Source organism: Juglans regia, chromosome 8 (assembly GCF_001411555.2).
Source record: "Juglans regia cultivar Chandler chromosome 8, Walnut 2.0, whole genome shotgun sequence".
Taxonomy (NCBI): Eukaryota; Viridiplantae; Streptophyta; class Magnoliopsida; order Fagales; family Juglandaceae; genus Juglans; species Juglans regia.
Window position 1 is genome coordinate 12,658,724 of NC_049908.1, and position 144,179 is coordinate 12,802,902.

The 144,179-nt window shown below is 38.2% G+C and overlaps 6 protein-coding genes and 1 non-coding gene across 7 annotated transcripts; 4 read left to right on the forward strand and 3 right to left on the reverse strand.

Annotated features, from left to right (window-relative positions):
• Positions 1-4,204: 4,204 nt before the first annotated feature.
• Positions 4,205-11,792, forward strand: LOC109004791 (sm-like protein LSM2). The gene is made up of 3 exons (XM_018983472.2): positions 4,205-4,314; positions 4,538-4,696; positions 11,465-11,792. The coding sequence occupies exons 1-3, from the start codon at positions 4,312-4,314 to the stop codon at positions 11,582-11,584; spliced, it is 282 nt and encodes a 93-aa protein (XP_018839017.1). The 5' UTR covers positions 4,205-4,311; the 3' UTR covers positions 11,585-11,792.
• A 12,679-nt stretch (positions 11,793-24,471) lies between these two features.
• Positions 24,472-67,248, forward strand: LOC109011046 (mediator of RNA polymerase II transcription subunit 33B-like). Its single transcript, XM_018992064.2, has 12 exons — positions 24,472-24,933; positions 35,016-35,126; positions 52,161-52,508; positions 59,484-59,800; positions 59,908-59,999; positions 61,567-61,927; positions 62,189-62,399; positions 63,064-63,178; positions 63,338-63,499; positions 64,305-64,962; positions 65,381-65,587; positions 65,983-67,248. Exons 1-12 carry the CDS (start codon positions 24,638-24,640, stop codon positions 67,101-67,103), a joined length of 3,999 nt encoding a protein of 1,332 aa, XP_018847609.2. The 5' UTR covers positions 24,472-24,637; the 3' UTR covers positions 67,104-67,248.
• Positions 67,249-74,195: 6,947 nt separating this feature from the next.
• LOC109020429 (isoamylase 2, chloroplastic) lies at positions 74,196-79,760 on the forward strand. The gene is made up of 2 exons (XM_035693184.1): positions 74,196-74,538; positions 76,753-79,760. Exon 2 carries the CDS (start codon positions 76,849-76,851, stop codon positions 79,516-79,518), a length of 2,670 nt encoding a protein of 889 aa, XP_035549077.1. The 5' UTR covers positions 74,196-74,538; positions 76,753-76,848; the 3' UTR covers positions 79,519-79,760.
• Positions 79,761-80,861: 1,101 nt separating this feature from the next.
• Positions 80,862-83,720, reverse strand: LOC109018086 (sugar transporter ERD6-like 7). The gene is made up of 10 exons (XM_035692768.1): positions 83,691-83,720; positions 83,229-83,304; positions 83,011-83,075; positions 82,734-82,826; positions 82,566-82,646; positions 82,358-82,442; positions 82,069-82,139; positions 81,775-81,834; positions 81,574-81,688; positions 80,862-81,066 (listed from the first exon to the last, which is right to left on the reverse strand). Exons 1-10 carry the CDS (start codon positions 83,718-83,720, stop codon positions 80,948-80,950), a joined length of 795 nt encoding a protein of 264 aa, XP_035548661.1. The 3' UTR covers positions 80,862-80,947.
• Positions 83,721-83,906: 186 nt separating this feature from the next.
• LOC109018085 (transcription termination factor MTERF4, chloroplastic-like) lies at positions 83,907-85,495 on the forward strand. The gene is given in 3 exon segments (XM_035693031.1): positions 83,907-84,293; positions 84,296-84,492; positions 84,495-85,495. Coding segments are annotated over 3 exon segments (1,362 nt in total). The 5' UTR covers positions 83,907-83,911; the 3' UTR covers positions 85,278-85,495.
• A 33,048-nt stretch (positions 85,496-118,543) lies between these two features.
• On the reverse strand, positions 118,544-119,717 carry LOC108980199 (EID1-like F-box protein 3). Its single transcript, XM_018951060.2, has one exon. It carries the CDS (start codon positions 119,520-119,522, stop codon positions 118,692-118,694), a length of 831 nt encoding a protein of 276 aa, XP_018806605.1. The 5' UTR covers positions 119,523-119,717; the 3' UTR covers positions 118,544-118,691.
• Positions 119,718-135,791: 16,074 nt separating this feature from the next.
• Positions 135,792-135,899, reverse strand: LOC118349362. Its single transcript, XR_004802332.1, has one exon. It is a non-coding gene; the product is annotated as a small nucleolar RNA R71 (small nucleolar RNA).
• Between the last annotated feature and the right edge of the window lie 8,280 nt (positions 135,900-144,179).

Here is a 144,179-nt window from a genome sequence, read left to right on the forward strand (position 1 = left end):
CCGGGCTTGGCTCTCATCAGTGGGTGCCTTCGTCGGAATGCCAAGGGCAGGATTGGCCCTCGGGCCATTCAACCCTATTGGCCTCAATGGGCACATCAGCCCAAAACCCTGTTATTGGGCCATTTTGGGGCCCAAAATCCATTTTTGAGCCCGTTTTGGCCTAAAACATTATTTGACTTCAATTTTGGCCCAAAATTTATTTTAACTTTTCATTTCAATTGAAATTAAATGCATAAAATATAAAATTAAATGTTATCTCTAATAAAGTTGTTAAGTTCTAACTAATAATTCTCACTCATACAATTAGTATAAAATATTACCCATTAATTTGAAACTATTATAAATTAATCTAAAAATATTACAAATTATCAAATAGTTTAAATGAATAACAATGTTACAAGAATTAAAATACATTATTAGAAAATAAAATAAAATAAAGGTAACAATATGAACTTGAGCAAACATTTGCCAACTCCAAGTGACATCATAAACCTGAAGGAAAAAAAATGAGAATATGAATTAATAACATTATTCACATGAATAATAATTTATACAAGTTCCAATTGTACAAGCCTCGGACAGACATTTTATAAGAAAGTGGACTCCTTGGTGGGGTCCATTTTTCTTACAAAAGGCTTATGCAAAACTTGTGCATTTGAGGCTTATCCCTAACATTATTCTATTAACATATGTACAAACTACAAATAATTAAATAACAAAATTAACAAACCAATGATGGTGTATCAAAGTCAAATTGCAACCGATGTAGATTGAGATGGAGCCTCTTTTCTCAAAGTTGTCCATACAACAATTGAATTTGAAATTAAGTTTGTTAAATAAATTAAACACAATCTATTATAAGCAAAAGCAAAGTAATGAATTAAAAGTGATTATCACCTTCAAGGTGATCAACATCCTTCTCCTCGTAGCTCTTTGCAAAGTCTATCACCTCCCGAACCTGGATTGACTTCTCTTTAATTTAATTCTGAGTGCAGATCAAAGCATCCACAGTGTTAGGAAACAATGAATTCTGAAATGGATCCAATATGTACCCTCCCATGCTAAATGTGGACTCTAAATCTACGGTAGAAATGGAGATTGCCAAAATATTGTGGGTTATCTCTCCAAAGATGGGATACTTGACGAAATTTATCTTCAACCAAACTAAGATATGAAACTCCTCTGCATGTGGGTGTAATTCTATCGATAAAGTATATTTCCAAGTTCGATTGGCTTTCTAAATTCGTTTGAACCTCGTGGGTATCGCCAAACCTCATACCCCACTTGTGCTTTTTCGGCCTATGAGCTTCAGGAAGAGGCGATGCGGTGGACCCATCATACAACCTATTGAGGATGTCCTTAACCCTTAGCACAAGCTTGTCCACCCATCTCTTCCCGACTGCTTTCTAAGCTATACACCATTCTATCAATTTTGTACTATGAGTTAAGAATAATAACCATATATAGCAAAACGTTGATCCTACTCAAATCATCCCAATATTTCTCCTACTTGAGCCTTATGCTCAATGCCATTTTTCGTAAAGTAGAATCAACATTTTCGCACATTTCATCTAATTGTTCTTTCACCTGACAAACTTGTTGACAGTATTCAGTAGATGTTACATATAAAGACCCAAAAATGGTGTATGTCACCTCATAAAAAAGTCTAAGAAATTCTATGAAAACCCAAATATTTTTCCAATCATAATTGATGGGTTGTCCTGATCTCCCTTTGTCCTCATCAAAGTGGCGGGCATATTGTATACCCTCATCACTCATGGCATCAAAGGCCTTTCTATAATGCTCGACCGTTTCCAGCATTAAGAAAGTTAAGTTCCATCTTGTATGAACATCAAGACATACACATCTTCTTACATTAAATGCTCACAGCACTAACAAAGATCTTGAACTTCTCAAGCCTAGACGATAAAGATCTCACAAATCTCACCACACTTCCTACTCTTGCAACTGACTCATGAATATATTTCAAACCGTCGGTCACAATAAGACTCAGGATAGGTGCAAAACACCGAACATGTAAAGTCTCACCACCCAATATAGATATATGTTCCTCTCAAACCTTATTCTTTAAATACTCAAATGCGATATCGTTAGACAAGACATTATTAACCGTTATTATCATCATCAGCTCCAAACATCACTCATTTATTCCAGACTTCATCGTCTTTCCAATGGTTTCACCTTTGTGATTGGCAATTAAACAATACCTAAGAATCTTTTTCAGTAAGTGCCAATCACTATCTATAAAATGAGCAGTAAAATACATGAAATTCAAGTTTTTGACCGATGTCCATGTATCAGTGGTGAGGCAAATTCTTTGACCCTTCAATAAAATTTTTAACAAACCTTTCTCTAGGCCATATAATTTAAGAACATCAATCACCACTGTGTAACAAGAATGAATGTTAAACCTAGGTTTTAAGTGCTTAGCAGGCTTGGAACCCTTCACCCTCCACAAACCAAAAGGGTAGCTTGTCTATCATGATTATACCAGCTAAATGAGTCTTACATCTCTCCGAGTCAAACTTCACAAACCCCTTCTACATACTACCCCCACTACTCCCATCCGTTATCTTCTTCAGTCCAATTTCCTTCTAGACTGATTCTTTTCAAGTACTGAATGTCTTATCAGACTCTTATTGCACTGTTCTTCTAAATGATTTTCAACTGGATATATCATATTGTTTATAGTGACATCCATAAAAAACACCACAATGATTACACTTTGCTTGTAGGTCATTCGGTTCACCACCCTTTAATTTGATAAAATATTTCCACATGATGGAAATATGTTTTTTCTTTGGTGGAGCCATGGGTGTAGGGGTAAGGGTAGGTGTAGGGGAGGTGGCACTAGTGCTAGTATTTGGACTTGATGCAAAATCACCACTATCCATGGATTCACAAACAATCAAATACTTGACATAATGCAAAAAGCACACAAAAAATAAAATAGACAAAAATTACACAAACTGTTATGGGTTTCAATTTCACATAAATTAGGGTTTTTGATTGAAACTCTAAAATTTTTCCAAAATCAGATGTTCAAAACTACAAACACTGAACTTCAAACATCAATCAAACGCCACAGCATTCAAAACACAATATCATACTTCATTGTTCTCATCCTCTATTGCAAAAAAATAAAACAAACGGATTTCGATTTCGAGATATTTACAACTATAAGGTGGGATGGAGAGCAAAGGGTTTCGACAGCAGTGATGGTGTGAGTTGCGGTGACGGAGATGACAAGTAAGAGTTGAGAGGGAGGGTATGAGAATAGAGAATAGAGAGAGAGTCAAGACAAGGAGGGAAATGGTTTCATTAACCCTTGAAATGAAACGACGCCTTTTTGGGATACCTAGCCATATGGGTGAAAACTCAGGTTGGCTTGGGCCCAGCTCAGGCCCATCCCTTGGCACTTTTAATAAGCAGGCAGATGTCGTTGCCTGCCCCAAGTAGGGGCTGGACAGGTGGGTTGGGCGGGCCATATGCAGAGGCCCTTTCATCAGCCCTAATGTACTCTAGATATCTGCTTGAGAATAAAATAATTTCTTATTAAAAGATTAAGGGAAGGTTTGGATAGTGAATTGAGGTGAAAGTTGAAAGTTAAATAAAATATTATTAGAATATTATTTTTTACTATTATTTTTTTTTAATTTGAAAAAATTAAATTTTTTATTTGATTTTACTTGAAAATTTAAAAAAATTGTAATGATTAAATAAAATGAAGTGAGTTGAGATGATTTTGATATCTAATCATCTCCTAAGAATGAAAATTTAAGATTTATTTTCTTTAAAATTTGAGAAAGTGGTGAGATAATAGAAATATGTTCGAAATATAATGCTTTAGGGCTAGTTTAGATAGTATTAATCATTATTTTATTATTATGTTTTACAAACTTTTTTATTACTATTTAATATTCTATTATTAATTTTTGAGTTGTGCTATAATGAAGTCTTATATTCTACACATCACTTAAAAAATATGTGATTCTATTTTTTTATCTTCATATTTTATATTTTATATTTTAGGAAACATGAAGGTAAAAAAATAAATTTATATATTTTTAAATGGTATACAAGAATTTGAGATTTTATGTATTGAATTTTTCTTAATTTTTTACTATTATTATCTAATATCATCTTACCTGACCAAGCTAAAACTTAAAAATTGAGGAGAGATTTTCTTTACTTCGTTCTTTCTCAGCTTTTCTCACTCCAACCACGACTGCGGACTGCGGGACTGCTCGAGCGCACACACGAAATCTCTGTCTCTCTGTGCGAAGAAAAATGGTAAACATTATGTATATTCGTTTGTCTCTCTGTTTTTCTTACTTTTGTTCCTACTTCTTTTTTCAAGTATACAATTTATGATGTTCCTCCCTCTAACTCTGCGTTGCTCTCGTATTCTTGGTTTCTTTTCTCCGATTCGACCTTTATTTTGAAAAACTTTTGTTTCCTTTTGGTTTCTGACATTTGGGTCCTTTTTCTTTTGGTTCTATTTTGATGGCTGCAGCTGTTCTTCTCTTACTTCAAGGACTTGGTGGGGCGAGAGGTGACGGTGGAGTTGAAGAATGACCTTGCGATCAGAGGGACTCTGCACTCCGTTGATCAGTACCTCAACATCAAGCTTGAGAATACTAGGGTCGTCGACCAGGACAAGTATCCCCACATGGTATCACTCTTTCTTTTTCAATTTTCTATGCTATAATAGTTTTATGTTCTAGGGTTTGTTACTCTTTTATGCTTCTGGGGATGTATATGTGTTTGTCTTCTAATTGACTTGCTTTTGGTCTTGGTTTCTTTAACGGAATGATAGGGGTATTTGTGTGTGGGATTTGAAATTGAGTTTAGGTTTTGTATCGATTCTGATTTGTATATAGTTAATTATGAATTATATTTAGCCAGTAATGAGACTATTGGTGGGAGGTGTTAGCCTTGACACTGTTACCTTCAGATGGTACGGAATCATTGAACTGGGTGTCTATCTGTTTGCTTTCTAATGAAAAGGATATTTGGTCAGATTTCTTGTCATCGTTTATCTTTTCACATTCTGGCACTGCTATCTTCCCATCAAAACAACAATCAAGGTCCAAGTGTCTTGGAGTAAAAAGTTGAATTCTTCTTACCTCTTCTTTCACCTTGCGGTTACTTATATCCTAAAAGAATAAGTTTTAATAACCAGGCAACTGTTTATCCCTCGGAATAAAGTTTTAATCGTTCTCCTTTGATGACTGTTCACAGTCAAAAGAAAGGTTTTCTTGAGAGTTAATGTTTTGCTGCATTTGAATTGATTTGAACTTCTTAACTTGGGGAACAATCTGGAGAAAGATTTGAATTGACTTTTGTAGTTATAATTATGTACACATAATTTATTTGAGTAGGATTACTTATAAAAAATATATATATATTTTAGTAGGATTTATTGGAAGACAAGGGAGAAAGATATGTAAATTGGGTATCTCTTTTGTCTGATGATATGGTCGGGAGATATCGATGCACCGTGTTTCTTTTATTAATAAGCATAATGTGTAAGAGGGTGGATTTCAGCTCACAATTCTCTGATTTGCATCCTATTATCATCATGTAAGTTTTAAGTTTATGATGGGGCAGTATGATGAAGTGGTGATTGAGTCCAAATGTTTCATCGTGTTAAAACTTAGAGAGGGTGCTGTGCGAGTAACAGAAAGAAGTTGGAAAACAGAGTACACGGTGGAGTTGGGGTACTCTTCAAATCAGTGGCTTGTGAAGGTACTGGAGGAGTGCTTAAGCAAGGGGAAGAAGGAGGTTTACTCGGCAACTCGGAATGGTTTCTCTAGTCTTATAGCACAACGTTGTGTTAACAGGCGAGGGAGATTTCTTGAATTATCCGAGTACAATCAGGGAGGGAGGAGAAATGTCATTTGCATTCCTGAGGGTGATAACGGAGGGGGATGGAGGAAGATGAGGGAGAAGCTGAAAGAGAAAGGTGCGGATGGCTCGATAAGGGTTGGCGTGCATGGAGGAGGGGGTCGGAACCTCGGTAGTGGGGCTTTGAGACATAAAGATTGGTCATATAAGGAGGCGTTGTCCGTGAATATCAACCAGCGGCAGGGTGGTGGGAACGTGCGTGAGCGGCAGGGTGGTGCGAACTGGCGCGATGGCGGTGGGAACCTGCGTGAAGAAGGTGCGAGAGCTACGGGTAGAGGACAAAGGCCATGGCAGAGGGAAGGAACGCTGCATCCAAAGTGTATGTCGTGCCATACGTTGTGTCAGGAGACGTGGGAAGTCAGAAAGGACTTGGCGGATTTGCGGGGACTGATGCATTCACTGCAGAGAGATATGGCTACAATAGTGAATTTTGCCGGGTCTATTAACGCAATGGAGGAGACGGTGGTTTTAAAAGGGAAGGAGAAGGTTCATGGGCCGGGCTATCCTATGAACAAGGCCCAGTTGAAAACAAAAAAAGGTAAGGGCTGGGCTGTGTGGAGAAAAAAGAGTGGGCCGACGCGGCCCAAATCCAATCTTAGCAGCCCGCCCGTAATCACTCGGGCTGATGGGGCAGGGCCTTCTAGGCTTTCTGGTCAGCAGGTACTTGGGCCTGGGCCGGCCCAGCCCAGGAATGCAGGACTCGGGTCAGAGCCGCCCTCGAGCCCTAGCAGATTCGGGTCTGAGAAACCCGTTTCGTCCACGAGCCCTAGCAGGCTCTCACCCGAGCTGAGCAGCCTCGGGTTTGTGCCGGATAGTCAACCGACGGCGCTGGGTCAGCCGACGGTTACACAGACAGTGCCGACGGTGGCAGTTGTCGCCGATGAAGCGACGCCGGTGCTCTTCGCGCAACAGGCGATGGTGGGTTTCGAGAATCGACTTTCTCCACCTCATGTGGGACAGATACCGCCGACGAAGGGAGGCGGGGGTTTCTCGACTCAGGTGGACCTCTCAGTGAGACATTTGGAGGAGCTTGAGGTGGATGAGGAGGAGAATGATTCGGATGATTTTATGCACTCCGTGGAGGATGAACTATTCATCCCTGAGGCTTGCGGTTCTGAGGAGCTTTCGGTAGGGGGTAGCTTTCAGGATAACAGAGTGGGGAATCCAATCCCACTGAACTATTATTTTCCAGACCAAGTTTCAGATTGGGTGATACACAAAGCAAAGGAAATTCGAAATGTGGTAGGGATAGATTGTGATGGGTTTGAGGAGCAGTTCATAGCTTTGTTAACTGCTATGGAAGCTGGTCACCGCCAAAATAAGAAGGGGGAATCGAAGAAAAGCCGAGAATTGAAAAGATTGATGTGGTCGATGAATTCGGAAGGTGGTTCGAGTAGGAATAGGGCAAAAGGGAAGGGGCTGAATATTTCTCAATGAAGCCTAAGATTGTTTCTTGGAATGTTCGGGGCCTCAATGTGGTAGAGAAACGTCTTCGGATTAGACATTTAATTCGTGAGTGGAAAGCGGATATTGTGTGCTTACAGGAGACAAAACTGAAAATGATCAACAGGAAGATTGTGAGGAGTTTATGGAGCAACATATATGTAGATTGGGTTTATTTGGCCTCTTCAGGGGCATCGGGAGGAATGGTGGTGATGTGGGACAAGAGAGTGGTGGAGAAAGTGGAGGAATATATAGGGAGTTTTTTGATAGCGTGTGCATTCAAATGTGTTTCAGATGGTTTTTCGTGGGCATTTGCGGGGGTATATGGGCCTAATCTAGATTCAGACAGAAGCATGTTGTGGGATGAGCTTGTAGGGGTGTATAGTTGGTGGGAGCTCCCTTGGTGCATTGGAGGGGATTTCAATGTGGTTCGTTTTCAAAGTGAATGTTCTGGAAGTAGAAGATTGAGACCAGCAAGTTTGGAGTTCTCGGAGTGTATTTTTGACTTGAATTTGATTGACCTTCCACTTGTTGGGGGTGGAGCAACTTGGTCAAATAATCAGTCTTGGTCCCGATTGGACCGTTTCTTAATTTCACCTGAGTTTGAAAGTCATTTTCCTGATATCTGGCAAACTCGTTTGGCACGCCTAGCATCAGATCATTGGCCAATTTTGCTTGATTGTGGAGGCATTCGTAGCGGTAAAAGGTATTTTAAGTTTGAGAATATGTGGTTGAAGTCTGAAGGTTTCGTGGATAGGGTCAAACAATGGTGGAGTTCGTATCATCTTGAAGGTACACCTAGCTACATTTTTGCAGGCAAATTGAAAGAGTTAAAAAGAGACCTAAAGGTGTGGAACCAACATACTTTTGGCAATGTAGAAGACAATAAAAATACAAAGTGGGAGGAAATACAGGAGTTAGAAAGACTTCAAGAAGGGAGACCACTTACTGAGGAGGAACAAATTCATAAATCTAGTTTGGCTGTAGATCTTGAGAGGATAATTCTACAAGAAGAGATGTCGCGGCGCCAGAAATCGAGAGCCCTTTGGTTAAAGGAAGGGGATCGGAACACAAAGTTCTTCCATAAAATTGCAAATTCTCATAGAAGAAATAATAACATTGAGATGCTGAAAATTGAAGGGGTCGAGTGTAGAGAAGAAGAAGCAATAAAAGACCATGTGGTAAATTTCTTTGAGGTGCTTCTAACTGAACAGGTGGGGTGGAGGCCGACTTTGAATGGATTGGTTTTTGGTAATATAGAATTGGAGGAAGTTGAAAGGATGGAAAGGGCATTCGAAGAGGTAGAGGTCTATGATGTAATAAAGAAAATGGCTAAAGATAAGGCACCCGGTCCTGATGGTTTCTCCATGGGTTTTTACCAAGAATGTTGGGAGGTGATAAAGGGAGATCTTATGAAGGTGTTTCAGGAGCTTTTCTCGATTGGCAAATTTGAGAAAAGCCTCAACACCACTTTCCTTGCTTTAATCCCTAAAAAGGTAGGGGCTTCTGAGATCTCTGATTTTCGGCCTATCAGTCTAGTGAATGGTACGTACAAGATCATTGCTAAAGTACTTGCTAATCATCTGAGTGGGGTCTTGGGACAGATTGTCACTAAGCCCCAAAATGCCTTTGTAAAGGGTAGACAAATACTTGATGCGGCTCTAATTGCTAATGAATGTCTGGACAGTCGTGTGAAGACTGGTAGCCCAGGGCTTATGTGCAAGTTAGATATGGAGAAGGCATATGATCATGTGAATTGGGATTTCCTTCTATATCTACTGGGTAGGTGCGGATTTGGAGACAAATGGAGGTCATGGATCAGGTGGTGTATCTCTACGGCAAGATTCTCAGTGTTAATCAACGGCAGTCCAGAGGGTTTCTTCCCGAGTTCGCGTGGCTTGAGACAAGGGGATCCATTATCTCCATTACTCTTTGTTATTGTTATGGAGGTACTAAGCAGGATGATCTCAGCCTTAGTGACTAATGGTAATATGAGTGGTTTTCAGATTGGATCGCCGAGTAGGGGTACCACCACCATCTCACATTTACTGTTTGCAGATGATACGCTTATTATGTGTGATGCCGAGACAGAACAGTTGAGGGATGTGAGGGCATTGTTGCTTTGTTTTGAAGCAGTGTCTGGTTTAAAAGTGAATTATGATAAATCTGAGTTGGTGCCTATTGGAGAAGTTCAAAATTTAAGGGTAATGGCTGGTATAATGGGTTGTAAGATAGGGTCTCTCCCTATGAACTATTTGGAATTACCTCTGGGTATAGCCTCGAGGGCGCTTTCTATTTGGGATACTGTGATTGAAAAAGTAGAGAGAAGATTAGCAGGTTGGAAGAGAATGTATTTGTCAAAAGGGGGCAGGATCACGCTTATTAAAAGTATGCTTTCCAATCTACCCACTTATTTCTTATCCTTATTCCCTATACCGGCCAGCATAGCGGGACGTCTTGAGAAGATACAAAGAGATTTTTTGTGGGGGGGCCTAGGTGAAGAGTTCAAATTCCATTTAGTCAAGTGGGAAATTGTATGTCGTCCAATCTCCAATGGAGGATTGGGTATTAGAAATCTGAGGATGTTTAATCGGGCACTACTTGGCAAATGGTTGTGGCGGTATAACAAGGAACCGGATGCCTTATGGAAGATTGTGATTGAGAACAAATACGGTGGTCTCGAGGGGGGTTGGTGTACTAGAGAGGTGCGAGGGGCCGCTGGAATGGGATTATGGAAACACATTAGAAGAGGATGGGTGGTTTTTCATCAACATACAAGATTGCAATTGGGTACAGGTTCAAAGATCAGATTTTGGAAGGATGTTTGGTGTACCAATTGTACTCTACAAGACAGTTTTCCTACACTTTTTGAGATTGCAAATGCTAAAGATGCCATGGTGGCGGAGGTAATGGAAGTTGTAGGTAGAAACATCTTTTGGAATATCAATTTCTTCAGGGCAGCACAGGATTGGGAGATGGGGAGTTTTATAGACTTTTATAGCCTTTTATACTCTTGTCGCCCAAATACCCAACATACAGATGATTTGTGGTGGTGTCCAACAAGGAAAGGAGTCTTCACTGTTAGCTCCTTTTACAAGGTACTCACACAAGTGCCTGACAGTCAATTTCTTTGGAGAAAGCTCTGGTGCAATAAGGCTCCTCTCAAAGCTTCTTTCTTTGTGTGGACAGCGGCTTTGGGGAAGATTCTTACTACGGATAATCTGAGAAGACGAAACATAATCATAGCAGACTGGTGTTGTATGTGTAAAAGAGGGGGTGAATCGGTGGATCATTTACTTTTACATTGCGAGGTAGCCAGGACTATTTGGGATGCGGTGTTTAACAGAATAGATCTAGCATGGGTGATGCCAGAAACTGTGATGGATGCTTTGGCCTGTTGGACTTCAATTCGAGGAATGAGACAGATTAAAGCGGTTTGAAAGATGATCCCAAACTGTATTTTGTGGTGCTTATGGCAGGAGCGCAATGAGAGGATTTTTGAAGACAAAGAGAGATCAATAGCAGAGCTAAAAATGTTATTTTTTAGGACCCTTTGTACTTGGGCTCATGCTGTGGACTTTAATGGCATGGAGTTTCATGAGCTTCTAGTTTATAATGTTCCCACCTAGTTAGGATGGGAGCAGCAGAACTTTTCTTTGTAATTGACACTTTTTGGATGAATATATACTTATTTTACTTATAAAAAAAAAAGATATCGATGCACCTGCTATTAAGTTTGCTCTGGTGAATAGAATGTTGCATATAAAAAAGAAAGGAAAAGAAATTGTGACAACAAGATGTTCGTGCACCACCAATTTGAATTAGGTTGCAACTTTGCAAAAGGTTATTGTGTGTGTGTGTGTGTGTGTGTGTGTGTGTGTGTGTAAGTCGATTAATATTCAAGCCTACATATTGAAGACGAAGTTCTTTTCTTCCTCCATGAGACCCAATTCTATTTATATTTCTTTGGTGGGGTGGCAGGGGGAGGAATGATCATGGGGATGGAGGCAGGTTTTCTGTAAATATGTTACTTCTTCTTAATCAGTGTAAATCTTCTTGGGGATTGAATATTGTTTCTGCTGAGTGGCAGCTTTCAGTGAGGAACTGTTTCATAAGGGGGTCTGTGGTGAGATATGTTCAACTACCTCCGGAGGGAGTCGACGTTGAGCTGCTTCATGATGCCACAAGAAGAGAAGCTCGGGGTGGCTGAATAATGATTTGCTGTATCCTATAAACGCTTGATTCAGGTTACTCATGGCTGAAACTATTGGTTGTAGCAAATTATGCGTTGTGATGTGATTTATGATTAAACAAGCCTAGGATTATTCTGCTCTTAAGCTGGTTGCTATGTAACTTGTATCATATGGCTCGAAATCTTTGTTACAAAATCCCAATACTTTTTGATTTTAAGATTGCAAAATGCTGAGACGATGAGTCCAACTAAAATCTTAGGTTTTTAGGATCGTAAATCATTTAGAGTGGAGATACTTGTCGGGAAAGAAAAATTTGGGTGATCTAGTGGAGTTCCAATGTTTTAATGATTTTATCCAACCCAGAATTACTGAATTTGGATTTTAAACTTGAGTCCATATACGAGGATTTGACAATACACTGGATTCTATTAATATACCAAGTCAAAAATTAGTGGGGTTAAAATTACTCTCTGGTAGGAGGAATAGGATTGCTGACCTCTAAACTACGTCTCCATAATTTCTTATTAGGATATTTTATTTTGATTGGTAATTTCTTATTAAGATATTGTTCATGTGGAGAACTTAGGTCTCATTTAGATGTTAAAATGAGATGAGAATGTGAATAGTAATGAAATAGTTTGAGTTAAAATGTTTTACGAGATTTTGAGAAATGAGAAAAAAATTGAATAAAAATATTATAGTTAAAATATTGTTAGAATATAATTTTTTAATATTATTTTTGTTTTGGGATTTGAAAATTTTGAATTTTTTTTGTGTTTTGTTTGGAAGTTTTGAAAAGTTGTAATAATTAGGTAATGATTAGATGAAAAAGTTGAAAATTTAAAATTGAAGTATTTGCGTTTGTAGTGTTCGGATGTTGAGATGGGATGAGATGGGATAATTTTGCAATCCAAACGGGGCCTTAATGCTATTAAGCATTTTATATACTTTTTAACCTTGTATCTATAAAATCACAGTGATCTTTTACTGCATGTCTATATTATGGGGTTGTAAGTTTAATAGATTATAAAATTTTACTATATATGGTTTAGGAAAAACAAATCACACCCTCATCCCACTATGATGAGGTGGCATTACCCATTAACTTTTAAGTTTCTTCTTTACAAAAATAAAATATAATCCAAGGATGATAAAAGTGTCAATATTTTACATAGTAGGATAAGAGTGTGGCATGTAGCGTTACTCATAAGTTTATTAGATATGGTTGATGATGATCACAAAACATATTATATATATAGTAATTCTAGATATAGTCATGAGTTGTGTAAGTACTGTGCACTCTTTTTGAAAAAAAATGGAGTCCACCATTAAAAAATTAATTTTTTTATATGGATCCTATATTTATTTATTTTTTTCAAAAGGAGCGTACGGCGCTTGACACTATATGATTACAAATATCATTTCATATATATATATATATATATTTGTGTGTGCAGATATGCAGCATGCTACTGAGATATATGTTTGAGTTGTGTTAAACGGGGATAATATTCATGATTTCTTGTCTCTAATTCATCGCTCTTATAATGTATTCAAGTGTTCTTTTGTACGCTTCTTGTGTACAGGGTACATGTCTATTTCATTCATATCAATAAAATTTATCTCTTACTTATAAATATATATATATGTTTGAGTTGTGATTTGTCTATAGGGTATGCTTGGGGAATAAGATGAGATGAGAAATATGTGAATAGTAGTGAAATAGTTTGTGAATAATAATAAAATGGTTTGAGTTATAATGTTTTATTGGGTTTTGAAAAATGTGAGAGAAAAAGTTGAATAAAAATATTATTAAGTTAAAATATTTTATAATTTTTAAAGATTATATTTGTTTTGATATTTGAAAAAGTTAAATTGTTTTTTGTATTTTGTTTGGAAGTTTGGAAAAGTTGTAATGATTAGTTTGAAAATGTTTGTATTCGAGTAATGTTTGGAAATGAGATGTGATGAGATGAGATGAAAAATATTATCAAGCATCTCCTAAGAACCCGTTCTTGCCTATTCCATGTGATGGGAAATATTTATGTTCTCTATGATGCTTCGTTCCCTCGGCAATGAAGCATCTTACTGCACTGTACTTGCATTAAATTGGGGTACTGGTTCTATACAAGTTAATGTAGAGCATGCAGGCTAGCAAGAACTTCATATCCTATTTATTATGGGGGTGATTGAACCTTATCTCTGGAATGCAGAATAGATCCCTTTGTTTTTTTTTTTTTTTTTGGTATGCAGAATGGATCCTATTTTGGAATAGCTATTTCATAGCTTCAATAATCCTGTTGTTTTGTTGCTTTGATGAGCCCCTCTCTCTCTCTCTCTCTCTCTCTCTCATGTCCCAAGCCCAATGGTTCCACCGATAGTCACGTGGGACCTTCCCCGCACTATGCTCCAATCACCATGTCCATCATATCCCAACTCGCTCTTAGTATCAACCCTTGATTTTCTCATTCAGCTTCTTTGATTACCCTTGGGTCATGGGTGGCCTATTTTTGTCCCCTCCTTCCTTGTCATTTCTCAGTTGTCCTTTTTCTTTCCCTTCTCAATTTTCATTCTTTCTTAATGTTTTGGACTTGGATTTTCTGCTACGAAGAATTTCGTGGTTTTTTTGGAGTTAGATTTGGCAAGCTTCTAGTGTTTTTTTGTTTCCTTGGTTTACATCCAGCAAGCCTTCGGTTCTTCCAAGAGGACCAATCACTTGTGAATGGATAATGCATTCACTATTAAATTATGATTCTATCCCATTTTCACAACCAAGCAAATAAACAGTAACTAATAAATTATGATTCTAGCCCATTTTCACAATCAAGCAAATAAATAGTAACAAGTAACCTGAGTGTTGCCACCAACAAAAGAGGGGGCGACTTGAGTTGTTTTAAAAAATTAACTATTATAAATTAAATAAACAATATAAATTGTAAATAAAATGCTAAGCAGCAGTATATATAAAGAGTAAAGAAAAGAGAGATGCAAATTCAGTATTTCAACGAGATTTACCTTCATTACCTACGTACTCGCCTCAAACAACCTTTTGAAGATTCTCAAATTTACTATTCAACCTTCTTAAGGTAGAGTAGAAATTTATTACATTTTTTAGCAATACCACTTCAAAGAATTTGTATAGAGCACCTTTTACACTTACAATCATCTTACGAATGGTGATTCAGCTATTTCTTGTGCAGAATTCTTACTACACTCACAAGGTTTACACATATCCTTATATTGTTTATATAAGAGTTGATAATAAGTAGGTTATCAGTACACTCCTCAATGAGTGTAATGAAAACAATATAACACAAACTATATATTTCTCGAAATGAACAAATGTTTAGGCTCAAATCTTAGAAAAGAGATTGAAAACTTTCGATGAATGAATGTTATAAAGTTTGTAGTTGATGTGTGTTTTGAGGATCTCAAATAAGCTATTTAACACATGAGACTTTATTTTCAAATTTAAAAATATTCAAACATAAAAAATGAGCATCATTAATTTTTCAGAAATTTTAAACAAAAGTTTCCCCTTTTGCAATTGTCAAAGACAATATCATTCATTTTTAAAAATTTTCAAACAAAAGCATATACCTTTTTTAATATGTCAAAAGGAGAATCATTCACTTTCAAAATTTTCAAACAAAAAGTTTTAATTTTTAAACGTTCAACAAATCATGTACATGTGAAAGATGACAATCAATCAAGTTTCAAATTTTTAAAATTCAAATTTTCAATGATATCATATACATGTGAAAAATGCAAAGAGATGTACAAAATTACTGGAAGAGTTTTATTTGTAAGCGTATTCCCCTTTCTTGCTCATGCTTAATTTGTTGATTTCTTTATGTTTGAACTTGTTTGTTGTTATCAAAACTCAATCTTTAATGACTCAATCTTAGGGGTGGGCTCCGACTCTGACCTCCTCAGAGGTAATCGTGTACTTCAGCTTCGACTCTGATCAGAGATCGGAGCTCCGATCCAGACTCCAATTGGAGTGTGCTTGGGCCAAGGCTCAATTCCGAATCTTTGGGCCAGCTTTCGAACCTTAAAGCCCAATTCTGAATCTCTGGGCCACTTCTGAAGGCCCAAGACCCATTATAATATTTGGGTTTCTGAAATACTGTAAAAAAAAATATCTACACACCCTTGTGGGTTTCCAAAAAATGCTGTAAAAATCAATTAAAAAATTTAAATATAATGATTAAATTACATACATCACAAAACCAAAGAGAAGTCAATGCACAATAACAAACACAATATAAATAAAAATTGCAAAGAAGCCCCAAACAACCAGCACAATCACAACCAAACATTAACTAAACAACCAAAGTTTTCAACCAATTTATATTGTACAATGTAATAATGTATTAGAATAAAACAAAAACTACAAGTTAGTAATTATAATGTGACAATAATTTTCAATCTTTCATGATTCATCACTAGCAGTCATTCAGCCTCCAAGAGTCCAATCCCATTCAACCATTCAGTCTGAAAACCACCATTGTTGTGGTTATGGGCCCGCCAATAACTATACAATTTTCATCCTATGTTCATAGAGTGGAGAAAAGCAAGTAATTTTGCACTGTAATAAACCACAAAAATGTTACCTAATTCAAATGTAAAACAAGGCTATAAGTAGTAGAATTCTTTTCTCACCAATAAATGGGGTTCTCCATCCCACGGGCACGGTGTGTCCGTCTCAATCATCCGCAATTATGCTAAGGTTTACATTTAGGTCTATAAAATCATAAAAATTAAAAGTTAAATATTAAAAAATTGAAAATATTTAAATAATCATTTAAAAGCATATAAAGTTACCCGATTTAAGCCTATAACTCTCAGCATCAACGGTATATAGTCCAATGGGCGTTTCACTTAGCTAGTTCTGTGTTCAAACGGGGGCCTCCACGATTGACGGTGCCAATGAACTCCGATAAGCATCCAACACGCGACCTCCGGTGCTAAACGGTGACTCAGAGGCAACCGTAGTAACATGAATGGCTCGCACATCTCGTGCTATTCGGGAAAGACTGGAAACTAGGTGGAATTAACCTTCCACCAAGTTAATAAATGAAATACATCAATAGGTGCCGAGACATCTTTCATAAAATATGGTTCAATCTCATACCTACACTGCATAATATTCCTTGATGCACAGATTTGATAATACTATTGCACAAAAATAGATGAACTTTGTGCATGTGTGTCATTTAATGAAGATGTCGAGCTGGTTGGGTGTGAGGAGCTACCACTTGCGGTAGAAGACTGAACACTGTTGTTGTAATAGTTATATAAGTCATCAATATTACTTTTCAGTTGTCTAATAAACTCTCCAGCCTTCTCTTCTCCGAGGACGTCTCTAATCCAAAATTCTATAATGACCAACTTATATCAGGGTTAAGGATCGCAGTCACAAATAGTAATATATTTATATTCTCAATATTCCCTCAATATTTATCATATTTGGATTTTGTCCTCTTAGCCATACCAAATAATAATCACACATTGACAGCACATCTCTGTTGCAAGTGGTCATGAAGCCTCGAGAGCTCGCGAAGTACAAGTTTACAGTCGTATATTTGGATCCAGATATCCACAGAGTTATATCTAGGGGTGATTAACGGTTCGGTCCGGACCGGACCGGACCGAGACTTAGACCGGTCCGGTCCGGTCCATATTTTAGAGGACCGAAATCATTCGGTCCGGTCCACGGTCCATGGTTTTTTCGGACCGGACCGGACCGAATGAAAAATTAAAAAAAAAAAAAAATTTATATATATTTTATATATATAATAATTGTACAATTAAAAATATAAATTTTTAAATATATTATTAATACTTGTTAATATTCTATAAATTAACAATATTTTATATATATCTTCATTTAACCTATCACTATTAACAATATAAAATTTTAAATATACTATTAACACTTGTTAATATTCTAAATTAGTTAATTATATAGTAATTATATAAATTAATAATATAATTTTCATCTAATTTATTATCATTGACCATATAAAATATTTTTTTATTGAGTTTGTTACATAATCCACATTAATAAGTCACTTAATTTAATTTAGTATTTTAAATAAATTTTTTTATTAATTATTTTAAAAAAAAAAGGCAGACCGACTGGACCGCTATCGGTCCGGTCCGGTCCCTTTGGGTGTTCGGTCCGGTCCGGTCCGGAAAAATAATGGACCGAAAATTTTCGGTCCATCGCAGGACCGGACCGGACCGGACCGTTTGCAGCCCTAGTTATATCATAAAATAATTTCAAAAATTTAACAAAATACTTCACATTAGCCCAATTAACTATGTCTGGAGCATCGAGCCCCTTTCTCCTCCCTATCGACTTCAGCAAAGCATACCTCAGGCCCCCATCATAGACCTCCATCCGCTCGAACGCTTTTTGGTACTTTTACACCATATCCAACATCATGTATGTAGAGTTCTATAGAGTCGAAATGTCCAAGCACAACATTGGAATCTCAAATTATTCGGCTATTGCCTTAAATTTGCCAAGCCTATGGGGGAAGCCCTCACATATTTCACAAGGTTGCGGACTTTGATAATGAAATCATCAACTTATTTTAACTCATCAACAACTATGAGGTTGATGATATGAGTACAATATCGAACATAGATAAACTCATGCTCACAAATGATATAATCTTTTAACGTAGTATTCCGCCTCAATCAATCAATTGCAGTGTCATTGACACTGGCATTGTCAACTGTGATGCATATCACTTTTTTAATTCCTCAATCATTTATACAATCATCCATCTCCGCTCCAATGGATGAATCATTGAGATCAACAATTTGTTTGAAGCCAATAACCCGCTTCTGCAACGTCCACTCACTATCAATAAAGTGTGTTGTGATACACATGTAGCTGACATTCTGTGTAGACGTCTATGTATCATTCGTAAATGACATTCTCTAGCCAATGGTAAGAAACATCTCCTTCATCTCTGCCTTCTCCTTTGCATGCTTTTTCCAACAATCTCATATCACCGTATACCGTGATGGCATGAGAAATCGTGACTCAAGATGTGTGGACAAATTTACGGAAGCATTTTTTGTCAAATGTGATAAAAGACATATCATCACAAATGATCATCTTTGCAAATAATTCCCTCAACATCTTCTCCTTGTATTGAGGGATTAATAGTTTCTTAATTTGCGTACCATCAGTAGCCGTAGAAGTTTCATAACTGAGCTTGGTCTGATCATTGGCCACCAATCTCTTGTGTATCTTATACCGTTGCTAACCATTAAGATGTGCTATTAATACAGAGGTTCCTTGCTTCTTCGAATGACATCTACAAAGTTGCCCACAGTGATGGCATCTCGCCTGTGGGTTCGCACTATCACCAGGAATTTTGATGAAATGTTCCCATGTCCACGACCTTTTTTAGTAAGTCGTGGTGGTCGATCGTGCTCAATATGCATCTCCTCCTCCTCATTAAACATATCATCATCTTCTACATCTATTGGGACTCGACTACTTGCACAAGAAGAAACTACTCTAAATGTGGGTCTATGGGTGGAAGTATCTGCTGGTGTAAGAACTGTGGCATCTCCTTGTGGACAAGCGTCCCCACTAGGCGTAGCATCCATATCTATCTCAATTGTGCTGGAAAAATAAATTAGAAGCAAACAAATTAGAAAAAAAAAAATTACAGCATGTTATGTATATGTATATAATGCATTGCATGTATCACGATATACTTAAATTTTTATGCGAACTCGAGGGTTTCAAGTTCTTGCTTAAACCTGAAGGCTGCATGTCAAAAATAGACACATTAAATAAGTCCTAAACATATATTATAATCCATAAATAAGTACTATAAATCTTTCTAGTAGTATTTGTTAATGTAAAAACGAGTGTGTTGACATATTCTTATAAAAACATTTGTTAAATTGTGTCGTAACAAGTGTTGAAGTGGGTTTAAGTGAAAAGGAGGTCAAAGTGAGCTCAACATGGCTCGAGCAGAACTCATACAGAGAGTTCGCTCGACAGGCACTCGACATAGCGCTCAAGCAAAACTCATACAAAGAGTTCGTTCAACCCCCGCTCAACATAGAGCTTGAGCGTAACCTAGACAGAGAGTGCGCTCAACACTTGCTCGACATGGAGTTCGAGCGACTTTTGAAGTATCTTGTGCACTCGACATGTAGCTCAAGCGAATGTTCAAAAATCCTCGAGCAAATGTTTAAAAATTCTCAGTGACATTTCCACAAACACCTTTAGTTCATTGTCTTATTTATGCTTCCTTGAGCAAAATTTTATTACAACCATTTCCTCAATACACATATTTCTACACACTCTAAAATCAAGAACCATAAGAGTATATATGTTTGTTGAATATTTCATTGTAACAAAATTCCCAAAATTGAAAACTCTAAAACTCAAAAATTATAAAAAAATAAACACTAATTGTGAATCAAATGAGGAGCAGAGGAGGTGGTAATATACTAATTGATGCTGATGAGAAGTATTCTATGGTGGCCTGGGCTCGTGACGACGACAAGAATGGCGTTGCGTAAAGAAAATGTGATTCAAATAGAGAGAACAGAGAGATAACAACGGAAGAGTGAGGTGGAAGAAGAAAATGAAGGATGTGAAGAAAATGTGTGAAGAAAACGAAGTTGTTCCACTTGAAATGGAACAGCGTCGTTTAGTTAGATTTAAAAAAAAAAATTAGAACTTCGACTCGGACTCCGACTGCATTCTCAGAGGAATTTTGACTTCGACTTTGACTTTGAATTCCGAATACTCCAACTCCATTATAGAGTCGGAGCTGGCGGAGTATTTGCATAGCCATACTCAATCTTTATAATCTCTTGCTTGAGTTTTGATCTTTTGTCAAATAGGTTATTCTGTATGTAATTCAACATTTTTTACTAGTTAAATCTCTGAGAAGGTTTAATAAAGAAGAAAATGTCACCCATCCACAGGGATGAGGGGGTGGAGACTGTGCTCCCCTTAGACCAGGGAAGAGACTATCTCTTTCTCAGACCTGAGGCCGAAGGGGTGTAGGTAGTGGTGGCCATCACCCCTAAATCGCCTAACACATGTTCAATTGCATTTTATGGCCACCGATTAGAAGCGCTTTTTTTTTTTGTAAGGTTCTCTGGAAATATATTGAAGGGGCTTAATTAGATGCTTAAATAGTTAAATTTTAGCCAATGGCTTAAGCGTAAGAAATTCACATTTGGGCACAGTTGTGCGAATGAACCGTTAACTATTAGGAGGATTCCGCAAGGGAAAAGGGCAAGTTGTAGATGAGATGAGATAGTTGAGATCTGCAAAGTCTACGTTTGGATGTTGAGATAAGTTGAATTGTGAATTAAAATTTTTTGTGGATTCCATTGGGATGAGTAGGGCTAAGCACCAACACTTTCGGAGTCGGAGGGCCCAACCTCCGACTCCGACTCCGAACGTACAAAATCCGACTCCGACTCCGCTCCGACAAGTCGGAGCGGAGTCGGATTTTTTCATTTCAAAATTCCTTACTTGGTAAAATTATTGAGATCATTTTGTTATGTATTAAACTATAATGCCAAATCTGGAAATAAACATAGAAAAAATCAACATTACCAAAAACAGAGACATGGGTTTGGACTTTGGGTAACCTACCGAATCTTCAATGGGCAGTGATTGATCTATGATCGAATTCGAGGGACGGTGTTCTGTGTTTGCATAGCTGCAATACACCTCAAGAGGCCATCGACGGCAATGACGGGTCACGGACTCGCGGGACCTAGGGTTTCAAGGGAAACTGCGAGAGAGGCTACGCGAGAGAGGGGTTGCGCGAGGGAGGGGCTGCGAGCCTGCGAGAGGGAGGGGACTCAGGGGAGGGCTGCGGGCCTGTGGCGCTGTGCGAGACAGAGAGAGGGGAGTGCTAGATTGAAGATGGAGACAGAAGAAATAAGAATTGAAGATGAAAGAGGGGGAAATGCCGAAATGGAACTCCAAACTCGGGAACTCTCACTAAACAATTAATTAACAAGTAGAAACGGCGCCGTATTGTACTATACAATACTAATCTATTATATATATATATATAAATGAAGATTCATAAAAAAATATATGATATATATATTATTATATATGAATATTAAATAAATGCACCATATATGAAATATTAGTAATACACTAATATACTTGCTATATATATATATATATTAAATCTCTAATCTCTTATACTTTATATATATATTAATATATATAAATATTAGTTATACACTAATAGTATTAGTATATTAGTATTAGTATTAATATTAGTTATACTAGTAGTTATATTAGTATTAGTTATTATTAATAATATATTATACTAACAATGATATTAATACTATATATAGTTATAGTGATTAGTATAACTATATTAGTATTAGTTATAGTGATTTAGTATAACTATATAATATATTAGTATAAGTTATAGTGATTTAATATAGTTATAATACTATAAGTTATAACTATAGTCTATATTAGTATTACTATTAGTTATAATGATTAGCATAATTATATATTAGTATTTGCTATAGTGATTTTAATTTAGTATAACTATATAATAGTATTAGTATAAATATTATACTAACTATATCACTAATAGTATTAGTACACTAATGTCTAATGACTAATACTAGTATATCACTATAGTTAATAACTTAATAGTACCCTATAGTAATATAACTATATTAGTATAAGTTATAGTGATTTAATGTAGTTATAATACTATAAGTTATAACTATAGTCTATATTAGTATTACTATTAGTTATAGTGATTAACATAATTATATATCAGTATTTGCTATAGTGATTTTAATTTAGTATAACTATATAATAGTATAGGTATAAATATTATACTAACTATATCACTGATTGTATTAGTACACTAATGTCTAATACTAGTATATCACTATACTAAATATATAGTAATATAGTATTAGTAATTAATACTATAGTGATTTGTATAGTAATTTATATATAGGCTTAAAGTGGTTTACTAATTTATATATAGTAATTAATACTATTAGTAATTTATATGAATAATACTTTAGTTATTATACATTAGTATTATATGTTATTATAACTTTATAGATTAGTGTTTATTCATTAGTATTACAATATTATATGTTGATGTTATTATGCATCTTAGTGTTTATAGTATATTATAGTCATATACTAAACTATTATTAGTCAATTTAGTCTATATATTATAGTATAAATATATTATTTAACTAGTATATTATTAAGTTTAACTAACTAGATAAGATATAGTTGTATAAAATTTAAATAATTAATATATAGAAAAACACATCTTTTTATAAAATAAGTATAAAATCGGAGGCAGAGGCGAAGTCGGAGGGCCACTTTGGAGGCAGAGGCGGAGTCGGAGGCGGAGGATTGGAGTCGGATTGGAGCGGAGTCGGAGTCGGATCATTAGTGAATCCAAATCCGACTCCGACTCCGACCTCCAAGAGGAAAAAACCTCCGACTCCGAATCCGACAAGTCGGAGCCGGAGCGAAGTCGGAGCGGAGCCAAAGCGGAGTCGGATTCAGAGTCGGATTGTCAGATTTTTGCTCAGCCCTAGGGATGAGTTTAATTTTTTAAAGTTGAAATGAGTTTAACTTTTTAAATTAAAATGTTAAGTTGAGATGAATTTAATTTTTTAAGTTAAAATACATGAAATAAGTGGAGATGAGTTTAACTTATTTATAAAAAATTGAAAAAGTAATAGATCCTATCAATAATTACTTTGAGATAAATTGACTTTGATCCAAAATATTGGAGTTCACATGGGTTGGGAAAGCAAAAGCAACAAATGCTTAAAAGATTATAAATATAATTTTACTTATTTTCAAAATATGCACGCACGAAGGATTTTTATGAATTTTTTAAATTAGAAATACTTTAATTATAAAGTGACTTTACAAAAATAAATTTATAAATTATATGATTTACGTAATACGTAAGATTGTAAAGTTATTTTTATTATAAAATAGATCTAATATATTACATGAAAAAACTCCGTTTAAAAATTTACTATAAAAAAACCTTTTTGTGGATGTAGCATTTATTTTTTTCTTTTAAATTTATTATTTGCAAATCTAGTTTGCCAATATATCAATTATTGTGAAATTAAAACATTATTTTTCATAGCTATAAAATCCATGATAGTAATGTTTTGTGTATATTAAAAACAATACAATTTTTTATTTTTATTTTCTATAATTACTCATAATGGTATCAATTTATTTAATGAGAAATAATATTTACAGTCTTAAAATATGTAAGTCTCATATATATTTTTTTGAAAAAAATGAATAAATCTTTTTTTAAAGTGCATAAAACTTATACGCCATAAGACTATATAACATTACTGTTATTTGATTGTATCACAATTCACACTCGATTCACGCATTGTGACATCGGACGATTCATATTAACAAGAAGAGCAGGGTTTAGTTTGATTTCACAAGTCTTTCAAATTATCTTTTCTCATTTCATCTCATCTCAACATTTAAATACCATTCAAATATAAATATTTTTTACTTTCAAATTTTTTATCTAATTATTATCTAACATTACAATTTTCTCTAACTTGCAAATAAAATATAAAAAATAATTCAATTTTTTCAAATTTAAAAAAAAAATAATATTAAAAAAATAATATTTTAATATTTGATTTTATAATTTTTTATTTAATCTTTTCTCTATTTCTTCAAAATTCTATAAAAATTTTAAGTTAAAATTATTTTATTATTATTCATAAATTATTTTAAATTTTTCATTTGATCGCATAAATAAAGAGGCTAAGCATCAGCATTTCAAAGCAACGGAATTTTATCTATTTATAAAGAGGAATACTCCCTACGCGCCTCAAGGCCGACTTTTTTCTTTCTCCGTTTCTTTCTTTCTTTCTCTGTTTCCTTCAGTCAAAGCACAAACAGTTGCATAGAGAACAATTCCGCAGAGGACTTTTTAATTTGTTTAATCAGAAGAAGCTGCAGCAGACGAAGAAGACGAAGAAAGAAGAATCGGATGCCGATGGAGGTGTCCGTACATGCAGTTGAGGAGGCGCTTAGCCTTTGGGATGGCGTGCTGGAGTTGACCAAGTCGGCGCAGGACCAGAACAGTGACGCCGTGCTCTGGGCGATGCGGCTCAGCGCCAGCCTTAGCTCGGCAGGCGTGACCTTGCCCTCCGTCGAGCTTGCCCACATCCTCGTCTCCCATATCTGCTTTGCCAATCACGTGCCCATCACGTGGAAGTTCCTCGAGAGGGCCTTGACCGTCAAGATCGCTCCCCCTATGCTTGTTCTCTCTCTCCTCTCCACCAGGTTCCCTTACTGTCACCCCTTAAATTTTTTTCTTACTTTTTCTGTATTTTTTTTTCTAGTTTTCTTGTTCTTATACTTAAGGTATTGGGCTAGATAAATACGCCCATGTATGTATGCATGTATGCAAGTATGGTGTTTATATTTCCAGTAAATATTACGTGTATGTCTTTTGATTTTTTTTTAGATGTTATATACTCGAACTGTGTGCGTATGTGAAGCCACTTGGGATATTTGGTAGAGTAATTCGAGTTTCTGGGGCTATTTAAGGATGATTTATTCTTCAGTTAGTTTTTCTTTGCTTTAAGGAATTTCCGTTATAATTTTGTGTAGTTTATAAATCATCGGTATGGTTCATGAGCCAAACCCCAACGGCTATGGCACTAATATTCCCAAAAGCTGCAGATTATAATATATAGTAACCAGAACATCATCCTAACGCAAAATAAAACCATTTGTACCAACTTCCAGTTTCATAAAATTAAAATAAATTATCTTTATACATATCAGCTCAGATAAGCCACATTATGAAGAAAAACACATAAAGAACAAATATTCGAACTAATTTTAATGCCTCAAACATTTACTAAGTTATAGCTCATCAATTGTATACAATAAGTAGAGTTGCTGTCTCGGACACCCGGTGCCAATAAAAAGATATAATAAGTAGAGTAACTAAAAACACCACAAGCCCTTGTTCCACAAAAAAACTTAGAACCTTCTGAAAATTCAAGCTAGAATAGTCTCCATGCATCTGGAACTTATGATAAGGCTTAATGAGTCATCACAGTAAATAAAAGAAATTAATATAAGTGTGAAGTTGAGCTTAGAGAACTTATTTATTTCCTTTATCCAACAAAAAATTGGCTAGCTTATCAAATGTGAAATTTTATAATGTGCAAATATATCACAATGCAAATAGATAATATTTTACTGTGAGTAACACAATTATTCAGTCATTCTCTAATAATATCAAACCATATCCCCTAGGCCACAACACTGTCTGTTATATATTTTGCCCCCCATGATTGGGTTTTATGATCTTCTCTTGGGGCCTATTTCCCCCCATGTGGGGACTGTTGCTTCCTCTTGAGGTCAAGATCAACATGGTTGCACCATGTCAATCTAGAGACCTGTCCCATATGGGGACTTCTTTCTAAAACTAAAGAACTGCACTTCTACAATAAATTTCACATAATTAAAGATGCTCATAGATATTCACAATATTTACAAATAAACATAATCGACAATGCATAATAACTGAACAAATAAGTGCAATCTTTATTTGTTGTTATTACTTGAGTTGACTTAGTGTGCAAACCTTTCCACAATATTCATTTTTAATTATAACACTTGTAAAATCAACTTATGAGTTCAAGATGGCGTAAACATCTCATAATACATTAGTATGCATTACTTAAATTGTATATTTTAAACATTGGTGTTCATTGTTTGTAAAAAGCTAGCTTGACTGAGATAGTTTAGGTGCGATGTTTTGTATGCTATCCTTCAAAATAAAGCATATTGAAAAATATCTATGCCATAATACTCATTCATTTTTAAAATTAATTATACTATCCAAAATTTGTATTTAAGATCTATATTAACTAAGGGCATGTTTGGACTCTCCAGAGGGCATGTTTAGACACTTATAAAAAATGTTTGGACACTTGGAGATCTATATTAACTAAGGGCATGTTTAGACACTTATAAAAAAAAATGTTTGGACACTTGGAGTATTCAGAATTTTGTGAATAATAGTGAAATGACTTGAGTGTAGATGTTTTATTAGGTTTTGGGAAAGGAGAGAGAAAAATTTGAATAAAATTAAAAAATTGTTTGAATATAATTTTTTAATATAATTTTTGTTTTAAAGTTTGTAAAAGTTGTATTTATTTTTGTGTTTGAATAATGATTAGGTAATGATTGGATGTAAAATTTGAAAATTTGAAATTGAAAAGCGTTTTGTGTTTGAGTGATATTTGGGAATGAAATTATGAGAAGTTTTGAGAATTATGAGAACTCTTATAGTGTCCGAACATGCCCTAAATCCACTTGCCTTGGTGTGCACAATTTCAAAGAATTTATGAATCGAATCAACTCACCGCTACTATTATTGCTAATCATTTGAGAGCTTCCCATACATATGAACTTAACAAACTCCTTTTTGCCTAAATCAGTAGGCATAACCAAGTACACTAGATATATATAAGAGATAACACCTAGCTAGGAAGAAATAGATAGAAGGAAATCATGAACATTGGAGTAATTATAGGCAAAGCGTTTTCCGGGCAATAGCTTTAAAGATAAAGATTTTATTAATGATGAAAGTGGGTGTGACCTCAGTATTGCTCTATCTAATGTGATCACCACATAGTAGTATTTAGACTCAGATGTCAAAACAAAAAATGCCAAGAGTGGGCCGCCCCATGTCATAGCTCGTTGAAATAGAGGATAATAGTTGTGATGAAACTGGCCTCATCTCAGCATTCCCAAAATTTGCGTACTTAAAATACAAAATGAAATCCCAATTTCCTTTTCTATATGCTTGGGAGATGTGGTTTTGGGGAGAGGTGGTGCACGTGGATTAGACATTATATCTCTACTGCTCGATTTTCAATGTTGGTTAATGGTAATCCATGTGGTTTCTTCCATAGGTCTCATGGTTTGAGACAAGGGGACCTTTTATCCCCTTTCTTCTTTGTTATTATTATGGAGGCACTGAGTCGAATGGTGGAGGCTGCTGTAGGGGAGGGGGGGGTTTTCTTTCCAATTTTTCGGTGGGAAATGCCAATATGGGTCTATATAAGTCTCCTAAATGGAGTCTATAAAATCATCGCTAAAGTCCTTTTGGATAGGTTGAAGTTGATGTTGGAAGAGATTATCTCTCAGTCATAGAATGCCATTAGAGGAAGGCAAATGTATACTCAATTGTTACCGCTAACAAATGCTTAGATAGCATGATAAGATTGAGGAGTTGATCCTTAGCGAGGCAAACCTAATTGTTATGGGCTTGGAAATTGATTCATAAGTGTTGGGATTGTTGGATAGTAATTTCATAAAATCCTTGACACACCTGTTTGGGAACACAACTGTTTTTAGATATTTTCAGACTATTTTACTACTATTTACAAACTATTCACTACTATCCATAAATTATTTTACTACTATTCGCAGATCATCTGAGATACTCTTAAGTCCATAATACTGATAGCCCACTCTATCAACATTGATCCAATGGTAGCCTTTTCTCTTTTGGCGGCTCCACTCATATATCAATATTCAAGACTTACTCATATATAATAAGAATTTAAAATCTTCACTCCCAAGTTTTCTCTCCGAACCAATTCCGATGATGTTTGATGGGTTTTAATGGCAAGATTATGTTTGAGTGTTGAGTTTTAGGTGAGATTAGTGTGTTTATAGGGTTCCCCAAACACTTAGTGATAGAATCAAAAGTTTTTGCATTGTCGAACGATTGAAGCTCCATGCTGGTAACTGAGAGGAGTTGGAAGGTAGTGAAAGAGATGAGATTGGGGATGTCCATGGTGCAATGGTTTGCCAAAACACTGGAGGATTGTCTGAAGGGCGAAAAAAGAATTTTTACACCACGTCAAGGGAGGGAAACATAAGCTTTATTGTGCAGATGTGTTCAAATGCCCGTGGTTGCTATATGGCTTTAGTGGAGTATGGTGGTGGTGGCAGACGTAGCTTTATTTATTTTTATATCAGAAGAGTTGGAGGGTAAGGGATGGAGGAGGATGGCGGAGGTGCTGTGGGAGTTCGCAAAAAAGGGAGGAAACATGAGTTGTAACAGAGGAGGGGTATTTCTGAGGCCGTTGGTGGCCGTGAATCAACTGCAAAATAAATTGTACAAGGAGGCCCTGGTGCAGATAACGATGCCGGTGCAATCCCATGAGCGGGGGGTGGAGAAGTCGGTGTTATGGTAGCTCAGAAAGGAGACACTGGAAGACACAATAACGACCATGGGACAGAAATGGCTTCTCAAACTGCTGGTACGACAAGGACTCAGTGGAAAGGTGGCGGTGGCAGTGGTCGGCTCGCTGTTGGTTTGGCATAGGATGGTGTGCACAATACACTTTTGGATGTGAAATTACAATTGATGGCACTGCAGGAGAAATTAGACTCCGTGATACGATGCGTTGAGGAAAAATATGACATGGGCCTAGGCTTGGAGGCGAGTTGACCTAGCAAACTTCCTAATCAGTAAGGTGTAACGGGCTTCAATCCAGTAGATGGGCAGCTGAAAGTAGGGCAAAATGCAAATAGAATGGGCCACTCCTTTGGGCCTCAACTCGTGGGGCAAAGCAGAGGTAAGACAAAGATCAGGACCCTGCCCGTGTGGAGAATTAGATAGGGTGGTGATGTAGGGCTTCTACCGGTGGGAGTCAGTCAACCTCGTTGGAGAAGGCTACGATAGACTCGTGACTAGTCGAGGAACCCTCGACGGAGGCTCAGATAGTGAAGTCAACAGCAGTAGAACCATAAATGGTTTTAGACGTTTCCTCACCGCTGGGGGTCGGATCTTCGGCATAGCACAGACAAACAATACCAATGAGTAGCAGGGATGTGGTTTCTCTCGATTCTCAGGTGGTATCCTCTCCGATGAAGGTTTTTCAACAGGAGGATGTGGCCTGACTGATGTGTACAGAGGCTGGGAGTGATGAGGCTATCGATTATTAAACCCAGAAAAATAATCTTGAATGGAGAGATCGCCCTGAGTGTAACTGGCGATCTCGTACTCCAACTGAAAACGTAGGGTAGAATTGTCCTGATTATACACTTTCCTTAAGTATTCCCACATAGTTTTAGCAGTCTTACATGGGCTTAGATTTAGAACAATAAGAGGATCAACAGAGCCTAAAATCCATGTCATCACCCTAGCATCTTTGATCTTCCACTGAGCCAACTTAGAAAGCTCAATAGGAGCGGGATCACTACAATCTATATGACCCCATAATTCTTTCCCCAAAAAAAAAAAAAGCGAAATTGAAATTCCCAGGCAGAATAATTCTTACTTGTGAATTTCACAGCAAAGGATTCTGAAGACATGATGCTTGTAAAAGGAAAAAAAAAAAAACAGCCAAGAAGAATACCTGCCCACGTACCTACTGAGCACCAAGATTCTGATGGGCTTGCACATAATATCAGATATTGGAAGGCTGAGAACCAAAAAAGGACAGAACTACCGTGAACCAACAAACAACACAGAAACTGCCGAGAACCCAAAGGCTTCCACAGAAACTGCCGAGAACTCCAAAGCTTGCATGGGAACTGCTGAGAACTCCAAACTTGCACAGAAACTAGCATGATCACTAAGAGCCCAAACCTTGCTGATAGTGCCGAGGACCAAAGAAACTCCAAGGTGTCGCAGCCCAACAACGATGAAGAGACAAAAAATCCTCATAGACAATGCCGACAGTGGTAACACTATCGTCCCCCAACGAAAAAAAACTCCCACGAAAAAGAACCAGAAATATTTGTAAGTTATGGCTTCTGAAACCATGTCAAATTGGATTCCGTGACCTCTTTGTGAGGGTTCTTCTCATTATATAGAACAATATCACTAATCACAAGGCTGGAAATCAGCCATTACAGCAATCAAATCTAACTAAATAAGAAAGCTATAAAAGTCTTACTAATTTACAGAATCAAGGCTATGATCAAGCTATTTACAGCTACAAAATATTGTCTAAATAATGAATACAAAATATTGTCTAAATAAGGAAGATATGACTAAAATCTGTATAGTGATAACTACATTCCCACTGATAGAGCATACACGTGGTCTAACAACCAAACGTGGTCTAGATTGGACATATTCTTAGTTTCCTCGGAGTGGGAAACGCATTATCTAGAGCTATGTCAAAAGAGGCTTCCTTGCTTCTGTTATGATAATTTTCCTATCTTGCTGGATTGTGGTAGTATTCAAGGAGGGAGTAGGTATTTTAAATTTGAAAATATGTGGCTAAAAATAGAAGGTTTTGTGGATAGGATCAGGCAATGGTGATCCTCATACCAGATTCACGACACCCCTAGCTTCATTTTTGCGGGTAAGTTGAAAGCTTTAAAAATGATTTAAAGTTTTGGAATGCTCAATCCTTTAGTGATATAGATGACCGCAAGAAGTCCATGTTGGAGGAGCTATAGTAGGTAGAGAGGGTATAGGAGGGTCGGGCTCTTTCTTTGGAAGAATTCTCTTGGATGACGGTTAATTTCAAAATTAGAGAGGGTTACCGGGTTACCTTATTGGAGGAGATCTCTTGGCGGCAAAAACCACGAGCATTGTGGTTGAAAGAAGGAGATCGAAGCATAAAGTTTTTCTCTAGAGTTGTCAATTCCCATAGGAAAACTAATACCATTGAGATGCTGAACGTAGATTGTGCTGTTTGTACGAAGGCTCCTATGATTAAAGAGCATATTGCTGGTTTTTTTGAACATTTGCTTACCTAACAGGTGTCAAATTGGTCTGAATGCCCTTTCCATAGGGTTTCCTTTCATTATATAGAAGAGGTTTACATAAATAATGCCAGATTTCCAGCGCCTAAATGCTATACAAGGTAAGTATTTCCAACTTATTTACAACCTAATTATTTGCTATATACAATCTAGATATCAAGGAAAATATTCCTAAAATATGACAAATCAAATCCCTAAATTATCTCCATAACATCACCCCTCAAATTGATGTCGGTGCTGAGAAAGAGCTTTAGGGAATATGTCTGCAGTTTGATGTTCGGTTGAAATGTGAGGAAGAGTAATCACATGTCTGTCAAAGGATTCGCATATGGAATGACAATCGACTTTGATATGTTTCGTAGGCTCATGGAAGACAAGATTAGCGGCGCTCTGAATAGCACTGGTATTATCAGCATGAAGAGGAGTGGAATGAAGCTGAGGAAAACCAAGTTCACCCAATAACCCACGAAGCCATGTGATCTCAGAGCAGACGGAAGACATAGCTCTAAACTCAGACTTAGTGGAAGACTTGGAAACTTTGTCTTGCTTCTTACTCTTCCAAGAAATGAGTGCATTGCCTAAAAACATGCACCAACCAGTAACAGAGTGACGAGTATCAGCACATTCGGCTCAATCAGCGTCACTATACTCCACCAACCGTAAGGAAGATTCCTTAGGAAAGAACAACCCACATGTAGAGTTGCCTTTCAGATATCTGATAATGCGGCGGACAACGGCTAAGTGAAGGTGTCAGGGGGCTTGCATAAATTGACTGACCTGCTCCATAACAAAAGAAATGTCAGGACGAGTAATCGTCAAGTAGTTCAAACTCCCAACGAGTTGCCGATACAAGGATGGATCTGATAGAAGCTCGCCTTCCTCCTGACGAATCTTAAGATTTACCTCCAAGGGAGTAAGAACATAATTACCCGATTGGAGACCAGCCAATGAAATCACTTCCTGCATGTATTTGTGCTGGTGTAACAATGTACCAGTCGAAGTAATCTGCACCTCAAGGCCAAGAAAGTACTACAGGGGACCGAGATCTTTCATGTGAAAAGAGGCCTTGAGATGCTGTTGTAATTACTTAATTAACTCAATATTAGAGCCAGTAATCACAATGTCGTCAACATATACTAGAAGCAATACAATTTCTGCAGAAGTCTTGCGAAGAAACATAGAGGAATCAAACTGACTCTAAGTAAAGTGAAAATCAAGCAGAGTAGAGCGAAATTTAACAAACCATGCACGTGGAGCCTATTTCAGTCCATACAAAGATCAGCGTAGCCGACAAACCTCTGAAGAAGGTGTAGCAAACATGTCGGGATCTGGAGACATATAGATTTCTTCCTTCAAATCCCCATGTAGAAAAACATTCTTTACGTCCATCTGTCGGAAAGACCATCCTTGCGACGCAACAAGTGCCAAGATAGTCCGTACAATAGTAATTTTCGCAACAAGTGCAAAATTCTCTTCATAATCAATACCATACTCCTGTTGGTTCCCAAGAGCCACGAGACGGGCCTTATATCTGTCCACTGAGCCATCAGACTGAAACTTGACTGAGTACACCCATTTACAACCAATAGGTTTGACACCAGAGGGACAAATCACAAGATCCCAAGTGTGATTGTCTTGAAAAGCTTGGATTTCTTCTTGCATGGCCTGCTGCCAACATGCTTGGGTGGCTGCCTGAATATAAAAGTGAGGAACAGAACATTATCAAGAGTGGCAGTAAGTGAGGTATGAGAAAAACCATACCTATCTGGTGGATGTATAACCCGGGTGGAGCGCCGAGGTATAGGAACCGCAGAATCATATGACGGATCAACGTCTGGAAGAGGCGTTGAAGGAGGACGTCTATGATACACTACACCTGGTTTAAATCGCTCAATAGAAGAAGGCACATCATGAAAAGCGGGTAGAAGAGTAATAGGAGGATCAAAAATAACCTGAGACTGAAAGAAATATTGATTTTCAAAGAAAATCACATTTCGGGAGATCCGGAATTTGTTTGCATGAGCATCATAATAAACAAATCCTTTATGAGTAGGACTATATCCCATAAAAGCACACGTGACAGACTGGGGAGCAAGCTTGTGACGATCAACTAGTGGCAGATGAACAAAACAAACACACCCAAAAGTATGAAATGATTGATACTCAGGAGATCTGCCAAATAATCGAAAATAGGGAGAATCATAATTTAGAGTGGCAGTAGGCAGACGATTGATCAAATAAACAACAGTAGATAAAGCTTCTACGCAGTATGATTATAGTGGATTGGTGTTGTATGTGCAAAAAAAGTGGTGAGGCTATGAATCATCTTATATTGCATTGTGAGGTTGGTAGAGCATTATGGGAAGATGTATTCAGACGGTTAGAGCTATCCTGGGTTATAATTGCCACAGTGGTTGAGCTTTTGGCCAGTTGGACAAATCTAGGCGGTATTCCACAAATCATAGCTGTGTGGAAGACGGTTCCTGTTTGTATTCTGTGGTGCTTATGGCAGGAGTGTAATGACCGAATGTTTGAAGATAAGGAGTGCTGATTAGACGAGCTTAGATTACTTTTTGTTAGAACTTTGTTTTTATGGGCCAAAGCTGTTGATTTCAAAGGCCTTGATTTTCATGATTTTCTTGTTTCCATTTCTTCTTCCTAGATAAGTGTTACCTTTTGTATACCATCTTGTGTACTTGGGCTAAGCCTATTCTTATTAATACAATAAGAAAACAATAAGAAAAGTCCTAAGAGTGTTGAATACTAATTTGACCAAACCCTTAGCACTTTGGAATTGGGATTGTAACATTCCCAAGACATGCATTGTTTGGCTGCATGATCCTCTTTTTTTGTGGCAGTATTAGGATTGAAAAATAATTTGGCTAGGTCAGAAAACTAATTTGGTTGAGTCTAAGATATTAGTTTGCAGGGGTGGCAGCTATCACCTAGAGAGAGAGAAGTGTGAAAAGGAGAATAAAAAGAAGGTGAATGGCTGCTATTATGAGCGAGAGAATTGTATGGATATCTAGTAGCTAGGGCTCCTGAGAATATTCAGAAATTGCTTTGTATTGGGGTTAATCAGTTAATTGTCACTGATTTACATCTGTTATCAGCAGCCCACCTATTCCAATTCCAAGGAATTTCCAATAGGCTTCCGATAATTTTACACAATGTAACTATTTTCTCCTCCCGCCCCACAAAACAAAAAATATTCCCTCCAACTAAGTATAATACTAATAATAATTACTAACTAGTATTAAAGCCAAAACAAGTATCAGGGTATATCATAATCATTGTTAAAGCTTGCACTTTTTTTTGTTCCTTCATGGATTAATCTTTAGGATATGATAATCTGGATTGAACATCATATATGAATTACTGGGAGTTTGCTTAAGTAAAACTGTTTTGAGTCATTACTTTTTTTTCTTTGAATGTTTCTTTGGGTTGTATTGTAGCATGTAAAAGACTTTTCTTTTATTTTTCCATCTAAAAACATCACCGATCCCTTGCATTTTTCCCTCTAAAAGCATCACCGATCCTTCTTTTGGCGACACACATTCTTCAATTGATTGAATAGACATCCTGCCTTTTGTGGTCTATTACAGGGTCATTCCAAATCGGCAGCACCAGCCTGGGGCGTATAGGCTATATATGGAACTCCTCAAGCGACATGCATTCTCATTTACATCTCATATCCACGGTCCCAGTTATCAAAAGTAAGGTTCATTTTTTTTTCCTAATTTGTCTTACAAAGATGAGTTGATGGTCTCTTTGTTAGTGTGACAAATCAAGATGTTCTTTCACCAGACCTTTTATGTGTCAACGTCCAATGAGAGTTCAGCTGGCTTAAAAGCTAAATGTAGGAAATTTCTTACAATAACATTGTTGGTTTTGCTAAAGTGGCAGTGGCAGCTTTCAAATGCTAATTAACGTTTAATAATACGCGTTTGATGTAAAAACCCTTCCAAACCTAATTCAATTCCAATAACCTATTAACTTGAATATATAAAATATTGCTACAAATCATGATGCATCATGACTATCCGAGCATTTTTACAGTATGATTGCCAGTACTTGGTTAGATATTTGTTTATGCTAACTTAGCTCGTAAATAAAATAGAAAGACAATGGTAATTGGGTGTATCCTTTTTGTTTACTTGCTGTGTACTAGGGTTGCACTCCTCTACACAATTAATAAAATTGCATTTTTTTTTAAAAGGAGAAAATTTCTACCCTGTGCATTCAGTGCTACCGTCCTGACAATCCTAAAGGTATCTCTGATTGATGATGAACAATCATGTCCGTGCTCTAGATTTTGTTCTTGATAATATTATGAAAAAGATATTTTAATTTAGAGACTTTCATCCCTCAGATTCAGCCTCCTGCCCCCCACAAGAAAGGTAAAAATAAAAAGAAATGCCAAAGCCAAAGCCAAACAAAAGAAAGGCCCTTTGTTTTCCTCTTAACCTTTCTCTGTTTGAAAAATTGTTTAATGTTAGAGAAGTTCGTTTTAACATAAACCTTGATCTTATTTCTGGCACTTCTCGCTGGAAGTAATCTTCCTCTTGAGCTTTTTTCAAAAGTTTTTTTTTCCCTTTTCTCTCATCTGTTAATCTTTCTCTATCTATTTCATCTTTGCTTTATCCATGTGGTGTGGGGGCATGATGTGGAGTTTACGGGTGGATGCCAAGCTGTTTGTTTTCTCTATTGAGGACTAGGGGCTTTCAAAATCAATGAGAAGGGTAAACTAGTGACGAAGTCCTTTTTTTTCAGAAATGTGGTGGCGGTTTGGCTGGTCAAACAGTGGATGCATGCGTTTCGATGGGAGGCCAAAGGGAATTTCTCAAAACCACTTGGGAAGGTGACCGAATCTTCTTAGTTTAGTGTCGTGCAAACTCTTTCAATTGCTTCTTGTCGTTTGAGGTTTATGGAGGTGATGTTAGACGTAGTTTTATGGTTCTACTTGAGGGAACTCAAGGTAGAGAGTGGGTCTGTTTTGCAAGAACGCATAGGGATTTTTTTCGCCTACCTCCCCCTGCTATGGTGAATGGTAATAGAGGAGTCAAATCATCCTTTGGAGGGCTTGCCGAAGGGAGGGGAGCAATCCCAATTCAAGAGGTTGTTGTCTAGCTCTTCCTTGGGTCCAGTGGTGTCGTATAAGGCTGCGCTGGTTAAGCCAGTGCCTTCTCAATGTGATTGTCGTCGCTATGGCGGTTTAGGGAGGAGTGGCGAGTCTTTTGGTACCGGGTCTGGTTTACCAGTCACAAGGCCACACGCTCTTGTTCTGGTTCACACGCAACGATTGGCGGTCCTCTCCTACCTGAGGGAGTTGTGTCAGAAAATCCTAAGAAGAATGTTCTGCTAGCAATGAAAACTGAGTTGCTTGATGTGAAGGAAAAGATCAACCATCTCCTTTTCATAGTGGATTCAGGTCTGGGATTGCCTATGGGCTTGTCCCTTTCTAATCCGAGCCATATGGTTTTATCTAGGTCTAATTCATTGGGCCTCTCTTCTGGGCCTTCTGTAAAGGGACCTATTGGTGGTAGGAAAGAGAAGGATTTGATAGGGAGCTTAAGAATAACACCCAGCCTCTGTGGCAGGTTAAAACTCCTCTCGGGTTCCCTCTGTTCGATAGAGGTGCATCCTTATCTGCAAGGCCCAAGTCGTTGGCGGGTGGTCCACCTTCACTAGGACCGATCCAGAATCGACCAACGAGTGCTTACGATCATTTTCCCATCGTCGTCCCGCCGATGAACTAGATTTTAGAGATGGTGTTGCGGGAATCTTCTCCCTCGTTTGGTAACGACCCTGCTGCCCTTTATGTAGTGTCGCCGCCGTTCAAGGCAGGCAATAATATGTAGTAACGGGATTTTTTTTTCAAGTTTTGGGCCTTAGACCATATTGCGGCAAGAGGAGACTGCAATTGTGCTTCAAGGTTCTATTGGCTCTAGGAGCGTTGATGTTGACTCACCCCTGTAGGTTCTGCTCATTCTTAGTGATAATTCTATTATCACTGCTAGGCCCTTGTTTGTGGCTGCCCCTTTGGAGGACACCTTGGTGTTGGGTTGTAGGGACTATTTATGCTCTCTTTTTTCGAAAGCTATGGTGGGCAACAGTGCTAACCTAGTGGACATTTAGCTTGTCTAAGGTGTAGAAGGTGTAGAAGGTGTTGAGATTGGGTTGGGGGATTATGGGGAGGAGTCAGTGCCTTTGTGCACTTCCCCTGCGATAGAGGAGGATGGTTGCAATTTATAGTTGGTGTCTAGTGAGGATGTCGTGGATCCAATGCCGTTATGCAATTTGCCATCTTTGCCTTCAATAGGTGGCTTACCCTCGGATTGGGTGATTCAGAAAGTGAAGGAAATTCATAAATGTGTGGGGATCTCATGCGAGAAGGGGTTTGAGGAGCAATTGAGGGCATTACTCATTGTTATTGAGGCAGATACTATAGTAGTTTAGTACACAGAAATTTAAGGAATACATAAAAATATTTATTTATATCAATCTCACAAATGAACTCACAAACGAAATTCAAGAATAAGATTAGTTGATGGAATGAGAGGAATATGTTTGGGGATCAATTGGTAGTGAGAAAAGGAATCACTTTTTTTGAAAGAACTATTCAAAAAATTAATCTATTTGATTAATGAGTCATAAGACAAGACAATTCAAGGTACAAGCGGTTATTAAGACTAGGAAATAATAACTAAATTGAGTTCATGGATTTACCTCGATTAGGTAATGTACCAATAAATGATTTTTATATTCGAAACCCATTAGAAAGAAGGGAAGGGGCAGTATACGAGAAAAAAAAAATCATATATAAATATAAATGATATAAGCCTCGAACGCCTGGAAAATTCTATGAGGTGTTCGAAAATAGTTGAAGTAGTTGAATAGGAGGATCACTATGACTATAGCCCTTGGTCAATTTACCAAAGACAAAAATGATATATTTGATATTATGGATGACTGGTTACGGAGGGACCATTTCGTTTTTGTAGGTTGGTCCGGTCTATTACTCTTTCCTTGTGCCTATTTTGCCTTAGGGGGTTGGTTTACAGGTACAACCTTTGTAACTTCATAGTATACACACGGATTGGCGAGTTCCTATTTGGAAGGCTGCAACTTCTTAACCGCTGCAGTTTCTACTCTCGCTAATAGTTTAGCACACTCTTTGTTGTTACTATGAGGTCCAGAAGCACAAGGAGATTTTACTTGTTGGTGTCAATTAGGTAGTCTGTGGACTTTTGTTGCTCTCTGGACTAATAGGTCTCACGTTACGTTAGTTTGAACTTGCTCGATCTGTTCAATTGCGACCTTATAATGCAATCGCATTCTCTGCTCCAATTGCTTTTTTTTTTTTGGTATTGCTGATTTATCTACTAGGTCAATCGGGTTGGTTCTTTGTGCCTAGCTTTGGTGTAGCAGCTATATTTCATTCTTTCTCTTTTTCTAAGGGTTTCATAATTGGACATTGAACCCATTTCATATGATGGGGGTTGCTGGTGTAATTGGCGCTGCTCTGCTATGCGTTATTCATGGTGCTACCTTAGAAAGTACTTTATTTGAAGATGGTGATGGTGCAAATACATTTTGTGCTTTTAACCCAACTCAAGCTGAAGAAACTTATTCAATGGTCACCGCTAACCACTTTTGGTCCCAAATCTTTGGGGTTACTTTTTCCAATAAACGTTGGTTACATTTCCTTATGCTATTTGTACTAGTAACCAGTTTATGGATGAGTGCTCTTGGAGTAGTCGGTCTGGCTCTGAACCTACGTGCCTATGACTTTGTTTCTCAGGAAATCCGTGCAGTAGAAGATCCTGAATTTGAGACTTTCTACACAAAAAATATTCTTTTAAATGAAGGTATTCATGCTTGGATGGAGGCTCAAGATCAGCCTCATGAAAACTTTAATGGAATTTTAGCCTTAGCCGGTCATGATCAAGAAACCACCGGTTTCGCTTGGTGGGTTGGGAATGCCCGGCTTATCAATTTATCCTGTAAATTACTAGGAGCTCTTGTAGCCCATGCCGGATTAATAGCTCCCCAAAATCTGCTTCAAGAAAAGATAGAGAGCTTAAGCATCTTACTTGTTCTATTAACTATGATACGCAGGAAGGGAGTGCCAGTCGAGGAAGATCTAAGGGAAGGGTGGCATCTCTCCACGAAGCCTAAAATCCTTTATAGGAATGTTCAGGGTCTTAATGATCCCAATAGGCAACTTCGGGTTAAGAATCTTCTCAATCATTGGAAAGTTGGCATTGTTTGTTTATAGTAAACTGTTGGGAATAACTGTATATCTAAGACTAACTCGAAGTATAGTAGCGGAAATAAACAAAAGAAATTGATGACAATCACACAGAAAGAACACCAAGATTTAAGTGGTTCGACTCAATCTGAGCCTACGTCCACTAGTGGGGTCGGTATCGGAGATTTCACTATCAATAAAGATGGAGTACAGATGAATACAACAAAACTTCACAAGGAAGTTATCTCTCAAACTCACTCTAGACTTCTCTCTCAAGAAAACACTAAAAACAAGACAAAAAATGATTTCTGAAGTCTTTTGAAGAAGTGGGTGCCGTTTGGTATTTATAGGAATAGTAAAATTCACTTCTGTGAACATTGGCTCGAGCGAACACTCGAGCGAGTGTCGAGCGAACGTAGGTTTTCTGCACTTCGCTCAAGCCAACAGTTGAGCGATGTCGAGCGAAGCTCTCTGACTTGGATATCGCTCGAGCTGCATGTCGAGCGAGGGTCGAGCGAAGCTCTCTGCCTGAACTCGCTCGAGCTGGGTGTCGAGCGGATATTGAGCGAAGCTCTCTGTCTTCATATCGCTCGAGCTGAATCTCGAGCGATACTTGAGTGAGGCTCTTTGTCTTATTTCGCTCGAGCCAAGTGAACCTCCGCTCGAGTGAACCTACGACACATGCACTGTTCTATCTGAATTCAAGCCACCTCTTAACAAATCTCCACCTTGGCTTGAACTCTGCCAATTTCAACACAAAAAATCTCTGACCACAAAACTAAACCCCACCACCAAATCCCTTACGGGAATAACAAAATGCGAACATCAATCAAGTCCAAACAAAGTTTGAACTTGTATACTGCAACTGGCTTAGTCATCATATCTGCTGGATTCTCTGTAGTAGCAATCTTGAGAATCTGTATAACACCCTCTGTAACAATCTCTCTGAGAAAATGATACCTAACATCAATGTGCTTCGTTCTCTCATGATACATTTGATTTTTGGTCAAATGTATTGTACTCTGACTGTCACAAAATACTGAGATCCCATCTTGCTGTAAACCTAAATCATTGATCAAGCCTTTCAACCAAATGACCTCCTTAATGTACTCTGCCTCTGTAGTTGATAAAGCAATAGTGGATTGTAGTGTTGCTTTCCAACTAATAGCAGACCCACACAAAGTGAAAACATAACCTGTCAATGATCTTCTCTTATCTAACTCTCCAGCATAATCAGAATTAACAAAACCAGTAACTTTGGAACTGAGATCGACATCTCTATCAAATATTAAGCCAAAGTTCAGGGTTCCCCTCAAATACCTGAGTATCCATTTCACAGCCTGCCAATGAGTCTTACCCGGATTAGCCATATACCTGCTAAGTACGCTCACTGCCTGTGAAATGTTTGGACGAGTGCAAACCATTGCATACATGATGCTGCCAACTGCACTGGAATAAGGAACACTAGCCATGAACTGTTCCTCTTCATCTGTCTGAGGAGATAGGGAAGCAGAAAGCTTAAAGTGCGTAGCAAGTGGTGTACTTACTGGTTTGGAATCAAACATTCCAAATCTCTGAAGCACTTTCTCAATGTACTTTCCCTGGGACAAGTACAACTTTCCAGCTTTCCTATCTCTGAAGATTTCCATTCTCAAAATTTTCTTCGCAGCACCTAAGTCTTTCATTTCAAACTCATTTCTGAGTTGGGTCTTTAACAAACCAATGTCAGATATGCTTTTAGCAGCAATAAGCATATCATCAACATATAATAGCAAATAAATGAAAGACTTATCAGATAATTCCTTATGATAAACACAACTATCATAGTTACTTCTCAAATAACCATGATCAATCATAAATGAATCAAACCGCTTATACCATTGCCTTAGCGACTGCTTCAAACCATATAATGATTTCTTCAATCTGCACACATGGTCTTCTTTACTTTCTACAATGAATCCCTCTGGCTAATGCATGTAAATGGTCTCTTCAAGCTCACCATGTAGGAACGCTGTTTTAACATCAAGTTGTTGTAGCTCTAAGTCATACAATGCTACTATAGCAAGTAGCAATCTGATTGAACTGTGTTTCACCATTGGAGAGAAGACTTCATTGAAGTCGATGCCTTCTCTTTGACTGAAGCCCTTAGCAACTAAGCGTGCCTTGTATCTTGCATCTGTATCACCCTGGATTCCCTCTTTTCTTTTGAAGACCCATTTGCAGCCAACAGTCTTCACCTTCTTTGGTAATAGAACTAAATCCCATGTTTGGTTTTTGTGAAGAGACTCAATTTCTTCAGTCATAGCTACGCACCACTGTGCAGATTCTGCGCTCTTGACAGCTTCTGAATAACTGGAAGGCTCCTGACCAACAATATTCTCTGCCGTGGTAAGAGCATACATCACCATATCTGCATGAGCATATCTCTGAGGTGGTCTAATCTGCCTCCTCTGTCTACCAGTCGCTATATTGTAGTCTTGCTCACCTTGTGCGCTGCTACTTGAATCAGAATCATGCTCATCTGCAATAGCATGATCTTGGGCGCCACTGGGCAGCCCTCGTGGTGCTTCCACCTGAAACTCCACCTGCTTTCTAACATCCTGTTCTTGTCATGTAGACACAGTAATATCCTTTCTCGGACTAAGCATGGATTTTTCATCAAAAGTGACATCCCTACTGATCACAAACTTGGGTGATTCAGGATCAGTACACCACAACCTGAATCCCTTCACCCCACTGGCATACCCAATGAATATGCCCTTCTTTGCCCTTGGCTCAAGTTTTCCATCATTAACATGGAAATATGCAGGACAATAAAAAATTTTCAAATTTGAATAATCAGCAAGAGTATCAGACCATACCTTATTCGGAGTCTTCAAACCAATCGCTGTGGCTGGAGAACGATTAACCAAGAAGCAGGCTGTGTTGATTGCTTCAGCCCATAAATCCTTAGCCAAGCCTGCATTAGAAAGCATACTGTGGGCTCTCTCCAAGAGAGTCCTGTTCAACCGTTCAGCTACCCCATTTTGCCGTGGAGTATGTCTAACTGTACGATGTCTGGCAATACCCTCATTTCTGCAGAATTCATCAAACTCACCTCCGCAAAACTCCATACCATTGTCAGTGCGAAGTCGTCTGATTTTCTTGCTCGTCTAATTTTCAATCAAAGCTTTCCACTGTTTGAAGTTAACAAATACATCGTTTTTCTGCTTCAGAAAGTAAATCCAAACCTTCATTGAGAAATCATCAATGAATGTAAACAAATACTGAGCTTCACCTTTTGACGGGACGGAAGATGGGCCCCAAAGATCAGAATGAATATTGTCCACAGAATTTTTGGTTCTGTGAACCCCTGTAGAGAACTGAACCCTTCACTGTTTTCCAAACACACAGTGTTCACAGAAATCCAGTTTCCCTATCTTCTGGTCACACAGCAAACCTTGCTTACTCAAAATTGACATCCCCTTCTCACTCATATGACCCAAACGCATATCTGAAACAGACACTGCAGCTACACCTGTCATTGTAGAGCCCTGAAGGAAATAAAGACCATTTGTCTTATCTCCTTTCATCACAACCATAGAGCCCTTACTGACTCTGATAGCTCCACCTTCACCAGTGTACTTGTAATCCAGAGAATCAAGAGTACCCAAAGAAATAAGATTCTTTTTCAACTCTGGAATGTGTCGAACATTAGACAATGTCCGGACAATTCCATCAAACATCTTAATTCTGACTGAACCAATTCCAGTAATTTTACAAGCCATATCATTCTCTAACAGAACGGAGCCTCCGTTGACTGATTCATAGTTAGTGAACCAGTCCCTCTTGGGACACATATGGAAAGTGCAAGCTGAGTCCATGACCCACTTGTCACTAAAGCGACTATTGGAGTCGCTAATTGCTAGAACAAGATCTGAGTCGTCAGACCTATCATCAGCAACACTAACGGCATTAGAGGAACTAGTGCCGTCCTCTTTGTTTTTCAATTTTGGACACTCATTCTTGTAGTGACCAAACTTATGGCAGTAATGACATTTGACGTTTTTCTTACTAAACGTTGTTTGTGAACTGCCCCTGGATTTCCCCTTATTCTTTACTGAACTCCTGTCATTCGATCTACCCCTGCTTGAGGACCCCTTAACAAACAAGCCACTAGCTTGTTCATTAGTGTTCTTCACACTCAATTTATTCCTCAACTCCTTAGAATTCAAAGCAGACTTTACATCTACCAAGGAAATTGTATTTCTACTATACAACATAGAATTCACAAAGTTCTCAAAAGATGTGGGTAATGAACATAAGATAATTAACGCTTGATCTTCTTCTTCAAGCTTAATATCTATATTCCTCAGATCCATAATGATTTTGTTAAATTCATCTAGGTGTTCAGAAATAAGAGTACCTTCCTTCATTTTGAGAGTGTATAACCGTTGTTTCAAATACAAACGGTTGGTGAGAGATCTCTTCATGTACAGATTCTCAAGTGCCGACTAGAAACCAGTTGCAGTCTCCTCGTCAGCAACCTCTCTTAAAACTCCATTAGATAGTGACAAAAGAATAGTACTGTGTACCTTTTCTTCTTCTTCTTTCGAAGGAGTCGGAGAATCGTCAGATACCGACACTTCTAATACTTTTGACAAGCTCTGTTGTCGCAGTAAAGCCTTCATCTTGATGCGCCATAAACTGAAACTGTTCTGACCGTCAAATTTCTCCACTTCGAACTTAGCCATAGCCATCCCTCCAGATCACCCTGAGCCAAGCTCTGATACCAGTTTGTTGGGAATAACTGTATATCTAAGACTAACTCGAAGTATAGTAGCGGAAATAAACAAAAGAAATTGATGACAATCACACAGAAAGAACACCAAGATTTAAGTGGTTCGACTCAATCTGAGCGTACGTCCACTGGTGGGGTCGGTATCGGAGATTTCACTATCAACAAAGATGGAGTACAGATGAATACAACAAAACTTCACAAGGAAGTTATCTCTCAAACTCACTCTAGACTTCTCTCTCAAGAAAACACTAAAAACAAGACAAAAAATGATTTCTGAAGTCTTTTGAAGAAGTGGGCGCCGTTTGGTATTTATAGGAACAGTAAAATTCACTTCTGTGAACATTGGCTCGAGCGAACACTCGAGCGAGTGTCGAGCGAACGTAGGTTTTCTGCACTTCGCTCAAGCCAACAGTTGAGCGATGTCGAGCGAAGCTCTCTGACTTGGATATCGCTCGAGCTGCATGTCGAGCGAGGGTCGAGCGAAGCTCTCTGCCTGAACTCGCTCGAGCTGGGTGTCGAGCGGATATCGAGCGAAGCTCTCTGTCTTCATATCGCTCGAGCTGAATCTCGAGCGATGCTTGAGCGAGGCTCTCTGTCTGATTTCGCTCGAGCTGAATCTCGAGCGATGCTTGAGCGAGGCTCTCTGTCTGATTTCGCTTGAGCCGAGTGAACCTTCGCTTGAGCGAACCTACGACACATGTACTGTTCTATCTGAATTCAAGCACCTCTTAACAGAAACTAAGGTTGAGTTTATTGATCGAAGTGTCGTTGGTAGCTCATGGGGTTGTCTGTATGTTGGTTGGGTGTCACTTGCTTCCAATGGAGCGTCTGTGGGTATTCATATTATGTGGGATATGAGGGTGGTTGAGTCTATTGAGGAGTGTATTGGTAATCATACGGTGGCTTGTTCTTTTAAGAATGTGGAGGATGTGAGTATATGGACCAAATGTGGACAATAATAGGAAGGACTCAATTTAATTTTTTTTAATTGGATCAATACTTCCAATTTCTTGAGTATGAGTAAAGGATCCATGGATAAACAAAGAATGCCACAAAGATATCCAACTCTATTATCGAGCATCTATGAGAAGCAGAAAAACCATAAAAAAAATGACGATTGTTTGTAAAGAGGGCTGGACGAGTGGGATGAGGGAAAGTGGCTCAATCAAGCAAAAAAGAAGAGTAGCCCCCTTAGAACTATGGGATGAGTTAGTTGGTTAGTGTAGTTGGTGGAACTTACTGGCTCTTCTTTTAAATTGCCTCCCAAGTGCAGAAGGTTTCTAACTTTTGTATAATGAGAGTCCCAAGGTCGATTTCATAGGGATTAAGATAGATTCAGTGCTATGCAATTGTTTATTGGAATAAACAGGAATTAAGCAGTGAAATATTAGCTGTGCAAATATCTTATGATCACTGGGCAGGTTTGTAAACCAAATTGTTCATACCAGAAAACTCAAGGGTTTGAAAATAATTTTTGCTTCTTTTCTGAGAATCCTAGATGAGAATGAGATGGATTTGGATGCACACTTAGATTTATAAAAACAGCTAAAGAAACTGAACTCTCTGCTTTGATAAAGAAGAACAAATTCAAAATTCAAGGCCAATGTTCTGAAAAGCTTTTAGAAAAACGCCTAGGCTTCGGGTCTCCTTTGCACAGAGGGATTTCAGGAGAGTTTTGCATTCCACAATTACTGTCATATGCAATTTCAGTCAAGATAAAAGCATTTGGATGATGTATATGACTAAAACACTAACAAAACATTTTCTGAATAATTTCAACAAATTTCACATCAAAGTGACAATCAACATGCAACTCAGGATTAGGGTCTGCATCCCTTAAGCATTCACCGTGCCTTCAATCAACGATGGATCAAAGAGGACACAGAGAAACCCTAATCTCAATGTCTATAAGAATGATAGAGGTTTATGGAGAATACAAATTAAAACCGAGAAGAAATCAAAACCCCCAATTAAAACCCTACTGCCCAAAGGTTTCCCTTGACCTAGGTTACGAAATTTCTCTCCCATCAAGTATGAAAACAAGCTATTAACCAAATAAAGACTGGTCCATAATCCAGAGAAAGGAAAAACAAAATCCCTAGAATTGGAAGCTGAAATTTCAAAGTGATTTTCGGACACTGCCAAAAATCCCAATGTCCCCTTCTTGCACGCCCCTTGGTCCCTTTTAAGCTCTCCTTCCTCATCCTCTCCAGTGCTCATGCTGATTTCTCTCTCCAGGTTGCTGCTCTCTCCAATTCCATGCGGGTCTAAGGTGTGAAACCTAAGATGCAAAGCTGCAAGGGTTACGGGGCTTGAGAGGATTCCTCGACAAAGTCTTGCAATAAAAGAATTTTCTGAATTCAATTTTGATATGGACTTGGTGAATTTGCCTCTAGTCGGCGGTATGCACACATGGTCCAATGATCGGGCGTGGTCCCGTTTGGACAGATTTTGCCATCTCCCTCCTGGGAGGCTGGGAGGCTCATTACCCTACATTGCTCCAGAAAAGATTACTTAGGGTCTGTTTGGACCATTTTCTATTGTGTTGGATTGTGGGGCATTCATGAGGGTAATAGATACTTCAAGTTTGAAAACATGTATTTGAAAGTCGAGGGCTTTGTGGAGAAGGTGAGCTTATGGCGGTCCTCGTATATCTTGGAGGGCTCACCAAGTTTTATTTTGGCTGGTAAACTCAAAGCCTTGGAGAAGGATTTGAAGATGTGGAATGTAGATGTCTTCGGACGTATTGATAGTCAAAAGCGGTCACTCTTTGAGGATTTGCAGGTTTTGGGGAGACGGGAGGTGATCGTTCCTCTTTTTGTGGAGGAGTCTCGTAGGAAAATATATATCACCACGGTGCTTGATAAGGTACTTTTAATGGAAATCTTGTGGAGACAGAAATTGGGAGCCCTTTGGTTGAAAGAAGAGGATAGATGTACTAAATTCTTCCATCAGGTGGCTAATTCTCATCGTAGGAATAATGCTATTGAGATGCTTTAGGTTGATGGCCAGGTTTGTTTGGATCATGATGTTATTAAGAGCAATATTGTCAATTATTATGTTGGTCTCCTTATGGAACAATTCCCTTGGAGGCCTAATCTTGATGACTTGGCTTTCAAGGCCATCGATCAGTTGAGTTCTATTTGGTTGGAGAGGCCTTTTTGAGGCGGATGAGGTTTATCAGGTGATTGGTGGGATGGCTAAGGATAAAGCTCTTTGTCCGGATGGGTTTTCTATTGCTTTCTTCCATGATTGTTGGGGGGTTGTTGGGGAGGATATCATGAAGGTTTTTCATGAACTTCACTTTTTCGGGAAGTTTGAAAAAAGCCTTAATGTGACTTTTATTGCTCTTGTCCCTAAGTGGGTTGGGGCTGTGGAGGTGAACAATTTTCGCTCCATTAGTCTCGTTATTGGGGCGTATAAGATAATCTCTAAGACAAGGGGACCCTCTCTCTCCTTTCATTTTCATCATTGTTATGGATGCTCTTAGTCGCATGTTGGGTGTAGCTGGTAATGGAGGTTTCCTTTACGGTTTTTTGTAGGAAGTGTTACTATTTCCCACCTTCTCTTTGCAAATGATGCCTTACTTTTTCGCGAGCTGGATTGTGGTCATATTCAATATTTGAGGGCTCTATTGCTTTGTTTTGAAGCTGTCTCGAGATTGAAGGTGAATCTATCGAAGTCTAAAATGGTTCCTGTGGGTTCAATGAATCATGTTCAGTACTTGGCTAACATTATGGGCTGTAAGGTTTCTTCGCTTCCCTTGAAATATCTTGGTCTTCCATTGGGGATTTCTTTCAAGGCAAAAATTATTTGGGAGGGTGCGTTAGAAAAAAATGAAAGAAGGTTGGCTGGGAAGGGGAGTCTTTATGGAGAGTAGTTAGAGATTCAAAATATGGGAGTAATAGGGGGCCTCATGTTCTAATGAAGTTAGGGGGGCATATGGTGTGGGGTTGTGGAAATATATTCATTTAGGATGGGAGAGGTTTACCAACTTTTTCAGATTTGAGGTTGGGAGGGGATGGTGTTTATTTTTGGCATGATGTTTGGTGTGGTGCAAGGACTCTTAAGTATGTTTTTTCCACTTTTTACCAGATTTCAAGTGACAAAGAGGCTGTGGTGGCTGACTTGTTGGTTTGTTCCAATGTCTCTATCCATGGGAATGTCAATTTTTTTAGTGGCTCAAGTGAACTTGGAACATTTGCTGATTTCTTTGGTTCATTGTATGCTATGACTTTGGTAATGTGGTAGAGGACATGATGATTTGGACTTCTGGTGGGAGTAAAAGATTTTCGGTGCGTTCCTATTATAAGGCCCTTTTTGGATTTTCTAATGATCATTGCATTCCTTGGAAAAGTATTTGGAAATGTAAGGTTCCTCCCAAGATTGCTTTCTTTGTTTGGACTGCGTCCCTTGGGAGAATCCTCGCCACTAACAATTTGAGGAAATGGGGTCTCATCATTATGGATTGGTGCTTCTAGTGTAAAAAAACCAGAGAATCCATGGATCATTTATTGTTACATTGTGAGGAGGCTAGGTTTTTAGGATGAGATCCTAACTGGACTGGTGTGGCATGGGTTATGCTTGGAAGAGTTATGGATATTTTTAAATGTTGGACAAGTATTAGGGGTAATGCTTACATTGCCGCTGTGTGGAAAATGATCCCTCATTGTACTATGTGGTGTTTGTGGATGGAGAGAAATAATAGGTGTTTTGAAGACTGGGAGCGCTCCTTGGATGAGCTGAAGAGATTCTTTTTTAACACACTATTTTCCTGAGCTTCAGTCATTATTTGTAATGGAGACAACTTTCATAATTTGCTTGTATCCATCATTAGTGCTTAGTGGTAATTATGTGTATTTTGTGTATACTTCATGTGGACTTGAGCTATAACTTTTTCTATTAATTAAGTTCTACTTTTACTTTTTTTAAAAAAAAAAAACGTAAACCTTGAGACAACTATCGAAAGGCATATGTTGACCTTGGGTTTTTTTTTTAGAACAAAACATTGTCATTCATAATAATAGAATCAATAACAAAGTTAATACCATACAATTAGAAATTAGCATCTAGCAAGACTCTAGACTGAATAAAATCTGGACATTGATGCCACCATTGAATAGTGTCATCCACAAAACGAGCGTGCCTTGCAAGTAAGGCCTCGTTTGTTTTCGGAGATGAGATGAGATGAGATGAAAGTTAAAAAGTTGAATAAAATATTGTTAGAGTATATTTTTTAATATTATTTTTGTTTTGGGATTTGAAAAAGTTGAATTGTTTATTTTATTTTGTATTAGAAGTTGGGAAAGTTGTAATGATTAGATTAGATGAGATGAGATGAGATCTTTTCCCAAAACAAACGAGGCCTAAGTGAGCTGCTTCATTTTTTTGCCTTCCAACGTGAATTACATCATACTCTGCAAAATAGGAAATAAGACTTTGAATTTCAGAGATCATATTTCCTTGCCTTGAATAATTAGGTTCCTTAGAAACAATAGCTTCAATAACAGACAATGAATCCCCTTCCAATAGCAAATTGGAAAAACCTAAATTCAAGATCATCTGAAGACCCCTCAAAGCAACCAAAGCCTCAATGTCATCTACTTAAAATAGCCCAACCCCAAGGGGTTGGCCCAAGTGGTGAAGGTTTTGATCTTGGAGTATTACTCCCTTCAAGGTTCAAAGAACATTTCATAGGTGCAAACAATCTTTTGGGGCCACACCTCCTGGTGAAAAGTCAGCAATTTAACTAGTTTTGTGTAGGAAAACTTCCGAAGGTGCGGTGCACAAGAACAGGGTTTACTCTGCAAGGGTGGGTCCAAAGGGCCCTTGCCTTGGAGTGGTTCCCTAACATAAGAAAAAAAAAAAAAAAAAAAAAATTCAAATTCCTTCCCACTCAGTAAATAAAACATCACCATTATCATCCCTTAAAATAACTCCAATGCCCGCAAAGTTAGAAGATCAAAACAAAGCACAATCAAAATTAAGCTTAACCATACCTTGGTTAGGAGGTTTCCAAGAGAGCAAAATCTCCTTACGTACAACCAGCTAGTGCATTTTAATGGTATTGTACCCCTCAACATATGCTAAGCTATTATCAACAACATCTTAAGGCACACAATTAGAATTCTTAAATAACTTCATATTCCTAAACTTCCATACACCCCATGAACTAGTAGTGAAAATAGGAACTAAAGTTAAATCAAATCGCATCAACAAAATGACCAGCAGCCTCCAGCAAAGGTGAAACTGGAGGACAACGTACAGCCAACACCTTTTTCACATCTGGACAGCCCCAAAAAACATGACAGCAATCCTCCACAGCCAACTGACAAAGAGGACAACCCGCATTAGAAAGAATACCCCGCTTCAGCAAATTCAGTTTTGTAGGGAGGCTATCCTTACAAGCACGCCACACCCAAAATTCTTAACTTTATTCAGAAGATTCAAATTCCAGAATTGATGCCAAAAGATTGAAGGACCATGGGAATGAGAACTTTCAGCTCCAACTTTAGAGTCAAACAACGTCAATGATAAATGATACCCAGACTTGACTGATCAATACAAACCATTCTTAGTGCCACTCCACACAAGTTTATCTTCACGCTCTCTTGAAAGTAAAGGAAGTTGTAGGACTGCATTAGCAACAAAAGTAAGAAAAACAGATTGTACTAAATCCACATCCCAAGTGCCATTATCCAGATTCATAAGCAAGTTAACCGTAGAATCAGCTTGAATAACATAATTAGGAGGGAGTGTCTGAGGTAACCAAAAGATTGGAACACATTTATCTTGAACTATCCGGACTTTCTCGCCCTTCTCTATCCTCCAAATACACCCATTCTACAAAAGAGGTTTAGCAGCACAAATACCTTCCACACATAAGAAGGCTTCCTACCCAAATTTGATTGTAAAAAATTTGTAGCAGGAAAATACTTTGCTTTAAAAACCCGATAAAGCAATGAATGAGGATTTTGAATCAATCACCAACCTTGTTTAGCAAGCATAGCCAAATTAAAAGGCTCAAGATTCTTAAAACCCATACACCCTCACATCTTTGAAGAACACAATTTTGGCCAACTAATCCAATGCATCTTCCGTTCAGTCTGGCGTTGTCCCCACCAGAATTTTGCAAATAATCCTTCTAACTCCCTACAAAAGGATTTGGGTAACAAAAAACAGCTAATAGTGTAGGTTGGCAATGCTTGCACAACCGCATTGATCAAATACTTCTCTGCTGGCTTGTGAAAGCAATTGTTCCTTTCAACCTTTAACTTTTGTCAAACCCTATCTTTTAACTCCTTAAAAATATTACATTTAGAATGTCCACCCAAAGAAGGAAGACCCAAATACCGATCGTGATGTTGGAGAGAATGCACGTCCCAAATGGCCCTAATTGCATCAATTTCCTCTGCTCTAGTCTTTGGACTAATCAGAAGTTCAGATTTATTCATGTTAATCTGCTGTCCCGAAGCCAACCCATAAACATGTAACAACTGCTTCAAGTTTTCATTTTACAAAATAATAGGCTGTGGTCTGCAAAAAACAAATGAGTAACAGCAGGAGCTCTAGGACAAACTTTCACACCCTCTATCAAATTTCTTTTTGCATGTTTTTATGGTAGCTTTTGCTGTTAAGTGGTCTTTTTGCATGTTTTTTATGGTAGTTTTTTCCCATAGATTAAATTACTAAATCACATTTTGGATGAAATTACAGGATCATGAAATCCATTGATGACGTTCTTCATCTATCCCAGATCTATGGCCTTCAAGTGGGTGAACCTGGGGTGATTCTTGTTGAATTTGTGTTTTCAATTGTATGGCAGTTACTTGATGCATCTTTGGATGACGAAGGATTGCTGGAACTTACCCCGGAAAAGAAGTCTAGATGGCCTACCAGACCTCAAGATATGGAAATAGACGGTCATAATAGCTTTAGTGAGATGGTAATAGAGCACAATGAAGGGCTGCAGAAAGTAAATACTGCAATGGCTATTGAGATAATTGCAGAGTTTTTGCAGAATAAAGTGACTTCACGGATTCTTTTCTTGGCACGTCGAAACATGTAAGATATTATATTCATTATTGAATTCCTTTTTCAATTCTGTATGTTAATGGTTATGTGTTGTGTTTGTGGGAGAGAAGTAAAAGGCAAGCAGTTTATTGAGTGAATTGTCATTTCAATCTAAGTCAATATCTCACATTGGTGCAGTAATGTGAATAAATTAAGCAAAAAGTATCCAGTTAAAATTCAGAAGTCCATTGAACAGAAGGTACTTGAGAGAAATCACTTTCAAACTTGAATGTCACATTGCTCTCTCTCTAGTCTTCGATGGGCTAGTACAATTTTTTACAGTAATTTTGTTCTGCTTTTTTGATGGGAAAATCTGGTAATCTGAGAATGGGTATTTTTAGCTGTCTGAGCACTGGAGCCAAGTTATTTGGAGTTTTAGGCTGAGGAAGGAGTATCTATATTGCACATAGTGGAAAAAATTAGAGTTAAGGTCTGTGCTGTCTCACTTGGAAAAATCACTGTGGAGAGTTTCTTGGAGATGGTGGTAACTCTGGTCCAGCCATGAGAATTCAAGGGGTCTATAAAATCTTCTAGGGTTGGCAATGCAATCTTTATCGCTAGATGTTGTTACAACCGCTATGGTAGGTTCTTGGTGTTGATGGAGTAGGGAGTGGTGGATGAAGAGGCTTCATTAACATTCCGATGAGAAATATCAGTGACTTGAATGAGAAGGTGACGATATGTATGATGGTGGGTAAACCATTGCATGCAGCAGTGTTAGTGGTGCTGGGGAAGGAAGTGGTTGTTAATCCTTGTAATGGACTGGTTGGATGGGCTTAGATGAGGCCAAAAATCCAGCTGGCGCAGCACCACTCTGCAAGAAGCCAAATGGTAGTGGAGTTTCTATGACAGAGTTGGTATGGAGGGGGAATGTCATTGGTGTAGAGTGGGGGTATATCGAGCTATTTTGAACTTTAGCCAACAGAGGATGAAGTTGCAAATTTTAAAACAAGAAGCGGATCGGTGCATTGGGTAGATGGATTCAGGTATGGGCCAACCTAACTTTCATGTATCCTAGCTCCATATCAAAGAGAAGGCGTCGGACTTGGAAAGCGTGGATTTTGGAGCTGGGATACATGAAGATTATGGAGCTGGGACATGCGTATCAATACTTTGAAGGTTATGTTATTCCTTTCCCTCCAAATGCACCACCATAAGCATATTGGGACCATCTTCCATATTGCTGCAATATGAGAGTTATCCTGAGGGCTTTTCCAAGAAGCTAAGAAATCGATCACCCTTCTAAGCATCACCCAAGTTAGTCCCACTCAAGTGAAGAAGTTGTTCCATAATGTCGTGGCAATCTCACAATGAAGTAATAAATGATCAACTGACTCCCCACTCTTTTTGCACATACAACACCACTCCATGACAATGAATCGACATTTCCTTAGGTTGTCGAGTGTGAGTATCTTTCCCAATCAAGTTGTCCATACAAAGAAGAGTGCCTTTAAGGGTGCCCTTGTCTTCCAAATGCTTTTCCATGGGAATGGGTTGGTTGTATGTGTGTGCATGGCTTGATAGAAAGAGCGGATAGTGAACTTCCCTTTCTTGGAGTGACGCTGGAAAATCTTGTCATCAACTTTCCTCCTCATGCGAGTGGAATATATGAGATCATAAAACTCCAAAATTGTATCGACTTCCCAATCATGTGCATTTCTAAAAAAAGTGATATTCCATTGAGGAGCACCATTTGATGTAACCACCAGATCCACAATCGAGGCTTCTTTCATTCTTGCTATGCCATAGGCTTTTGGATAAGTTTCCTTGAGTGGCCTGTCGCTACACCATATGTCATGCCAAAATTTGATTGAGTCCATCACCTACATCAAACCGGGTATTTCTAAAGTAGGCGTCCCATCCTCTTCTTATGTACTTCCAAAGCCCCACCCCATATGGCCCACTTACCTCATTTGAGTACCAACCTCCCCATGCTTCACCATACTTTGAGTCTATGATATTTCTCCACAAGGTTCCCCGTTCTTGGTGGTATCTCCACAAACATTTGCCCAACATAATCTTATTAAAAACCTGTAAATTCCTGATACCTAGACCTCCTTTTGATATGAGGAAGCATACTATGGCCCATTAGATTCAATCTTGTTGGGGGGAGCATATTGTGGCTCATTTTACCAAGTGAAACTTAAAAATCATCACTTAAAAATCATCATTAACTGCCCCCCCCCCCTTGAAGTCTCGCTGAAGTTTCTCCATGCGTTGGGCCGTCGTGTTAGGAAGAGGTATTAATGACAAGAAATAAGTCAGCAAGTTCGATAGAGTACTTTTAATTAAAGTAACCCTACCACCTTTGGATAGGTACATTCTCTTCCAGTTAGCCAATTTCCACTCCGTTTTCTCCAATATATCATCTAGGGCTATAAAAAAAAGATCGGTAAACCGGTGAACTGGTCCGATACCTGTTCCTACTTAGCAAAACCGTTGGAAAACCAGTCCTGTGCTGGTTTTGGATTTTAGAACACGGTTCGAATCGAACCAGACCAATGCATATGAATATATTATATTTAATTTTTATTTTATATATAAAATATTTTATATTATATATAATGTTTTATATTATATTATATATATTATATGCTAAATTGCTAATTAATATAACATGAAATTTTAAAATCTTATTATTCATATTTATTAATCTTATAACATAAAATTAATCTTATAAATCTTAATATAACATTTGATTATAATATTACATAAATTAATCTTATAATTTTTAATATAACATTTGAATATTGATATAACATATAAATTTTAATTTTATAACATAAAATGAGGGATATGGGTCAATCACTTGCTAAAGTTTTGTTGAAGTATGATTTTGTTTATCTGTAAAACCGGAAAAACTGGACCGGACCGAAACCGGAAAAATCGAAAATTCTAGTTTCGGTGGTGAATTGGTCTGATATGGGTTCTTAAATTTGCAAAACTAGTGTATATCGGTTCTGTTCTAAAAAATGTCCAAAACCGGATTGAACCGGACCAGTTACATCACTAACATCATCCCAAATTGATTTCGTTTGAATGGTGCACCCAAGGGGAGGCCAAGATATTTCATCAGCAAATGAGATATCTTACATCCCAAGATAGAGGCCAAGCTGTCCATGTTAATTACATCTCCCACTGGAACTACTTCTGATTTGGTCAAGTTCACCTTCAATCATGAAGTAGCTTCAAAGCAAAGAAGAAAAGCCATCAAAACTTGAATATGATCATTCCTAGCTCCACAAAATATTAGAGTGTCGTCGTCAAATAATAGGTGAGATATAATTCCCTCCCCCACTGAAAATCCACTAAGGAAACCACCCTCCACAACTCCTAAGGTCATCTTGGTAAAGGCTTCCATTACAAAAACAAATTGTAATGGAGAAAGAGGATCACCTTGTCTTAAGCTCCGTGAGCTTTTAAGGAATCTCATGGGGGTGCCATTCATCAAGATAGAGAAAAGGGCTGTTGAGATGCACTGAGTAATCCATGAAAACCATTTCGAACAAAAGCCACAATGCCCGAGCATGTAGAGCTAAAAGCTCCAATTGACCCGGTCATAAGCCTTTTTCATATCTAGTTAGTATAAAATTCCAGGCTTTCTTGACTAAAGTCTACTATCCAAACATTTGTTCACAACAAGTACCGAGTCAAGAATTTGCCTTCCTCTAACGAAGACATGTTGGGGCTTGGATATTAGCTTATCCATCGCCAATCTCAATCTATTCGCCAACACCTTCGACATGATCTTGTCCATCCCACTCACCAAGCTAATAGGTCGAGGTCTTCATATCACACACAGAAGTTAGGGACCATGTCTTGCAGTTTTAAACTCTATGTATTCTAAACAATTTCTTTGGAGACCCAAGTTGGATGATCTTAGGTTTGATTCTATTTGTTGAAGAGAAGATGGTGTGGCTAGAGAGAGGATTTGAGGAGGTTGAGGTATTTAAGGTGGTGAAGGCTATTAATGGTGACAAAGCCCTTGGCCCTTATGGTTGCAAGGTTATCAAAGACAACCTTTGAATGTTTTCCATTAGTTCCTTGCTCAAGGCAAGTTGGAGAGGAGCCTCAATGTTACTTTTTTATTCCAAGATTAAGGACTTGCGCCAAAGTTTTTGTTAATAGGCTGAAGACTGTGTTGGTGATGATTATATCAAGCTTATGGAATGTTTTCATCAAGGGATGATAAATTTTAAACTCTGTTTTTTAGTAGACAAATGCCTTGATAGCAAACTTAGATTTGAGATTCTAAATGTGCTATGAAAATTGAGTAAGATTACATACTCTTGGGTGTGCGTTGTACTTCCATCCTTTCATGAGATGTCATGTCATTGAAAATTAGTACTTATGTAAGCAAATTTTATGGCATAAAATTTTGTGATAGGATAAGAGTACTACGTTATCTGTACTACATAATTACCAAATTGATTTAAGAGAAGGCCTATGGTCATGTGAATTGGAGCTTCCTATTTTATTTACTAAGGAGATGCAGAAAGTTGGTGACAATGGATAGCATATTGTATCTACCGTGCGCTTTTCAGTCATCATAAATGAGGCACCCCCTCTACTCTTTGTTAGTGGTAATGGAGGCATTGAGTGAATCCTATTAGACACAGTGAATAGAGGGCTCCTGTCAGGTTTCTAGCAAGCTATTGAGAGAATAAGAGCTTATTTTGTCACATCTATTGTTAGCTAATGATTAGGGGTGTAAGTTTATTGGTCTAGATTGGAAAACCTGACCGGATCGAATGGTTCGGTCCGGACCGATAAGTGTATTGGTGGTTTCGGTCCGGTCCCAGGGTGGTTTTTTTGGACCGGACCGACCGAAGTATATATATATATAGGTTTTCAAAATATTTTATATATTTATTATTTTATATAGTAATTGTATAAGTTAATTATGTAATTTTCATCTAACCAATCACCATTGACCATATGTACTTGGAGTTTGGATGATATTGCATTTTTCAATTTCATTTTCTCTATTTTTTGTTTTTAACTTCTTTATAATGATTTCTAATTCTCATGGATGGATATGGATAATTTTGATAATTTTCCCAACTTTTTTTAGGCTATTTTCAAGTACAAAATGTGCAAATAAAGTCAATAGTTTATATTAAAAAATGTAAAACTTGTGGTTTTTTTTTTTTTTGTATAATTGGGCCAAAAATACACGTTAGAGGTGATTTTGAGATTTTTGTATGTTTGGCTCATTTCACACTAGCTCGAACCGAATTGGACCGACCAGACTGATGGCTAATAGTCCGGTCTGGTCTATAGGGGTAATCGATCTGGTCCTAAAACCCCCCTATGGACTGACCGGACCGGATTGAACCGAACCGATTACTCCCCAACTGATGATACTCATCTTTTGTGAGCCGATCGAGGAACATATCCTTGATTTATGTAGTCTATTCCTATGTTTTGAAGTTGTCTCAACGTTGGCAATAAACTTGCCGTTAGACAGTACCGGTTGGAGCAGTGTATAATATTTGGTGGTTTGGCATACATCCTTGGCTGTAGTGCCATCTCTAGCCATGAAGTATCCAGAGCTTTGGGATACTTATTTGGGACAGAGCTTTGAAAAAAGATGGAATGCTGCTTAAATGTAGGGAAGAGGCTATAATTATCCAAAGATGCGCTGGTCTCCTTGATTAAAACTACTCTCTCTAATCTACCAACCTACTTATCTTTATCTCTGGAAAAAGATGGGCTGGTTAAGTGTACCACATATCCATGTTGGCGTAGCCAAATGCCTCTTCCACCTAGTTAAGTGGTCTAAGATTTGCACCCAAATCTCATCCAATTGCTTGGTTCTTAGAAATTTTCTTTTGATCAGTAGTTATTAGAAATTATTTTTGACTCAACAAATCTCTTTTGGGGAAACGGTTTTGGCAGTACACCACTAAGAGGGAAGCCTTGTGGCGGTTGGTAGTGAATGCCAAATACAGTTGCACATGGGGGGAGTTTGGTGTTCTAATGAGGTTAGTGGGGGCCTTTGGGTGGGGAAAACATCAGGAAGGTTTTGGGGATTTCTTTCGTTTTTCTAGATTTGTGGTGGGTAATTGGTCTGAAATTAGATTTTGGTAGGATATTTGGTGCGGGCATTAGCCCTTGCAGACAATCTACATGGAGTTGTTTCACTTATCCCTTAGGAAGGAGGTTTTGGTTTCAGAACACTTGCAGCTTTCAAATAATATGCCCCAATGAAATGTTACTTCTATTAGATCAGCTCATGGTTGGGAGATGGAGTTGTTCTCTTCTTTTTTAAACTGGTTATGTTCTTTTTGGTAGGTAAGAGGCAGAGATTATCATATGCTAGATATCCAAGAGTTGAAGCTTCGTGGTAAAGTCCCTTTTCGAAGCACTCATCCCTCTACTGGGCTATTCATTTTCCTGGGAATGCATTTGGAGAAACAAGGTGTCTTCAGTGGTAGCTTTCTTTGTTTGCATGGTTGCCCTAGGCAAGATTTAAATGTTGGATAATTTTTGTAAGAGGCATATTTTAGTACGAGAGTGATGATGTATGTACAAACTAAATGGGAAAATATTGATCATCTTCTGTTACATTGTGAATTGGCTAGGAGCTTATGGGAGGTAGAGGATGGTAAGTTATTGGGATGTTGGCACTTTTGAGGTAATATGCATGTTGTGCTTAATATGGTGCATTTGGCAAGAATGCGATGCCTGAACTTTTGAAGACTGTGAGAGGACAGTGTCAAAATTAAAAGCAATAATTTTCACCAATCTCTGTGCTTGGATGACTGCACACAACAGCTCCCAATTCTCCAGCCTGTTAGACTTTTGAGGAACTTTGTTGTTTTTCTTCATCCCTCTAGTTGGATGTATCTTTTGTATACTTCCTGTGAACTTGGGTTTCACCTCTTTGCACTCTTAATAAAATTTGAATTACTTGTCAGAAAAAAGAAGTTACTTGAAATGTAAGCAGTTTCCCTTTTGTAGGCCATCACATTGGGGAGGTTTCATTCAGCGACTGCAACTGCTCGCAGCAAAATCAGCAGTCTTGAGGGATTTAAAACACGTAACTGCACAGACCCTTCTGCAGTTGACATCTGATGTGCGTCAAGTTATGTCTCGAGAATGCAAAACAATGTCGGGGCGAGAGTTTCATGCTGTCATTGCTTCTGGATCTCTGACATCTGCTAACCAATCTCAGGGAATTGGTTGGTCTGCACTTTGGCTTCCTATCGATCTGTATCTGGAAGACTCTCTGGATGGATCCAACGTGACAGCAAATAGTTCTGTTGAAGTTCTTTCTGGTAGGAGTCAATCCTTGTATCCTAATGTTTATGTCGTTGATTCATCTAGAGGGGATGAGATTATAATTCTTCTATGCAGTCTTATTGAACCAGAATTACTGTTACAGGTTTAGTAAAGACTCTGCAGGCAGTTAATGGAACCACATGGCACAATACATTTTTAGGCTTATGGATTGCAGCTCTACGACTAGTACAAAGGGTAAGGACTTGTGTAACCTCATTTGTTATTTTTTGTTGGGAAAAAAAATTCTTAAGAGATATACAAACTAATCAAGTCTTTTTTCTCATCTCTTTGGGAGTGGGGTGGTTGGGGTAATACTCTCTAAGGCCTCATTTGGATAGTGAGATGATATGAGATGAGATGATCTGTGAATAGTAGTGAAATGGTTTGTGAATACTAATGAAATTGTTTGAGTTGAGATGTTTTATGGGGTTTAGGAAAATGAGAGAAAAAGGTTGAATAAAAATATTATAAAATTAAAATATTATTAGAATATTATATTTTAATATTATTTTTGTTTTGAGATTTGAAAAAGTTGAATTGTTTTTTGTGTTTTTTTTTAGAAGTTTGGGAAAGTAGTAATGATTAGATGAAAAAGTTAAAAAGTTGAAAATTTGATATTAAAAAGTGTTTGTTTGTAGTATTTGGATATTGAGATAAGATGGGGATTGAGATGAGATGGGAGTCTTTTGCCATCCAAGTCTTTTTCTCATCTCTTTGGCTGGAACAAATGTTGCATGGCTTTTTGGTGGGGGGGGTGGGTGGTGGGCGGCGGAGAACCAGGTTTTGACTATGATTCCTTGGGAGGAATCAAGACTCGGTTGGTCTGAAATCTAAATGATCTTAATGGTCTAAAATATTTTCTATGACTAGTGCTTTTAATAGGAATAAAAGCTAAAACGGAATACCTGCTTTATTTATTATAAGCAAAAGAAAATGTTGAGAGATCTTTTTTCTTTTTTGTGATAGGTAATGTTGAGAGAATTGATAAAGCTGATTGTAAAACAGTTTCATGCGACAGTAATTTAAGCTTTGGTCTGTTGACACTTTTCTCCTGTGATAACTAGGCATGCTGAACATTTGACAAAGTTGTTGTCCGCCTTATAGAAGTAGAGATTTTGAATATTTCTGATAAAGTTGTTATCCACCTTGTAATATCCATTTTGAGTGAGTATAGGTGGTGAATGGATCCCGTGTTGCTTGGGAGGTAGAAGTTCTTGCTCTTTATAATGACTGCAAGAGGCTCTAATGTACTATTGACTAGTTTTTTGTGTTAAATGTAGATTCAAGCATTTCTAGTGACCTGAGGTTGGACAAAGCCATATCTGAGTCAAAAAGACTAGTCATTGGTACGATTAGAGCCCCTAAAAATCATTCTAAAGAACAAGAACTTCTCTCTCCCAAGCAATGCAGAATCCCATTCATCACCTATACTCACTCAATTTGGGCTGTTACACATGTATTCCATGCCACCTGACATGCATGTTTAAAATTTTTGAGTCTTATAGTTTCATGAAGACGCATATTTTGGGTCCTTGTCCAGATTTTTGTGTTTTGCTGTGTCCAATACAAATTTCCAGTGTTGAAAGACATCAATTGCGACCATTTCCACAAATCTTAGTATTTGATTGATTCATACGATTGAGTCTGTGACTAGAATGCAGTTGGCTCTTAAGAAGCATCATTGTAAAGATTCCCCTATTGTCTCTGTAACTTTTCTTTTCTATATATTTACATTGATCTGCTTTATCTTTATTCTTTTTAGGAGAGAGATCCAAGTGAGGGTCCTGTCCCTCGCCTTGATACATGCTTGTGCCTGTTATTGTCTATTACGACACTTGCTGTTGCTAATATTATTGAGGAAGAGGAGTGTGAACTGATTGATGAAACCGAGCACAGCCCTACCAATCAAAGGAAACAAAAACAGGTTCTCGGAAAGCGTCGAATAGATTTAATTACCAGCTTGCAGTTATTGGGCAATCATGAGCACTTGTTGGCTCCCCCTCAGGCTGTTAGTTCAGTAGCCAATCAGGCTGCTGCCAAAGCAATAATGTTTGTTTCAGGCCTTCCAGTCGGTAATGGATACTATGAATCTATGAGTGTAAACGACATGCCCATGAACTGTTGTAAGTGATCAATACGTTTTAGCATTGGTATTTGATATTTTGATGGCTTTCAGTTTGGAGAGAAGAATATAGATGCACATTGATAAATATAACTGGGTGGTCCCTCGCATTTGTTTTAGTGCAAATCAACCTGATTGTTTATTTCTACATTCTTCCTGGATTTTTCTTTAGAAACAAAAAGATAAGGTGCACTATGCTGTTTGCATCACCTTGGTTGGACTGGATTCATGATGTCTTCTTATATTCTGTTTTTCCTTGCAGCTGGAAACATGCGACATCTAATTGTTGAGGCTTGTATTGCAAGGAATTTACTGGACACATCAGCATATTTCTGGCCAGGCTATGTTAATGCACGCTGCAACCAAGTTCCTCGGAATGTTTCTGGTCAACTGCCTGGTTGGTCATCACTGATGAAGGGGTCCCCTCTAACTCCACCATTGATCAATGCTTTGGTTGCCACTCCAGCTTCTAGGTATAATTCCAATCCCCTCTCTCTCTCATACCAACATTTGTTCGCTTTTGAGAGTTCCCCCGTGGGGGAGGGTGGGAACCGAGCTCAAGTGGTAGCATTTATTCTTTCGGCCTTCAAAAATTTACTGTCACTAGAAAGGAGATGATATGATGGTTAAAACCTACTATCCCAGTCCCAACCGTGCCTCTCCTAGAGAGATGTCTTTATGATCACAGCAGAACTTAAGCATACACAATGAGTCTAAGAATTGCCTTCCGCTCTTTATTTCGTTTAGAGCCACACACACATTATTCACGTTCATAATTAGCTGATCGCATTTGGTTTGACTAAGGCTTTGATATGCTGGGTGTGACGTTTCTCCTACATAAAAAGAAATAAAAAAAAAACTGGGTATGATGCTTCCCATAAAAGAATATGTGTACCATAACCAGTGAACACACACTTGTATATTCAAATGCATATGTTTCTTAGGAGTTCACATATATACACCCATATATATGTTTGAAGGTGGTAGCTGCTAACTAGTTATAAGTCCTGACTACAACCTGGTCTTCAGTTAAACTTTTTCTTTTTCTGGAAGCCATGTATATTAGATGCTCTTGTTTTGTGTAAATTTACCCACTTGGTAAGGCAACTGAATTTAAGCTCATGGATTTGATGCAAGCTTAGCAGAAATTGAGAAAGTATATGAGATTGCACTCAGTGGTTCTAAGGATGAGAAGATATCTGCTGCTACCATTCTATGTGGGGCATCTCTGTTTCGTGGTTGGAATGTACAGGTAATTTTGTAAGGTCATTTAGTTTGGCTTACTTCTACTTTCGTGCAAGGCAGACTACTTTTGTGCTTTATAATTTATTGCTTCCGAAGATTGTCCCTCTCCCCTCCTCTTAGAGAATCTCCATTTATTTTAGTTTGTTGTGATTTTATTCATTTGCAGGAGCACACCATTCTCTTTATCACGGTGTTGCTATCTCCTTCAGTCCCTGCAGATTACTCTGGAAGTGAAAGCCATTTGATTGACTGTGCTCCATTTCTGAATGTCCTTCTTGTCGGAATATCAACTGTGGATTGTGTTCAGATTTTCTCCTTACATGGCTTGGTAGGTTGCAGTTTAAAATTGTATAGTAACCTGGATATGTATATGGAGAGGAGGAATGTTTATCAATTAGGAGACCATATTCTTCATGTTACTGGTGGTAAAAATGGTAGCAGAGAGAAAAGAGTACTTACTACATTTCTTGATAATTGTTCGCCAAACACATCCAGGGACAACCAAACTCTGCTTCCTTACATTATAGCTACATACATGCAGGTGTGGAGCTATGCCTTTGGAGTGGCTGACCCCCTCCCCTGAAAAAACAAATTAAAAAAATAAAAACAAAAGAACAGACAAAAAAATATAGTGTTTATGCATCTCAATTCTTTTGTTATATCATTTTAATGAAAGTTTTAGTCATAAATTCATCTAGTTGTTGATAGATAATTATGGTTCTTTCCGAGGGTGAGGTGCACGGGACCGGGGTTTACTTTGCAGGGGTGGGTCTGAAGGGTCCTGCCTTGGAGAGGTTTCCCGACATAAAAAAAAAAAAAAGAAGATAATTATGGTTCTAGTTCTTTGCCAATAAATTAGACTGGTACAGCTAGTTTAGAAAGATATGCACCAAAAAGTGGATATCCATCTGTTTATTCATCAAAAACTGGATATCCATCTGTTAGTCCTATTGCCTTACCCCTGCAAGGCAAACTTCCTTCATCTGCCCCTGCATTTGCGCACACAAGTGAATAGAATTATAGAAGCTTTATCTAAACAGGACAGGATGACATATGTGGACCATACAAAGAAATAAATAACCCAATCCCTTCATGTTCTCTATGAACTGATGTTGTTTACCATTCATTGCTAGGTTCCATTGCTTGCAGGTGCATTGTTACCCATCTGTGAGGTTTTTGGGTCTCTACCGAATGTGTCATGGACCCTTACAACTGGGGAGGAACTATCTTGTCACACTGTTTTCTGCAATGCATTTACTCTTCTTCTGAAGTTATGGAGGTTTGATCATCCTCCCCTTGAGCATGTGATGGGAGATGCACCACCAGTGGGATCCCAAATGAGTCCCGAGTACATCTTATTGGTTCGGAACTTACGATTATCATCGTTTGGAAAATTACCCAGGGATCGGATGAAAACCAAAAGACTGTCTAAATTAATAACAGTTTCTTTAGAGCCTATATTCATGGATTCCTTTCCAAAATTAAAACTCTGGTACCGGCAGCATCAAGAATGTATTGCTTCCACCCTATCTGGTCTTGTACCTGGGACCCCTGTTCATCAGATTGTTGATGCACTCCTGAATATGATGTTCAGAAAAATGAATAGAGGTGGTCAGCCTTTGACTCCTACAACGTCAGGAAGCAGTAACTCATCGGCATCTGGAGTTCAAGATGCCTCTATTAGACTCGAAGTGCCTGCATGGGATATCCTTGAGGCAACTCCATTTGTGCTTGATGCTGCTCTTACAGCCTGTGCGCATGGAAGGCTCTCTCCTCGTGAACTTGCCACAGGTTATTCCCTGTTCTCTTAGAATCTTTAAATGTTTTAAAACATAAAAGCAGGCATCTATGCAGATGTGTGCAATACTAACGAGCCATAAAAAGAATTTCTCAAGGGCTTGGGAGGGATGGGGGGAAGTGTTTTCTTGATTGGTTAGAGTTTATCTGTTGCAATAACGAAAATCATAAATTAAATTTACAGGCAAAACAGTGGACCTGAATCTCTAAACCATTGACTGCCTAGTCTTGTCTTCAATGACTTTACCAATTAAAAGCCCCCCCCCCCAAAAAAAAAAAAAAACAATAGAATTTAAAAACAAAGTTTGGAAGGACCAAACCCTTGACTGCCTAATTTTGCCTTTCTCTTTGCGATATTGGAGAAAAGTTATATTCTGTTGTTAAATTTTTGATCAGCTTCCTTGAATATCAGGACTCAAAGATCTTGCTGATTTTCTTCCGGCAACTTTGGCTACCATTGCAAGCTACTTTTCAGCTGAAGTGACACGAGGCATATGGAAGCCAGCTTTTATGAATGGAACTGATTGGCCAAGCCCTGCTGCAAATTTATCCAATACTGAAAAACAGATTAAGAAAATTTTAGCTGCCACTGGTGTTGATGTCCCTAGCCTTGCCGTAGGTATTTCCTTGTTTATCTTTATCTGGATTATCATTCTTGTTGGTCAAATGCATGCCTAAGAAAATCTCCATGCACGCTGCCTCCATTGTGAAGTTCAAGTATTTTACCCCTGGTTACTTTCATCCAAGTTGGCACTTGGATCTGAACCTAATAATATATCATGTATTATGTGGTTTTTTATTTATTTAAATGGCAAACAGTTCATCAAAGATCAATAGATTATTGTAATATAGGTAAAAACCAATAATTATTGATGGACAATGATCTTCTCATGTTGATGATGCAGGAAAAAAGGATTTTTCTGAGCTTACATGCAATATAGAAACGTTTGACTAGAAATCTTGGGTTCCGTAAATCAATCTCTTGACATTAGAGCTCTACTGTTTTGTTTGCAGGTGGTAGTTCTCCGGCTTCACTTCCTTTACCCTTGGCTGCCCTAGTAAGCCTCACAATAACTTATAAACTTGATAGAGCAACTGAACGTTTCCTCACCATGGTTGGCCCGGCTTTGAATTCCCTTGGTGCTGGTTGCCCCTGGCCATGCATGCCCATCATATCCTCATTGTGGGCCCAGAAGGTAAAGCGTTGGAGTGACTTCCTTGTGTTTTCGGCTTCCGGTACTGTTTTCCACCATAGCAGTGATGCTGTTGTCCAGCTCCTTAAGAGCTGCTTCACATCCACTCTTGGGCTAAGTTCCTCCCACATTTGCAGCAATGGTGGGGTCGGTGCCCTTCTTGGTCATGGCTTTGGTTCTCACTTCTCTGGCGGAATCTCTCCAGTTGCTCCTGGAATTCTTTACTTAAGAGTGCATCGGTCTTTCAGAGACGTTATGTTCATGACAGAAGAAATTGTGTCTCTTCTAATGCTTTCTGTTAGGGAAATCGCAAGTGGTGGGTCACCTAGAGATAAGGTAGAGAAATTGAAGAAGACCAAGTATGGGATGAGATATGAGAAGGTTTCTCTTGCTGCTGCAATGACGCGTGTCAAGCTTGCGGCTTCACTTGGGGCTTCACTAGTTTGGATATCAGGTGGATCAAGTTTGGTTCAGTCTTTGATCAAGGAAACCCTACCTTCTTGGTTTCTCTCAGTCCATGGGCTAGGCCAGGAAGGTGGAGAATCTGGAGGTATGGTTGCGATGCTAGGAGGTTATGCACTTGCATATTTTGCAGTCCTTTGTGGAACATTTGCTTGGGGAGTAGACTCAGAGTTGCCAGCATCGAGACGACGGCCCAAGATACTCGGATGCCACTTAGAATTTCTTGCAAGTGCACTAGATGGGAAAATATCTCTTGGTTGTGATTGTGCCACATGGCAGGCATATGTATCAGGGTTTGTAAGCTTAATGGTGGCTTGTACACCAATGTGGGTGCTGGAGATCAATGTAGATGTGTTAAAGAGACTGAGCAAGGGATTAAGGCAGTGGAATGAGGAAGAATTGGCTCTGGCTCTGCTGGGACTTGGAGGGATAGATGCAATGGGTGCTGCAGCTGAATTGATTATTGAATGCAAGTTTTAATGGTGGCATAAGCAAAGCATGTTGCAAAAATGCCTGATAGACTTGAATATTTTGTATCCTTTATGCTACAGGTAGGGGCATTGATGTTTGAAAGATGCACTAGACTCCAGCATCCAATCCAATTATTATGTTCTTTTCTGTTCAATCATATGCCATGTAAATTCCATCTAGAAAAATAGATATCGTGCTTCTATACGTTGGAAGACCTTTTATGCTTATTTGGTTTATCTTGGCCCCAGAGAGAATGTAAAACAAAACTCATTGCATGATGCCCTTGCCAAGCATAAAGCTGTGTACATATCATGCGTTTTTTTTTTTAGTTTTTTATTTTTTTATTTTTTTTAAAGAAAAGAGGACGACACCTCCGCTTATTAAATTAATATATATATATATATAAATTAATATTTTATAGATAAATTTTATGCAAAAGTAATATTATACAAAATATTTTTTTTATATAAGTTTTATATATAATATATAATTATATGTGAAAGTTGTATATATAATATATATACTTATATATCATATATGAAATAATTTCATATTATAATTTATAATTTATAAATTATAACATAAAATGTTAATCTTAAATATGAATATTTGTAATTTGTTTGGTCATATGTTATTAATATAATTATATATAAGGTAATGTTATATAATTTATAAAATAAAAGTTTAGGTTGTGTTTGGATGTTGAAGTGAGTTGAGTTGAATTGAGTTGAGATGATAAAATATTGTTAGAATATTATTTTTTAATATTATTATTATTTTGAGATTTGAAAAAGTTAAATTGTTTATTATATTTTGTGTTGGAATTTGAAAAGTTGTAATGATGAGTTGAGAGGAGTACATCAACCAAACGAAGCCTTAATCTTAAAGATGAAAATTTAATTGATCATATGCTTTAAACATAAAAATATATATTAAATTATATTATATATAGTCTAATATATTATATAGTTATACTAATATATAAGTTTATAACTAATACTAATATATAATATAGACTAATAGTATAATATTAATACTATTATATAGTCTAATATATTATTTAGCTACATTAAATCACTATAAGTTTATAACTAATATTAAATTATTAATATATAACTATACTAATAATATAATATTAATACTATTATATAATCTAATATATTATATAGCTATACTAAATCACTATAAGTTTATTACTAATACTAATATATAACCATACTAATAGTATAATATTAATATGATTATATAGTCTAATATATTATATAGTTATACTAAATCAATATAAGTTTATAACTAATACTAATATAGTTATATTAATACTAATCACTATAACTAAATCACTGTAAGTTATTAAATGTATTACAAATATATATAAATTATAATTATCAATTTTTCAACCCATCAAAAAATCTTTTTAATTATCATTTGAAAATGAAAAATAGTACCTCATTTGGGAAACGGTGTCGTTTTCTCTCGAATAAATCCTAAAATCACTAATCCAACAACAAACTGCAAACGTCTCTACTTCTCTCTTGTCTCTGCCTCACTCTCTCATCTCTGTCTCTGTCTCTCTACAATTTGCCCCACTCAACCGGTTCGGTGCTGCCTCAATGCCTCTGCCTCACTCTCTCGTCTCTGTCTCTCTGCAATTTGCCTCACCTCTCGTCTCTCTTCCTTAACCTCACTCTCTCGTCCCTCAGCCTCACTCTCCGTCGCACATAACGAAATCGTAGCCTACCAGTGCTATCACGCCAAACCCTCGGCGTCACCTCACAGTAATTTGTTTTTGTGTTTTTTAAATTATTTTGAAATCTCAAATCTGGTAGATGGTTTTATTAGGATTTTTTAATCCAAAATTTAAGATTTTTGTGATTGGGTTTGGTTTATTAGGGTTTTGTGATTGGGTTTATGTTATTAGGGTTTTGTAAAGTTTATAACTTTGAAAAAATGGGATAATTGCATCTGGTTTGCCTCACATTTTCTGCATCTCCAATAACAAAAATATTAAAGGTTTGGTTTTGAAACCTTTATGAAACACAAAAAACATCTCTTAGCTTATGTGAACTGGGTGTCTATATATGTTGAGGTTGGTATTTGAATCATCATTTGGGGATTGATCATGTAGGCATAGGCAAGACCTTAGTAACTTACCTCAATCCTACGCATAGATTAGTAAGACGATGATTTATTCATTTTCTAGAAATGCCAGATCTTTTATGGTTATGTTTTTTCCCAGCATCCCAAATGTGTAAATATTTTTTATTTGAGCAACTCTTCTTGTGTCTAGTGTGATCATTAATAAAAAAAAGTGTGATCATTAATAAAAAAAGCAAAAAATCATCTATAAAGCATAAAAGCAAATCTGACTTGCTTTTACTTCTTTATGGTTAAATTACGTTTCAACCCCTTTTTTTTTTTTGCAAAAGTGAATACTTTATTCTTTTGAAGACCTTATTATTTCTTGATCTTGAACTCAAAATCATGACAAAAAGTGATTGCTTACAAGATTTGGGCTTGATTTCACTTGAATTTGTTTTTGTTTGGATTACTGTAGTAAATTGCAAAAGATTTTATTTAAACATTCTGATTATTATTTTAATAGATTTAGATAAAATATAACTATTCACTAAGTTATAATTCGAAAATAAGATATATTAAGAATATTTAAATAATAATATTATTAGTTCTATATATTTAAATTATTTTCTACAATATACTCAATTAGTGACACGTCTTTTCACTATATAATTATCACTGATCCCTTCAACATCCCATAAACTACTAAGGATTCGTTTGTTTTCAGAGATGAGATAAGATTAAAGTTAAAAAATTGAATAAAGTAATGTTAAAATATATTTTTTAATATTATTTTTATTTTAGAATTTGAAAAAATTAAATTGTTTATTTTATTTTATATTAAAAGTTGAAAAAATTATAATAATTAGATGAGATATTTTCTGAAAATAAATGAATCCTAAATTAGTTCAGAAAAACATCCCTTCTTCTATCACTTGATGCTTGGTTGGCCCACGTGTACGAAATAACTGCACACAATATGCTTGGTTATAATATATTTGACTATATCATATTTTATTTTAGTGAAAGTAATTTTTCAATGATTAAGCTATACAGTAGATTTGACAATACAAATGGTATAGAAAAACATGAAAGTAATGCAAGTAACGAAACATATATTAAAAAGTATACAAAATATACTTTCTACTTTTTATCTATTTTCTATTTTTTACTTTATTTAAAATGAATAAAATATATTAAAAAGTATAATATTTAAATCATATATGATATATTATAAAAATTAATATGTAAAATAGAAAAAATAGATTTTAGTTATGTATTTTAAAGGGTAGGATGAAGAATCCATTGGGAATATAGATGGTACTGTAAAATTCATCACCAAAATTCACATTTTCTGTTTTATATATTGATTTTTATAATATATCATATATCATTTAAATGTTATACTTTTTAATATATTTTATTCATTTCAAATAAAGAAATGAATATAGAATAAAAAGTAGAGAGATAAATGAATTAAATATTTATACAAGTGTAAATAGTATTTCATAGATGTAGAGATGGTACTGTAGCAAACTCAATATTAGTTATAAAATATATAATCCATTGGAGGAGCTATATTTAACTATTTCTTCAAATTTTACAAAAATATGAGTTTTATATAATCCTTTGGGAATGCTCTTATAAGAACTACTATCACATAAAAGTCTTAACATTTTTAAGTTTTAAAACATATACTCAGATTAAAAAATAAATTATTCTAAAAAAAAAAATTAAAAGATGATTTCCATTTTTTCAAATTAGCCGTATATATTTTTTCCTTTTTTTTTTATAGGAATAATTTTTACTTTTTAAGAAAAAGACTAACGGGATGTTTGGAAACAATTTTCATATAATTTATCTCATCTCATTCCATTTCATTTTCTTTTCAAACATATTCAAGCACAAAACTTTTAAACTAATCATTAATTTTTCTAAATTCTCAAATAAAAAATAAAAAATAATTCAACTTTTTTAATTCTCAAAATAAAAATTATATTAAAAAATTACATTCTAACAATATTTTAACTTTATAATATTTCCAAAACCCATTAAATACTTAATTCAAACTATCTCACTGCTATTCACAAACTATTTTACTATTATTCATAAAATTTTTTATCTCATTTCATTCTCCAAACATCTCTTAAAGGGTCCAAGTACTGCCCAATATTTGGCCACCACATATCGCCCCCACTTGGCCATGCATGGGGTGGCCTAATCTTGGGGGGCTAATACATTCTCTGCCTATTGGACACAATGCCTTCTTTACATTTATTTTTTATATATTTTTTTCTTTATGGTTTTAAAAAGATTAATTCTTTTAAAATAAGTTTGCTTATCTCAAATCTTAAAAATTATTATTTTAAAAAAGAAAAAATCTTAAAAGTTATTGCGTTGACATTAATATATGAGAAATATTAAAAAATTTGAGAATATTTTAAATTTAATGATAGTTATAAAATATTTAAATGATACAAAAAAATATATAAAGTGATATATGATATATTTTAAAAATTATTAACTAAAATAGAAAAAAATGAGTTTTGATGACATATGATGAAGAAAATAGTGTTCTTGAAAAATGATTGGATTGAAAATGAAAACAAGATTTATATTTTGGTTGAAAATTGAATTTTACTTTACATGTTTGGACACAAAAAACTTTTCTGTAAATCTCGATCAAACGGTAAGGATGGAGTAGACTATAGTGTCCTGACAAGGAAGGGAAGTACAATCAACGAACACTATCACTTCCATGTTCTCCTATCTCTGTCACTCCTTAGCCGCGCTTGGCTGGGACTACCCAAACTGTTCACGCATTCTTTATCTTCCTTTCAATTTTAGCTTCTGACACTCGGAGATTCTGATGATGTAAGTTTCACTACCTTTGTCCCTTGGTTGTGCTTGAATGTTTATTTTTGGTAAATGTGTAAATTCAAATCGAAAAATTAAAAAATCGGCTTGGACCGGACCGAACTGGTTTTATCGGTTTTGAACCGGTCCGGTCCGGAACCGATTTTTAAAATGTAAAAATTGGTCGGTTTCGATTTCGAAATTTTTTGGCCCAAACCGAACTGGACCGGACCGGTGATTAAAAAAAAATAAAAAATAATATTTTTATATATAAGTTTTATACAAAATATTTTTTATATATATTAAATATTAATATATATAAGTTTTATATATAATGTATAAATATAAAATTTTATGTGAAATTTTATATATAATATATATATTTATATATGAAATAATTTCTTAATATAATTTATAAATTATTACATAAAATGTTAATACTAAATCACTAAAAGTTTATAACTAATATTAATATATAATCTATAACTATACCAATAGTCTAATATTAATACTAATATATAGTCTAATATATTAATAAAAGTATAAAACAGTTTTTTTAAATCAAATTTTTTTTTTATAAACAAATTTTTAATGACAAATTGTGAAATTTACATTTAAAAAAAACTGAAAAACCGGACCGGACCGGATCGGAAATCGGTAACACCAGAAGTACCGGTTTAGAAGAGTAACCGGTGCGTAATCGGTTTTGAAAAATACAAAACTAGTACATACCGGTTCGATCCTAAATTTTATCCAAAACCAGACCGGACCGATTACACTCCTAATTCTTGATCTTCGGCTTTTGGGTATCAATTTTTCGATGATCTGAAGTATTTGTTCTACGTAAGGGTGTAAATTTGAACCGAAAAACTATAAAATCGGTCCGGACCGATTTTTGAAACGGTCCAGACCGGGATCGGTTCTTGTAACCGTAAAACTGGCAGGACCCGGTCCAGTCCTAGTTCCATGGTTTCCAAGACCGGACTGGCCCAGTTGGAAAAAAAACTATTATATATATATATATAAGATAATGTTATTATATTTTATAGAATAAAAATTTAATCTTAAATATGAAAATTTAATTTATCATATGCTTTAAATATAAAATATATATTTAAATTATTAATAACATTTTATTTATAGTTACACTAATATATAACTAATTATACTGATATATAATATATAGCTAAATAATCACTATACTAAATAATCACATATAAAATAATGATATAGTAATTAGTTAATACTAATTACTAATACTAAATTACTATACTAATACTATCACTATAATAAATTACTATATTAATACTATCATTATAATACTATCAATAATATAGTTATAATAAATTAAACTCACTATAACAATTAACAAATACTAATATAACAATTGACAAACTCATTATATCTATAGTTATAAACTAATATATTACGAAAACCAGTACTATAAACATAATAATTATCTATCATAAAATATGTATATCAAAGTTAAACAATAAGGAAAATAACAATATAAAAGGTAAAATAAAATATAACAATATAATCACCAATGACTCTGATACCAAAGGCGTAAATCTCAAGTAGTAAATAGATAGTAATAATATTATACTTATAAAAATAATTTTATAATTTAATGTATTAATTAAATTACGTTAATTTATAAATTTATTTTTATAAAATTGAAGATATAATAGATTAATATTATACTAAATCACTATAACTAATACTATACTATAATATTAGATATAAATCACTATAATTTTTTTTAATAGGTTAAATCACTATAACAAAATATATATAACTATATATAGTATTTGTATTTGTATAGTATATAGTATTATTATTATAGTATCACTAAGTATAATATAAAGTTAGCATTATAATATATACTATACTATATATTATATATGAGAAATGATATTTGCAGTTGTGAGCGTGCAGTCGCCGTGCAGTCGCTTTGAAAAAAGTGAATAAATAAGGGACCCACCTGAAAAGAAATTAATTTTTTAATAGTGGACCCCACTCTTTTTCAAAGTGACTGCACGGCGTTTGCGCATTCCACGACTGTATGTAGCATTACTCATTATATATATATATTATGCATATAGAATAAATTTTAGTCCCAAAGGCCAAACGGCGTCGTTTAATGGGGCTTAGTTATATCCCCCTCCCGAGTCCCCGCTCGACCATTCTGCTCTGCCTCTCGAGTCCCTGAGTACCCGCTGCCGTTTCTCACACTCAGCCCCTCTCTCACGCCGTCAACAGCCCCTCGCCGTCGACACTGGTGGTCCGTTCTGTTCTCCTCCGCCCCCCCTCTCCCCGCTCGACCATCTCTGCTCTGCCTCTCGAGTCGCCGAGTCCCCGCAGCCGTCTCTTACTCTCAGCCACTCTCTCACGCCGTCAACAGCCCCTGGCCGTCGACACTGTTGGTCCGTTCTGTTATCCTCCGCTTCCAGTTGTTCCCGAGGCTACAGAATCACAGATATTGTTTTCCCCTCTCTCGGCTAGCTAATCGGTATGTGAACATTTATATGCTTTTTAATTTTCAAAATCTTACATTTGCTTCATGAATCATTACAATGTTTCAATTCATTGCTAATTGATTCATTTCATTTAGGGTTTTTATCGAATTTACAGATTTGAGATTTAGGGTTTTTTACAGATTTTGAAATCTGATTAGCGTTTATATTTTATAGTTTTTTTTGTATAGCTCCCATCAAGCTGAATCTGTATTTTATAATTGTGGAAGGTATAATTTTATATTTTATATTTTAGGATTTAGGGTTTATATATGTTGTATAGCTGGATCGAGGATGAACATGTATAGTTCCCGATCCACCTGAAAATAGCTTGATTTCTTTCCTTTTTGTTTTTGTGGGTAATTTTGTTTGTTTGTTCATATATATCTGTAAGTAGATTTGAACTTGATAAATTTTTTTGGGTTGCATGGATGTCAATAAGTGATTCTACTGGTTTGGTTTCTTGTGTGTTCTGTGTTTTCTTGAATCATTACAATGTTTTCTTGCATTGTGTGTATTCTCCATTTGAATTTTCTGCTATTGCATTGATGATTTTTCTTTCTCTATTAATCTTTATTCTGTGTGTATTGATATAAGGAACCCAGAAGCTTTTTCTCTTGTGCTATGTAACGAGAGGCAGGGTACTTTGCCATTCTGGCTTGTCGTTGCAATTCATGTACTTGAGATTCCTTTATACTCTTGTGCTATGTAACGAGAGGCAGGGTACTTTGCCATTCTGGCTTGTCGTTGCAATTCATGTACTTGAGATTCCTTTATATCAATTTATTTGGTGTCCATTGAACTTATAAAAAAAGTCAGTTTTGGTTGATCCCTCTTTTTTTTTTTGTGTATTTTTTGTGAACTTGCATCAATATGTGCATAACTGCATATTGTAAAAACTTTAATGAGCTTCTGATTTAGGGTTTATTTTGTTGTCACAGTTTTTTTTTTATTAATATATATCAGATTTTATATTTTTATAGCAGACTTTTCTATAGCAGTTTTTTTGTTATAGCAGATTTTTGATGGCAGCAGATTTTTTACATGGGAGCAGTTTTTTTATGGCAGAATTTTTTTTATGGTAGATGATTAAAACCGAAAAACTGGACTGGAACCGGTAAAACCGGAAGTACCGGTTTTACTTCCGGTTTAGGGCGGTAACCGGTGCATAATCGGTTTTTGAAAATGCAAAACTAGTATTTGTTCTGCGCTTTAGCTTTTTTGGGCAAATTTCAACTGGGTATAATATAATTTATGTGTTTGTGAGCTTCTGATGGACTTGTTACTGATTGGATTGTCATAATTCTATTTATGACCAGTGAACAGCCTTTAGGCATTCTCAGTGGGTTGCCTATTTTTTTTTCCTCTATTATTCTTTTCAGAAATTAAATATCATATCTTGTGAAGTCACTTCAGTCATTTAAATTCCATTGATTCTGTGTAAAGTTCTTGAGGTATGATTTTAATCCCATCTTGCATTCGTATAATTCTAGTTTTCTTCTCTTTGGTTGAAGCTTTGCTGTGATGGTCCATTTAAATTCTCATGCATTTAATTTTAGTTGTCTTGGTTTGGATTTTTTTTCTCTGTACGTTTTTTTCTAGACTTGAGATTTGATGATGGCACTGTTCGTGGCCAACTTAAAATGGATTTCTCGTCAGTTTCTGGGGTGTTTAGAACATTGGATTAGATCATTGCATTTTATGTTAAGTTTAAAATGACTACTTTGAGTGTTATGGTAGCAGATAATCAAGTCTACAATGTTTGGATTATAATTTTTATCATGGAAACAATTTTGACAACATCCTATACGTCCAACTTGTGCTTCACTTTACCTATATGCGAAGTTTACTTCTGTTACTACCTGTAATTTTTCTCCAGCATCACTGATTAAGTATGGCCCTGCAGGTAAGCCATTCAAATCAAACATGATTTCTTCTGTCTGTTTCTTTCTATATCCTAACATTGTGGAAATTGGACACCATATTAATATTTGAGAAATGATATTTGCAGTCGTGGAGTGCACAAACATCACGCAATCTCTTTGAGAAAAATGAGTAAATACGAGACTCACATGAAAAAAAATAATTTTTTAATAGTGTTCAAAGCGATTGCGCTGTGTCTGCGCACTCTATGACTGTATGTAGCATTGTTCTTAATATTTTGCTTTGATCCATGTATTTGATGCTAATTTCTTTCCTTTTTTTAACAGAACAATGTTTGAGATCTAGGGGGATAATCTCCTTGTCGCTTGCAGACGATCTTATCCTGCCTTTTGGTTTGGGATTATTTGCTTTTTGGACAATAGATGGCAACTCTTTCACCATCACTTGCAATACGCCCCTGCTGTCTAACTTGTGGAGCCAGTCAATGTTCGAAATCATCCCTTGCCTATCATTACATATATAGAAACCAAATCAGATGTGGCATTGAAAACACAGATTTGGAAAGAAAGCTAATATGTGGAGAAGTTGCTAAAACTTCTTACCGGCATCTTAATTCGAAAGTTTATGCTACGTCACGAGTTTTTATCAAGGAAACAGAACAGAGAGTCACAACAATAACAGAAGTTGAAGATATGTTGAAGTCATTAACTTATTTATTTTGGACAGAAATTGGTGGTCAAGTGAAAGTTTCTGTTAGAAAGAAAAATGTCAAATATGCTGTGTATGTTGAAGTTTCATCATTGCAACTACATGGCAGTGATGATAGACTGTTATTGAGTTGGGGTATATACAGAGATGATTCATCATGTTTCATGCATCTGGATGCTCAAAGTTCGACGCCAGATGGGAGAGCCACAACCAGGGAAACCCCATTCATACAAAACACCAAGGGAAGGTTTGTGCTTGAGTTGGATTTTGAAGAAAAAAAAATTCCCTTCTATCTCTCATTTTTGTTAAAATCGTCATTAGGTTCTGATCCAAGTGGCTCAGAAATTAGAAGTCATAGGAAGACAAACTTCTGTGTGCCGGTTGGTTTTGGCAGCGGTTATCCAGCTCCTTTGGGTCTCACCTTTTCACCTGATGGTTCCATGAACTTTTCAATATTTTCAAGAAATGCAGAGAGTGTGGTATTATGCTTGTATGATGATATGACCATAGATGAACCCACTTTAGAGCTTGATCTTGATCCATACACCAATCGATCAGGTGATGTCTGGCATGCCTCACTCGAGAGTGCATGGACCTTTATGAGCTATGGTTATCGATGCAAAGGGGCTCTTACTCAGAGAAATAAAGTTAACGCTGATGCTGGGGAAATCCTTCTAGATCCATATGCTAAGATCATTGGGAATTCAATTCCTAGTAATCGTGGATCTGGGTATCTTGGACGATTATGCAAGGAACCTGCTTTTGATTGGGGAGATGATGTCCATCCTAACTTACCGATGGAAAAACTAGCGGTTTATCGTTTAAATGTGAGACACTTTACTGAGCACAAGTCTAGTCAGCTACCTAAAGATGTGGCAGGGACCTTTTCTGGTCTGACTGAGAAGCTGCAGCATTTTAAAGATCTCAGCATGAATGCTGTTTTATTGGAGCCAATTTTCTCATTCCATGAACAAAATGGACCATATTTTCCTTGTCATTTCTTCTCACCAACAAACCAATATGGACCTTCTGGGGACTCTATGTCTACTATCAATTCAATGAAGGAGATGGTGAAAAAATTGCATGCCAATGGAATAGAGGTTTTATTGGAAGTTGCTTTCACTCATACTGCTGTGGGAGGAGCACTGCAGGGTATTGATGATTTATCGTATTATTATTCTAATGGAGTTGGGGATTCAGAAGCAACCAATTCTCTAAATTGTAACTACCCCATTGTGCAACAATTGATTTTGGATAGTCTACGCTATTGGGTGACTGAGTTTCATGTTGATGGATTTTGTTTTATAAATGCTTCATCTCTGATGAGAGGGTTTCATGGAGAGCACTTGTCTCGCCCTCCTTTGGTTGAAGCAATAGCTTTTGACCCTTTTCTCTCAAAAATCAAGATCATTGCAGATTGCTGGGATCCCCATGACATGCTACCAAAGGAAACTCGTTTTCCACATTGGAAAAAATGGGCAGAAATCAATACAAAGTTTTGTAATGATGTGAGAAATTTTTGGAGGGGCGAGGGTCTTCTGAGTAGCCTGGCAACACGGCTTTGTGGGAGTGGGGACACCTTTTCAGACGGGCGAGGCCCATCATTCTCTTTTAATTTTACTGCTAGAAGTTTTGGACTCACTCTTGTGGACCTGGTCAGCTTCAGTAATACTGATGCATTAGCTTCACACTTAAGTTGGAACTGTGGGGAAGAAGGGCCTACGGACAACACCGCCGTCCTTGAAATGCGACTTAAACAAATACGTAATTTTCTATTTGTCTTATATATTTCATTGGGTGTCCCTATACTGAACATGGGAGACGAGTGTGGCCAATCTTCTGGTGGTTCCCTTGCATATGTTGATAGACAACCTTTCGATTGGAATGCTTTAAGAACAGGTTTTGGTATTCAAACTACGCAATTCATCTCATTTTTGAATTCACTCAGAACGAGGCGAAGTGACCTACTTCAGAAAAGGAGCTTCTTGAAAGAAGAAAATATTGACTGGCATGGAAATGACCAATCTCCACCTAGCTGGGAAGATCCATCCTGCAAATTTCTGGCTGTGACATTGAAGGCTGACAAAGTGGAGTGCCCCTTGAACTCCGAATCTTCACATCTAAGGGGGGATTTATTTATTGCTTTCAATGCAGCTGATCATTCAGAGAGTGTTATTCTACCCGAGCCTCCAGAAGGGATGTCATGGCGGCGTTTAGTTGACACAGCTCTTCCATTCCCAGGGTTTTTCTCAATCAATGGTGAACCCATTCCTGAGCAGATGGAGGGACTAGCTGCTTATGAGATGAAGTCTCACAGTTCTGCTCTATTTGAAGCTGGCAGCCCAAGTAACCAAACCACTCCCTCTTTCAAAATGCAAAGTTGAGCTTCATCAAATGGCATATGGAGAACACATACACTAAGAGAGAGATATTAATTAGTTTTAATATGGTTAATTTCTGTAGATGGGTTTTGGACCTGCTTTCTTCTCCTTATATGCTTTGTAAATCATTTAAAATTGTACTTTTGTATGTATGTATGTATGTATATATATATATATATTTATATATGTAAGGACAGAGATCATAAGGTTTGTGTGGTATAACATTTTTTTGTTCTTTCTTAAAATGTTTGCGATTTGTGATTTATAATTAAAAGATACAAATCAAGGTAAGATATTATAAGTGGATTGTGGATGCAGATAAACATGAAAGTATCAACATATAATACACATTCAATGATCACATATCATCATCCAAAAGATAAAACAAATTTACAATGAATGTGAGAGAAACTTTCTACATTCAAATACAAAACGCTTCTGAAAAACTCCATACTTCTATAAGAGTGAGTGAGAGAGAGACCATTAGTAATAATAACGATAAGATACCTTTATCCACTGCGTATTTACTTAGGTCCCGTTTGGATTCAAAAAGTATCTCATCTCATCATTATATTTTTTTCAAATTTCCACACAATGTTGCTAATTTTTTTCACTAAATTAACTTCGACAATGTGATGATCAGAAGTCCCTTTGGATGAAAATACTGTATATGATCCAGGAACAAACTTGTATGGTGAATTCTGGAATGCCAATACATAATCAACCTGAGTTCCATACTTGCATGTTCCTTGCACACTTGCACATCAAACCATAACTCATCAATGGGATTAATGAGAACGAGATTACGACAATATCAGTAAAAACTTGACCAGAGGAAGTCCCAACGGATTTCCCTGACAACCTAACATTCTTCAACGTGGACTGCCGATCAAGAAACGTCTCAGAACAGACTGGTCCTGCCATCAACCTCGACGGGACAACGATAGTCAGCATGCAAAAACCCTAGGCGATGCTCCTCTTTCCCCTTTCCAGGAGCTTGTGAACCAGCATTTGATAGTCAAGACGTACGTGTAGGATATGCGTTTGACTAATCACTTGAGTCAGTTTATAAACAGAGATTTTATCTATAGTTTTGAACATGCAAGCGAATGTGAAAACGAAATTATTAGTGACATCCGTTGCTAGAATAAAACAATAATCTTATTGAATATATTGATGAATTTACACAGGTTTTCGACAGCCATTGCTTACTAAAGGGCATTCTGATCTACAACACTTAGCTTTATTATCATGTTATTGTACAAACAAAGGGGATATATATATATATAAGCTCCATGTAACTCAATCATCAAGTAAAATTCTTCACTTGATCCCGACCACTCCAATATGGCAAATAAAGGCCCTAAAAATACCTAAATTCAAGTGCAAAAAGCCAAAATCCTTGAACATTTCCACCCACCCCATGACTTGTTTAAGCTGCGTTAATGGCTGCTTGGATCTGTTCCAGAGTTCTGCCCTTTGTCTCAGGTACCACTGTGACCACAAACACTATAGCCAGTGCATTGATTGCGCCATAAAGAATAAAGGTACCTGAAAACAAGTGATACAAGAAGTCAAAGTGGAGGTAAGTGTTTTCTGGGTTCTTCTTGTTAGGCTATAAGGTTAAGGTTAGTGAATTTAATTATTGAACTTATTCTTTAACCTTCTTTTAATTTGTGGGTTAATTCTCTCCTAATAATTAAATTGCTAGTACTATTTAGTCGAGTACTTGAGGTGGAAACTGAAGGGTTTTTTTCATTGAAAGTAGAGGAAAGGTTGAGAAACCAAAGAGTTTATATCACAGGAGATGAAAAATTTTGTTTTTTCAGCAAAAAGTTGAAAACCGAAAGATTTTCTTACACAAAAGAATGAATAAATAGTAAAATTTATAAAAATGTTTGATGATATGGCTCATTCTTCTGTGAAGACATTTTGGTTTTTAAATTGGTAAAATAGATGTTAGACATTTATTAGTTGAAATGAGAATAAGAAAGATCAAGAAGAAATGAACGAAAAGAAAGAGAAAAAGAAAGAAAAGAAAATGAGAAGAAGCTTTACCATAGGAGCTCCAGCTCATGAGAAAGTTGAAAGTGTAGGAACATAGCCATGCTCCAAACCAGTTGACTTGGGTAGCAAGGCTTCCACCCCTCCCTTTAATATTGATAGGAAAAATCTGCAACAAAAAGCATTTTTCATATTGGTGGCATGACCAAATCTTAGTTAACAATGGTATTAATTTTGCCGATCGATACTAATTACCTCTGACATCACAACCCAAGGAACTGCACCCATTCCTGCAGAAAAGGATCCTATGTACAGCTGACATCAATGAATAATTGTTAAACAACACACGGGGGAAAGAAAATAAAAGAAAGAAAAGATTGAACTGATAATCTTTTGCTGATACCAATCTGAGTGCATAAACTGATCTAGAAGATCAGTTGATATTACCAGCTCTATCTATGAAAGCTGCTCGAAGACCAGTAACCACAACCTACAGAAAGGAAATCATGTAGGGATATTTCCATTAGAAAAGAGATATCACAGATTTACAAGGAACTGGTGAAATTGAGAGAGAATTGGTAACCTGTAGACATGCATAGTTCCAATGCTTGAAGAAAAGCCTGGGAGATCTCAAATACTGTAGTTAGATTGTAATTATAGAACTAGTTCACATTTCAATTATCTGCTTAAAATTGTTGTATTTAGTTTAATATGATGAAAGAGATGCAAATAGAGGGAAGAATGTTGTCAAAATGGTAAATTTTTCCCATGTTGGGGATTCTACCAAGAGTTTTGCATCCTTATCCTTGTCAAAGGAATCTTCATGGATGTCTCGTACCTGCTGACTCAAAAATTTCTCCAGTGTAACAGCAGATTCCATGGATTCCTCCAAATTGTTGACATACCATCAACCCAACTCCTATCTGTCCATGGTTGATATAAAGATAACTTAGATAATGGATCGTTCCAGAAAGAGTTAATTGAAAAGTGAAGATACAGGAACAAACACCGAGGAGTAGAATCTTTTTATAGAGAGAAACACTTACAATCACTGAGCGCGAGTATCTTCTTTGAAACAATTCCAGAAATGTGAGTTTTGGGAGTAGTTCGAGAGTTGCTATATAATCCTGTCAGGCATGATATCGTTCTGTGAATGCTTTGATTTATTGTCGTTGTGGATTGGAATGTATATTTCAGAAATCAGAAATTAGAACCTGAATTTCAACTGCCTCCTGAGAAATATCAACATCCTTGCCACGAAGTTTCTGAAGTGCAGCTTCAAACTCTTTTTCACGCCCTTTCTTTACCTAAATTATAATGGGGGTCATTTTCTATGTGTGCATTCTTTTCAAGATTATATCATTTGAGAAAAGCTCATGAAAAATTAATAGTATTTTCTCGTGTATTTCTTTGTGTGTATACAAAGTATATAAATGTTTTATGAATTCATGTACATCTTCATATATGAACTTCTTTCATCAATATTCTTACCAACCATCTGGGAGACTCTGGAATAAGAAAGAGACCCAAAAGTAGAACAACGATGGGAATGAGACCTGCAAGTACCTCACAAGTGAGCTTTGTCTATCATACTATCCCTCATTTGTATGTGTCTTCTAAGATATATCACAATATTATTTGTTGCAAGGATTATGCCAATCTCACTGTCCTTTTCGCAATATAAGTGTGACCAAGCAACAAAATTTCACCTGTTAATGCTAAAGCCCTCCATGTTAGTATTGTCCCAATAATGAAGGCAAGAGACACTCCAGCACAGATCATGAACTGTGGATTAAGGGGACAAATATCAGAAATCAATAATTAAGGAAGGAGGAATCCTTAGACCGACTTGATTTGGTTTGGTTGTCTCAAAAAATAGAATTGTTACTGGCTAAGGAGATCAGGTAGATGACTGTCATGGCTACTCTTAGTGTCGTCCTGGATAATAGAAAGCAGTTTTGAGCTTTATAGGTTATTATTATCAGGAGATCATGGTTTTGGGAATTAGCTAATTTCTGGCATACTCTCTCTCTCTCTCTCTCTCTGTGGTATTTGTTTTTCCTGATCCTAGCAACAACCATTATCAGTTTGTTAATATAATTTATTTGTGTGTGACAAGCATCAGGTTTACTCTTTGCTTATGAATTTCTGCTGTGCAGATTCTCTGGTACATCTTTTGAAATATGATGATCAGAAGCCATGCTGGCATTAGAAAACCTGGTCTTTTGCTTGTACACTCAGACCTACCTGTTCTGACTCTTCTTAAACCCAAGGTAACTTCTTTATCAACTCTCAAGGTTCCAGGTAACCACAGGAGAAGAGTAGGGTTGGTTACAAGATTTCAGTACTCTGTTGCTGAGAACATTTGCATCTAGTTCTGTGGATTCGTCACATGCAAGGTACTGCCTGTTGGGGTCGGAAACAAGGAGGTCCCTCATCCCTATATAGTCGTCCTAGTTTATCAGAAATGAAGAATGAGAGAATAGCAAATCATGCCAGGGTTTATGAGTTCTTGCGAGGAATTGGCATTATTCCTGATGAGCTTGACGGGTTGGAGCTTCCTGTGACAGCTGAGGTTATGAGGGAACGTGTAGATTTTCTTCACAAATTAGGGCTTACCATCGAAGACATCAACAACTATCTGCTTATTCTTGGTTGCAGTGTAAAGAAAAATATGATTCCTGTTCTTGATTACCTTGGAAAATTGGGTGTCAGGAAATCCAGTTTCACTGAGTTCTTGAGAAGATACCCTCAGGTTCTCCATGCTAGTGTTGTTGTGACCTTGCTCCAGTGGTCAAGTATCTTCAAGGGATGGATATCAAGCCTAACGATATTCCTCGAGTTCTTGAGAGATATCCCGAAGTGTTGGGATTCGAGCTTGAAGGGACCATGAGCACATCGGTGGCTTATTTGGTTGGAATTGGAGTTGCAAGAAGAGAAATTGGAGGGGTTTTAACCAGATACCCTGACATTTTAGCCTTTTAGGCATGCGAGTAGGCAGGATGATCAAACCTTTTGTGGAGTATCTGGAAGGCTTGGGCATTCCAAGATTAGCTGTAGCTAGACTGATAGAGAAGTGGCCTCACATCACGGGGTTTGGGTTGGAGGAGAGGGTAAAACCAAATGTGGAATCCCTTTTAGAGTTCAACGTTAGAGAAGCATTACTTCCTTCTGTAGTAGCACAGTATCCTGAGATTATAGGACTTGAGTTGAAACCGAAGCTTTTCAGTCAACAGAGTTTGCTTAATTCAGTCATTATTATTGGTCCTGAGGATTTCGGCCGAGTTCTTGAGAAGATGCCCCAGGTTGTTAGCCTCAGTAATGCAACTGTGATAAAGCATGTATATTTTCTAAAGATTTGTGGATTCTCCTTGGAACAAGTGAGGACGATGGTTGTCGGGTGTCCCCAACTGCTTGCTTTGAATCTTGATATCATGAAACTGAATTTTGATTACTACCAAATGGAGATGAAAAGGCCTTTGGATGACTTGGTTATGTTCCCTGCATTCTTTACATATGGTCTGGAGTCTACCATAAAAGCAAGACACAGAGTGGTTGCGAAGAAGGGGTTAAAATGTTCTCTTGCATGGCTTCTTAATTGCTCTGATGTGAAGTTTGATGAACGGATGACCTATGATACTATTGACATGGAGGAGATGGAAACAGAACAATCATTCGACATGAATACACTAATGGAACCAAGGAGTGATGAGTCAGCTTATGATTATGATGAGGACAGTGAGGATGACTATCTATAGAATCAGGAATCAGCTTCAGTTCATGGTATGCAGTGGAGAAATTGGCTTTCTCAATGTGGGTCTTCGTGTAGATGGTTTAAGTGCGATATTTGAATGGTATGCTTCTTTACTTGCATTTCTAGTTTCAACTTTTTTTTTTCTTAACCATGTATATAGATAGAGTGGACAGGAACTCATAATTGATCTAGTGAACTTTCAGTGCCCAAGAATTGATGATATGTTCTTTATACTTTGGTCAACATTGCTGTGAAAATAATAAAAAAGAAAGTAAGTTAAGTTATGTTCACAGATTGGGTAACAGAGGAGAGAAGAAAGAAGAGTGGGTAGTCTAGTGTTAAAAAGATATGAAAAAACAATCAATCAGTTGGTTGTTCAAGGGTAAATGAGTGCCACATGGAAAAGGTTTGATTTTGTTGAATGTGGGGGAAAGACGCTGCTGCGCCCAAAATACTTTTCAATGAACATCACAAACATGATGGGGAAAGACGTTGCTTTTTATATCGCTTTGCTTACTCTAGGACATGGATTTGGCGATGTATTTAGGTTCAGGTCTGCAGAACTTTACAAGCTATAATACAATGAATGCTACATTAATTTCTTCGCGTTTTTTCCTCCTAGAGTGAGGTGCATCTCCCGTTTAGAACAAGAGTCCTTCAAACGATTAGGTAGTGTTGTTCATGTAAAGAAACATCTCATAACTTGCAGTTGGGGTGCCCATTAGAATTTCTGGATTAGTTCAATCACTCAAGTGCTTTCAGAAATTGATGGATGGAAATAACCTTATTTAAGTTTTTTTCAGATTCTCCATACAGATAATGTCTACATAGTTTTCACTTGGTGGCCTTTTGTTCAAACTTCATAATACCATTGTCATATTATCTGTATTGTTGAAGACATGATGTTGTTCGGTCATAAATTAAATAATTAAATTTACTTTTTCTCATCGGTTTAAACTTTTGGGAAAAATTGGTGGTACTAATACCAAATTAGTGTAATGACCACTCTGATCCAAAGATTGGATTAACAACAACAAAAACAACCACCACCACACATGGCATTTATCAAGATTATGCACCCTATCATCCACATGTAGCCCATTAAACCATGCCTTGCAAATGCACATAGATATCCTCTTAGGTAAAATGCGGTGCCAAAACCACTCATTCCAAGGTAATGAATCTCCTTTCTTCCGAGTCGTCTCCCATGCCGAAGTAGTGGAAAAATTTCCATCTAGAGATGGATTCCAAACACACACGTCAGGCCCATCACGACCAATAAACCTGGTTAGAATAATTTCATCAGTAGCAGTCTGATCAACCCAGCAATCTTGAATACAAAGTTTTTTATTCTAAATTTCCGTCAACCCCATCGAAAGAGGCCCCGAAGCCAACCAACGGTCATACCAAAAAGAGGAATTGCCACCCCTCATTAGAACTTGAACATTATCCATCACCTATGGCACAGTAGATGAAACTGACCTCCAAAATCGAGAATCCGAGGGCCGCCGAACATATTGCATAATGTGACCATCTTTTAAGTATTTGGCTCTGAAAAAATCTGCCCACATACTCTTGGAAGTCAGAAGACGGAAAGCAAATTTCATGCGAAGAGAACGCTGAACTTCCTTAACACCACGCACTCCCAAATCCCCTTCCAGGGTTGGTTTACAAACTTTCGACTAGCCTTGCCAATGCACTTTTTTTTTTTCCATCCACTTCCCCCCATAAAAAATTAGCCAAAATGGAGTTAATACGGGAAAGAATAGCCATCGGAATATTAAGCACCGAAATAAGATGAATAGGCATACTAGACAAAACATGTCGAAGTAAGATCAACCGACCTCCTTGAGACAAAAGTTTCAATTTCCACCCAGCCACCTTGTTTCTAATTTTATCAACTAATGGCTCAAAAACTCGAGAAGTCAATCTTCCCGAAACTAAATGGGCACCCAAATAAGTCACCGGGAAATTTCCTTCCTTAAAACCCGTAAGCCGCAACAACCCATGCTTACAAGTTAGAGATATAAGCTTAGAAGGAAATAATGCCGATTTTTCTTTGCTTACTCGCTGACCGGACCATTTTTCATAAGTAGTAATCGTATCAACAAGGTTTCTAATAGATTTCTTCCCACCGTTAGCAAAAATCAATATATCATCGGCATACAACAAATGCAAGATCATGGGAGCCCCAACAGGGTGATGAAATTTACCAATCCGACCATCCTCAAAATTTTTCTTCAGCAATTTGGTCAGTACGTCCTCCATTATAATAAATGAATAGGGCGATAATGGATCCTCTTGTCGTAGGCCCCGAGAAGATTGGAAGAAACCTTTAAAAGTTCAATTCATCATCACAGAAAATCATGAAGATTTCACACATTCCCCAATTAAATTGCAAAATTTATTCGAGAAGCCAAAAGCATGAAGCACATTCAGGAGAAATCCCCAATCAACCCTGTCATACGCCTTGGACATATCAATCTTTATCGTCGCATTATCACCCAGAATCTTTTTATGCAAAGAGTGAACCCTTTCCGGAGCAAGAGTAATATTTTCAAAAATCCTCTTGCTTGGAACAAAAGCGCCTTGTTCATGAGAAACCAGCTTATGAATAACCCTTGTCAAACGAGAAACGATAATTTTGGAGAAAGCCTTATATGCCACAGAACACAGACTAATAGGTCTGAATTTATCAAAGCTCGAAGGATCAGGGATTTTCGAAATTAATACAATAAAAAAAGACGAATAAAACCTGGGTAATGGCGAGCCCCTAAAAAATTCTCTAGCCGCCTCAATAACATCTTCTTTTATAACATCCTAGCAGGACATAAAAAAAACCAGACCCAAATCCATCAAGCCCCGGGCTACTTTGTTTAGGAATGAAGAAAATAACATCTTTAAGTTCTTCCTCGGACAGCTCTAAACAAAGCATACTATTATCCTCATCAGAAATGGATTTATCAATGAGAATTGATAGATCCACATGCTCCACTTCCGTAGGCAACGTCAAAAACTCGTGAAAATATTGAGCAGCTTCAGAATGAACATCTTTAGCATTGTCCAGGATCCTACCATCCGAAAGACCCATACGAGAAATATACCCCTGTTTCCGTATCTGATTAATGACTGAGCGAAAAAACTTCGTATTCAGATCACCTTTCGTAATTCATTTTTTCTTGGCTATTTACCCACCTGAGTAGCCTCTCTTTTTTCCCAGGCATCAATCTCAATTTTAGTCACCAAATAATCAGTTTCAACCTCTTCCGAGTATCCCAATTGTAATTGATTATCCAGGAAATCCAGCCTTCCCTCAAGGGCTCTAATATTACCTTCAACACGCCCAAAAACATCTTTATTCCAACCTCGTAAGAGCAAGTTTCAATAGGGTCGAAGCTGAATCTTCCCTATGCCAAGCCTCCTTCACACAAAATAAAAAATTATCATGCGAACACCACATATTAAGAAACTGAAAAGGAACCGGCCCATATTTATAAAATGGTCGATCCAGAGAAACCACCATGGGGCAATGATCCAAGGACTTGCGACTCAAATAAGATAAATGTGATGACACAAATTGATCAGAGAAGGCATTATTAATGACCACTCTATCCAATTTCGCCCAATGTCTCATCACTCCGCCCTGCCCATTACACCATGACATAATTCTACCACCATCGAAAAGATCAAATAAACCACAGTGATCAAGCCATTCATTAAATTTAGACATGGATATCAATGGATGGGGGCTGCCACCAATTCTTTCTAAATTCGTGCGAATAGTATTGAAATCACCCAATACCATCCATGGTTTATCAGTAACCTGCCTCTCCTCCAATTCCTTCCATAAATCCCTTCTTTCCATGTAATTACAATTAGCATACACAAAGGTGACAAGAACCTGCATATTGATCAAGTTAAACCAACAAGTAATCGATTGAGAAGTACATAACAATACCTGAAACATTGAAGCCTCTTTCCAAAAAATCCACAACTTCCCACCTTGCTCTTCATTTGAACTGAAGCTATTAAAATTCAAGAACCTTCCCAGAGAAGCCATACGTTCTACTCCAACAAATGGCTCTACAATAGCCACCAAGTTAGCACCCTTCTTGTTGATTAACATCTTAAGCCTGCTCCTGGAACGACACAAACCTCTAATATTCCAGTAGAAAATTGTGTCCGTCATAAATTCAACTTTTGAGCTCGGGTGTGAACCCTTTGTGATTTCCTCACTACCTTGTCCTCCACCAAAATTATTTTTCCAGCAAATGGCACGTCCCCATTGGATTCATATACTTTTTCTTTCCCCATCATTAAAGAAATTTCTTCTTCCTCTTGAGCCGAAGTGTAACCAAGAGCCAGTTCCCCTTGACATGTAATTTGTTTTTTGTTTTTAATCGAAACGTGCATTTTGAATTTGGGATATAAAATCTCCCACCCCGTGTTCTCCCCCCACTCCCCCTGCGTTCTCTCTCCCCCTCCCCCCTCCCAGCTTGTTGTCATTCTCCACGGCTGCGCCGCTCCGCCCGATTAGTTGTGGTTCCGACATCATCACTGGTCATCTTCTACTTCCGCCGGCCAAAAGGTACTATTTTCTCTTTCTATTTTATCTTTCACTTTTTCTCTCATTTTTTTGATTTCTAGGGTTCTAGTTGATTGAGAATCGAGAATCTCTACCACTTTTTTAAATTTGTTGTGTTGTTGGTGGTAGTGATCCTTTTATTTTTCTTTTGCTTTATCAGTTGACTTGTTGGGTTTGTTTAAAAGTCGATCAAGTCTAAGATCTGTCATATTTTGAGGGAGTGGGTTTATTTTACATGTATATCTCTTCTTTATCTTTTTACTGGAGATCATCATTTGATGCTTCCCAAGCGAATGTGAATGGAAAACACTTTTTTGTCTCATTTATAGTGTACTCTGCAATAGATTTGTTGAAGAACTGGCAGCTTCTTCTATAGACATGTAAAACCCATGTCCTATGAGTTTTATCTTTTATTTTGGTTTTGCAAACATCAAAATAGTAACAAGAATTTTGATCCAACGGTGTTTCTAGTAACTAAATTCAAAATATATCAGAAACTTTAGAATGTGGGTGACTTCTGAATTGAAAAATCTGCATGAAAATTTCTTGGACTGTTTGAGGGGCAATAGGCAAATTCTGGACAAGTTCAGATGTGAGGGATCCATGCCATGGGAAAACAAAATAGTGTTTTTAGTAACTAAGTTCACATGTAATGAATCTAGATCATCATGATGAAAAGTTATCAAAACAGTACTGGACCTACCTTGTTATGAAATTCCAATTATCCCAAGTTGATGATAAAAATTCCTTAACTATTCAATATTTTCTCTCGAGTAATACCAAAAATATCTCCAACTAATAACTTCATATCTCTATGTGAATTTAACTAATTGGAGACTCATTAAGTTCTTTGAATTTTTCTTGAAAATCACACTAGTTACGGTAAAGCATATATGCTTTCGCTCAACTAATAGTGTTTAATCTTAGAGCTTTAATCACAAATCACCTCTCGATCTCATTACAATCCAAAAGATCGAATAATAGTTAGCCAAAAAATTATGAGCACTAAGAACAAAGAAAAAACACTCAATCATGGAAATATTGAAAGTAAAATAACTTAGAATATAACATGTGTGTTCAATGCTAGGTTACATGAAACTTCTAGAAAATTGAATTTCATAATGAAATTAAAAAGAAAAAAAAAATAAAACTAGTGTTCTTTGTTTAAGTCGGTTGATAAAGTATTCGGCTCTCGTCTATGCTCCTCCAGATCTGCCTCCTTGAAAGATGCTCAAATAATAAATTTTGAACCATCGGAACCTAAACTCAGACTCTCTAAAACTCAAAACTAAAACTAAGATTAAGAAGCAAGACCCCCTATTCATCCCACAATACATGATTAAATAGATGTCAAGATTCAAATCCGGAAACAAAATCAATGCGGCTACAATCTAGCCTAATAGTTTATAACAATAGATGTTAACATAAAAGGAAATTATCTCAAGAATATCATAATTATCTAAAATGGAAGATTCAATGATATTCGGCTTGATTTGCAGAAATTGATTTGGTAGTCAGTAGATTGATTACGTAACTCGGGAAGATCCCATCGGGTAGATGATGTGTGCGCTAAATAAAAATGGTCTCCTCGCTTGATCGCCAAGATGTAAGGTTCCTGACCGAGATGGAAGACTCCTCTCGCCAACCTACCAAGCATTAAATCTACTTGCCTTTGCTGGTTGTCGCCCACGATGTTGGTCTTTGATAGGTTAGACTAGTCGCCAAGTCTTCTCGCCTATTTTGATCACCATTGGGTCTCCTTGCCTACTGAGAATAACGATTATTCTCTTTGCTTCCCACGGTACAAGGCTCTTCGGCTCTCTTTAGATCTCGTCGCCTCTTTTCGGTCTAGATCTTTTAGTCTCTTCTTTTGTATCAAAATGCTTTCCTTTTGTACTAAAATCTTCTCATTCCTTCAAATCCAAGAAAATAAAGAAAATATAAAATAAAATAAATAAAATTGAACAAAAACTGACACTTTTCATAAATAAAAGAGTAATAAAATCACATCAAAATCACACTTATCACCACCTTTGGGCCGACCTTCCCCATTTTGGCCTTGCAAGTAGGTAGGTTGTTCGAGCAGTTTGTAACTGGACCCGTTCCCGCTTGTTAATATTACAGGGAAGGGTAATACTTTGAGTCAGGCTGGTGCTAGACTTTCTCTTCACTCGCAGTGGAGGTCAGGTACGTATTCGGGAGGGTCGTATGCTTGTCCCGCTCTCCTCTGCAGGAGGGATAAGGCCACCCTCAGGTCGACCTTTCCTTATGGTGTCTCGCGGGGAGGTAAATTTTCAGACAGTTACTTCCTGTACCCATTCCTACCTATTGACACTTATGAGGAAGGTAAATATTTTTTACATCAAGTAGCTGAGGACTAACCTGCACTCCGTCGCATGAGGGATAAGGCAGGCTTAAGACCTACATTTCCCTATGGTATCCCACGGGGAGGTAAGTTTGAACAACAGTTGGTTGGCCGCTCCTTCACCATTAGGGGGGTTGGGGTAAGTTATTTGAGCCGCCCTTAGGCTGGTCCCGCTCTCCTGGACGAGGAGGCCGAGCCTCCTGCTAGCCCATCACCCTTCGTGGGGAGGTAATTTGTTCAAGCAGTCTGTTACTAGACCAGCTCCAACCCCATGACGTCACAGGAAAGGGTGGGTTTGGGTCAGGCCGGCGCTGATTCCACATTTCATCACAGCGAAAGTCGGGGTAAGTCATTTTGGCAGTTGTAAGCTAACCTCGTTCTCCCCTTGGGGATAAGGTAACCTTACGGCCTAACTTTCCCCATGGTATCTCATAGGGAGGTAAGTTGTTCAGGTGGTACGTTACTACACCTACTCTTGCCTGTTGACGCCTACAAGGAAGGTAAGTTTTATTTTCGAGTGACCAAGGGTGACCCACACTCCTCCACGAGAAGGATAGAGTAGCCTTTAGGCATTAGGCTCATCCTTTTCACCCCGCGGGGAGGTAAGTTGTTGAAGTCTCCATTCCCCGGTGTGGACCTTGTTGGTGCGCAGACCAATTTTCTCATTACATCATACACCTGAAACCAATAATCAAGGCAAGAAAAAACACACATTTTGGTTACATTCTACAATTTTTCATGACAACATAGAAATTATGACAAGGGAGTTGGCTTAGGAGTAATATGTTCACAGGTGCTCGGCATTTCATGGGTGTGGTAGCTCGTTTCCTTTGGAGTCTTTAAGACGATAAGAGCCTGGTCGACTTGTGGCTATGACCACTTAGGGGCCCTCCTAGCAGGGACCCATTTTCCCCTCATCCCACATTGTCGTTCCGGTTTCTCTGAGTACCAGCTCCCCTACTTGGAATGTCCTCGGCCACACATGTTTGTTGAAATACCTCTCAACCCTTCTTTTATCAAAAGCAACTTTTATCTCTACTTCTAGTCGTACTTCCTCCAGCATGTCCAGTTGTTCTTCCAGTCGTCTATCATTAGATTCTTCTTTGAAGTGTTGCACTCTGTACAAGGGGAGTCTGACTTCTACCGGAGGCATTGCCTCATGCCCATAGGTGATTGTGAAGGGGGTCTCCCCAGTCGGTGTTTTTACCATGACCCGATTAGCCCAAAGCACAACAGGGAGCTCCTCAGCCCATGCACCATTTCAGTCGTCAAGTCGTTTCTTCAGTAGTCCCATTAGCATTTTGTTAACTGCTTCAACTTGTTCGTTGGATTGCGGGTGCCCGGGGAATGAGTATCGAAATTCGATCCCCAAATCTCAGCACCAGTTTCGATAGTGATCGGAGCCAAACTGCCTCCCATTATCAGAGATGATAGTATATGGGATACCGAACCTGCAAATTACAGATTTCCACAGGAATCGCGTAGTATTGCCTATAGTGATGGCCCATTTAGTGAAGTAGTCAACCACCACAGCTACAAATTTTCCCCTCCCTTTCTGGAGGAAAGGGACCGACTAGGTCGACTCCCCATTGGGCAAATGGCAAAGGTGAGATGATCAACACCAGCTTCTTCGGCGGACAATGGCGAATTTAGGCATATTCTTGACATTTATGACACTTTCATGCATAGTTTTTGGGGCCGGTAGTAACCTGCTCTCATCACTTATCCAGCTAGTGCCTGTCCTTCCAAATGGTTCTCATAGATACCCTAGTGTATTACTGCTAACATGTATTGCGCTTCCTCCAGGGAGATGCATCTTAAAAGTGGGGCTGAGTGACCCCACCGATACAAGACTCCCTCAATCATGGTGTAGCGTGCCACTCTATTTTTAATTTTTCTCACCTCCTGCTTGTCTTCAGATGTCATGCCAGTTTCCAAATACTTGACTATATTCACCGCCCAGTCTGGGACCCCGGGATGTATCTTCATGACCTCAATCCCGGTAGCGGGCACTTCTACTATCTTAGCCACTGTATTATCTAGTAAGGTTGAGTCTTCCAGCTCGGACGCTACATGTGCCAGTTTGTCTGCCTTCTGATTTTTCATCCTCGGTACTTGCTCAATTTGGAAATACTGGAAGTGAAGCCGCTCTGCTCCCACCAATGCGAGGTATCTACTTAGCTTCTCACTCTTGACGGTGAACTCTCCCAACACTTGGTTCACCACCACTTGGGAGTTGGCCCATACCTCGATTTCGGCAGCTCCTAGGACTCTGGCCACCTGCAATCCTTTGAGTAGCACTTCATACTCTACTTCATTATTTGTTGTTTTAAATGCAAGTTTAACGGCCGAATTGTGCTCTTCCCTCCAGGGGTCACAATGTACACCCCAACTCCTCCCCCTGCCCGACAAGATGAGCCATCAACAAACACCTGCCAGGCTCTTGTAGGGCTGTACCATCGCCCACAGTTAGGAAACCGGTAAATTCGGTGACAAAGTCTGCCAACACCTACCCCTTCACCTTGGTGCGAGGAGTGTATTCAATATCGAACTCGCTTAATTCCACTATCCAATTCATGAAACGTCCTGAGGCGTCTGGCTGTTGTAATATCTTCTTCGGAGGGGTTTCTATGAGGACTCGTACAGGGTGAGCTTGAAAGTAGGGACGTAACTTGCGCGTGGTTGCTACTAATGCGAAGGCCAACTACTCTATACGGGGGTATTGGGCTTCGGCTCCTTGATAGGCCTGGCTAACGTAGTATGCGGGCTTTTGGATCCGACCTTCCTCGCGCACCAGTACTGAGGAAGTCGTCGGAGGGAAATGGTCTTCCTAGGTTGGCTAAGCAGCGGAGGTCTTGTGAGGTATTCCTTAAAGGGTCCCAAACGCTTGGTCACATTCGTCATCCCACACCTTTGCCTTCCGCAAGACTTTGAAGAAAGGTAGGCATTTGACGGTCGATCTTGAGACAAACCTACTGAGTGCAGCTATCCGTCCAACTAACCTCTACGCTTCGTTCATGCTTTGAAGTGGAGCCATGATGAGGATAGCATCTACCTTCTCAGGATTGCCTTCAATACCTCGCTCGGACACCATGAACCCCAGGAATTTTCCCAACCCGACACCAAATGCGTACTTTGCTGGATTTAGTTTTATCTGATATCACCGCAATATTGCAAAAGCCTCCCTTAGAGCATTGACATTGGCTTCATCAAAATTATCTCTAAAGTCTGATGAAAAGTATATGATTTCTATAAATCCAAAACTTTTCTAACCATAACTCCACATTGAATTAGTCATTAAATTCATCAAAATAATAATATAATATTATTTTTTTAATAAAAATATTTTTATTTATTTTTTCATATTTTACAATTACACTAATCATATGTTGATTAATAATTTAATTTGATTCTTACATTATTATTACAAGACGGTTGGAGATTAAATGTGAATAAAAAAGACCTTTGGAGATTAAAAGTGAATAAAAAATAGATTTGATGAATGAATAGTAGACCTTCAAAATTGAAGAAACCTATACATTTACTGTAGCTCAAAGTTTCACATTTATCTATTTGACTAATCCAATGCAGCCATATTTTGATGAAATTCATCAAATTTTGCATTTGGCTAGGCTTTTGATGAAGCCAATGCTAATGCTCTTAGGTCGTCCAGATGTTGTCTCAAGGTCCCGCTTTTGACCAATAGGTCATCCACGTAGACTTTCATATTCCGCCCTATCTGATCTTTGAACATTCGATTGACTAGCCGTTTGTAGGTGGCTTCCGCATTCTTTAGCCCGAACGACATTGCCTTGTAGCAGTATAGACCTCGGTCCAAGATGAACGAGGCCTTCTCCTCATCTTCAGGATTCATGCGAATTTAGTTGTACCCAGAGTAGGCGTCTATGAAGCTAACCATGCGATGACCCGCAGTTGAATCGACGATGAGGTCAATCAGGGGGAGCAGGAAGCTGTCCTTAGGGCAAGATTTGTTGAGGTCAGTGAAGTCAATGCACATCCTCCATTTGCCGCTCGACTTCTTAACCAACACCACCTTCGACAACCATTTCAGGTAGTGGACTTCCCAAATAAACCTCGCCCTCAGTAGTCTCTCTACTTCTTCAGCTATTGCAGCATTCTTCTCCACCCTGATGCTTTGACGCTTATGTCGCAATCCTCTGATCTTTGGGTCTACATTTAAACTGTGATGCATGATCTCGGGGGCTATCCCGTACATGTCTCCATGATCCCATGTGAATACATCCATGTGCTCAGTGAGAAGTTGTCGCATAGCGTCTCGGGCTTCCTGCACCATTCCCCCACTGATTGTTGTCATGGCTTTCGGCTGGCTCGAGTAGAGAATGACAAGTTCTAGTGGCCCAATTGGCTCGGCCTTTCGGAGCTCTCGCTCGTCTCGAATTTCGCTCGAAACCTCCACACGATCAGGGACCAGAGGCGCTGTGCTGACCTCCTTCATTACTTATCGCTTTCTGTCCTCGCTTGTCTGGCCTTTTGCCGTTGCGATTTTTTCATTCCCGTGCGTCTGGTCCTCCATCTGACGTGCTTTCCCCTCTCAAGTTGGTTCAATGATTGTAACAACCTGATCCTATATTTTTAGGATAAATTATAGATAATTTTATTAAGCTCAATAAATGAGTTAAAACCTATAAAAGAATTTATCGGATAAGTTATATTTATTTAAGCCTAGAGTTAAGGTTCCAATAGTATTTTTTTAAAACTCCAAGCTCATGAGTGTTAGACTCCAAACACTATTACCATTGTGTTTTCATTTTCATAATAAAACTCCTAGCTATCGGATTTCCTTCCACAAATTTCAACCATGCACGAAACTAGTTCCACGACCGATACCATGCACGTACGTCTCTCTTTCTTCATTTTCCATTTGTCTATATATAAAGCCTTCTTCACGTTTTGAAACCAATAGTATATATATACCTACTGATCCTTCGTGAGAATAATTCAAGCCACCAACAACCAACTCCTACATAGCCCACTTCCAAGTCACCCGTAACACACGTCCAGGAAACGCAACGTACGTTGCCACCACCCACCGTCATGAGTGAGCCCTCCACTTAAAACTGACGCCACCGCCTAGGTCACGCCAACGTAAACCACCTACACAACGAAAAACCCGTGTGATAGCATTGCCCAGCCCTACTGTGATGGACTGAATTTCGTCTAGGCTTGGCCTTTAGAATTGTTCTAGGTTGCCATGGTATTTTAGGAACTTTAGTTACTTTGAAAGGCCTTAGAAGCCTTTGATGTAGTGATTTAAGCCCAAGAGAAGAGTGGCTCTACTTACCTTAAGGATTTCGGCCTTACTTGGGAATTTTGGTCCAATGGTTTAGGCCCATGACCCAGTTCTAAATTTGCTAAGTGTTATGTGACCCTAGAATGTTTTGCTTTGAACCTAGTCTTGAAAGTGGGCTAAGGGAGAAAGAGAGAAGAGAAGGAAAATGCCAAGGGTTGGCTTACACGCCTATCTTGGAAAAGTTGCCACTTGTCATTGTGTAAGAAACTTTTTAGATGATTCAAGGGACAAAAGGAACCTAGAGGAGACCAAAGGATTTTCAGCTAGACCCAAATTCTCACATGTTTAGACCCTTTGTCTTGCCCAATTCGAGTCCCAAGGGAGTTATCTTAGAAAGAAAAGCTTAGGAAAGTGAAATGGGGCTTTTTCTAGGAGTTTTGCATTGGCAATCGAATGGAGGCTTATGGGATTTTGAAATTTAGTCAGATAAGGCCAAGTGTCAAGCATGCATGGAGTTTCTAGAAGGATATGTGAAGAGACATTTGGACTGAAGGACGAGAATACCCTTAGAAATTCGGCTAGCACACTCCCAAACACTATGTTCCTTTGTCACTTGTTACCTAGGCAAAATTGGACCAATAGAACACGAAAGGTCACCTAGGGAATGAGTATTGGAAGATGAAGCATCATCTTGGGAAATGAAGAAAGAGGTGGATGGCTAAGCCATGGCAAATGTCTTTTGCCACTTGTCATCCATGCAAAAGATTACTTGCTTGGGAAAAGGAAGAGTTACATGATGTTTTACCATGTTACCTTTAGAAGAAACACTCAATTGTTTGAAGGAAATGAAGGGCATAAAAGGGAATGTGATTTTCGGCCAAGGAGGGAAGTCCACACGCCACCTCCAAGATTTGCCCCTTCCCAATGCAATCTAGTGGGGAACTCCAAGAGGTTTTCAGTTTTTGAGAGAGGAAGAGGAAGGAACCTTGCCACTTGTCTCACATGCAAAGGTTTTGATTCAAACGAGGGAAGTGAAGGGTCACCATATAAAGAGAAGGGTACACACCTAGTAGGCTTTTCCTTGCCATTTTTCGGATTCTTGCATGAGTTTCCACTCTCTCCACTCAATTCTCTCAAGATCCTTTGAAAGCTCTCTCTCCCATTTTCTTGTGTTTTCTCACCAACCAAACAAGAAGATCCTTGCAAGAGAAGGATTTCGGAACTACCCAAGGATTTGCAAGGTAAGATTCGGTTTTCCTAAGTCTCGCTTTTACACAAATCCTTTCTCAATCCGAAAATGAGATTCAAATCTCATTTGACTTTGAGAAATGATAGAACACACACTTTCTACCATTTTCTTGGAAAATAACCTAGGGTTTCTAAGAAAAACTCTTGAGACCGATTAGTGAAGGAGGATTTATCCTTCATGTTTCGACCATCTCATGTATTTTTGGCTACCTTAGGTTTTGTTTTATGAGCTGAATTATTGCATATTTTATATATTTAGAACCAATATATTTTCTTTATTTCATTACATTATTATTGGTTTTAAATGAAAAAATGGTTAAGATGAATAAATCCGAATTGTGATTTAAATTGGTTAATAGCATGACTTATGTTTACTTTTATAACTTGTGATTTAATTGGACAATGTTCATTCACATGCACAACATATTTTTTATATTCTATTATTCTAATTTCTATTATTTTATTTCTAATTTCAAATTCAAAAGACTTTCAAGTGGGTAAGACATTAGAATAACCTAAGAACTCTCAACGAGTGTAGGATTCTTCAAATAAGGATAATGATGGAGTTTGAGAGTAATTCGGATCAGAGTCCAAAATGCGTTAGGAGACAAAATGGACACACTTTAGTATTTTAATCATAACTTTCTGTTCAAATATCGGATTGATACATTTCTTTATGTGTTAGAAAGCTATCTTAAAGGGCTACAAAGTTGTCTCTAATAAGGATTTCCAAATTTGAACTTCTGGAACACATAGTGGCTGCAAAGTTGAGTGCTAAAATTTAAGCGATTTTGTGTGCAAAAATATGAAGACATTATGGTTTCTTTCCTACCCTATTTAAGCATATCATTAGCACGAAATTGGAGACTTTTTGAGAGCAGCACCACACATTTGAAGAACTCTTCTAGGGTCCAATTGCCGCTCCAGTCGCCTCCTCCATTGTCTATCACCTCCATCTCCATTCATTTAGCTTGTTCTTTTCATTCCCTACTTTTTATTTAATTTCAGTTTAAAGTTTATGGAATATTTTTGAGATATTTGGCTTAGAATTTTGGGTATTTTATTTGCTGTTTATTTACTTCGTGTTATTTATTTTTCTCACTTCTTTAAGCTTTCATTTAACAGTGATTACAATTGCTATAGATTAATTTTGAGAATTTGTGATTTGAATACAAGGATGAACTCTAGAATCTTGATTTTTGGGTTTTTCAATTTTCAGTTCATATTTTGTCAATTACTTTCTAATCTAGTTTAATTCTTAGATTAGTATTATTAATCTCTCAGTTCCATTGCATATTAGATCGATTAAAACTTAATTAGGACTTAAATAATTTCTGTTTTATTGTTTAATTTTCAAATTAATTAAGATTGTTTAGTTTAGTTAATTTTTTATTGTTAATTTCAATTTGTTAGTTTTTTTTACATTTTATTTCGACACTCAAAAATCCAAAAATATGAATCTAGTCCATGACTAGTGCCCTTTTCATTCTTGTTGCACTCTTCTATCCATTACACATACCATCATTTTTATTTTCTCTTAGTGAATATTTTCACCATTTTAAATGAGTTTGATTTTAAGTACCTTTCCCTAAGGAGATGATCCAGGAATTTATTCCTAATTATTACGCGACATCCTCCTGCACTTGGGATAGCCTTTGTGCTACTCATTTTTGAGTGATCGAGTCAAGTTTTTGGCGCCGTTGTTGGGGAATAGTTGCTTGACATAAATTTAAACTCGTTATTTTTATTTTTATTTTTTTTTATCTCAAATGTTTCTGTGACTATCTTATCTCGATTACACGTTTCACTTGTCACCTACTACTCAGTCACTTGAACTTTACTTATGCTATTTAGACTGATGTTTCATGTTATGGATGAGGGACAATTCAAATAGGTTGGTTAGAGTTACATCGAGCACTGAGAGTAATATACACAGTCCAGAGATAGATAGCTCTTCTATTTTTTCTACAGACGAGGACATTGAGATTGAACAAACCATGGTTGCACCTGCATCACGCACTCTTAGGGATTATTTGCAGACCACTCGCACCACTACACCATCATGCATTTATTTTACCTGATGATACACCTAATTTTTCTATTAAGCATAGCATGATGTCAGTGATACCTCAGTTCCAAGGGATGGATTCTGAGAGTCCTTATCAACACTTGACAGATTCTGAGTTGGCCTGTACTACTTTTATCAATGGAGCCACTACTGATGAATTTATTAGACTTTGTTTATTTCCTTTCTCTTTAAAGGATAAAGCGAAGATTTGGTTTAATTCCTTGAAGCCTAATTCTATCTCTAGTTGGTCTAATATGCAACGTGAGTTCTTACAAAAAAAAAATTTCCTTTTCAGAGAACTCAGTATTTACAAGAGCATATCAGTCAGTTCAATCAGAAATCTAACGAGACTTTCCAGGCCAGCTGGGAAAGGTTTAAGGATTTGGTAAACATCTGTCCACATCATGGTTTTGAATCCTGGAGGTTGGTAAATTATTTTTACACTGGTCTCACTCCACAATGCAAGCAGTTTGTTCAGAATGTGTGCAATGGAGAATTCTTTAGTAAGGAACCTGATGAAGCGTTACCATTTTTTGACTATCTTGCTGAGAGCGCACAACAATGGAACACTCGCATTGATCGAGTTTCATTGACAACACAACCACTAAGGGCTATTGCTGGTGGGGGCAGATATGAGCTTAAGGGACACTGACGTTCAAGCCTGAATAGCTGCATTGACTAGAAGATTAGAGGTCATGGAGATGGAAAAAGTGAAGGCCGTGAAAACAGTAAAGGCATGTTCTTTATGTGCTGATTCAAACCACAAGACCCAAGATTGCCCAATCATGCCAATATTTCAAGAGAGTGGCTTTGAGCAGATATAATCAGCAAATTGGGTTAATAGAGCACAAAATCAGCCTTTCTCCAATACATATAATCCGGGCTGGAGGAATCATCCAAATTTCTCATGGAGGAATGATCAGCCTGGCCAGTCTCCACCACCTTTTCAGCAGCCATTTCATCAGGCTGCTCCTCAGCACCAGTATCAGTCATATTAGAGTTCTCAGAGCTAACCTTTTGTAGCACCTCCAGGATTTCAGCCTCATGTAGTTGCATAGAATTCTCAGCCTCAATCATCTGCGAAGAAGTCTCTAGATGACAGTATAGCACAAATGGCCAATACACTTCAGCAATTCATGCAGATTCAGGCCACCACAAACAATCAGAACACTTAGGCCATAAATGACTTGCGGGGCACCATCAATAAAATAAACACAACATTGAGCACTCAAGAGAAAGGGAAATTTCCAGCATAGCCTCGGCCTAATCCTCAAGTATACCGGCAACAACAACAGCAAGTGCATAATGCCTTAGGGAGGTTTTTGAGACAGCGAAGGCCGTTCTTACTTTGAGAAGTGGAAAGGAAGTTTCTCAACCAAAGATGTCCATTGACAGATAGGTAGTTGCTCCTACACCTGAAGATGTAACAGAGATTGATGAAGCTGAAAAAGAACCAGAGGAAGTGAAACCAGAGCTGAAGAAGCCTGTGAGTGCAGATGCTGAAACTAGTAGGGGGTACCAACCTGTGGTTCCCTATGCTCAGAGATTGGCAGCTAGCCAAAAGAACAAATACCAAACTGAGATTCAGGAGATTTTCAAGCAAGTAAAGATTAATATTCCACTCTTGGATGCCATACAACAAGTTCTTTCATATGCAAAATTTCTAAAGGACTTGTGCACAGTGAAGAGGAAGCTGAATGTAAAGAAGAAAACTTTCCTAACTGAGCAGGTCAGCGCATTGATATTGAGCAAGACTCTTTAGAATTTTGGAGATCCCAGCTCTCCCCACATTTCCATTATGATTGGTGAGTCACGCATTGGGAGAGTTCTACTTGATTTGGGGAGTAGTGTGAACTTACTACCATTTTCAGTGTATGAGCAGTTGGGATTAGGTGAGCTAAAAAAAACCTCCATCAAGCTATAGTTAGCTGACAGATCAATCAAGGTGCCGAGGGGTATTGTTGAGAATGTTTTGGTCCAGGTGGACAAATTTTACTACCCAGTGGATTTTATAGTTCTTGATATGCAACAGCCAGCCACTACTATTTACCAGGCGCCTGTCATCCTTGGGCGCCCATTCCTTGCTATCTTCAATGCACTAATAAATTGTCGAAGTGGAGTGCTGAAACTCACATTCGGGAATATGACATTGAAAATGAATGTGTTCAATACTTGCAATATGCCTGGTTATTGCGACGAGTTTGAGGTGCATACTGTTGAAATGATTTCAGAGTTTGAAGAAAGAAAGAGACATGCCTACGATAATTCCTGCTTGGCGAAGGAGCGAATGAAGGCTTTGCATGACAAGAAGATCCATGACAAACATCTTGTCCCTAATCAAAAAGTGCTCCTCTACAATTCAAGACTGCATCTTTTTCCCAAGAAGCTGAAATCTCGATGGAAGGGGCCGTACATTGTAAAGAAGGTTCATCCTCACGGGGTGGTAGACATTGTCAATCCAAAGAATGGAAATAGCTTCACTGTCAATGGACAACGTCTAAAGTCGTTTCTAAAGGTCTTTGATCCACACGAAGAGATCTTGCTTGTGCAAGATTCTAGAGAAGTATTTTGATCTTTTCACCCTTTACAGCTTTCTTTACTTGCATTTTATTTTTTTTATTTGTTGTTTTGCTTTGATTTTATATTTCATGTTGATTTTTTTTGTTTTGGTTACTTATTCCTGTGCACTTTGTTTTCTTTCGTTCGATTCATTGAGGACCATATCTCTCACTAGTTGGGGGTAGTGTGTGTGCACAGAATTAAAAAAAAAAATTGCATTAATTTGATGTGCATTTATACATATATGATTGACACACACTCTATTTCTAGTATTTTGTGAAATTTGAGCATCTTGGTGGAGTAGTTGGAATCATTTTGTGAAGATTTATTCTCAAGCTTAAGCATAGAGCATGATTTTTGATGTATCATATTTTGTTGATGTGTAGATTGAAACACCGGGATGCTATACTTATTCAGATGAGGCTTGATAAGATTTTTGTAGAACGAATGGCAAATTTTGAAAGATATTTTGCACATGCTTACGCTTGTAGTGTTCTTTATTTACTGTTCATTGATTTAATACAGGAGAAGTATACTGCAGGACTACCGAGCCATGCTTAAGAAAAAAAAAAAGATTTGAAAAGAATAGAAGAAAAATAGATAAAGGCAGCTTAGTGGATTTCTAAAGTAAAGGGCTAGAAACAGTTATCCAAGACTTTGGGGGTTGAGTATTCAACCTTTAAAAACAGAGCTGGCGTGAAAATTGCTAGTCCCTTGGACTTTGAAGTAGTTAGAATCAGCCATGATTAATCTTAAGGTTGAAAAATCCTATGACAAATCATGGCTAGTAATGAGGAACACACAACCAGTTTAGCTCTACACACATATTTGAGTTCTGAGACATTTGCCTCAATTCTATGTGAAAGATTGTTGAGATAGTATTGGTGGGTATAGCCCATGGGGGTTGAGTAGTAACGTGTCACTTTTGTGAGAATTCAAAATTGTATTTGATTGTTTCTGTTTGGATTTCGATCTTTATGCAATATTCATCTCAATTAATCTTTACTATTTTGCTCAAGGATTAGCAAAACGCTAGTTAGGAAGTGTGATTGAGCTGAATTATTGCATATTTTATACATTTAGAACCAATATATTTTATTTATTTCATTACATTATTATTGGTTTTAGATGATAAAATGGTTAAAATGAATAAATCTGAGTTGTGATTTAAATTGGTAAATAGCATGATTTATGCTTAATTTTATAACTTGTGATTTAATTGGATAATGTTCATTCACATGCACAACATATTTTTGATATTCTATTATTCTTATTTTAATTTATTTCTAATTTCAAATTCAAAGGACATTCAAGTGGGCAAAATATTGAAACAACCTAAGAAGAACTTTCAACGAGTGTAAGGACTCTTCAAATAAGGATAATGATGGAGTTTGAGAGTAATTCGGATCAGAGTCCAAAATGAGTTAGGAGATAGAATGGACATATTTTAGTATTTTAATCATAACTTTCCGCTCAAATATTGGATTGATACAATTCTTGATGCGTTGGAAAGCTATATTAAAGGGTTACAAAGTTATTTCTAATAAAGATTTCCAAATTCAAACTTCTGAAGTGCGTACGTGGCTGTCAAGTTGAGTCCTAAAACTTAAGCGATTTTATGTGCGGGAATATGAAGACATTAGGGTTTCTTTCCTACCCTATTTAAGCATATCATTAGCACGGAATTGGAGATTTTTTTATAGCAGCGTCGCACATTTGAAGAACTCTTCCAGGGTCCAATTGTCGCTCCAGCCGCCTCCTCTATTGCATACCACCTCCATATCCACTCATTTAGCTTGCTCTTTTCACTCCCTACTTTTTATTTAATTTCAGTTTAAAGTTTATGGAATATTTATGAGATATTTGTCTTAGATTTTTAGGCATTTTATTTGCTGTTTATTTACTTCGTATTATTTGTTTTTCTCACTTCTTTAAACTTTCATTTAACAGTGATTACAATTGCTATGGATTAATTTTGAGAATTTGTGATTTGAATACAAGGATGAACCCTAAAATCTTGATTTTTGGGCTTTTCAATTTTCAATTCATATTTTATCAATTAATTTCTAATCTAGTTTAATTCTTAAATTAGTTTTATTAATCTCTCAATTTCATTGCATATTAGATCAATTAAAACTTAATTAAGACTTAAATAATTTCTGTTTTATTGTTTAATTTTTAGATTAATTAAGATTGTTTAGTTTAGTTGATTTTTTTTATTGTTAATTTCAATTTGTTAGTTTTTTTTACATTTCATTTCGACACTCAAAAATTCAAAAATATGAATCTAGTCCATGACTAGTGCCATTTTCATTCTTGTTGCACTCTTCCATCCATTGCACATACCATTATTTTTATTTTCTCTTTGTGAATATTTTCACTATTTTAAATGAGTTTGATTTTAAGTAACTTTCTCTGAGGAGACGATCTAGGAATTTATTCCTAATTATTAAACGACATCCTCCTGCACTTGGGATTGCGTTTGTGCTACTCATTTTTGAGTGAGTCATTTTACCTTATGTGTGAAATGAAAAGGGTTTTAACCTAATAACCCAAGAAGTCGAATGGTTTATGACCAAGTGATGCTCTAGAAACATACACACACACTCAAGAACATAAGTTAGAGTTTTAGATGCTTTTTCTTATATGACATGTTCAGAATTACAGCTTGCTAGTGTTTCTTTTACGAGGATTTTGTAAGTATACACTCAACCTACTCTTGGTTAACACTTGTATATGATTATGTAAATCTTTTCATTACCATGTTTATTTTGGTTGCTATTTCTTGATTGTTTGTCGATTATGTTACTATGATCCAATCTATGGAAGGAATTTTATGCTTTGAAATTGTGATGAATATGCCATGAAATCCTTGTATATGTTTCAGTTTTCACATGTTTATGAATGATGAAATGTGTATCATGATATTTTGGCCATTCCATGTCTTGAATGATTCGGATCTTGGTCAAATGTTATGATTTCATGCTTTGTTTTACTAAACTATGATTTCTATGTTAATTGCTTGAAGTTTGGAACATGTTTATGTGATGAATCTTCATGTTTTTATGCCTTTGAGTTTTGGCCTAAGCAAGATTTTATGGTTCTATGCACATGTTTTTATATCTATCATGGTTTATGTGATTATGCTATGAAATGAATATGTTATGCTTGGTTGTTTCATGCAAGGCATTTCATATGTTATATGTCATGCATAAGTAAGCATGTTTAAGTCTCATGTCACATGCATTTGGGAATACAAGTGTTTTCAAAGAAGTGTTTTCAAAGAAGTATTTTCAAGAAAAGTGTTTTTCAAAGAAAATAGTTTAAATGTTTTATCACGACCCCTAGTGCTAGGGCAGGGAAATGTCCTAGTGGAACTCATTTGTCCACTCTAGAGTGCTTAAGAATGGAGTGATAACCCATGGGTCGACGAAGAATAGTTGACGAGTCTCGAATGGATTTTTTTAAAGAATGTCAGAGCGAGGACACACCTAACGCTAGTGGGTGCATAAGGCATGTAACCCGACTAAGTAAGGTCGAGTTATTATGATTCTCTTTTTATGACGTATTCATCACGGTGTACGGACCGTTAATGGTGCTGTAACTAGCAGGAACACGCGGTGCAAGGAGGGGAGCCGTGTTGTATCCACCCTCTGAACAAGTATAAGAGCTCATATGATAAGGATCATTCGATGAAAATCTTGTGATATGTTCTGATAAGGCAAGTTATAAATAAGATCACGTGAATAAGAAAAAGTTAAGAAGTTGTAACAGGTTTGGTAAGAAGCCACGATGACCAAGAGGAAGAGAATGGCACCTCCTCCTCCGGAGAGGATTGTGCCTAAAATGGCCATGAATCGGCCTAAGTCCTCCATCTGGGAGCGTCTCGAGGCCATCGATCTAGAGATCACGGGAATACTAGAATTATCGTTGAGTTCAAGAGGCGTAACAATCGAGACAAGGATAAGGTTTTAGATAAGCACATGAAGCCTGAGTCTTCTTGACAGATACAAGAGTTTAAATATTTTGTGGAAAAAAAAAAGTCATCAATGTTTATGGCCAACTTTTGTGGACTCATGTTTCTTTTGTGGGAATCCCGTGTTTTGGAAACTTTAAAATTATGATTCATGTTTTTGGGATATTTTGCCTTTAAGGCCATATGTTTATATTTTGGGACAATGTTTTGGGTTATGATATTAGTTTATGGTGCCATGTGCTTTGCAATTGCTTATCGCATTGCCTAGTTATCCAACTTTTATAATTTCTTTTTCACTATATCGTTATTGCATATTGCTAGTGTACTTAGGTGCATAGCATATTATCTGTCATGTACAAGGGGTGTGTAGCTTTGTGTTACATGTGCCAACGTCTTAGTCACCGTCCAATCCCAAGCGAGGGCTGGGGGCACCACATCCACGTAAAGCAGAAACCTTGGCTTTCTCCCATAAACCATTGCCACCCATAGCCATCGCAAACAGCACAACCACCTCAAACGGAGGCCACCTCAACGTGCACTCAAGCCTCTGCCCTAGCACCGCCCAACACCAACACTGCAAACCTCCTTGCACCACCACCAAAAGCCTCTATTTTTCCTCACCAAAAATAGAGTGTGCGATCTCTACCATGGGCCATGCAAACCGACACCCCACGATGTCAGCCTCCTCCATGTCATTGCCACCTGCATAGAGAGCATCATTGGACGCTACATGCCACTCCAAGTTCAGCATCCTCGCCTTGGTAAGCCATGCCGAACTCCCCCACTGTTTCTTTCCGTTGCCCTCCCTTATGCAATGCTCATCTTACCCCCCAAAATCTCTCTCTCTCTCATCAAGTTGCCTTTCTCTCTCATCACTCTCAGTTGCATAGTGATCGCCCAACTCGCCATGAAGGACCACCACACCCCCTCCCACTTCCAGTCGCTGCTCATCCCCACCAGTTGATCAAGGTAAGCCCCTACCCTTTGGCATTTGCCTCTCACGTAAACCATTCCTGAATGCATGAAACCAGTAGAATGGATTTTAAAGGAATTAGTTAAATTATAAAAATGCCCTGCTTTTTAGGATTAACAGTTGAGAGTAATTTAGTGTTAGGAAGATTTAAGTTTAGGAAATATAGATTATTTTAGTAGTTTATATTTTAAATAAAATCACGTGTTTAACTAGAAATTTATGCAAATTACGTGTTTATTTTTAGAGATGACCGATTACGAGCTGAAAATAGTGGATAAACACTGCAAGGTAAGTAGTATGATGATACCCTTACACGTATGTACAGTAAACAGCATGTCCATCATAAAAATATTATGCATGTATGCCCTCCATTGAAAGCCTCTTTTTACGTACCCAAGTCATGATAAAATTATGAAAATTCATGATTTTATGAAATGAGTTAGGCATCAAAGGATTTATAAAAAGACATGATTGTATGTGAGAGTTATGCATTAAAATATTTATGAAAAGCCATGCATGATTTTATGTAAAGATTTATGCATCAAAATATTTATGAAAAATCATGATTTTATGTGAAGAAACATCTCTTATTACATTTACGAAAGAATGCGATTTCATTTGAAATCTATGATATGATATGACAATATATGACAAGTATGTATGCGATTTCTTTTGAAATCTATGATATGACAAGTGTGCAAGTATAATTATGATGAAGTATGAATTATAAGATATGTAACAACCTATGTTATGATATGAAGATGGTACCTATGTTATGGGCATATTGCACTGTCAGGTCGTACATATTGGTAGTGCACCCAGTATGTCTTCCTTATGTATGGATTCCACAACCCACGACCACGGGCGGAATCCGAATCTACTTAGATTCGCTAACCCTAACTCACGGGGGTCAACAGTGGATATTAGCCTATGATAAGTGAAAGATAAATTCATGGTCATGTTATTTACGTATGTATTTATGAGTATGTACGTTTTTTAAGAAACCTTATGTTTATTATGTTTACTGTATGATGTGTTACTTATTAAGTATTCGACTCATTTTTTTGTATATTTTTATGTTTTAAACCACCCCAAGTGATGACATTTATGAGGATGAGATTGCAAGACATAACTTGACTCCGATAGGCGAGGCAGAGGTCTAGACAAATTATGCTATGATTAGTTTTATGGTTTAAGGTTGAAATAAGTTATTTTGATAAGCACATGAGACTTTCGTATTTTTTTTAAATAAGTGCTTTTGTAGACTCTATTTTGGATTTTAAGTATTTATTAAAGTTTGTTTTATTTATGGAATCTTTTGCATCTGGCACATTGTTAAAAAGAAAAGTTTTTAAGTTCAAGTTTAGTAGCACACTGGCTCCCCGAAAATTTTAAAAATATTTTTATTGGGGAGCGGGGTGTTACAGTGATCCTCTAAGTTACCTAGAACGGGTTGCCTCAGATGTACGAAGAACACGCAAGATCTATTACAATTCCACAGACAGCGCCACTGTTGATGTCGTGTTTTGCACACCCTTAGGCCAGGCTCCAACAACTTAGGTCTTCACGACGGGCTCTGCAACGAGAAGGATGAATGCGGCTTGAGAGAGTGGCCTGGGGATCGGGGAGCCTCTGATGTCAAATTCAGTAAATGTTTTTGGAGTGTAGTAAACAAGTAAGGAAACTTAAAAACTAAAGCCCTTTACCATACATGGGACTGACTATTTATACCAGAAGTCTGGTGAGTAGATCAAGCCCGTTGCTTTGAGACCTGGAGTCCTTGCATTGTTCTCCCTGTCAGACTCTTTAAATGCTGCGGGAGTTCCCTGGTGGGCCAAGTGGGTCGCCGAGAGTTCCCCATACGGACAAATTAGGGAACAGTTCTGGAGGATAAGGTTGTGCATCCGATAGCCACTCCTTACGAAACAACGTGCCTCATGATTTTGCGAGAGTAGGTGCAGAAACATCCTAGGTTCTCCTTTCCGAGGAAAGTCTGGAGAGTTCCTTGCCTCCCTTGGGGGACCTTTCTTCAGGTGATAGGTTGCTGATTGCGTGGCCGTAGGTCGCCTTACTCCGGAAGTGCTCCTTGGACCTTCCTATCTCATTTAAAAGGAAGAAATCTCGCAGGGAGGAGGTTCCTACCTAGGACATACCTCTTCTCTGGGTTCAGGACCCCTTGGAGCAGGAGGAGGCTTCTTTGGAGGCTAGTCCTTTGATTACTGAGATGGCCTCTGTGATGGTCGCAGCAGTCGGACAAGTTGTCAGTCCTGCCATGGTGCCCCCTCCTGCGATGATTGGTGAGTCACCCGGGGTTGAGGCCGACATGGGCTATCTCCTTGAGAATATTTTTACATCTTATCCTCCCCAAGAGGGGTAGCATTCTACTTATTGGGTCTCTCCCCCCTCCTCATCTTGCTCGGCTGCTGAGGATCTCTCCCGTGAGCAAGTCAGTGAGGGAGGGGAAGCTTCCTTCGGTCTCCATGCGGGTGCAGAAGGTTGTATAGGAGGTCAGTCCCCTCCCATTGTTGAGATCTTCAAGAGTCCGGCGTGTTCCAGTGCATATTCTTCAGTCCTGGCTGACTTTGGTCTGAGGGTTCCAGTTGTCAACCCGCCTGCTCATGCGGTACTACCCACAGGTGGCAACTCACTTCCAGATGCTACAATTGGCCCCCCCACGGGGCACTTAAGTGAGGACCCAGTCGCTCCCTTCGAGGTACCTAAAGAGTTCCCCAAATTTGCCGATCTTGAGGACACCCTCCCTTCCTTGTCTCAACTAGCCATGGAAGGGAGTCGAGATGATGTTGTGGGGCGGGTTGTCGAATGCCTATCATCCTTTTTCCGCGAGGTTTGACTAATCCTTTCCCGCCCTTCTCTTGTCTTCTCCCTCCCTTCTTAATATTGCTTTTGCGTCATCAGGGCACTTCTCAGTTTGCGAACTTTATTGTGGACGATCAGGAGGCAACTGCTCTAGAGAGTTTGGATTGTTCTCGGAACCACAGGGAAGAGAATGAGGCAAGACTTGTCAAATGAGCATAAGAGGTTGACAAGGTTGGAGAATCGTCTTCAGAAGCGCATGCAAAAGTGGGAGGAGAAGAAAACCCAACTGGAACAAATCAATCATAGTCTCCAGGTCGACCTCTCCCGAGAACAATAGAAGAAAGAGCAGTTGCAGGGAGAAGTAGACCAGTTAGAGCAGTTGTACACGAGCCTCCAAGATGCCAACCTTTCCTTACACAAGTAGCTAAGATGGTCCCCGACTCTCCGCAATAAGGCATGGGGGCAAGGGGTCAATGAGGGTTGCAAGTCGATGCAGTCATTTCTTCTCCAAAGCCCGGAGCTGCGTTCAAGATCTTTTGCCAAGCACCTTTAGCGACTTGCGCCTAGTGACATCCTCACCAGTGAGGTATCCTTTGAATCCAACAGCGATCTAGGGAAAAGTGAGATGTCGACCGCTTTCATTCCCTTGCGGACGTCGGAGGCTCCAGCTGGCCCTGTCTCCGTGGCTGTTGAGTTGGGCGATCTTGCTTCTGCTATTGTTAGGGCCGTGACTCCTGGCGCCGAAATATAGGACGCTTATGCAACTTGTTGTACCCCCCTCCCCCTTTTCTTCTTATTTTTTGAACATGTGTCCGTACTTTATCATTCGACGGCTTGTACACAATGACATACTAGTTAATACACATATTATGCTTATTATGCTTTTGCCTTCATTTCTTTTCCATTTCTTCCCTGTCCTTAGTGCTCTTGCCTACCCCGCTAGCCATTCAAGCTGAACTTGTTTTTCCTCTGTGGATAGTCGCCCCTAGAACACTTGTTATTGCAGTGCTTTTCACTCCGGTGGCGTTGTCGTTCATGCTTTCGTTTCCTTCCCGGCCTACCCCGCTAGTGTCCTCCGCTTTGCTAAAGAAGACCCCACTGGTGGAGGTTTTTCTTTCCATGCTGCTAGGGGCCAACCTGTATTATTCCGCAAACGAGGCAAGGTCGGCCTTACCTTTTAGTCTTACCGGGTGGGAAGTTGTTGTCGAGGTCCCTTCTTAGTGGAGCTAACTCTATTGACTGCGACCAACTAATTTTCGTGCTACAAAAGGTAGTTGCGTTAGTGGAATAGAATTCAGACAAGTTTTAAGGGAACAAACCGGAGTATTTAACTATTGCGGTTGGCACAGGTCGTTAGGCCGACTTCCGGATGGTCTGTCTTGTTGGTTATTCATTATTCCCCGACCGAGCAACACTTAGACGGGAGCAAGCTCTTCATAGCATGGTCACCCTGCTAGCCCCCTCCTTTTCTTTTTTATTATTATTATTTTTTTGCGTACGTGGCGATACAACACCAGTTGCGTTTCCTCATTAAATGGCATCTCTTCAGTTTCTAAGTGATGGCTCTGTCCTTTATTGGCGTTAACTTTGCTCATCGCATCAACAGATACGTGTTGCGACAGTTGCGATAATCGAGGGATTCTAGTCATTTGAAGAAAGGATATGTGGCACTTGGTGGTGATTGGAGGAGTTATGACGATTGAGCAGGTCAGATGCCTACCTCACATATATAAGGACCCCTTTCCCAGTTAGATTTTCCATCATAATCGCTCCTACCCTTCTCTTTTTTCGAAGTTCCTTCATATAGTTTTCATGTCCCCCCTTGCCCTGATGTACTCTTCTGACCCTAGTTGGTGACAAATCCTCTGGTGGCGGTTAGGCTGCTGTCAGTGGTGGTGGTGTTTGTATCAGAAGGTGGAGCCACCCATTTTGTCGATGGAGCTTCAGACCCTTCGTTCTCGTTTCCGACCTTTTGCTTATTGTGCTTCCTCGTTCTTGCCCTTTTGCTTACGGGGCCCCACTTCAAAAGCTTCTCTACAACTTAACTCGTTGCCTGGTTGTTCACAGTGGAGAAGTGCTTTTGTTGCAGTGGTGAATGACCTGGTCGTCGTGTTGACCACCTCCCTCTTCAATTTTGATTCTCTTGATACCATAATCTCTTCGATTCGGTCGAGATCCTTCATCGAGGTTGGCCCTAGGGCACTCTGGTTATTGGCGTCATCTTTGTCGAGGCTCTACCCACAGGCGATTGCACTTACTGTCTGATTTCCTAGCGCTCGAGAGCGCCTTCCACTAGAAAACTCCCCCTCCTCTGGTCCCATGCAACCATACAGCGTGACGAATCTTTGGCAGTCTGCTAACTTTTTCTAGTGTTATCTACACATCGTAATGGTGGAGATCTTCGATCTAGGTCGCACCCGTAGGGTCAACTCCGCTAGCTCTGCGATTATGTGCCCATCATTCATGGTCCTTAAGTCAACCTCGGTGGGGTTTGCGGTCTCGGATCCTTCCATGGACTTTTCCCTCGTACGTGTATGCGTGTAGTAGATGGTACTGCAGGCGGTTCTTTGGATGTATGAGGTTCCCGGTGTAAATTATCTTTTGTAGTTCAATGGTTTCAAGCGGCCTTGAGATGTAACTTTTTCCTTATAATTTGACTTCATGATGTAACTTGCCTTTCGTATTGTAGTAAAGTTAATAAAATGATTTTGTGTACTTGACTGTGTACTTCCCTCATATTATTTCTAGTTTCTCCTGCACTGTCTTTTTCCAAGCCTTGCTTACTGTACTGCTTCCATATTTTATTTTTTCTGTTGTTTCTGTGCTTTCCTTCCTGTATTTCTTCTCGCACTACTATTGCTTTACCTTTTTTTTGTAACTCTGCATTGCGTAATAAAGTAAATATGTGTGTCTGGTTGTACCTTATCTGTATGTTCTTTGTTTGCCGATGTTTTGTGCGGCTTCTTTTCTCGTCATTTTGCTTATTTTTCGTAGAGCTTCCTTTCTTCGAGTAGTCGTAAGACTCAAACCTGCACTCCATTGGGGAGGGGTCAGGCTACCTCAAGCTAACCTGCCCCTTTTTCTTCCTCAAGGAGGTTACTTCTTCGAGTTGTCAGTGGAACAGTCCGCTCCTTCACCTTGATAGGGGTTAGGGTAATTTTTTCGGGTCACCTTGTGCTCAAAGCCCGGTCTCCTCTGGGGGAGGGCTAAGGCCACCCTTGGGCCGACCTTCCCCTTTTTGGCCCCACAAGGAGGTAAGTTGTTCAAGCAATGTGTTACTGGACCTGCTCTCACTCGTTAACATCACAGGGAAGGGTAATGTTTTGAGCCAGGTCGGCGTTAGACTCACTCTTCACTCATAGTAGAGGTCAGGGTAAGTATTCAAGAGGGTCGTATGCCAGTCCCGATCTCCTTTGCGGGAGGGATAAGGCCACCCTCGAGCCGACCTTTCCTTATAGTGTCCCGGGGGAGGTAAGTTTTCGGGTTGTCTATTCCTATACCAGCTCCCACTTGTTGACACTTACGAGAAAGGTAAAATTTTCTGACGTCGGGTAGCTGAGAACTACCCGCACTCAGTTGCGGGAGGGATAAGGCAACCTTAAGGCATATCTTTCCCTATGGTACCCTGCGGGGAGGTAAGTTCAGGCGGCAGTAGGCCGACCACTCTTCGTCGTGATAAGAGTCGGGGTAATTTATTTGGGAGGGCTGTATGCCAGTCCCACTCTCCTCCGCGAGAGGGATAAGGCCACCCTTGGGCTGACCTTTCCCTGTAGTGTCCCGTGGGGAGGTAAGTTGTACGGACAGTTTGTTACTAGACCCGCTCTCGCTCGTTGATATCACAAGGAATGTAGGTGTTGGGTCAGTCCAATGCTAATCCCACACTCCTTTGCAACTGAGGTCGGGGTAGTGTATTTGGGAGGGCTGTATGCCAGTCTCGCTCTCCTCCACGAGAGGGATAAGGCCACCCTTGGGCTAACCTTTCCCTGTAGTGTCCCGCGGGAGGTAGGTTTTCGGACAGTTTGTTATTGAACTCGCTCCCGCATGTTGACGTTTGCAAAAAAGGTATGTTTTTTTTTTCAGGTCGCCATTAGCTAACGCACTCTCCCTCGCGGGAGGGACAAGGCAACACTCAGGCCTACATTTCCCTATGGTGACCCACGGGGAGGTAAGTTGTTGATGACTTTGCCACTAGGTGTCTTGTTAGCTGCATTTTGTTTCTATTAGTTGGTGTCGTACTTGTAAGGCGAGATCATAGAGTCGATGTTTTGGATTGCCCTAAAAAGTTGTATTATTAAGTGAAACGAAATATACAAGTTCAGTGCAGAGTTATTACAAAATTTAGAGGGCCCAGGTTCTCGCTTTGGGGAAGTAGTTGTCTGTCCTTTTTCTCCACAACCTCAGCCCATTCTTTCCCCCTAGAAACTAGGCAAGGCGGATCATGGGTAGGAGCCAGCGGTGTCCGACCTATTTTGTCCTCTTGCTGTGGTCCAGGGTGGGCTCTTCATCTTTGTGCTTTAACTCTTGTACGTAGCACTCCCTTGCTGACACTTGCTCCCCTCGAACCTCTCCCACCCCCTAGGGAGTTGAGAATTTCATTTTGAGGTTGTAAGTTGACGTGACAACCTTTAAGCAGTTGAGGGTGGGTCTTCCTATGATGGCGTTGTAGGCCGATGGAGTTTTTACCACTAGGAACGCGACCATGACGAGAGCGTGAGTGGGGTACTTCCCACCAGGACGGACAAGGTGATGGTTCCCACTGGCCGAACAATGCCCTAGAGAAGCCTCTCAAGGGTATGGGGCTCCCACTAGTCGGGAAGTTTCGATTCCCATTTTGATGAAAGCTTCCCAAAACAGTATGTTCGCAGAGCTTCCGTTGTCGATGAGGATTTTGTGGACGGTAAAGTTGGTGATAAGCATGGTGACCACTTGGGCATCATCGTGCGGGTACAGCAGGACTCCTTCCTCGTCAACCTCCGTGAACGAGATCATAGAGGTGGGGTTACCCCTTTGTTGCTTGGCGGGGTGATACTCTGCCGAGAACACCTCATGGTATTGGGCCCGCTAGACATGCGTCTTCCGTCCCGATGAGCTGACACCCCAGCTCGCGAACCCTTTTGTTATGGTTCAAATTTACCCTAGAGAGGGCTGCTGCCTACGTGGCAACCGGGGGCGGGGGGGATCTGGTTATGCTTCCCCTATCGCCAGCCTTCGAGAGTTGTTCTCTTGTCAGTGTCGATCATCCCAATCCTGACTACTTTCTCTCGACCTTCTCCTCGGCTCTTGCGCTCGCCTCTTGATTGGGGAGTTGTGGCGCCTTTGTTGCTCCAAATATTCCTTCCTTCCTCCTGGAGAGTGACAACCATCTATGTTGTGTGAGGTGGACCGATGGTATGTGCAGTATTGGCATACGGCTCCCCATTCGTCCTCCCCTTGAATGATGAATGTGGGCCAGTTGTATCGCAACCATTTTCCTTCATCGATTCTTCCTCTCGCTGCTTCTCCTGAGAGTCCCTTTCCCTTTTCTCATGAGGCGTGGCCTGCACTAGGGCTTTTCCTTTTCTTTCCGCACGCTCTATCTCCTTCCTTCGCGGCTCGGTCAATGCTCAGAGGGTGTCCTTTGCGTTAATGAGGCTATCAGCCTAGTCGATGAATTCCCATAGCATCGCGGGGGTCCATCTATCCAGTTCCACCATAAACTGGGAACGTGACCAGACTCCTCCTAGGAGTGTCGCCAGGGTGATCTTCTCATCTTGGTCGTCAGCGATCATCCGCTCCTTGTTGAACTTGGACAGGTAGGATTTCAAGCTCTAGTCCTCTGTTTGTTTGATAGTGAGGAGGTATGTGGCTGGGTGCGGCCTCTTTCGACTAGACATGAATCAGGTTAAGAACAACCTGGCTAACTCACCGAAGTTGTCCACTGACTTAGGTGCTAATGACCCAAACCATGCACGCGTGGGCCCCTTCAGGGTCAACAGGAATGCCCTACAAGCGATTTTTCTCGAAAAACCATGCAGCGTCATGTGGGCCCTGAAGGTTTCCAGGTGTTCAAAAGGGTCCATATTCCCCTCATACATCTCCATGATGGGGATTCTGAACTTCGGTGTAGGGTAAAACTGTGCTTGTGAGCAGCTGGTCTACCGTTGACGATGTACCCACCTTCCGCTCTATCTCCTCGTACTTCCCCTTGAGACTGCGGAGCTTGTCTTGCATGTGTTTTCACTCCCTTCTTCTTGGGCCCCGCTTGCTCAATTTCATTGTTCTCCCTGCCCTCCTGGTCATTTCGAGAATTCTAAGTTCCGCATTCTCCTTGCTGAGTGTTTCCACCTCGCCAGTCAGTTTTGTCACCGGCAGCTTGAGAGGGCGGCCTGGGGACCGAGGAGCCTCCAATGCTAAAGTTAGTAAATATTTTTGGAGTGTAGTATATAAGTAAAGAAACTTAAAAGCTAGAAAGGATCCTCGTACCTGAGATTAGCTATTTATACTAGAAGTTCGGTAAGCAGGATCTGTTGCTATGGGATCTGGAGTCCTCGTACTATTCATTCTGTCAAATCCTTTAAATGTGGCGTGGTCCTGCGATAGTTCCATTAATGAGGTGTGCCGCCTGAGCGGTAAGGCCATTAAATGTGGCGTAGTTCTCCAACCTTCTTCCCCTAGTCTGCTTTTCTCCTAGTTCGTCTATACTTTTCATGTCAGCATATCGACGATCCTCCGCACGTTGCGTGTTCTAAGTGGGTGGGCACTTGATGTTTGGACATTATCCGAGGGATCTCAGACCATCGAGTCCCGACGAGTCTCATCTCCTGCTACACCGTCCCCCTGCTCAAGTCGTGTACAAGGGGTTCTCTTAGCAGGTCGGGTCTTTCCCTTTTCATCTTGGATCGGGCTTGGCTAGGCCTCAGGTAGGGGAGAAATCCCCCATATAATATAATATAATATATAAATAGTATTTAATTAATTTAGTACTGCCTACCTCGACAGTACTTGAGATCATTCTCTCATGCACGTACGTTACATGCAATATTGCAATTAATCAACTCGATCTAAAAGTACTGGACGTATGGTTTCAGGAGCATCTTCTTTAGCCAATATATTATATGCAGGATGCACAAAAACTACCTCTTTTTATACATACGTATATCAAGCATGTAATTAATAGCGACAAAACAGGGCATCATGACCTGACCAATTAATGCAACCAGAAAATCAATAACTCTCTTGAAAATTCCTGCCTACTCTCCAATTAAGAACTTCATAGCCTAATTAGGTGCTGTCCATCCATCATTAATTATAGGGTAGTGCTAGTGTGACAGTTGGCCTAAATTTTTTTTTTATTTTTTTTTATTTTTTTAATATATTTAAATATTTTTAAAAAATATAAAATTATATCAATATATTAATAATCCCTCCTTTAATTAATAAATAAAAAATATTAAGTAAAAATAAAAGATAAAATGAGGAGGCACATTATAATTCTTAATTATATATCCAGCCTGATCCACCAAGGAATTTATTCATCTCCATTTTTCACCCTGTTAACTCATTACTTGATGATCTGTTACTGATGGCCTTCCATCCCAGTCTGAGTATCGATATTCCCACCGTCACTACCATTGTCTTCATCGTCGCCGTTGGTTTCATCCTCGTCGGACGATAACGGCACCAGCCAACATGTTCCATGCAAGTGCCCATTCACACACACGAAATACTCCAAGCCCCCATCGTGCGAGCCTAGCCGCCTTGCTGCGCTCTTGGGCACCAACCGAGCCGTCGTCATGCTCCACACGCGAGCCCTGCAATAAGGACACCTCACTCTGTCCTCCAGCGCCGCCTGCCTTCCGATCAAGCTCGCCCTCGTCGTCGACCTGGTGAATCCCTTGAATACGCCTCTGTAAATCCCCAGGTAATCATCTTCCTTGTCGCCCGTAGTGGGATGCTCGCACGGGTCACTCACGTACAACAAATCTCCCCGACACTTCTTGCTCAAGAAGCTCCGGCCCGAGGTTTTAGAAAACCGAGCGGCCTTCACGAAGTGACCCGGCGAGGGCTGATTCACCTTGAAATGCCGCGTTGACTCGCAACCACAGCAGAAGAACATTATCTTCGCGAGCGCGTGCCACCCGCCGCAGAACCGACCGTGCGCCGTATCATGGGCCAATGAGGCCACCATGCGGGGCGCCCGGTACACGCAGAGCTCGCGCCAGAGCACACGCTCCGCTATGGCTCGGAGCTTCCGATTGACCAAAGAGGTCAGGCAGAGAGTTTGAACGTCCCATTTGATGGTCTTGAAGAGGAGCACGAGAATGCTATCATTGAGTATGCCGGACTCAGATGACTGGGACCCTTGACTCGGCGGGTAATTTGATTTAAGGCGCTCGTCCCGACTCATTGCGACGTCGCCGGAGTTTCAGGGGACCTCCGCGCGTGGATTTAAACATGTGTTCAAGTATGACGCGTGGCGTGCAGGGAAATGGCCGTGATAGAAAAGTGTAATAGATTCCGGTCTTTTTTAATAGGTAGCGTGTCGTGTTACTATTGGTGAGACGACGCGTGTAGGTAGTTATTGCTGAACTGCCGTGATAGAAATTCGAAGAATAACATCACACGTGTCCCGTTGGGAAGGGCTAAGAATCGAAATATCTTTTTGGTCCTGCGTGTCTGACTCGTTTTGTGCCTTTTGACACGAGTCCGACAGAAATATTCATATCTTTCCATCTCGGCTTATAATGGTTCCACACGTGGATAAGGCCAAGCCTAGACACGTGGTGAGGGTATGGGACCAAAAGAATTAGCCAATTGGAAAAGTGAGGGCTAAAGAGGAGTGCAAAATTAATAAACCCAATTTAAAATAACAAGAAGTGTTTTTCTATCAAAGTTGATAAAAACATGCCAACGTTAATATATATATATATATATATAAATTTGATTTAATTTTCAAATTTTCTTACAAAAATATTTATTTTTTCAAAATAATAATTGACATGATAAGTCGGTATATGTTATCATTTTTTTTGTCAATAACTTAAAAAATATAAACATATAACTATTTTACAATCTATATAGAACTAAAACCGACTCCTATAAAAATGTTGGAAATGTTGTTATCAATAGAGTATGAGAAATGTTGGAAGAGAATCTTACGCCCCACAATTTCATTTAATTAATATATAATTTGTTATTTTTATCTTTATAATTTTAACATACACATATTTAAATATTTAGATATAACAATAAAAACAATATATTACATATTAATTAAATAGAGGTGTGTCATATAAGATTTTTATCTCTAATTTCTCATTTGAGGATAATTATGACGCCATTTTTTGTAGGATTGGAAAAATACAGGAATACCAAATGTAACTGCCGGTCACATGTCCCATATCTACTCAAATTATAAAAGAGAAATGTTTATCAAATCTCTTTGTGGTAATAGATCTGTTTTGTTGCGTCTCATTTATTAAGAGGAGGATTAACTTAACAGTGTAACCAATTACAGTTTTTTTTCACTTCCTCTCTCTACTTTCTCGCTGAAACAGAGTAGATGTTTTTTTTCCTACCCTTGTGTAGGCAGTCAAGGGCTGATCTTTTTTCTCCTCTTCTTCAAGAGGAGAAACAAGATATTTTTTGCGATGGACGAGGAACTGCGATTGCTATATGAGCAGCTTTACCTTACTGCAGAGGAGTCTGCAAAGGTAGTTGTAGAAACAACGAGACTGGATGATGTTAAGGCTCGAGGTGAGAAATCTTTTATGGTTAAGCTATTTACGGATCGACACTTTAATCGTGAAGCATTTAAACAGACGATATGACGGATCTGGCGACTAATTAAGAGCATAAAATTTCAGGATCTAACAGCGGGTCTGATGCTGGTGGAGTTTGATGACCCAAGGGATAAGGCACGAGTCCTCCAAGATGGTCCTTGGACTTTTGACAAATAGTTGGTATTAACCAATGAGTTTGTGGGCCATCTACAAGTGCACGAAGTCTCCATGACAGAAGCCAATTTCTGGGTTAAAATTCATGACCTACCACTGATTGCACAGAATGAATATGTCAGCAAGTTGATTGGGGAGGCACTAGGTAAGGTCATTGCAGTGGATGTTGATTATGATGATTTAGGATGGGGGAGTACATGAGAGTCTGAATAAGTCTGGACATTACGAAGCCTTTGTTGCGGCTGAAGAAGATTACCCTAGGCTCACACAGAGACTGTTGGGTACGGTTCACCTACGAGAGGCTACCGGATTTCTGTTACCAGTGTGGGTGTATGGGACACTCCCATCGTGACTGGAAAATCTGGAAGTCCCGAACCGCGGATCATACGTGGGATAGGCTTCCTTACAAGCTATGGTTGAGGGAGGTGCCGCCTGCTGGATGGGGGGCTAATAACCGCCAGATGGGTCAAAAGGCCAATAACACCGGGAAGCAACAAACTCCTATCTCTTCGGCGAATACCGAGGGACAAGCCACGAATTTGCAAGCGAAATATACGGGAACTTCAAATAATCGAGATACCAAGGATGAGGCGGTTGCGCCTAGTCAATTATTTAATGTTCCTATCTATAAAGAGCAATTGTGTGATTAGAGGAGTGAAGTTGAAGTTTCGAAGGAAGGCGTCCCGAATAAAGAGTTACAATCCGTGGAAGAAGGATTTTTGAATGCCATGGTTGACGTCGTACCCAATGGCCAGGAACACACCTCATAAGATAAGGATACCGTTCTATCCTCTAATGGGCCTCTAATGGATCACGTGGTGAGTCCAACAAAGCCTTTTGATATAGGAGTTGCCACGCCCAAACCTAAAGCTAAAAGTAGAAGGCATATACCCCGGGTGATTGAAGTGGAAACCCCTGAAGCTTCTACCAAGGCTCGGCGAAAGAGACCTGCTCCATCTACTGAACACGAATATGCAAGGGCTGCAAAGAAGGCTTCCACATGCTTACCTACTGGTTTGTTGGAGGAAGATGATCATACTGGATCGGCGGAGGCTGCTAACCGGGAATCCTCACGGGCTTGGGAACCCACGAGGATTTCAAACTCTTCTTGATCTAATCAGGAAGGAAGCTCCCGATGTTGTCTTCCTGTAGAAGACAAAAGTTACATCTCACGTAATGGATAGCTACAAAGTCAGGTTAGGTTTTCTCAATTGCCTTACTGTTGATTGTTGTGGCCGTAGTGGAGGCTTGGTGCTTTTATGGAATGCAAATGTTAGCTTGCAAGTGATTAATTATTCAGCTAATCACATACATGTTATGATTACAAATGGTGTAGATAGAAATAGGGATTGGTTTCTAACAGGATTTTATGGCCATCCTGAAACTGCCAAGAGGAACCAAACCTAGGATTTTATCCGTTCAATTGCCACTTCAATTGACAAACCTTGGCTTGTTTATGGCGATTTCAATGAAATCTTGGATCATAATTAAAAGTGGGGTGGAAGAATGAGACCTCAACGTTAATTAGATGATTTTCGATCTGTTCTTATTGACTACCAATTGATGGACCTGAGCTGTTCTCTCCATGCCTACACATGGTGCAATAGGAATTTGTGAAAGACTTGATCGATGCTTAGCAAATTCTAGTTGTGTTGATTTATGCCCAAATTTTAGTGTTCAACATGGGACTGTATCCTACTCGGATCATATTCCTGTGTGCCTTAATGCTAGCTTTCCTACTCAGCAAAGGGGCAAAAGGATGTTCAGATTCGAGGCTATGTGGGTGGGTCATGTTGACTGTGAAAAAATTATCATGATACATGGCAGGAGGAGCAGAGCAGAAGTTGCATGGCTGCTGCCATGAGTATGATCTCAATTTGTGGGGGTAAGTTAGCTAGTTGGAACCAAAAGAAGTTTGGCATGGTTCAGAGACAGATCAAACAATCCCAAGTAAAGCTGAAAAATTTGCAATCTATGGATCTCACTCGTGAGAAAGTAGAGGAACATAAAAAAGCAAGAGAGGAGGTTTAGTTGTGGCTAGAGAGGTAGGAACTTATGTGAAAACAGAGATCAAAGGTCCAGTGGCTGTGCTATGGGGACCAAAACACCAAGTATTTCCATCAAAAAGCTTCCCAGAGAAAAAAGAGAAATTTTCTCCAGAAATTGAAGAATGGAAATGGTATTTGGAAAGAGGGAGCCCATCAAGATAAGCTAGTTAGGGAGTACTTTAGCTCTCCGTTTACTGCTTCAGCAGAAAGAGGTTCAATGGACATTCTGAATGGGGTGGAACCAAGGGTGACTGCAGAAATGAACACTGAGTTAGAAAAGATTTATAATGCTGAAGAGGTTTTTACTGCGTTAAGGCAAATGCATCCTAGCAAAGCCCCCGGCCCAGATGGAATGCCACCAATATTTTTTCAAAAATATTGGCACATCATTGGAGATAAAGTTACTGCAGCTGTGCTCGAAGTCCTCAACAGAGGTCAACTTCCAACTGATTTAAACCACACTCTGTTAGTATTAATACCAAAGACATGTTCACCTACGTTAGTTTCTGATTTTAGATCTATCAGTTTGTGTAATGTAATTTACAAGCTTATAGCCAAAGTCATTACTAATCGATTGAAAGGTGTGTTGCCCACCATTATTTCTTATACACAATCTACATTTGTGCTTGGAAGACTTATCACAGACAATGTGTTAGTAGCTTATGAACTGATCCACTATCTTAAACATAAGAGCAAGGGGGAAAAGGGCTTTATGTCACTGAAATTGGACATGTCCAAAGCTTATGATCGAGTGGAATGGGACTTCCTTGAAAGCATTTTAAGAAAGTTAGTGTTTACTCGTGGGTTGGTTGATCTCATCATGAAATGTGTGACCTCAGTCTCATTTTTTGTCATGGTGAATGGTAACCCTACTGAGCCAATACTGCCTTCTCGAGGCATTAGACAAGGGGACCCCTTGTCCCCTTACCTATTCCTCTTATGCACTGAATGTTTAATTAGTTTGCTTAAAAATACTGAATTGGACAAATCTATTAAGGGGATTAAAATCTGTAGGGAGCACCTAGTATTAATCATATGCTTTTTGCTGATGATTTCATTGTGTTCTGTGAAGCGGATGTAGCCACCTCAGTTAGTATTCAAGGTCTGTTAAGGAAATATGAATTAGCCTCTGGTCAGATGATTAACAAATAGAAAACTGCCAAGATCTTCAGCTTTAATGTGCCTGATAACTTGAAAGAAATCATTATGGCTATGTGGGGAGGGAGTACAGTACAACAATATGAGAAATATTTGGGCTTATCTCCCACTGTTGGGAAAGCAAAATATGCTGCCTTTGCAGCAATTAAAAGTAAGATATGGAGGAGACTACAAAGTTGGAAGGAAAAATTATTGTCTCAAGGGGGTTGGGAGATCTTACTAAAGGCTGTTGCATGTTCTATTCCATCTTTTGCGATGAGTTGCTTCAAATTACCCACTGCTTTCTGTAGAGAATTAGAGAAGATGATGGCTCGGTTTTGGTGGGGACAAAGAGATGATGGGAGGATGATCCATTGGGTATCATGGGACAAACTGTGTATTCCTAAATGCAGAGGTGGAATGGGATTTAGAGACCTCAAAGTTTTTAACATGGCCCTTTTAGCTAAACAAGCTTGGAGGGTGCTCAAGTATGAAAACTCTTTAATACACAAGCCGTTTAAGGCTAAGTATTTCCCTAATTCCTCATTTTTTGAATCCCAAATAGGCCATAACTCTTCCTACACTTGGAAGGGAATTTGGGAAGCTAAAAATATGTTGATGAAAGGGTGTCATTGGCGGATTGGGAATGGGGCTAATGCTCGGATACGGCAAGATAACTGGGTTCCTGGCTATCAAAGTTTAATGTTGGAGGAGACTGACAATGCAGCAAGGGACTTTTCAGAAAGAGTAGCATCTTTGATAGATCTCGAGACAAGCTGGTGGGATGTCTCCATGGTTAGAGCTCTCTTCAATCCAAGAATAGCTTCAGATGTAATGAAAATCCTTCTTAGTCCAGGGCAAAATTTTCAGTGTTCGAAGTGGATATAGATTTTTCAAAAATCTTACACAACATGATATTGCTAAGAGTTCAAATGCCAATGAAAATGTGGAAAGCTATTTGGAAAATGAGGGTCCCCAATAAAGTTAGAGTTTTTGCTTGGAGAGCTTGCAAGGAAAGCCTACCTTCGAAACAAAACCTGTTTAAGAGGAAAATTATAGAGTCCTGCATGTGATTTTTGCAATAATCCTATTGAAGATGTATCACGTGCTGTGTTACAGTGTCATGATGTTAAAGCTGCATGGCGGCAACTTTTACCTGCTCTAACTTTTTTTCTTGACTTATGCACAGTTACGGAAGCAGTTGTGTCGCTGTTACATAGAGGGGATCAAGGTTTACTTAGCAGATTTTTCTTAATTGCATGGTCATTCTGGTATAGGCACAACAAATGGACCATTGAGCACAGCTTACTGGACCCTTTGCAGGCTGCAAACTATGCTATTCGTTCGCAAAAACCTGTACTCCTAACATCTGCCGAACCACACTATCCAATGCAGAAATTGGGTTGTTGGCGAGCTTCTCCTCCTGGTTTTTGCAAGCTAAATGTTGATGCTGCATTATTTTTTAATCTTAAAAAGGCTAGAGTAGGGGCTGTTCTTAGGGATGGGAAAGGAAATGTTCTAATGGTTGTAAGTAAATCTGAGCATGAGCTTCATGAACCAGCATCTGTCGAGTTGCTAGCCATGTTACGAGGTCTGCAGTTTAGTTTGCATTTAGGGATTTCCAAAGTTGTGCTAGAGAGTGACTGTTTACTCATGGTGGAAGCTTTGGCTGCTTTTGAAGATGCCTTATCAAGCCAAGGTAATCTATTAAAGGAGGTTAGAAATCTACTCAGCCATTTCAACGAGTATCAAGTTCAACATGTAATTAGAGATGGAAATCAGGTGGCTCACTTCCTAGCAAAGCATGCATGGTCAGTCTATGATTTGGAGATGTGGATGGGATCTGTCCCTTCTTTTCTACATCAATATATATGGCTTGACCAAGCCAATTTGTAAACATTTCATTTGATGATTAAGTGAAGTTCTTTAAAAAAAAAAAAAAAGAAGAAGAAGAGAGAAATGTTTTATTCATACAAAAATTTTATAAAAATAAATTATAAACTAAGGTCACTTAATAAGATATATTAGATTATAAAATTACTTTTATTATAAATCTATGTCAGTTTGTAAATTTATTTTTATAAGATTTATTTGTAACTGTAACACTTTTCATTATAGAATAGTAAGAAAAAGAATTGGGAATCTCAATCTATAAAATTATCTCTAATTGCATTGTTATGAGAAATGATGGATCCATATAATAAATCTAAGGGCAATGTTAGGAACATGGAGTCCGTGTACAAGATGGACCTCTCACATTAAAGATATTTTTTACTGTTTAATTTAACAGTAAAAATACTATTCATATGAGGGGGCGTATCCAAATCATTTCTGTAAATCTATTTTCATGAACCATAGGGATTAAAGCATTTTGATTAGAATTTCACCTTTGATCCTTTCATGATCTGTCAATTTAAGTAGTACATAGGTTATAAAAATGAAGTCTTTTTAAGCATTCAAAATTTGTTTTGCTCCATAATCTAAGTTAGTAGCTCCCAACTTGGTCTTGGGTATCCACTCAGACCATCTACGCATATCAGTTGGTTACAAAAATTATCTTTTTTTTTAATTTTTAGGTTTTAAAACAAGCATTTTATTCACATAAAAAGATCAAAATACATAAGAAGGCTGGTGTGTGGTTCCCTAACTAACACTCCACAACACGTGGAGGTTACGCACGAGCTAATTAAGCCGTGTATGAGATTCACGCACAGAGATTTTTGCAACGATTCCACCTAGTACCAATTGGTCAATGGCTAAATAGTTGCGTCGTGTACCATTCAACAATACTGTTAGACTATGATCCTAGAACTGTTCATCCGGGTTCCAAATCGGATACTCAGGGTATATCTGGCTTAGAACCCGGATTTCAAACTCGGGTTATGACTCAGGCTGGAATCCAGATGAAATTAGATTTTTGAAACCCGAAAATCCGGATTCCAGGCTGTACCCTTTTTTTTTTTCAAAAGCCTATGGTTAAATGTTTTCCAAAAAAAAAAGTAATGTTAAAAAGCATAAATAATTTTTTTTTAATCTAAAAGCCTATATTTCAAGAAATCATGTTGAAAAGCATAATAGCATTGAACATTGTCCATAATAATAAAAATATATCAAAATAGAAAATTAAATTTTATGTAACAAATAAGTAAAATTAGAAACTAATTACCTTTTTATGCATGTAAAAGAAAATATATACAATATTCATCATATAAAATGCATGCAACACAATGCAATTCACTACATATTATATTATTTGGTATTTATACATTACATTACAAAACAAAAAATTACAATATATGAATTACAAAACACAACTTTGGAAGAAGATTATTAGATAGGTGTGAGCGGAAACACATCATCTAACGAAAATTGATGGATCTCTGTCCCCTCTACTTCAAATATCTTCCCGGTATTGTTATTGTGGTTAATTTGCAAGACATTGATGTAGATGAACATCTGCAGACGTGGTAAGGCATCAGTGGCAGACTTAGCAATTTTTTGAATCTCCTAAAATCACAAAACCATATTACTTAGCAGGGAAAATAAAAAAAATATTTTGCAAGTACATATTCACAAGAAAAATCAAATGAAGAAGTGAGAGTTAACCACAAATGATATAGTTCAACTAATGCAGTAGACTCTAATTCTAATCTCAAGTACTCTTAATAAAGAACCCAGATTCATTTCAGGAAAACCACTTCAGTCTCAATCTTGGAAACATTACATATTAGAGGAAGAGGAGTTATCTTCCATACCCCTCCATGCATTGACTCTTCATTCTCAATCTTGAAGCCCTTGAGGTATATTGAAGATTAAAAACTCACTCATTTAGTGTACACCGACTTGTTAGATCAAACATGGACAAAATTGCCACAGAGTCCTTACAAGCAGCAAGAACGTAATCCCTAGACTTCTTATCACCTACAAGCATATAGTGATGAAAAATAAACAAATGGGTCAGATGCCATTATATTCTATTTTATTTCAGTCATTGAGTACATGTCAGTCAAGTTGTAAATTCTTTAAGATCCATGTTTCTGCACTGGGCTGCCAAATGAATAAGAGACATAGCAATACATACATAGAAAACATTGATGTCTGGTTATCTCTGTAACTCATCCAAACAAACCAAAAAACCATGAGCAAAATAGACCCAGATGAGTAATTCCACAGATTTTGGCGAAGATGTGGAACATCATAACAAGAAAGAAATTGTTAGAAATACTAGATCAGAATGCACAGCGGAAGCGATATTACCTCACAGGAAATATCCCGGATCTAGTGCGGTTGTCCCACGGATTCTCCAGCATCGTTGTTCATCCACGATCTTCACATCGATGGTGGAGTGTGCTACATGATAATACCAGAGCAACACTCACACGTTCCACAGCTTAGATGCCGTGACTAGAGAGAACCATTTGAGAGAGAGAGCTTGTTTTTCCAAGTATTTTTTCTAAAGAATGGGAGAGACTATGTAAATAGCCTCTCTAGTGTAACCCCCTGGCTGGCCATTAAGGGCCAGCCATCAAGCCTCATGAAGTGGCTTAAGAGCCACTTCATAACCCCCCAAGAGGAGGTAAAGGGGTACCCACTATGGGTGCCCCTTTCTTACAGAAATCTCAATATTAAAAGTGTATGCAGAAGATATAGCAAAAACCATTAAAAACAACATAAGAGTCGAGAATTACAACCAAAGAGGCAGGCCCCTTTGACAGCCAAGAATAATCTAATTTTGATGCAAAGTTGGTTAAAAAGACTTGAGCTTCCAGCTCAAAAAAGCGGGGAAAACTCAAGCTTCCAACTTCATAATATGTATATGTATAAAATAAATCTCATATCAGGCCCAATAATGACACTAGAGAGAACTCGAGTATTATATATATATATATATATATATATATAACATCAACCCATGAATGAAGGGTCCATCAATACTAGAAGAACCACAGTAGCACCAATGAAGTCATTGGTAAGATCACAATCCATTGTTGACCAATGAATCATCATCAAGATGGTTTTGCATGAAGGAGAAGAGAAAATACTATATTCGAAAACTCAGGAAAGTCGTAGACTCAAAATGTTGAAAGGAACCTTAAAACTTGGTCCTCGCTTGGCTAAACTTGCAAAAGAACACAGATCAAATATGTGTTATGCTGCTTCTATAACTAGGAATACATAACTATGAACATAAAGAAGTCTACCAACCACAATTATACTTCACTTATCCTTATTGAAAACAGAAACCCATGATTTAGAAAATTCCCACAAACCACCCACCTGTAACACCCCACTTACTTGCCCCATTAGGTTAACTCTTAGGTTAACCCTAAATTTTAGAAGGATAGCTCACATACTTAGAAGAATACTGACTTTCGTTAGGCAAGCGGAGTTCAATTTCTTTCTTCAAGCTCTGATTTGAATTTTCCTTCTTTGATCATCCATTTCTAGCATTCATTAGCCATACTTGCATTTTTATTGAGCCTTAGTACATGTCATTTTGTGTGTTGACATGTCAAACCCCAAAAACCGTTTCATTTGGCAACCATGTGTACTTTATGTGCAATGGACCAAAATATCCTTAGCCCAGATTATTTTCAAGGATGATTATATCTTTAGTTCCATGAATTTTCTATGAAAAAATCATTATGGTTGATTGTGGAAAAACCCTAGTCGAAACCCTAAATATTTTCAAAATGTCGATTTTACCCTTGGGAATTTCAGCCAACCCTTATTTATTTTCTTTTCTTTTTGTTCTATTTAGGCACCCTCTCAACCACCCAATCACTACCGTTTAAGCCACCCTAGAGGGAACTTGATTACACTTTGCCTAGCCACTAGAAACGAAGGGAGTAAGACAAGAGAATATGACAAAATTGCTAACCCTTGCCCAAACCCTAACCGCCAGTCATTAAGGGCTTAAACCCTAGTATTAATTACACCACATTTTCTCTCTCCACCACCCACACGGCAACTCTGTCTCTCTTTCTTTCCCTTTGGTTGATTCTCTTACAACCTAGACACCATCATGCTAACCTACATGGAGGAGCTAAGCTTGAGAGGCATCATGAGCCACCACCCAAACCACCCAATGATGAAGCACCCATGCCCAATGCCACCTTCACTTCAAGGGCTATATAAACCCCTCTTCACCTCACTTCTTCCTCACTTGACTTCACTTTCCTCCCTTGATCTTAGTTTCCTTATTATTTTTATGATTACGGTGTTAGTAGTTATTTTTAAGCATGAGGATCCTTAGTAGCGGAGTTGCATACTTAGGATAGGGTTAAGATTAAGTGCATTTTTGTTTTGAGGAAATTAGCTATGGCATGATTAATTATGGTATAGTTTGATCATAGGATTATTTATGGAAGTTTAGATTAAGATGAAAAGCATGCCATGACTAGTTTTAAGTTCTATCTTGTTTTGATCATCAAAGAATGAATGGTTCAACTTTCAATCATGCTTCATTTGAGGAAATTAGTTTATTTTACTTAGGCTTGAAATGTGAGCATTTAAAAAACCTTCTGATTGGGATAAGAAGAAATTAGCATGTCATCAGTGATAGGATCATACCATGCATCATTGAGGTTTAGTTAGCATTTGAGGATTTAAGAATGTCCATGAGGATTCTAGTGAGCATGTTCTTTGGAGGTTTTGCCTTGCATGCATTCGTAGGGATCATTAATGAGTTCATTTAGGCATCAACTAGAATGCATGCCATGCATTTCATGAGGAAGGTTAAGGATTATTAGATAGCATGCATCATTTAGATGTCTAAGGGCATTTTTGTAATTTCCCTTTTCTTGTCACTGTCTATTTCCGTTAAGTTAGTTAGATTCTAACCTAGCATGATTTATTTCACAGCCAGTACTTCGCTTACAGCTTCAATAGTCTGTAAGTTGGCCCCTAACTTACACTTTGATCGATTATTTATAATTTATTGATAAATGTCATTTTTATAACTGTCATTTTTACATGAACTGTCATATCATTGTTTGCATTCAAACATTATTTTTGTGCCACTCATATGCATTTCATGAAAATAAATCATTCTTTTTCGAAAGCCTTTGCATGAAAATTATTTTATCATAACCCTAAAGGCTAGGATGGGGAAGTATCCTAGTGAAACTCATCTGTCCACTCTGGAGTGATTAAATATGGAGTGGTAACCATTGGGTTGATGAAAAATAGTCAACAGGCTTCGAATGTGTTCTTTTTAAAGAACACTGAAGCGAAGTCATACGTTACAACACCTAATGTCATGTTATGATTTTTACGATGTTTTGTTATGCTATATTACCAATGTATTGAGAACGAGTCTATAGACAATATAGTTTCAACATGAGTTGTACAATGGTCACCGGCAGGTACTCATAGTGCAGATGGAGAACTGTGACGATAAAATACGTTACGTTAATTCCATGATTTTATAATGAAAGACTAAGTTTTTACAACAAAAGTGATATTATGTTCTCTGTAAGAAAATGTGCATAAAAAATCTATTTTTTTCCTTAAGAAATCTGAATGGGAGACAAATACAATTTTTCTGCATTTCATGTTTATCATTATTCATGCATAGTCTATCTTTGTGCAAGTTGGTTGTCTAACTTACTGAAATTTTAAATAAATCTCACTCATTATGGACCCACTATCATTTCACTCGAAATAAGAAAAGTTGTAGATGCAGATGAACCCAATGGACTAGTGGATCAAGAGGAATGAGGAGGAACCAGACGTCGACAGGAGACTTGATCTTATTATGATATTTCTAGGCCTAACCCTTCATGCTAAAGAACACATGAAGCAACTGGTTTAGATCCTTTTGGAGAACTTGATATTTTGTACTAAGATTAAGCTACCTGATGTCTTGAAACTTATGGTTCAATCTATATAATTAGGATGATTTAGTTATTCTGGCATCAATTCACTTTCACCCTTATTTTTCAGTGCGATTATTGCATATTGCTAGTTGCATTTCTAGGATGCATTGCATATTAGCTATTAGGTACGGGGGTATGTAACCTTGTGTCGCATGTCCAGACGCTCTAAGTCTCTGTTACATCCCAAGCAGAGGTTGGGGGCGTCACACCTACATAACAAATGAGCATTAAGCCAAGGCCAAGGACGCAGATGGCTGCACCAAATAACTGCCATCGAGAGAAACATATACTTCTCTTGATAAAATAACTAAAATTATCAACAAAATTTCACGACTATTATTGTAAGTGTTACTGGGCCAAGATGCAAGCTTATTAATCAGTGTGAGGGACCAAATTTTGGAGAAATGCATATAAAACAAGCTACAAATCTCCACTAGTAAAAAAATAGACTACAAACTACAGATCTCCACAAGTCAAAAAGAAGCTACAGAATGTCGTGCTAGATGATGCATCCAAATCTACAGATCTCCATCGGTCAAAAGCTACAGAACCCAAAAAGGAAAAACAACCCATAATTTAAAAAAAAAGAGCAGATCGAGCAAAAGTTTTATTTTTATTTACTTCATAAGTGTCAAAATTTTTATTTTTTGTTTCTCTTCTGCATACAAACATCACTATAGCTGACTCAAATTCCTAAACACATGCAGATACAGACATAACACATCACTACAGAAGCGTATTTCAAACTCAATATTTTCTCACAACCTAAATCGAAATAATAGCACCAACACATAGAGAGAGTGTGTGTGAAATGGAGAAAAACTAACCATAGGTTGTAGAAGTCGACGATGGAACGAAAAAGTAGAAGACGACGACCAAGAGGAATAGATCTTCGATCGGTAGAGGAAGAGTCACAGGAGGCTAGGGTTTCGGCTCTAGAGAGAGAGAGAGAGAAGACGACGACTACGGAGCCACATGTGAGAGACGACAAGTCGACGGCTAGGGTTTCAACACACGACAGAGGAAGGCTAGGGTTTCAGCACTTGGGCAGAGGAAGGTAGGTTTTGGCACTAGAGAGAGAAGAGAGAGAGTGAGTGAGTGAGTAAGAGCAATACTGAGAGAGATAGATGACAGGGGTGGGGGGGATTTTAACCCTAGCATAAATGTTTTGATCATGGATCAGTGTGTTTAAACAAGACCCGGGTTTTGCAACACCAAGTTCCGGCCTGGGTTTGATCTGGGCTGGAACCCAAAATCGAAACCCAGTTATCCCAGTTCCAGATCGGGTTAGGAAAAACTCAGGCCAGATGAACAGTCCTGTCTGATCTATTTAAAAAATGCATCAATATTATGTAAAAAGGTCCAACACCGATTAGATGTTCAGATTTTTTTTTTTTTTAATGATTTTACCTGTAAAAGGTTTATCGATTTCTTTAAGACTTTTAGGCTGAGTTTTTAGTATGGGTATTGTTATTTTAATATTGATTAATATGTACCCAACTCTGATGGACTTGAAATAGCGTATTAAATAAGCATGGAACTTGGGAATTTCAGTATAAAAATACATTATACATGCTTATTTATACATTATAATAAGTTAAAGGTTATTACATAGCCAAAGGAAAATAAAGTGTTTATTGAACCATTGCACACTCGTGCACCATAGTGCACACACTTACACTTTGGAAAGAAATAGACTTTAGCACACACGTTTCTCTCTGCTTCGAGCTAATTCACTCCAGTGTTCTCACAGCCCTAGCTTCTAAAGGATTCATGCAACACACGGAACAGGAGGGACTAACCAACTCCCATGAATGGAGAGAGGAGAACCTATGGGGAGCACAACAGAGGATTCACGATGGAAGGTTAAGAGCATAGCAGATGATTCGTGAGGGGAGGTTAAGAAGACATCAAAGGATGGAGAGGAGGGATGGAAGAAATTTAGAGAAGAATTCAGTAGAAATAGAACAATTTTTGAAGAGGGATCTTTTCGCTCCCTTACTACTTTTATTTTTAGGGTTTATCTTGCTTTCAATTTCAAATGCTACTATTTTTTATTTTCAGTTATATTTACTACACCATGAGTGAGTAAACTTTAAAACCTAAGCTTGGGGATCCTACGAATAGGTGGGGTTTCATTGGGGTTTTCGATTTCCTTTGCGATTAACTCATTGTCTCTATGGATTTTGTATCATCTTTGATTCGATGCCATTGTTAGGGTTTCTCACCACCTCCTGGCTCATCGTTGACTAAAAGGCACGGTGGATGCTTGGGATGCGTGGAATCCTAACTCTGAGTAAGCACACTGAGGGTTGGATTGATATGAATTAGACAGAGGTTATTCAGAAAATTATGTTGTGAATGCATGCATCATATACATCATCTAGACACTTTATTCTTGACATAAATAGTGTTTGAAGGATTTAACGAAATCCCTAACCCTTTTAACTCAATCTGTGAAAGGGAAACCCATGGCTTAGGTGTTTGACAAAATTCCTCTTAGAAAAATAATATTTGGTTTTGCACCCGTTTCACTCAAAGCAAACTCCCAGTTTTCTTCAACTGGTTAGCAAACACTCATCCAAATTAAACATACTTTACAAAGGATTCATTCTTTGGGAAAAATCAAACTCACTTGATTCATTTGTCTCGAGAACTGTGTGCAATCTATTTCAAAACCATTGCCAAAGTTTCGTTAATCTATGTATTTTTTTTAATCTAAGTTTTCTTCAGTAAATAAAATAATTTCTCATCTCAGTACAGGAACACCACAGTTTTGATTCATAAAATGCCTTAGTCCCTGTGAATTCGACCTTGGGGCTCTCACTATACAACAATTGTACACCTTCTGCACTTGGGAGGCACTTTAATTGGAGAGACAAGTTTTTGGTGCCGTTGCCGGGGATTAAAGGCAATTTACAAAACTGTCATGTTACTGCAGTGAGGATGGGTGATTGAGTTGTGAACCTATTCACACTCTGGTGACCTCTAATCTTGACTTCTATTTTTTTTTTCTTTCTTTATTTTTCATTGTTATCCTTGAATAAACTTCCTGTTGAATTTTATTGCTTATTTGCTTATTTTTATTATCCCTACTATACACCAACTTTGGTGTCTATCTGGTAGGATTATTTGGGTATTTGCACATCTGTTTGGACTAAAGACCATTCATCTCGACTGGTTAGAATAGAACCTGTGACATATCCTGACTGTGAATCACTTTCATTTGATTCACCTTCTGAAAATTCTAGTACCATGGCTAAAGAAGAGTAAGATGAGAGGAGAGAGTGGGTAATCATAATAGGACTCTTAGGGATTATTTGCAACCTGTTAGGACTAGTTCACCCTCATGCATTATCCAACCTCTAAATGAAAACAACTTCAATTTTAAACCTGGCATGATTCATTTGATACCTCATTTCCATGGAATGGAATCCGAAAATCTATATTTGCATATCAAAGAATTTGAGGAAGTTTGTTCTACATTCATGGATAAAACTTGCACGAAGGAAGTGATTAGGCTCAAGTTATTCCCATTTTCATTGAAAGATAAAGCTAAAACTTGGTTGAACTCCTTAAGGCCTAGATCAATAGGGACATGGCAAGAGATGCAAATTGAGTTCTTAAAAAAAGTATTTCCTATGCATAGAACTAATGCATTAAAAATACAAGTTATGAATTTTTCTCAAAAGGACACTGAAACTTTCTATCAATGTTGGGAGAGATTCAAGGATTTGCTTAGTGCCTATCCTCGTCATTGGTATGAAAACTGGAGAATAATCAGTTTCTTCTATGAAGATTTGCAACCCAAAATGAGGCAATTTATGGAAACTATGTGTAATGGAGAGTTCTTTAACAAAGAACTAGAGGAGGCATTCGAGTGCTTTGATTACTTATCTAAAAATGCTCAATCCTGGGACACTTTAGATATTTATGATAGGACTGAGCCTATAAAAACCATAACTGGAGGGAGTAAGTATAACTTGAGAGAAGTAGATGATTTAAATGCTAGGATGTTTATGATTTCTAGGAAACTACAAACCATATATGTAAATAAGACCAATGACGTTCAAGCTGTCCCAAAGACCCCAGAAAAATGTCATATTTGTAAGGATATAGGGCATACAACTAGTGACTGCTCCACAATACCAGCTTTTAAAGAAGTCCTTCTAGATCAAACTAACGTTGTTAACATGGTTGCCAAACCTTTTGCAGGTCCATTTTCAAATACCTACAACCCTAATGGAGGAGTCACCCAAACTTCAGTTGGAGGAATGAGCAAACAACTCAATCCTCATCCCATTCATCTGTGCCTCACCAGTATGCAACCAATGCACACCCAGTTGGGCAGGGGTCATCTCAATACCTTGCACCAGCATCTTTAGGCCAGAGGAGAAACCTGGAAGAAACTATCCACCAAACGGCAGCCAACCTTCAGCAGTTCATGCAAGGGCAAGCAAGTATCAATAACCAAAACTCACAAGCCATCAACAACATCAGAGGGTCTCTAACAAGACTCACAACAACTCTGAGTATCTAGGAGAAAGGAAAGATCCCTGCACAGCCACATCCCAATCCTTAGTGCCAGGTTCACCAAGTGATCGAAATGGGTGAAGACTCCACCCTTAAACAAGTGAAGGTTGTCACAACCTAGAGGAGTGGAAAAGTTCTGGAAAATCCCACCCCTAAGCCAGACATTATTGGTAAGGATTCTAACCCATTGCTTGTTGAATCTGAAAAGAAAAATTGGCAAGCACCTGCACCCTTTCCTACAAGGTTAGCCCCTTTACACAAAGACAATAATCATTTTGAGATTTTAGAAGTTTTTAAGCAAGTAAGGATTAACATACCTTTATTAGATGCCATCTAGCAAATCCCCACTTATGCAAAATTTCTAAAAGATTTGTGTACTATCAAGAGAAAACTAGCTTTCACACTGAGTAGGTCAGTGCAATCATACAAAGCACACCCCACCCAATTACAAGGACCTTGGTTCACCCAATATTGCTTGCATAATTGGAAACTCTAAAATTGGTCATGCATTACTAGATTTAAGGTCTAGTGTGAACCTGCTGCCTTATAGTGTTTATGAAAAGCTTGGCTTAGGTGAGTTGAAACCTACTTCCATTACCTTACAGCAAGTTGACAGGTCAATCAAAATACCTGGAGGGGTGGTGGAGGATGTTTTAGTCCAGGTTGATAAGTTTTATTACCAAGTAGACTTTGTTGTTCTTGACATGCAACTTTCAACAAAATCTTTGTTTCAAGCACCTGTAATTTTGGGAAGACCATTTTTTGCTATCTCAAATGCTCTAATAAATTGTAGAAGTGGTGTTCTAAAATTAAGTTTTGGAAATATGACTTTGGAACTACATATTTTCAACTTGTGTAGGCAACCCCAAGAAGTGGAAGAAGAGCAGGAAGTAAACCTGTTAGAAAGCATTTTTTCACAAACTTTTCCATTGTCCTACCAGTTTATTGATTCATTAGTTGATTTAGAGAATGATTTTGACCCACTTGACACAACTAATGATTTGTCCTCTACTTTATTTGTAGGAAACCCAACTAGGCTGCATTGGAAACTCAAGCTTGAACCACTTCCCCCAATGACAGCAACAGTAAGGCCTCAGAGGAGTAGATCCGAGCATTAGATCTCTAGCCCCTACCAGCAAAACTCAAGTATGCTTTCTTGGGACCTCATAGCACCTTCCCAGTGGTCATCTCTTCTTCTCTAACTAATAGGCAATAAGAGGAGCTATTGGAGGTCCTGACAAAACTTTAAAATGCCATAGGCTGGACCTTGGCCGACATTAAGGGCATTAACCCTTTAATCTGTACACATAAGATTTATCTGGAGGAGGATGCTAAGCCTTCTAGGGAAATGCAAAGAAGACTTAATCCTTCAATGAAAGAAGTAGTAAAAAATGAGGTTCTAAAATTGCTAGATGTGGGTATAATTTACCCCATTTCTGATAGTAAGTGGATCAGCCCCATACAAGTGGTCCCAAAAAAATCTGGGTTGACTGAAACAAAAAATGATAAAAATGAGTTAGTGCCAACACAGGTAACTACAGGTTGGAGAATGTGCATTCATTATAGGAAGTTTAATGCTTCAACTAGAAAGGACCATTTTCCTTACCATTTCTCGACCAAGTCTTGGAGAAAGTTGTTGGCCATGCATTTTATTGTTTCCTAGATGGATTTTCAGGCTATTATCAAATTGAAATAGCCCCTGAGGACCAAGAAAAAAAACTACTTTTACTTGTCCATTTGGAACCTTTGCATTTAGAAAAATGCATTTTGGGCTGTGTAATGCCCCATCAACTTTCTAAAGATGCATGCCTAGCATATTCAGTGATCTAATTGAAAGTAGTTTAGAAGTCTTTATGGATGACTTCTCTGTTTTTGGGAGCACTTTTGAGAAATGTCTCATTAATTTGCAAGTTGTTTTGGCCAGGTGTGAGGAAAAATATTTGCTGCTCAACTGGAAAAAGTGCCACTTTATGGCTTAACAGGGTATAGTATTGGGCCACATAGTGTCCTCGAAGGGTTTTGAGGTGGATAAGTCCAAAATAGATCTAATCTCTAAACTCCCCATACCTAAAACTGTAAAGCACGTTAGGTCATTTTTGGGACATGCTGGGTTTTATAGGAGGTTTATCCATGGGTTTAGCTCCATTTCTACACTTTTATGTAAATTGCTCATGCATGACATTGTTTTTGAGTGGACCATAGAACATCAAAAAGCATTTGACCAACTCAAAACTTACTCACTAAAGCTCCTATCATGCAAGCCCCTGATTGGTCCTTTCCCTTTGAAATCATGTGTGATGCTAGTGATTTTGCCATAGGAGTTGTACTAGGTCAGCGTAGGAACAAGCTACCTTATGCAATTTATTATGCTAGAAAAACCTTGAATGAAGCCCCAAAAAATTACTCCACCACAAAAAAAGAACTAATTGCCATTGTTTTTACTTTAGAGAAGTTTAGGGCTTACATTATTGGATCACCTGGGATTATCTTTACTGACCATGCAGCTTTAAAATATTTGTTATTAAAAGAAAATGCAAAACCAAGACTGATAAGATGGGTGCTACTTTTGCAGGAGTTCAACATCATAATCTAAGACAAAAAAAGGGATAGAAAATGCGGTGACTGACCACCTCTCCAGATTAACCTTCATAGAAGACGAATCTTCTTTACCTATCTCAGAATCTTTTCCTGATGAAAATATATTTTCAATTGAGAATATACCTTTGTAGGCTAACATTGTTAATTTCTTGGTGATAGGAAAAATACCACCACTGTGGACTCTTCAAGATTTAAAGAGATTTAAGACAGAGGTGAAGTATTTTTTTTATGATGACCCTTACTTGTTCAAATATTATTCTGATCAAATAATTCGTAAGTGTGTTCCAAACATTGATATAAATTCTGTCCTTTCTGCTTGTCACACTGAAGCTTGTGGTGGCCATTTTTCTACAAAGAAAACAATGGCTAAGATTTTACAATCTGGTTTGTATTGGCCACACATGTTTAAAAATGCTTTTGAATTTTGTAAAAGGTGTGAGCCATGCTAGAAACTAGGAGGAATAACTAGGAGAAATATGATGCCACTACAACCAGTTTTGTTTTTAGAAATTTTTTACCGCTGGGGTCTTGACTTCATGGGGCCTTTTCCCCCTATCTTTTTAATATCTTTACATTTTGGTGGCCGTAGATAATGTATCTAAGTGGGTGGAAGCCATACCATGCAAAAAAAAATGATCAACAAGTGGTGCTGAAATTTATAAAGGATAACATAGTGTCTAGGTTTGGCATGCCCCGAGCTATAATCAATAATAATGGGACACATTTCTATAACAAACTAATAGAACCCTCTTGAAAAAGTTTGGAATCCATCATAAAGTGTCAACCCCTTATCATTCACAAACAAATGGCCAAGTTGAATTAGTGAATAGGGAGATCAAGCTTATCCTTGAAAAAACTGTTAACCCCACTTGGAAGGATTGGTCATTAAGGTTGATTGATGCCCTGTGGGCATATAAGACTGCTTATAAGACTATACTTGATATGTCTCCATATAGGCTAGTCTATGGTAAGGTATGCCAACTTCCTGTGGAGCTAGAACACTTGGCATACTGGGCAATGAAAAGGTTCAACTTTGACATGGAGAAAGCTAGTTCTTCAAGAAGGTTACAACTATCTAAGTTAGAGGAAGTCAGAAAGGATGCTTATGAGAACTCCAAGTTGACAAAAGAAGAGAGAGAGAGAGAGAGAGAGAGAGAGAGAGAGAGAGAGAACAAATGAGAAAATGGACAAACCAGAGATCAGAGAGAGAGAGAGTATGTGTGCTTTTGGAAAAGGCTGCCTATCACCGAGGTTCTTTTGTGGGAAAAAGACATTTCAAAGTGTGATGGCGTGAAAGCCAACAAATAGCAGTGGTTTTGAATTAAAGTAATGAGTATTCTCTATGAGCACAGCTGTTATATTGGAGTAACCCGTTAGAAGATGATAGCTCTGATAGTTTAGTCAAAACACTGACCACAGTTTGGGGAATGCAATTACATTACCTGTTTCTTTTGGATGATAAGTGTCTATGAATTACATGAACTCTTGGAATAAGATACAACCTGAGCTATGAAAGTAGATGACTAATGCTTTTGACACATCCTGAACGTCAACTTCAAACAGCTGAAAAGTAAATTGGTCACCTTCTATATGACGCTTTTTTTGCTAGGGGCTAGCAAAATGCTAGTTGGGAGTGTGATGGACTTGAAATAGTGTATTAAATAAGCATGGAACTTGGGAATTTCAGTATAAAAATACATTATACATGCTTATATATACATTATAATAAGTTTAAGGTTATTACATAGCCAAAGGAAAATAAAGTGTTTATTGAACCATTGCACACTCGAGCACCATAGTCCACACACTTACACTTTGGAAAGAAATAGATTTCAGCACACACGTTTCTCTCTTCCTCGAGCTAATCCACCTTCTTTGTTCTCACAGCCCTAGCTTCTAGAGGATGCATGCACCGCACGGAATATGAGGGAGTAACCAACTCCCATGAATGGAGAGAGGAGAATCTGTGGGGAGCACAACAGAGGATTTGCGAGGGGAGGTTAAGAGCACAGCAGAGGATTCGCGAGGGGAGGTTAAGAAGACAGTAGAGGATGGAGATGAGGGATGGAAAAAATTCAGAGAAGAATTCAAAAGAAATAGAACAGTTTTTTATAAGGGATCTTTTAGCTCCCTTGCTACTTTTATTTTTAGGGTTTATCTTGCTTTCGATTTTAAATTCTTTTTTTTTTTTTTTAGTTATGTTTACTACACCATGAGTGAGTAAAATTTAAAACCTAAGCCTAGGGATCCTTCATATAGGTGGGGTTTCATTGGGGTTTTCAATTTCCTTTGCGATTAATTCATTGTCTCTATGGATTTTGTATCATCTTTGATTCGATGCCATTGTTAAGGTTTCTCACCACCTCCTAGCTGATCGTTGACTAAAAGGCACGGTGGATGCTTGGGATGTGTGGAATCCTGACTCTGAGTAAGCACACTGAGGGTTGGATTGATATGAATTAGACAGAGGTTATTCAAAAAATTATGTTGTGAATGCATGCATCATATACATCATCCAAACACTTTATTCTTGACATAAATAGTGTTTGAAGGATTTAACGAAATCCCTAACCCTTTTAACTCAATCTGTGAAAGGGAAACCCGTGGCTTAGGTGTTAGACAAAATTCCTCTTAGAAAAATAATATTTGGTTTTGAACCTGTCTCTGTGTTATCTGTGAATTCTAGTGATGATGTGTGCACCTGCCATACTCGTGAATAGGGTATGGCTCGTAATAGGAATCCCCCTCACATGTATGTATCCTCGGTAGCGCAGATTAGAGCGAGACGCGAACGTAGTAGTAGGAATGGACAAGTAAGGAGGGATCGAATGATGAGTGCTCACTGGCAATAGATGGAAAGGTTTGAGCATCATTGCACTCATGTGTTGCATGTAGATTTTTGAGACACTAATTTTCTAAGGAAAGCCTTACCACATGAAGAGCGCCAACCCCCACACGATCCTTTGGTATGGAAAGATGTAAATAGGTTACGTCTACTAGGACTTAACCCTGAGGCAGAATCCAGTCGCACTACAGAAGCTCATGCTTCAAGATATGAGCCTATTGAAACTTCAGATACGTCTACTGACCGTATTTGTTATTGTGAAGAAGGACAACCCATTGAAGATACTGAGCTCGAGATTGAGCATAGGTTAAATGAGATGTGAGTAAACATGTATTATGATTATGACTTGGACGTGATATTCTATTTTTCGCAAGATTCGGTGACAAAAGAAGAAGGTGAAGTACTGCTTCCATCATCATCTAAGAATCCTACAGCAGCCAGTGCAAGAGGTACCAATGAGGATTAGTTATCTTCTATTAATAGATTTGTTTTGTGACTACGGGTTCGATTTTGAGGACAAAATCTTTTTCTAAGGGAGGGAGGATGTGACGACCAAGATTTTTGCTAAGCTTCCTATGCAATTTTATTAAGTATTGTTAATTTGGGCCAAGAGAGGTGGAGTAACCCAATTAGAAATTTGGTTTGGTATTAGGCATCTAAGGCCTTGAGAAAGGCCCAAGCCCATGAGTGATTCGGCCTCCATAGGGGAATTAGGGTTTTGAAGCCCAATAGAACTAGGGCACACGCCCAACTTAATTCCTTGGATGCCACATGTCATCCAATGGAGCCTACAGCTAGGACTTGATGAATCTGGACTGAATTGAGGGAAGAAAGGTGAGAGAGTCTAGGGTTTTGGTCTTGCACGCCTACCATAGAGGATCACCCACCTTCTTGCTATGTGTCATGCATGCAAGAAGGCTTGCTTGTAAGAAAATGTATTGTGACACTTGTCACTAATAGAGGGAGGTTTCTAGAAGGGAAATGATAAGGCTATGAAAAGTGGAGCCTAGGAAAGGCCAAAGGGCAATGCACGTCAACCATGGAAGAAAGAGGATTTCGGATTCTAGAAGAAGTTGCCATGTGTCATGCATGCAAGATAAAGGATGAAGGGTTTTGCTTTAGGAAGGGGTGAAATCTACACAGGAGATGGAAAGCCACGCGCCTAGGGTTTCTAGAAGAATCTTGGTGGGAAATTCATGAGATGGACAGCACTAAGGAAGGGTGCATGTCACCCATATTGCCCAATCATATTTCTCCAAGACTTTGGGAAGATGAAAGAACACCTTGGGAGTTGTAGAGCTTCGGCAGCCAGCTACACTCACACACATTTCACTTGCCACTTGGCGAGCATGCACACGGGTAGAGTTTCAAGAAGGAACTAAGGTTTCGAAATTGACCCTTTTGCCAATAGATACAATTGACTTAGACACTTGAAGAAGGGCAAGGAAGGAACTAGGGTTTTGGTTTGGAGGGCTTACACGCCACTTGTCCAATAGATTGGCTTTTGTTCCCAACACAATCTAATGATGGGAGAAGGAGAAGAGTCACAGGTTGGTGCTGCCATTTGGCATCCATGCAACAAGTTTCAGTTTTCTAGAGGGGAGATCATGCCTATAAGAAGGGGGAGCCGAAGAACCAAGAGTCTTTTTGGGACTTTTTGAAGAAAATTCTAGAGATTTTGGTCACTCACTTTCTCTCTACTCTCTACCATTTTCTTTTCACCCAAACACCATTCACGTCACCCCATATCCACTCAAGCCTTGTTCTAAGTGTTTGCAAGATTAGAACTGATCCATCAAGGGAAAGCCACGAGGTAAGGAAGAACCAAACGTTTCTTTTCTTGTTTCTCTCACATGACCAAGAAAGGGAATGCTTCGGTTTTCCACATGTTCTTCATGAAAAAATGATCACACATACATTTGGAATACTTAGGGTTTCTCTTGTTTTGAAAAAAAACATAGAGCACTCACCCACTCACTAATGCACGGCTTAGGGTTTAGAAGGAATGGATTCTTATGACCTTGTTACTACATTTTTCAGCTTGCTTATTTTATTGGACGTTGGATT

What these genes read in the sequence shown, in the direction of transcription:
- LOC109004791 (XM_018983472.2), top strand. An exon ending in AGGACAAGTATCCCCACATG is followed by an intron (nt 4,697 to 11,464) that starts GTATCACTCTTT and finishes GCTGAGTGGCAG; the next exon opens with CTTTCAGTGAGGAACTGTTT.
- LOC109011046 (XM_018992064.2), top strand. Translation starts at nt 24,638, where the DNA reads ATGCCGATGGAGGTGTCCGTACATGCAGTTGAGGAGGCGCTTAGCCTT. An exon ending in CTCTACGACTAGTACAAAGG is followed by an intron (nt 60,000 to 61,566) that starts GTAAGGACTTGT and finishes TATTCTTTTTAG; the next exon opens with GAGAGAGATCCAAGTGAGGG. An exon ending in TGTCCCTAGCCTTGCCGTAG is followed by an intron (nt 65,588 to 65,982) that starts GTATTTCCTTGT and finishes TTTTGTTTGCAG; the next exon opens with GTGGTAGTTCTCCGGCTTCA.
- LOC108980199 (XM_018951060.2), bottom strand. Translation starts at nt 119,522, where the DNA reads ATGAGTCGGGACGAGCGCCTTAAATCAAATTACCCGCCGAGTCAAGGG.
- LOC109020429 (XM_035693184.1), top strand. Translation starts at nt 76,849, where the DNA reads ATGGCAACTCTTTCACCATCACTTGCAATACGCCCCTGCTGTCTAACT.
- LOC109018086 (XM_035692768.1), bottom strand. Translation starts at nt 83,720, where the DNA reads ATGGCTTCTGATCATCATATTTCAAAAGAT. An exon ending in GAGGGCTTTAGCATTAACAG is followed by an intron (nt 83,076 to 83,228) that starts GTGAAATTTTGT and finishes AGGTACTTGCAG; the next exon opens with GTCTCATTCCCATCGTTGTT. An exon ending in CATGAGCTGGAGCTCCTATG is followed by an intron (nt 81,067 to 81,573) that starts GTAAAGCTTCTT and finishes ACTTGTTTTCAG; the next exon opens with GTACCTTTATTCTTTATGGC.